Raw genomic sequence first — 120,827 nt, 5'->3', positions numbered from 1 at the left:
ATCATAAGATACTTTAACATCTTCATAATAAAAATCTAACAAATATTTTTTTTCTATCACCATCTGAAAAAGGTTGGGAAGGCTTTTGAGGAAGTAATATTTGCAGATTAGTAAGTGCTGCATGATGAATTAAAAATACATTTATTTGGGTTATAAATGTATCTGTATTTAAGATATACTCTTCTACTAATCCTATATTAATGCTTTAACGATGAGCTTGCCTTGCTACAAGTCTAGGGAGACAAATATTAAACACGTATAGCTCTGCTTTTGACTCAACAATAAAATATAAAATATGAAATTCTTCATCAACATTAGCCCTAATTTCCTTGAGTTCTGATAAAATGTTCTCCGCTATTCTCATCTTCTTAATCAAGTAAATGTCATGTTTTTAAAAAGTAATACTTAAAATAGTTGTATAATTAAATAATACATTCTAATGATAAATAAAATTTAGAATAAGCATTGAATCCAATAATTTCCTTGCTTCTGAGGAAATATTTCTTTCAGGCCATTGTGATATTTCAGTAATAGCAAATAATTGGCTCTTCTAACTCCTTACTGTAGTGATCCTAAAATGTTTAAGACACTAAAAATGTTTAAGACAGTAGTGATCCTAAAATGTTTAAGACAAATCTTTATTTCAAAGTTCAAGACAAATTTTTATTTCCAATTATTTTATTTTTTTTCTTTTATTAATTTCAATACATATTTATATTATGCTTTTCTAAATTCAAAAAAACTAAAATATGTCGTTTATAATTTTTCTAAATTCACCAAATCGCGGAAAAAACATGAAAAACTATAATCATGAAATCGCGAGCGAAAATAAAAATATATCATCTCAAAAATCAATAATATGCTTTTTTTTCTTTCTTTTAACATACAAACATACAAAAAAAATCGATATATATTTTTTCGACTACAACACTTACAAGCTGTTACTGCTTGATGGCAGAGACTCTATCTTGGACAAGGTTGCAATTTCTTTTTCTCTGTTGGACAACAGAAATAATCATTATTTGACTAGAAATTTGAATTACGCCACTAAAAATTATAATAAGTAAATATTACGCCGGAAAACTTGAAATCGAAATTAATTTTTAAAATAACTTAGTAGATAAATGTGATAATAAATGTAATTAAATACATATTTAATATGAGATACGAATAAATATTAACAAATATAAATTAATATAAACAATAATAATCCGGCATCTGCATTTTTTGGTTTGGGGGGGGGGGGGGATAGGGTTTGCCCCCCCCCCAGCTGCGTACGCCATTGTTCTATAGATTTTCAATAGTATTAATATTTATTTCAAAAAAATTATCTATAATTAAGTGGCTCTTTGATCTGAGCTTTTTGATCTGACTAGAGTCAGTTTAAAATTTTAAGCGTAGTAAAATGATATAGGGCATAAATGGCCATGTTTGGTCTGTCTAGGCCACCACCTTTTAACTTTTTATATATTGAACCAATTTCTCTCAAAATGGGAATAACATGAAAGGATTGCAATAAGTATTTTAGCATGTATAGATTAGTGGTTAATGAGAATTTTTAACACCCAGTTAATAATTTATAAAATCATTAAATAGATGAGTCTGATGATAAAAGAAATAATATTAATTATTTATTATAATTTGCAATGTAATTCTTAAATAATATCTTATGACCAGTTGAAACATATCATGTTTGGACTAGGCCAGAAAATGAACTTGCACATAAACTCATCTAGCTCAAAAACTATCATAGATATACAACTTTGATTCAAATTTTATTTAAAAGATTAAGGATCGGGCTAAACATTGATATTAAATTTGTTTGATATATTACCTGTAAGTGTTTTCTCAAGTTGAAGCTTTTGGTCTTGTTTGATGATAAAATCTTTTGGCACATCTTACATCGAAATTTACACCCAGTGTTAAATTTTTTTTATCGAGATTAAAATATGCGATCGAACAGGAAACTTTATAATATCATCACCAAAATTATCTTAGTATAAATATCTATTGTTTACATTTTAAAATTTTAATTATTTTGAAAACCAGATATATAATGCATATTTTTAAATATAAATTTCAAAATAAAATAAAAAGATTATGATTATATAGAATCAATTATAAATATATTTTAACGGATCTTATGTGCATTTATTATATAAAATAAAGAGTAGCTTAGTAGCGAAATACTTCAATACCTTCTATATTATTAGCTAGCTACCGCTATCGCTATTTTATTTTTTTAAGTAGCGCGCTACACAAATTTTTTTTTACTTAAATTTAAATTCTTTTAAATTATTAAATATTTTAAAAAAAATCCAACTTAAAATAAATTTCCAGTTAATGTATTAACTCCTATCATTACTCATTGCATTGCTAGTGATCATCTGCAAATTTTATGGTTAGTTAATCTATTTTTTTTATCATCTTGGTTGGATGTAGTGTTATTAAAAGTTACTTTTGTAACATATATTTTTCCAAAAAATTAAAGTTTAATAAGTGTTTATTTGTTTTTAACAATAAATTGATTTCAAAATTTTTATCTACGAGACGCGCTCGTTTTACCCAAAAATGAGCTTTCCTGGACTGAATAAACGCTCTACGGGAGTACTTAATGTAAGGACAACATTATATAAAAACAAAAAGTAATTTTAAATCTGGGAAATCATATAAAGATAATATGTTTTTATTGGATTTTATCAAATTTTCTCTAAGTTCATTATCAACAACATTTTGATGCTTTAGGTCAAAAAATTCAACTACATCAAATGATTGGTTTAGAACTTGATTTATTTGTCCGAAGGGTATTTGATTAATCTCTTGTTGAAGGAAATGATATTTGATATATGCATTATAATATTTTGTTTTTCTTTAATAGTCGTCTTTTCTTATTAGGGGAGACCGGGGATAGTGTGTTCCCGGGGTAGGTATTTCCTTCTCAAATAATTTAAAAATTAATAAAGTTTAAGATTTGTAATTTAAGCCAAATATGTATTATAATAAGGTGCTTAAGTAGGTCCAAAATTGTTTCGGACAAAATTGCTCATGAAAAATTTTAAATGCAAATTTAAGTTTCAACATACCCAAAGTAACCTTTTTAAATTTTACATTTTCACGAATAACTTTTTTTATAAAAGTTGTTCAGACTTAATATAAATTCTAAATGATAAAAAAATCTCCATTTTATCATATATAAAAATATTGACAATCATTATGTTAATTTAATATTCTAAATTTAATTTTTAAATGATCCTGTGGACCTGGGGAAGGTATTAGCGGGGTGCGTCTTTTCCTTTTACATACATTCATTAAAATATTGGTTATGTTTTTGTAAAATGGTTCGAACATATATTAGAAAAATTAACAAAGATAATAATGATAATCAAAAGGCAAGTATTCTTCAAATGCTGAAATATAAGATACCTTTGACAGTTATAACCATGAATACGAATTTAAGTTATGGGAAGTATATTTATATATTTAAATTAGTATATATTTAAGAAACTAAGCATTAGAGGTATAATAAATTGTTCAAAAGAAATGAAGATTTTCAAGAGCGATATATTCACAGATCAGTATTTTCTCCTATTCAAGAAACTAAATTAACAGATTATTTAATTAAAGGATCAAGATTATTTTCAGGATTATGCCCTAATCAAGTATTTTAATCCTTTGTTATATCATATATCTCTGTAAAATGATTTTTTTTATAATCTTTAAATTTATGCCATGGTATTTTTTTAGTTAAATAATAATAAACTTGAGAAAATTTTTTAAAATTATTTACATTATATGTTAATGAAACATCTTTATTAATTTTAAAATACTTTAAAGTAAGAATTTAACTTATACATTAGAATAATATTTATTTAAGTGTGTATGATATATATGTAAATAAAATGTTGCTGCCATTTATATATAAAATGATGCTGCCATCTATATATATTAATTTTAAAATGATGCTGCCATGTATTAATATTAATTTTAAAATGATTTATTCAATGTAGCATTATATATATTATATCATGCATTAAATCATATCTTACCTATATATTAAAGATTTAATTATGTGTGTATGATATATATTTAAAATAAAATGATGCTGCCATGTATATTAATTTTAAAATGATTTATTCATTGGTTTAGCATTAAATTATATCATGTATTAAAACATATTTTGGTTCTTACCTATACATTAGAGGTTTAATTATGTATGATATATTTTATTATATTAATTATTAAATAAATTCAGAATAAAATTTAAGAATTAGGATTTTAATTAGATTGCCTTAATATATAAATAATTTAATGACTTATGTTTAAATTTAGGTTAGAGTTTTAGCTTATCAAATGGCCAAGAGGTATAGTTTACAATACCAAAATCTTGGGAAATAACTCAATCAGCTGGTGAAGACTAGGTTGGAGCATTTATTAAAAGAAATCCAACTATTTCTTTGAAAACACCAGAGGCTACAAGTATAGCCAGGGCTACCAATTTTAATATGAAAATGGTTGATTTATTTTTTAATAATTATTTGACTGTCACAAGGGAAAATAACTTTCTACCATGTGATATATATAATATGGATGAAACTGGTTAATTAAAATATATATGATAGCAAATCTTTAATATTTTCATAGGATTAACAACAGTTCAACGGCCTAATAAAGTTATTGCAAGGAAAGGCGAAAAACAGGTTGTGGCAATTACTACATCAGAATGTGGTACACTTATGCCCTTGGCAATTGCTGTCAATGCTCTAGAAAATTATATTCCACCTATGTTTATATATCCCAGGAAAAAATTTTATGATCATTATTTAAGAGATGGCCCTGTAGGATGCATTGGCGTGTCTAATGGTTCTGGGTAAATGCTGGCTGAAGATTTTATATATTTTTAAAATCTTTTTATAAAATACACTAAGCCCAGTCAAGATAAAAAAGTTTTGCTTATATTAGATAATCATAAATCTCACCAATCTATTGAAGTCATTGAGCTGGGCTCTGACAGTGGTATAGTTCTATTGACTCTCCCTCCCCTCTTCACCTTACAAAAAAATAGCCAGATCTAGGGCTAATAATCTGAAAAAAAAATCAACCAATAATAAAAAAAGTTTAAATATGAATGCTGGCAAAAAAGAATTTTGTTTAGTGTGCCACAAAAACTATCAAACTCACCACCATAATGAAGATTGGATTGTCATTTATGGGCACATGGATCATGTTGTGATTTTAATCCATTTTTTATATGTAATAAATGTGTTGTATGTTAATATTATATGTTTGTTATGATTTTTATATGAATAAAATGCTTAGAAAATCATAGTCTAAAACATGCCCCACAAAAGGATAATACATCCCCCGTCTCATTTTCATGACTCAAAAATTTTCATTTTTTTAAAATTTAAATTTAAAAAAATATATAATATTTTTTTATTAGATATTAATTTCTACCGTAGATAATTATATAAAGAATAAAATAACATCAAAATTATTTTGATAAATTATTTCTCCTCCTTTTCACAGCCTCTCAATTTTTTATGGACAATATAACCCCGGTCTCCCCTAGTAATGAATACTAATTTAGTATTTTATACAAAAATTATTTAATAAATAATCTTAATTTTTTTATTTCCTTATACTAAGTTTTATGATCTAATTTAATAAAATATAAAAAAATACATTTATTACTTATAAAATTCTAGAGTATAAATATTGTCAGCAACTTTAGAGCAAAAAATAAGGAATATATGTGTTAAATTTGTAAAGAAATATAATATTTAAAAATAGGTTTATTACTTGAATTTGGTTACAAAATTATGAAACCCAGTATGTAACAATTATAAAATATATTTAGTCGGGAAATTATATTATTGTTGCATATCTTTTGCGAACACAATCACATTTAAACATAATTTTAAATTAATAATCTAAAATTAATTTATCCCACCCTTGATTCTGACTGCCCACCTGAAAATTTTATTGTAGTGGACAAAACTAGCTTTACCAACCTAGGTTCACCCATTGGAGGTGAAAGTGCTATATTTCATATCAGAGATGAATTTCTTGCCAAATTCAAATAGAATGAAAAATATTTTAAAACATTTACCTGCTCATCAGGCTTTCTATTTACTTAAAATTTTTTTAATCATTCCTAAAGTTTTACATACTTTTCGTTCATTAACAATTTTCAAGTCCCCTAAAATGTTATTAGACCTTGAAGTTCATTTAAAATATACTCTCAAATCTATTTTAAATATCAAATTCTCTTCACTCTCCTGAATGCAAGCTTCCTTTCCACCAAAACTAGGTGGTATTATGTATTCTCCCATATCCTTAAGCATTTCAGCCTCTTTATCCCCAGTTGCTAAATTTCGATACACGGACTTAAAAACTATCGATTCACATCATACCGCAGCATTAGACCTCTAGAAAAAATTTTCTAATCCGCTCATATTCAAATTCTATAAGACAAAGAGGCTGGAATTTACCATTGATATAACATCGCGTCGAATACTCACACTTTAAGTCAAAGAAAATCTCCATCGCTCTTTCTCCACCTAAACCCAACTCCGATTATACAGAATGACAATAATACGACTCTTTTGCCGGATAAAATAATTCCAGCCTCGGTCATATTCCACCTTGGTTACGAATGGTAAGAAACTATACCTATTTCTAATGCTTGTTACTAACCAACGAAGAACTTAGAAGAGCCATAGGTCTTTGTTAAGGCTGTGAAATGGTGACGCCTACATCATATGTCTTATTATAGACTCATATCGATAGCCTTGGACACTTCCCCATACACTGTCTCAAAAGGCAGATTACCCAGGCACTATGCCATCAATTCGATCATCAATAGAATCTTTAAAAATATTCCTTCTAAACTAGAACCCTCTGGCCTCAGATTTGATAATCACCAGATCTAATGGAATGACGCTAGTCCCTTTGAATCAAGGGAAACCACTCGCTTGGGTTATACATGTGTGGATCACAATTTTTAAAATATAACTAGTTACAGTTATTTTTTAGAAAAAAAGTAAATAGTTACATTAACAACACTAGTTGGAAGTGGCCTAAGATTATTTTTATTAATTTGTTTAATTTTTTAAATTAAATTTTAAAATATATCTTGTTTGTAATTCTATTCTGCCAATCACATTGAAAAACAAATTTTCTGATAATCAACTAAATTTAGATAAATGAAAAAAACATTTACATTTTAGATACTATTTAATATAATTTAGTAAATAAGATTCTCTTTATTTATTGAAAGCAAATTATGCAATTACTACGAATATTAAATTATAATTATTCAATAAATGCAAATATCAAATTTTTAGATTAGAAATGTTTTAGCGTATTTTGAGTCTATTAACAGGTTTTTTTTATTTTATCTTTTTAACAATTAAGAGAAGCATAATGATACTTTTGAATGTATAACTAAATTGATAACTCTAAGTCAAACTCAACTTTTAGATTATTGAGCCAAATATTTTTTTAATAAATGGAGTTTAAGATTTCATATATTAAATTACCAAAAAGAATATTTTCTATAATAAATTTATATTTAAAGCTAATTCTAAATCGCGTGGAAATCGAAGATATATATATAAAACATATAATATTCATTTATATATAATATTTCCTGTAAGGCCTAGCTAAGTCCTGGAAGGTAATTGAAATGTGGCATATTTAAAAAAAATATAAATAAAAGTGTATCTCAAATAGTAGAACAAATATATTTAGTTAATTTATTATGCTAAATTAGTTTTTCCTAGCAAAAAACTATTTCCGAATGAAAAATAATAAATAGTAAAAATAAGATTTCGTAATAATTGATTGGAGACATTTCCAATGATGGGATAGAAAGGATATTGTTAACAAGGTAAATATATTAAAACGCCGATTACAAAAAAAAAATATCCAGATTGATAAATTTATATATATATATATTAAAAACTAATTTATAATAAAAACAATAAATGAATCATTTATTTTCAAAATGAAAAACACGCATGCATAAACAAAATATCCTCCATCTTAATTGAGTTAAAATATATATAAAATTAGTACGCTCAGAAATAAAAATAATAGAGCACTTCGCAAAGAAGTTATTTTATTAGGCTCCTTGTAATTATTTGACGCTCCCTGAGGCCGATGTTTCTGAAAAATCTTACCTGGGCCTTTCCGCAACCCGGTGATGTTAGTTACACTTCTGTTAAAGTTATCACACAATATAAATAAATTTATGACTAAGCTTAATGTGAAATATTAGTAAAGATAATTTAAACTAAGGCGCACAAATTGAGCGGGAGAGTTTTGCCGCATATTTTTCATTAAAAATCGTTAACACTACGTTTATACTAAACGGGTTATCTTGCGTTATTACATCTGATTTAGTCTTTAAAATTAATTTAAGATAAAACTAAAATAGAGATAATTATTTTATATAATAATTTAAGAAAAATCATATATCTTTGTATCGAATTCGCTATTATTTTTATAATCATATCGCATATTTTTTGTTAAAGCACCGCAAAATACGTTTTTCAAATTTTATCATAGCGTTATCAACTTAACGCTTACATTTTATATAACATTTAATTTAATTTACATATAATTAAACAACTAGAAATGTCATTTTTTAGTACCCCCCCCCCCCCCCCCATCATTGTTATTTATATAACAAGTTATTGCCGGCTTTCCTGTAAAAACAACTGATCTCTTAAAAAAAGGATCGCAGACCAACGGGCAAGATGTACGAATAAAAAATATTAAAACAAGAAAACAGTTTTGCGTTTTTAAAATGGCTTCTAACGCCATGATACCATTTGAAATAATTCAATTTTTTTTTAAATATCTTATTCCAAATAGAGCTGCAGCTTACCTAAACTTGGAAAAGTTGTGTTTGTTAAGCTACGATGATAATCTGAAATACGATTGTTATAACTTTTATAACTACAAAGCCAGAAAACGTCACTCAGATAGATCGTTTTAAAATATGCATAAGATATCACTTTTAAAATCGCTCAGCTGTTAAATCGATTTGGATCGGATCCCACTATGTATCCAACCTAATAATTTAATTTCTACAAAATATAAATGAAAAAAAAAATTAAATTGTATTCTGTGTTTATTGTGTTTATAATCTAATAGAATGTCGAAAATAAATGTCGAAAATAAATGTCGATAATAAATGTAATATAAATTATACATGTTACAATATAATATTGCTACACTAATATATGAAATTGCAGTCTAGTAGAAAAAAACCCATTAAATAAATAGATAACTTAAATTCTATTTATTTTAGAAAAAAAATTAAGAATGAATGCAGAAATTTTAGCTGTTAAATATAAAAGGCTGTAAAAATCACTTTTTGACTTCTTGGAGCTCCAAAATGTCAGAATTCTATAAAAAGGAATGAAGTGCGTTATGATTCATGACACATTTTGGACAAGCTTTTTAGTTACCTTACTAAATATGCCATCTGGACGTTTGTCATTCCTCATTTAAGGCCAAAGGGCTCCAAATTACTGGGAGCCTAAAATAAAAGTTGCCGATCAATCTATTAAGATTGTCATACATCAGAAAACGGTCGCTGACATTAAGACAAGATAAATAGTTGGATTCCAAATGGTTCTACCTCCTTACTAAAGATTTACAATGCCTGTCCAGTTGCCGACTGGGTGGCAACTTATTAAAATTTATTTACTGGGCCTGGTGGACACAAATTTCATACCTGTTTATTTTTGTGCTTAACAACATGTATTTAAAAATATAAACCCGACCCGGTTGGGCAACCTTACTGAAAAATTAGACCCGGGTAGGCCGATAATTTTAGGAGCAGACCTCACAAATTCCCACCGAGCCAGACCAGAGAATTTTGACATTTGCAGACCTTCACTGCTTACTACAGGTTGAACAAGTGTCAAAAGAAGGAATAAGACAACCTAGCCTATGTCAATGGTGATTTAGAAATCGTTGTACGTAAGTATAAAATAATCTCCTTTTTTTCATTGTAAATTATGCCCAACTATTTCCTAAGTAATTGAATACAGGTACACAGTAAAACATGGAAACTAGGAAGCTCTTTAAATGGATAGAAATGGGATAATCATATCCTATGAGAACTAAAGAGACTCAGAATTATTTGGCCTAATTTGTAAATCACTTAACTAAACGAAGAAATTATAGACAAATTTATAATATTAATACTATCAATACCGATCAGAATGTAGTTGTTCTTTCCCTTAAATTAATCAAACCCAATCTTAGTTCAACAATGTTTGGAAATACACTTTAAAAACAATTTATAATCATTAGATATTGAGAAATATTAGTGAATAATTTCGCCAAAATGAAATTGCGCAAAAAAATAATATTAACAATATTCTTGTTAGAACAAATGATTTATTGCTTACAATTTTTTTAATTTCTATAAGATTTAATTTATGTTTTAAAATGTGTCCCATTTAGTCATTTAATAAAAAGAAAATAAATTACTTACTTAGAAATTTTCAATAAAGGACACCAATACAGCATGTTGAGTCACGTTGGAGATATATTCTAGCGTTGACTGTGCAAGTGTTATCTTTTAAATTATGGATTATTTTTTAACTATAAGAATGAAGTGGTGGAAAGAAAAATAAATAAACAGTTGTATAATGAAACATTTTTTGATATTACCTTACTGAACATATTTTTAAAATACTGGAAAATTGAGGAATCCTTATAGCATCAAAAATAAAGATACATTTCAGATTTATCCATAAAAGAAATGTCCGAATCGCTACGGGTTACCTGCAAAAATTATGTATTGTCTGTCATTTTTGACGAGTAAGCTGCTAGTAATATTAAAAATAAAGTATCCAGCGAAAAGTAAGATATTATAAACTTAATAAATTGATATCCATTTTTTTTTTAAAATTAGAATATTTGACATTTGAGTAAGTAATATAGGTTAAAGTTAAATATCGAAAAAAAATGAATTCTCTGATTTTATTCATATTTGCCTTGATTGCAAACGTAGCTTAAATAAAAATCCATGAAAATTTAAAAGAAAACAACAAGTCATTGAATAAATAAAGGAATAATTTTATAATAAAGTATAGAACGTAATATATTTTTATTTTTGCACCGACTTAATAAATTGATATCCATTTTAATTATAATATTAAACATTTGATAAAATAATTAGTTTAAAATTAAATAGTTAAGATATGAATCTTCTGATTTTATTAATATTTACCTTGAGCTGGACTATTCACCAATTTTATGGTAAGTATATTTTTGATTTTTATTAATTAATAATTTAAAATACATTATATAAAATTTTTTTTGTTGTTAAATGACATAAATTTAAAATTTTCAAGTTTAATTATTATTTATAATATTAAATTTTGTTTCAATTTCTATCTTGAATTATTAGAGACATTATGTTATTTGCGATCTGGACAGGTTCATATATTTGATCCGGCCCAGGTCGGATAGGTAATAGTAAATTTAATAAATCTGGGGTTTAAAGATGTAAATAAATTAGAAATCTATACAATAAGTTTTTAATTATATTAATTTATGGTCGGAAAATAATTAATATAATGGGTCATTTACCATTTATTTGCTGCTTACATTTAAGATCACTTTAAAATAATTTTTAAAATTAAAATACACCCGAAAATTTTCAAACATTGGAGTTATATAACAACTTCTTCATATATTTTAAGCAAATTGAAATTAAAGGAAATTTACAATATTTCTCATAAATGTGAATAAATAAAATTTTAATAATTTATTGTATTATGTTTTTTATATAGTTTAAATTAAATTTATTTATTATGAAAAGAAATTTTTTAAAACCTTTGTAAATGTTACACTTGTAAAAGTTTCCAGTGTTTCGTTCGATATCCTTAAAAATTAATTTTCTAGTAATTACTATCGAAGAGATAGTGGCTACAATCTCAGGTAATTCGTTTTTTTAGCATAACATGGTTGAAAAAATGATCAAGGGGCTCAAGCCCCCCACCCTATTCTAGTGACGTTATTGCGAAGAGATAAGAATAATAGTAAAAAAAAGTTATTATTTTCCTGAAAAAAAATTTACGAAATTTATGATCTTGTGTAAATATTTACTAGCAAATTTCTTGGAAATTTAAACTATAATTTTGATAAGATTTTTTTTTTTTTAAATTATTCGAATATAAAACAAACAATATTCTAAATGTAATATGGAGTCAGCATTTAATATTTTAGTTTAAGATATTAAATATATCATACAAAAATTAAATATATCATACAAAAATTAAATTCATATGGCAAATGTTAGCTTCTTTGCGATATATCTACAAACTAGACTTTCAACCTTATATACTGTGAGCTAGTGATGCAAAATTGCCCTACTCACGCCGGCTCAGCCTTGAGCACAAGCCAAAAAAATTTGTTAAGGCTTGGAGCTCGAGTCAAAAAAATTGGCTTAGTTTTGACTCGAAATCTGTGTATTATCGCTCAAAATTGAAACTTAATCAATAATTATACTTTTATTTTATATTTGACTATTAAGAAATAAGGATTGGTATAGTGTTGTTTTTATTTTAAATTTCTATGGAAAATACTGAAAATAAACATAATTTTGCGTTTTTCTAATTTTTCTGGTTTGAATTCCTGTTCTTAAATTTATTGGAGTGAAATGAGTGTCATTATACAATAAAACGGGTACTTCCTTCCTAATAAACAAATAAGAACTGTGTCTCTTATGCAATTACTTAAGGAATTTTATTTTTTAAAACAAAAAATTATTATTATAAAATATAATTATTCTTGTTTTTTGTGAAACTTTTAGTTCCATATCTTTTATCATAGACTTATTTTAGCATAGACTGCTCAACGCCCAATTTTATAGTGTTATAAAAACATCGTTCATTTGACAGCCATTTACAAAGATCCTTCATTTTAATAAATTTGTGTTTATAATGATTTTAACGTTAAATATTTCAAGTATTTATGAAATTTTTCTTAAATCGCATATAAATATAAATTAAATAATATAAAATAATTAATAATTTTTTAAAAATTCATATTTTAATGAATGTATAAATTAAATATATGTATATATTAAACAATTTTTATAATAATAATATATAATAAGAAAATAATGTAACAAAAAAATTGCTTCAAGATGGAGCATTTTTAAAAAAATTTGATTTGTATATTTTTTTTAACAAAAATAGCGGTTTATACAACAGAATATGAATATATATTTTATAATATAAAATGACATAAATTTAAAATTCATTTAAAAGTTTTTTGCTCAGCAAAAATAAGGATGTATCTTTTCCATACGCATAGCATTTATTTATATATTTTTTGCTTTTACTAATAATTACATTTTGATTTTAGACATAACCTTATAAGTTGTTTTAAAAGTTATTCTCCATCTATAATTATCAGAGACTTACAAACCCGAAATCCAGAATAGCTTATATATTTCCAGTCTGGTTATCCTTGAGTGGCACTAAAATACATTTCTTTCATTTTTTTAAAATCCAAGTTGAGCTTTAAATAAAATTATAAATAACAAATTCAGTCTGAAATCTTTGAATATATATTCAATTAATTAGTATGAAAATTGGATCATTTAAAATTCATTTACTGTGCATATTTTCAATATCCCTACAAAATGATGTACAAAATATACAACCTAAATTAATTTTAAAATGACCAAATTTAAAAATCTGGGCCGAATCTTAGAAAATTGGATAATAAGATTTATATTTTTTTTAAGAATATAAACCTTTTATCATGCTTTCTTTAAAATTTTAAAAACTCAGAATTAACAAATAATATTCGATATAAAAATATACAAATTAAAAACATTTAATATTTTTTTTTACTGAATTAAATTCAAATTATATTAAACAGTTAAGGAAAAAAATCCTTAAAATAAATTCCCAAGTTTATGAATAAACTCCTATCAATTCCTGGATTGGTTATGATCAATTCCAAATTAAATGGTGAGAAAATCTATTTGGCTATATCTTTAATAAATTACTTGGTTGGAAGTGACATAAGATTATTTTTATTAATTTGCTAAATTTTTTAAATTAAATTTTAAAATATATCTTGTTTGTAATTCATTTCCGCCAAATACCTTGAAAATCAAATTTTCTGATAATCAATTTAATTTAGATAAATGAAATAAAAAACATTTTAAAATTACTAATATAATATAATAAATAGGATTCTCTTTATATATTGTTAATACTCTTCAAAATTTTTTTATAATAAAATGTAATATTTTTATATTAAATTCCAAATAAATAAAGATCTAGCCCTACTCCCTTCGATTTTTTAAAATTCTATGATGATAGATATTAGAGACCTGCAAATCACGGCCCACTCGTATCCGACCCTAGCTCCGGTCTATTTTTAAAAAATAAAATTGGTTTGGGCTGGTCAGCCAAATATTTTTTAAAAAATTTCAAGTCGGGTCCGGGTTTAAATTTTTAAATATGATATCTTTATATTTTGTCAAATAAATTGAAATATATTTTAAAATTTTTGCAAATACTAGGCTCTAATATTTTTTATTTATAGAATATTAATATTAAAAAAGAGTTTAATTTTACCCAACTTACTTCCTGTAAATATGTCCGACTTTGGAAATAGGCGAATTTGAAAATACACTATTTCATTTTTAATATTTCTAATAATAAATATCAAATTGAGTTTTATTATATAACTCTATAATAAATCAGCCCATTACCAAAAACCGACATTAGTGGTCATAAGAAGAAAAATATTTTATTTTCTTAAATATTTTTTTATAGATAAACATTACAGTGTTGTGATGATTTAATGAAACATATTGACGATTAAATTAAAACCCATCCATATAAAATTATAATCTTTGCAAAAATAATTAAAATATAGACAAAGAATTATTGAAATTTCTTTTATTATTCCTTTTGTTATTTTAATTATTTTTGCAAAGATTATAATTTTATATGGATGGGTTTTAATTTAATCGTCAATATGTTTCATTAAATCATCACAACACTGTATACTTCCTCATATTTTTGCAAATTCTTGGCTAAAATCGTACTTAAATCTTTCATTTATATTGAAAATATAAAATAGTTTTTCAAATTTATGTAAAAATAAATATAAAATTTAGATAAGCAGAAAAATAAGTCAGTGAGACAATATGGCGTATTTATGAGATAGAACTTGCTATTATATTTTACTAATAAAAAAAATTCTAAAAATTGCTTGTTCGAATGGGAAAATAATATTATAAAATATAAATTAAATAATATGATATGATATAATAAATAATCTAATAAATTTGAATATATTTTGAATGTCATTTTTTTTCCATTCTGGAAATTTGTTTAGCTGTTAAAATTTATTTTCGAGATGTGCTTCCATGTTTAAATATTCAACCCTTGCTACAAATATATTATAAGTCCCCTGGATATTAATTTACACATAATTATATAAATCCAAGGTTGTTATTGTTATAATATGATTTCCATAAGGACGGTACAGGCTTGCTTTAGGCGCTAACCTCTTAGTGATGCCCATTAAACGATCACAAAAAGTTTTGCAATGTGCAGTTGCTAAAAAATGTCATTCTACCTTGATTCCAAAATTCTTATGGTCTTTGGGGTTTATGAAGTTTTATTTGTTTTTATACTAGAAAATAAAAAATTATTGAAATCTTATAAAAACTTAAGAAAATTATCAATTTGAACTAATTAAAATGCACAAATATTCGGGTTATAGACAATCGAATATAACCACATAACTTATAACATGTTTGAAAATATAATTCTAAATATTCATAATTTAAATGAATATTTTTTGTTAATATAGTGCAAAACAAAAAGTTTTTTATTATTTTTTTACATTAATCTAAAAAAGAACTAACTAACTAAAATCTATTAAAAAAAAGAAGATAATATCTTTTATATTAAATAGATTAAATAAAAATAAAAAGTATCAAAATATATTACAAAAACAATTTAAACAAAAGCAAGGTTACAGGCTAAAATAATCGTAAGTTTCCATCAACATATTAAATGAGGCTATATTCAAATAATATCAAAGTTATATAAAATATCAATAAAAATTTTAATATAAAAAAAAATCAATTTCCATTATATAACAGTATCTATTTTATTTATTTCAAAAAATAAGGCCACCCCTGATAATCGTTTGCCACCCCTACTGAGAATTCCTGGCTATGGGTTCGGCTTGTTCCCCTTTCTTATTATTATAAACAATGTTAATTAACTATTTAAGTCTGTTTTATAAAGTTTTTTCTCTCAAAAATTTAACATATTTTCCAAAAATAAAATGCTCTTTATTTATATATTTTTTAACTTATAATAGTAAATGTTTAAATGTGATATAATTTTTTATTTATCGAATATTTTTAAATTTATAAATGATATTCACATCTAACAATCACATTCAATTTTTTAATAATGACGCATGATTTCATATTTAAATGATCTAAAATCGTCAACATTAAGTTTAAATAAAACAGCTATGAATTAAATTATTCATTTTGTTTTTAGCACAAGTGAAGTATGAAGACGAAAGTAAAATTAATTTATTATTAATAGATGATTTCATATTTATATATTTAATATGACTTAAGAATTAAATTATAGTTAACTTGGGTTATTTTAAATCAATTTATGAATGATTCACAGTCACCGTTGGACTAATCCAATTTAACGAGATTATATTATCTTTTATATCATTATGTAAATAAAAATTATATTAGATTTTAAGTTAAATAAAATGAATCAGAAAATAAATATCAAAACAGAATTTATTCTATTTTGTTTGTAAAAAAATATTTTTCCTCAAAAAGTATATTAATGTACTAAAATTCTTTTATGCAATAAAATTTTAACAATTTTCAAATATAAGAATCTCCTGACTTATCCCAAAATTTTGAATCTTTAAACACATACATAGCTCTTGCCTTAGATGTCTTTAATAATACTCCATTCCGTTAAACCTACCTCTCATATAAAAAATGTTGCTGATTTACTTTTCTCAACCAACTCGAGGTAAATCCCATTTCAATCATCCTTAAAGCTAAGATGGGCAACAAATGGCTTGAATGCATCCCATGCGTAGCTAAATCTTCATTTTATGGAGTTTTTTTCTGTAGAATAATTTATTATCCCTATGAGATTATCCTCTGGTCCTAACATACACTGTTACTTTTTCTACCTGCATTGATTATGCCCAAACTGGCAATACAGGCACCCCCCCCCCCCCTCCCCCCACTCCACCCTTCTTTTAAATATATTCTCGCTGTCGTTAACTCCGTCACATAGCAATAAGAATCTCTTTAGGACCTTAAGGTTTTACTTTGGAACCAATAGGCATTTTCATTGGGGGTTTCAAATGAACAGACGATGTTACCCTAAAAATCTGATTCAATGGTTTTTCCCTGGCATGGTTACTAAACCTACATAAATCTGAGAATAGTCCATTAATTTTTTCAGACATTATTTCATATCAAATACTTATAAACAACAAATATTCAGACTTAAACAAGCAATTTTCTATTTATCTCCACCAATATACTTTAGATGGGCGATGAGCCGCTTCATGGGGAAAAATAACAACCACCAATACTTAAGATCAAGATGAGCAGATTTTCTTCCTCCATAAGATCTATTTTGAGATTTGTCTAATTAACTCAGCATCTACTCAATCCTATTTCCCCTTTTATTAAATAAATTTATTTAAATCTCTATAGTATACGTTATTTTTGTCATTCTTTTAGTAATATTGTTTTTCCATCATATACTCATCCATTCAAAATTTTGAGTATATTCTCTATTTATAAATTAACCATAGTATTGAAGATCATATTATTTATTTAATTTAATATTGTATTGTAGTTGAGAAAAAAAAATATTGCCTTAAAATTAAAATGATAGGAAATGAATAATCCTATCAATTTATTACGTTTTAATAAGCTTAATTAAATGTATTCGCTTCTCTAATTTAGTAATGTTAATTGAATTTGCTTAAACATATTTCGTGATTTAAATATATTAATTTTTTTTTATAAGCTATTTTTGAGAGAAGGTGGAAAAATATATAAGCGGAATATTTTCATAAAGTATATTCTTAAACTAGGAAAAGTTATTAAATAGTCTAACAGCATTCCATAGATTTTAGAATTACTATTGAAAAAACTTAAAAGTATTTTGATATTTTTTTATAATATATTCCTATTTCATATTTCCAAGTTTTTAAAATATAAACCTTATATTTTGCTGAAAAAATAAAGTAATATAAACTCCGAAGAAATCTTCTATAATTCTTTTTCCGTATTGACTAACTATTTGCCAATTCCATTCTGAATTAATATTCGATTTTTTTGAAACTTTTAATAAATTGTATAATTAGTGGCTCAATTTTAATTCATAATTATTTGTAAGATATAAGACTCCCCAAAATTCATTCAAAAATCCGGTTTAGCATATATATAAATATAAATTGTGTATCGGGATTACACTGGTATAATTGATCTTTTAACCTTCATTTTTTTTTAAAACACAGTAGAATCAAAATGATTTAAAATGAAATATTTTAAAGATTCGGAAGGTTTAATATAAAATAAGGACAGGTTAAACGATAATCCAATCCGGGCATTAAAATTGAAATTTTTTAAAATCCATAGTTTCGTTAGTCGCCGAAACTTGAAAATTTTTCGGGTTTTATTTAAAAAAAGAATTATTAAATTTTGAATGAATTTATTATTATTATTTTTAGTATTAATATATTATTTAATATGATTATACAATATAAATTTTATTAAGAATCATTATCTTTTTTTATCTAATCACTTTAACTAGTCTCTGTACAAGGTAAATATTTAAAATACCCTAATAATATAAATATGAAAAAGTGTTTAAAATACTAGTCATTGAGAGTGAAGAACATAGAGGGGATGAGGGTAGTTATAGGATTTGGCGCACCGTTCAGATTATGTGGATTAGCCGGAATTAGGTGGACTGTGGCTATTGAGGGCGGTAGACGGAAATTGACACGTTAGTTTATGTTCTAGACGGAATTGGACTACATAATTTTTATTAACATAATTAGTTAAAAAATAAATATTTTCCAAAGTAAAAAAACGTTGCAAAATTTAAAAAATAAGAAAAATGTTCAAAGATTCATATACACAAACAATCCTGAAGTTTTAATCGATTTGTATGTGCTCCTATTTAAGCAAATTGTAATATCACAAATTTGGAGGGATTTTTATGTTTTTTTCAAACAACCAATAAGGAGTCTTATATTTCTCAATTGAAATATGGTAGTACATGTTGTTATATATCACAATTTACAAAATGTGAAATTGAATAGTTGTCTATCACTTTCAAATTTTTGTAAGGCTATTTAATGTAAATATAAAAAAGGGGGGGGGGGGGCAATTAAAATTTAATGGATAATTTTGACTAAAAAAATGGGAGTAAATAAAATAAAATATGATAACACAAGAATCCTTCTCCGTTTAACCTAGGGGGAAGAGATGAGGGTTCGGCCTCGTGTGACACTAGTATATTTTCCCCCGTCTTTGTAGCAAGATAGGTACACGTAAAATTTACATCCGTGGATCTTGGGGAAAGGACAAAAAAAATAGGATTGTACTGCTCTTTATGTAAAAACTACGTGAGAAAAGATAAAAATATTATAACCAAATATTGTATACTTGCTAAGAGTGAATCAATATATTTTTTCTTTATAAAATATGTTTTCACTATAAAAAGGATGAAAAATACAAATAATCATTATATAAAAATGAAAACTATTACAAAGATAATGTTGAAATGTCCTGTTTTAAATTATAAGGGCTAATTATTTGGTACTGGGTTGGTACAAAAAATTAAATTTCGAATCGAAAACGAAAACGAAAAAATAGCATCTAAATATTTTTAGATTAGCAATTTAATTTCCAAGTTCCAATATATAATAAATTTGAAATTATTTTTAAGATGTTATCAATTTCTCTCTGAATGTATTTGCAACAAAAAAATAGATACTTAAAAACAAAAAAAAAATTAATATCACCTTCTAAATTCATTGTTACCATTTTAAGTTATTTTTGGAATATTTATTTCGAAGATATTTAATTTAGAATCTGTCTGGATTATGACAATTACAGCACTATTGGTTATATATAATTTCTTAACAGGATTTTGCTAAGGTAGGTGAGGGGGGGGGGGTGACCCAATTTATTTGAGTTTTCCATGTTTATTGAAAGTTTTAGGTATTCATTATAGACCCTTTAGCGAAGTTACATTTTTTAAAAATTATAACTTTTACTTATTATTTTCAAATTGGTTTATAGTGTTTTAGCATGTACATATTTAGGGGAGATAAGGGTTAGGGGTATGTGGGTGAAAATTTTAATTAGCTTAAATTAATTTTTAGAAAACCGGAGAGCTTCGAGGAAGGGGGGGGGGGTTGTAATTTTTGCTTGTTTTCCTTTTCTTGGCTATGACTGGGCTATTTATTTTTAATAATTATCTAGTAATTTATATTCTTGTTATATATTATATTAAACCTATTTAATATCAAATATTAATATAAAAAATTAGGTTCAGCCGTTCCGAGTAAATATTTATAATATCTTAATCATCCGATAATGTTTACAATTAATATGATTATTTTCTGTGAGCATAACATGTTCTATTTTCTTTAATTATTTGAATTCACTCTCAATGGATAAGAAATAGATATCTAACTTACCATTAATTTATTTTAGCTATTTAATCTTTATTATAATTAAATTTAGAAACTACAATTATAAAGATACTATTGAATTGTCTAATTCAGACTCATGACAAAAAATTACATCATTTTAGTTAGAGGAATTTATTTGAAGATTAAAAATAAATTACCCCCTTTGTATCATGTTTCAGTTACTGCTTTTTGATATATAAAATAAATTTTATATAAAATAAATATAAAAATAAAAAAAAAATCATTTTCATTTAAATTACAAAAATAATATAAATTGAGTTTTTATAATAATTTTTTTTGAATATAAATTTTATTGGCTATTCCTTAAGAGTTAAATAAAAAAGAACCAGAAATAAATATAAATATAATTAATAAAATATCATCCCATAACAGAATTTTATATATTTTATATCGAAAAAAAAAATTCTCCTCAAAAACTTAACATACCAAAATTCTTTTATGCAATAAAATCTTAACTGATTTTTAAATATAAGAATCTCCTGATTTCTCCCAAAATTTTGAATACGCCTTTCGAAAATGCATACATAGCTTATTCCCTGGATGTCTATAACAAAAATTATACTTCATTTCATGCCCACCTAAAAAATGAAAGAAATTTTTTCTTTTTCGTTTATTATCTTTTACGACCCACTCGAGGTAAAGCCCATTTTAATATCTTTAAAGTCAGAGTTGTTAAACGCTACTTCTAAAAGTGGCGCGCTACCGCTATCGCTATTTGTCAAAAAAGTAGCGCCTATTAGCTACTTTTTATAAAAAAAATTAAGAAACAAATTAATTTTATTTTTTGCTTATAATGTAATTGCATAGTAAATATATAAAAATCAACATTTATAAATATTAAAATATATTTAGTTTTGATTATAAAAAAATTAATGTAATAAAAATAAATATTTATGGTAATTTGTTGCATTTTATAAGTTTTTACCTTCTGTTATGTGTCAAACTATTTACCGTGGTACATATATATGATATCTCTGATAACTCTACTATTAGGGCATCTTTCATCACTTTAAAGTTATCTGCTATATTGATTCTGTATCCATTATAAAATCAACAATAACTTTATCAGCCAATTTGTGAGATATATTGGCATTTGTATTATTAATTAATTTGGTTTAAATCGAATTAGTTTTTTTGGATGTAGAGTCGTCAATACCAAAATTATTTAGATGTTTCTCCATTTCCTTAAAACTATTGGCGTGAACAGTCTTATAAAATAAATACTATTAGAATGTAAAAATGACAATTTACCTTTAGGTGTTTCTGGAGGTTGTAGCTACTAGATTGATTTGAAGAAATATTTTTTTTTACATTTTAAACAATTAAATTTGAAGCCAGTTTTTGTTTTTATATTTATTTAAACAATTTTTTCAAATCTAGGGAATGAGCTATTAAGAACATTTTCTTACCCACTGTTATTCTACCTACATCTACTACGCCCAAGTGATAGCAAGGTCGTCAACTCCGTCATATAGCAAAAACAATCTCGTTACAAAGTTTCAATAAAACCAATATACCAAATACTTTGGAACCAATATATCTTTTCATTGGTAGTTTCAAAAGATCACACAGTGATCCAATGGTTTTACTATTGCATCGTTACTAAACTTGCATCAATCTCGGCCTAGTCCAATAATTTTTATCAAACATTATCTCACATCAAATCCTTAAAAATAACAAATATTCAAACCCTAAACAAGCGATTTTAGTCCTAATCGCTAGCAATATACTTTAGAAAATTTCAGCGGTGAGGTGCTTTATTTATAAAGATGCGAGGAAAAATAACCACTATTTTTTTTAGCCATCCTTTTAGTAAATATTGATTTTGAATATGTGTATGATGGGCTCTCATGACTAGTGTTGTTAAACGGCTCGTTTTGAGCCGATTTTTAAAAACGACTAACTCACTACTTCATCCAGAAAAATTTTACGTATGTCTGAAGATTCCGCTCATAGAAAGAACAAAGGTCTAGACATATATTATCAAAATCTTGAGGCTTAAGCAATATTTTTCTGGCTAAAAGATTGAATTAGCCGTTTTTAAAAATCGGCTCAAAACGAGTCGTTTTACAACACTACTCATGACAGGTGAGAGAATTGATATGAACGCGCAAATGGCAAGTAGGGTGGACGACCTTATGCCAATGCCACAGGGATTGGTTGGTTAGTTAACCTGTAAACAAGATAGATCCCCAAATTAATAATTATCTCAAAAAAAATTATGAAATAAAAAAAAATGTATAAAAATTAATGTGTTTGTTTTTTCTACAAAATAAAAAAAATATAATGAACCTGATCTTCCCAATTTTTTTAAAAAATAATAATTTGTTGCCGGCTTCTGAATAAAAAATAGGGATGATTAAATAAATGGAAATGCTACTTTCAAAAGTTATACATTCACCAGATATGAAAATTTGATATATATTAGCACTTATGCATCGCTGTTCTGTCTATGGGAGCATATTTCTCTTATTTTGGTTTGTAGGATGGGATAATACTGGTTGGTTCTGTTAAGCCTTATTTGTCGATTTTTATTTATGTTTGTTGGTGACGCAAGGTTCATTTTTGTGCATGCTGGATTGTGACTTAATCCAAAAGTTAAGGGCCAAGATCTACTTTATTAAAAAAATGAAATCTGACGTTTATCATTGTGATTAAAACTCTATTCATAGAGATGGCAGTATTTGCCTCTTCTTTATCTACGTGTTCAGACCTTAATGCCGATCTAGAAAAATGGAAAGGCTATTCTAACAAATATTTTGAAACGTGAAGGTCTTGTTTCACGTCGAGAAATTTTATATGATCAGTTTGTAATCCCAAAGTTCATCGATAACAAACTTATATTGAGAAAATTTACTAGCAGCATTAATCTTATCGGCAAATTCACTAGTTATTTGAAGCTCTTTTAATAATCAAATAGAAAACGTTTAGATAGTCTTAACCTGTTCAAGCGTAAGGTTTTAGTTCTACCGAATATGGTAATATGTATGTTTTAACAAATCCATATACTGCCATGGAGTAAAAATATGTCTTCCAATTGAGTCGATTAAATTCATATTTTTTATGCTAAAACTTGCATGACTCATCTAAAAATGATAATATAATCACTATTCATTTGTAAGCACATAATAACCACTTTGGGGTGACATATCGATTTGGAATTTAGGAATATGAAAAGAAGTCAAATTCGTATAAATACAAATAATGCGTTTCGATTTATAAGAATATTAAATTATTCAATTAATGCAAATATCTAATTATTAGATTAAATAAGTTTTAGCGTATTTTGTGATTATCATAGTAACAGGTCATTTTTTTTATCTGTTTAACAATTAAGAGAAGCATAAATAATAAATCACACTTTTTATATATAGGGTCTAAGTTGATAACTAAGTCAAAAATATATAAGTATCCTCACATCTTTTGATTATTGAGCAAAATATTTTTTAAAAAAAGATATAAGTAAGGTTTTATTTTATATTAAATTGCCACAATAAAATATTTTCCATAATAAATTTATATTTAAAAGCTTTCTATGACAATCAAAGGTATATATATATAACATATAATATAATATATATAATTTCCTGTAAAGCCAAACTAAGTTTCTGGATAGTAATTTAAATGTCGCATTATTTATGGATTTTTTTTAAAAAAAAAACATGTATAAGTATATATCGCAAATGGTAGAACAAAATTATTGAGTTAATTTATTACACCAAAATAACTTTCCTAGAAAAAATACCTATTTTTACTCTAAAAAATAATAAATAGTGCTAATAAGATTTCGGAATAATTGATTGCCGAGACGTGTCCTAATGCATTTTCGTTAAAAAATAAATCATTTATATAAGTATTTATTTATTTAAAGATGGGATAGCAAAGATATTGTTAACAGGGTAATATTATTTTATGTATAATAATTCTTTTATATATTCTTAAATTAATTAAAATTTCTTAAATATTTTTTAGGAATTATATTCTATTTTTTAGTCTTATTTACTTTATATATTGATAATTAACAAGTAATCAAATTTAAATATTATGGGCATAAGGCCTATTAATACGATGATTACAAAAAAAATATCCAGATTGATAAATTTTTAAATAATTAAAAACTAAATCATATCTTTTATTTTCAAGTTAAAAAAATAACACTCATACATAAAATATCTGCCATCTTGATCTTAAACATTTAATAGTGAAGTATAGGAGTCCTCCACAAATAAAAAGGGGCTCCTCGTAATTATTTAACGCTCACTTGAGGCCCATGTATCTGCAAAAATCTTGTTTTTCTGCAACACGGTGGTGTCTGTTACGCCTCTGTTTAAGCTAACAAATAATATAAATAAATTATGACTAACCTTAATGTGAAAAATTAGCGGTATTCTTTTAAAAAGATGGTTATTAATAAGGCACACAAACTGAGCGGGTGCGGTTTGCCGTATATTTTTAATAAAAAACATTTACGCTCCGCTTATAGTAAACGCGTTATCTTCAAATATTGCTTATTTAATGCAGCATCATTACAACCTGATTCAGTTTTAAGAACTAATTTAAGATAAAACCAAATTAAATTTTATATATTATTTAAGAGGTAAGACCGAATTTGCATGATACCATTTGAAATGTATTCTATATTTATAAAAATTAGTTTGATCCAAATGCCGCAGCTTTTAATATGGTTAAAAATCTTATGATCGGTGTGATAAGTCACAATGAAAGTAGGAAATGCTCATATTACCTGATTTATAACTACCTATATTTCCTGCCAAAAACCGTCATTCAGGTATTAATTATACCTTATAAATATTCATGATAAATTTATTATATAATTATAAATCTATCTTAAATATTTCTTGTATTTGTTAAATTTCATCAAATTTCTTTCAAAAAAATAAATTATTTTCTTTCTTTTCTCTATCTTTAATTTTGATTTTCTTATAAATTTATTTCTGTCAAACGTATTTTACTCCTTCCAAACTGTAACTCAAAAATTCACGGAAATTGTCATAAATTTACAAAGTATTTTTACTGTTATTCAATTTCTCCTCCAAAATATCAGATTTTCAAATATTTTGCCAGAATTAGGATCCAGTCTGGGTATAGTATATTCCATACATATTTCCGACAATCATCTTTTCATGCAATATACACCTATCCTATTATCTGTTTTCCAATTATATAATATTAATAATTACATCACATTTTGATAAAATTTTAAATTATTTAAAAATTCAAAAACTAGGTAGAAATTTTGAAGGTGGGAGAAAAACTCTATATTAAGGAATATTACGATGAATTTTGTATGTTGAAGATAGGCAATGGAATACAAAAAATTAATATCACAAACACAACCGAGAATTCTCAACATATAATTAACGTGACCACTTTCGAGATACCACTAAACACATTTTTTACTATATCTAGTTTCATTATATTATTATTATTATTATTTTGAAATATTAATATAATTATGTTTGTGCGAAGCCGAAGTTTATGAGTTAAACTAGATCTTATGAATAATTGAATGATTTATGTTAGAAATAATAATTTTTGATTAAGAAATTTAATATTATGTTTTAAAAATAATCATTTTTTTAAAGGAAATCATTCAATATAATTGTAATTTTTATTAAGTTTATATATTTATTAATCACAAAGAGAGTGGTAGACTGTTAAAATCTTACATAGATCATAATGATGCTTGTGACCTGATTGTATCACTCGATATATACAAATATGATGTATATATATCGGGGTTTTTATTCAAGTAATAATAATTTAACATCTGATTAGAAAATTAATAACCATGTATTATACATATTTAACTATTAATCCAGTAACGTACCCTTAGAAATAACTGAAAATGCGATCTTGGAAATTTTCAAATCAAACCCCATCACAGGATATTTAGAGGATGTTGTGCAAACGAACAATTTTTTTTTATAAAAATTACAGAGCAGCAAGATAGATGGTATTAAGTGCAGTTACCAAATTAAAATGAGCCATGCGAACGTAATTGCAAAACCATATTTAAATAAATATACTATATGGCTAACTTTCTATAGCAGTATACTTATTTTTTTTATTCATTTTTACGTGCTGTTAATCAAATATTCGAGTAAAATTAGATAAATAAAAAAAACACTATTTAACAATTTTTTCAACTTTAAAAAAAATAATAAAATAAATATAATTAGTTGACAGTGAACGTATCAAAACCCTCGAAACACGCGGGAAATTATCAATTGAATACCGTGATAATATTTGATATAGATAACCCAGAAAAGGATATCAATTTAAATGTCCATACGATTGATGAGGTCAAATATAGATAAATTATAACAAATTATGTTTATAAATATTTAATTTGTTTGGAAAAGTAACAGAGTAAACATAATAATCATTTTTTGAAGTAATAAATTTATCTGTTGATTTCTTCTTAATATTAATTTATATATTCTTTATTTTTGAAAATCACTTTAAGGGAATAATTATCCAAACCTCATTTGGAGTAACGTTTAACAGTACTAAACACTTGATTAATGGATCGATTATTCCAGAATCAATTTTCTATCGCAGGCATGTGATCGCTATTATCGAAATTTGGATTTCAGAAGATAATACGTATCAATTTACTTTGCCGAAAGATTTTTACATCCATATACAAAGACAATTCAAGAATTGTGATCGGTGTGTATAAAGCAGCAAACGTGATATTCAACAATTTCCTTTTAATCAATTTTAAAAGATTGGAAACTAAATTTTAATTAATTTTTTTTAAAAAATGGGGCAATTTTTATTTTTATTAATACAATAATCTTTTATTTTAGTATATTATAATTATTATGTATTCAATAAATTGTTTTGAGGTGCTCATCAGGGGCAAATAAAGTGTTAAAACGGGGGTCACTATCCTTTACAATATCAGGGGGCTCAAAAAAATTATTTTATTTCAATTGGTATAAAAAAAAATCAAAATTTTTCAGAGGGCTCGAGCCTATAGGTCTTAAAGTCAGTATTTGGCAGCCCGAGCCTGAACCGAGCCCGAATTTAAAAAAACATGTTTGTCCGAGCTCGATCCGAGCCCGAGTACACATTTTTAGTCCAACCCGACCCGAGCCCGAATAAAATTTTACAATTAGAGTTTGAATATAATAATAACCAAAAAAAATGTATGTGCATTTATTCATCGCCACCTTAAATAAAAGTTTATTTGATGGCCATAATCTAATCAAGATATATATTAAGTTGCATTTTATTTAATTTGTAAAAAATATTATAAAAATTATAAAAAAGTTAAAATACAATCGAATTTAAAAATATGCGATTATATAAAAAAAATATCATGATTTATGTCGAATGTAAATAATATAATAGTTAATATAGAGATTAAAAAATATAATAATTATCATATTATAATGACATATCAAATCAATATCATTATCAAAAGTTTCAAAAAGCAAATAATTATGATATATAAATAATAAGGAGTTCAGTTTATCTGGTTTTAAACTAGTCCTTTTCTCTTCAAAGGCCCTACCAGCAGCTGAAAACGCTCTTTCACTGCTAGCCGACGAAGCAGGGATAGTTAGGAATTTAAGAGCCAAAATATTTAAATTTGGAAAATCATTATGGTTTGTCTTCCACCAATTTAAAATATTATCATCTTCTATATATAATTTAGCATCTAGACATTTTTGTCGTCAACTTCAACACTAGCATCAGAAAACGCATTGTCAGAAAGAAATCCAAAAACGTATCTCCGCTTAAGAAAAAAAATATTCAAAATATAAATAATTTTAAAAGATATATTTACCTTATTATTTTTTAATTAATAATTTAATTATTAATTTAATGAATCTTCAGTTGAGTGGGAGCTAGATGGTGAGTTGATATATATATATCGATTTTTGCCCCATATCTCTATTGATCTTCTCTGCATTAATCAACGTGTTAATATGTTTGCACATCTCTTTATAATGTTCTCGGGATAATATATTATATCCCGAAATTTTGGGCACAAAAATTTCATATATCTATTTGAAATTTATCCACCATTATTTCCAGGCATCTTTGCGATATGTTTAAACCGAGTTTAAGTTTGGATGAGCTAAATTATTCAATATTTTGTGATAACACAATATAACTTTGTGAATGGTGGGTTTTAAATAATCCTCATGTTCATCACTCGCAATTTAATAGGCGTCAGAAACTTGATAAGGTCCTTCATCATTTCAAAATCTATATTTTCGAGCCTACATCGACTTGAACTGAGAACATTCAATATTTCATATGAAAATAGATTCAATCATCTTTAGTCTGCTATTCCATCTAGTCTCAACCTACAAATTGAACGCTTTATCAATAACTAATCTAAAATTTAATGCTATATTTTAATAAAAAAGTGATTTAATATACCCACTCTTATATAAATAACTAAACTTTTACAATCAACAAAACATTGATATATCTCTACACCTTGAGATTCAATATTTTTATTAACAAAGATCTTCCTTAATATTGTACTTAAAAGATGAGAAGAAGCACGATTATAATTTATGATTTTCAAATAGCCATATTAGCTCTTTGCAGGCGCCTACTTAGCGGGGGGGGGGGAGAATGCAGATGCCGGATATTTTTCAAATATTATTGTTTATATTAATTTATATTTGTTAATATTTATTCCTATTTCATATTAAATATATATTTAATTACATTTATTATCACATTCATCTACTAAGTTATTTTATCAATTAATTTCGATTTCAAGTTTTCCAGCGTAATATTTACTTATTATTTTCAAATTTCTAGCTTTATTTCTGAAACTCCTTGTCCAACAGGGAGAAAGAAATTGCAAGCCTGTCCAACGAGATAGAATCTCCACCATCAAGCAGTAACAGCTTTTATGGAGTTAGAAGTAGTGATCTGCATCGGGCCTAATTTTTCAAACCCGGCCCGGTCCGAAATTTTTTTAAAAAAAGTTTTGCCGGCCCGGCCATAACCCGAAATATTTTTAAAAAAATTTACCGGCCCGACCCGTCCTGAATTTATTTAAAATAGAAATTTATTTTTATAATTACACAAAATAAAAGACATATGTTATATAGCATCTACATCTAGTTTCTATAAATAAAATCAAATATTTTTATTTTACATAAAATATTTAATATAAAATTGATAAGTTTAGATATATTTAAAACAATTTTGAAGACTCGACCAGACTCGGCCCGAATTTTTTCAAAAAATATTAGGCCCGACCCAGCCCGAACTAGTTAGAAGAGCCGATTATTTGCTATTAATGAAATATCATAATGGCCTGAAAGAAATATTTCCTCAGAAGCAAGATGGATTCAATGCTTATTCCAAATTTTTTTCTCATTAGAATGTATTATTTAATTATACAACTATTAACCCTAATAATTTTCTAAAACATGACATTGACTTGATAAGTAGATGAGAATAGCGGTGAGCATTTTATTAAAACTCAAGGAAATTAGGGCTAATGTTGATGATGAATTTCATATTTTATATGTTATTGTTGAGTCTAAAGCAGAGCTATACGTGTTTAATATTTGTCTCCCTCGACTTACAGCAAGGTAAGCTCATCATCAAAACATTAATATAGGATCAGTAGAAGAGTAATAAAACAAAAGTCCCCTATCTTAGATACATTTATAACCCAAATAAATGAATGGTTTTTAATTCATCATGCAACACTTACCAATCTGCAAATATTACTTCCACAAAAGCCTTCTCAACCTTTTTCAGATGGTGATAGAAAAAAAATATATTTTCTAGATTTTTATATGAAGATGTTAAAGTATCTTATGATGACCTATTAGTTGAATAACTATGTTTAAAAAATTAACTATGGTTGATATAGTGCCAAAAAATGCTATGGATGCTTTGCATTATTTCAAACACATTTTAGATTATATTCCCAATGTATTAAAAGGGTTTATATATATTAGCAACTCTTCCAGTACTCTATTTTTAGAAGAATAACAGAGCCCTACAAAGGTACGGCACTATTTTTTAAAAATTTTTTACGCCCCGGCCCGGGTTTTTTTTTAAAAATTTCAGGCCCGGCCTGGCTTATATTTCTTTTTGATTTTTATAGCTAATAATAATGATTTTAAATATAGGCTGTTTTAAGATATACAGCCAGGCCCGGATATTTTTTTAAAAAAATTTTCAGGCCCAGCCCGGGTGTTTTTTAAAAAAATTTTTTAGGCCCGGCCCGGATATATTTAAAAAATTAAAATACGGCCACTCTGAAAAACATACCAAGAAGTACAACTTCTGAAATTAGATTGAAAGGTTTGGATCTTTTGAATATTCATAGGTATTTGACGACAAGCAAAGATGAGATAATTAAAAAATTAGCGCAATCCTAACGAAGATTGGATTTTACATTGTAAATATATAACATACAAAATACAATTATTCCTAAGAAACTTTTTGTGTGTTATTTATATTTCCAACATTTAAACATTTTATACTTTATATATAAATTTTAAAGGCTCAAAAAATTAAATTTCTATTTTGGGTCTTTTAAGTGATTTATATTGTGGTTATATTCACTTTATATTTTATAAATCACATTTATTTTATAGTTTTTCATATACCGTTAGTTATATCCGTTTAATATTTTTTAATTCACATTTATTTTATAGTTTTTTTTTATATGCCGGTTTATACATATAATTTTTTGATAATTCACATTAATTTAAATTGTATATTAGAAATAGTTATTAGTCCTAATAAATTTATGCTTGATATTTTTAAAAAACAATAATATTTCTTAAAAAATTTTATTATCCCCCCCCTCCAGACCAAATTCCTGCTTATGCGCCTGGCTCTTTGGTCTGTAATGAATGGCATTTCAGACAAATATGCCCTACTGTATTGATATAAAAAATATATTGATTTTTATAATTATTTTTAATGAAATTAATACCTAGTAAGTTAAAATTTCTAATAATTTCCTTTTTAATATTTTCACCCGTCTTTATTTCTTCTTCTAACTTGCATGTAAACGATACAACTTTATTAAATTTCCAGGAATCGTTTAAGAAATGAATATTAAGATTTACATAGGTTACTTTCTTATAATCATCAGTCCAAAGGTCTGTGGTGGCTATAAAATAAATCATTTAACCATATTTTCATATATTTGTTACCAGCACATCGACCCTTTTTCATATAGGCATTTAATTTCGGAAATAATTTATTGCGTATACCATCAGCAGTATCTATCTATTCAATTTCTAGAAATTGTCGTGGGATTTGGAATGATGCTTTAACATCAATATTTCCATATATTGAGCCAATTTTGACAAAATATTGGCAACAAGCAACAAAGCCTTCACATGAATTGGATCAAATGATCTCATATCACGTCCATAAAATATAAGCACCTTTATACACTTTTTTTTAATTTGGTACAACTTTTGAGTTTTTTGGGGTCAGTACCAAAAAGGTTATCAATTGTTAATTGAGTCTCTTTACTCTCTATTGTAAATACACATTTAGACCTTTTTAGTTGATTTGTGCCTAAAATAAATAATATAATATATTTTATATATAAATATACTAACCTGTTATAGAATTTCTTATGCCATTTTACTATTGAAAATTATTTTTAAAAAGTAAGCAAAAATAAAAATTTTGGCCGACTTTAAGCTTAAAAGTCAAATGAAAGCACAAACGATAAAACATATAACATTATAAAAAAAATTTAAAAGTTAAATTTTCGCAAATTTTAAAGAAAGCGAATGTTAAATTTTTGAAATTTATATTTAAAAAAATTGGAAATATGTTTTTTTGAACATGTTTTTAATTTTATATTTTAAATTTTGAAAGTTTGTGAATTGTTGATGTTTTGGGCACAGCCTGATAAAATCAATTGGTGTTTAAATTTAATTGTTTGTTTTTTTAAACGTCTCGCCAATATTTTGTGAGTGATCCTGGCTGGTCGCTCCCGTTATCATTAATCTTGATTTCAGAACTTACCAAATTTTTGTAATTTTTGTGATGTTAGCATTCTCCTATAAATGATTGAATTTTTATTTGTAGAGGTTTCAGGATTTGAAAATAACTAAAGATGAGGATGAATTCGAGGATGAAGATGATAAGGAATTGAGAATATCATGAGAAAAGTATTTGACTTTGCCTTCGGTAAAGCCGTTCAAGGAATCGTTATCAAATGGATAGTGAAATCATTTTTAAAAAAAAGAAGATATAATAGATAAATAAATAATACCAATTTAACAAACATATCTTGAGAATTGTTAAAACTTATAAATTAAGGGTTTCGAGTTAAGATAGGTATATTGATTCAGTTCCATTAATATTTTAAAATTGATCCATCATAAACGAATGAATGGGAATCTGTGAGTAAAAATTTCCGTCACAAAAAATTTATGAAACCATATGTTTATTTTAAAATACAAAGCAAAGTCATACAAACCTCAAAAACCAAAAATATACTTTTTATCGCGTTATAAAAAACAAACGAAACCTGATTTATGAAAATAGGTAAATTTTCAAAAGGGGAGATGTTCTTCAAGCCTCACTTCAGCCATGCCCATGTAATCAATCAAATAATTATAAAATTTATAAACCGATATGAACTTGTAACAACTGGGCTCTTTCCTTTTTGAGATTTTCATAAAACTACTATGAAAATCTATCGCGGATTATAATCCAGGTCGAGGAGGATTTGGAAAAATAATGCAACAAAAAATAAGTAAAAATTTTATTTTTATAACCCCCGCTTATTTATGTTTATTTAGATTACAATTGATTAGAATCAGAGTTGTTAACGCTCCTTTTTAAAAGTAGCTAGCTCCCGCTCCCTTTCCCATTAAACTGAATATTCTCTTATAAAGATTTTTTTTAATTCAGGTATAAGAAAGGAGGTTGAGCAAGTAATGAGAAAATTAAATTTAATATTAAAATATATTTTAAAAAGCATCATCCAAGCTCAACAATAATGAATTGCCCAAAAATAATTATAACCATTTTAAAAAAATTATTCCAAAATAAAAAAAAATATAGATATCATTTCGAAAAGAAAGATTATTTACTTTTAGATGCTATTTTAGATTGGAGCTACTCTGAAAATGAAATACTTTTACTTAAATACAAAAGGCATTTTGCCCTTAAATTTGTTTGATCATTTGGATCAATATCTTTTAGAAGTTTTAAATATTTTTTGTATGATGGAAATGGAAATTCGATTTCTTCTTCTATGATCTCTAAATCCATAATATCGAAAACTATTTTTTATTATATATCTATAAAATGAATATTAATATGACTTACAATATTTTCCACAAAATTTTCAATATAAAAATGAAAAATTTGATGTTTAATATATAAAAGATTAGAAGTAAAACCAATATAAAACTCGGATCAACATTTAATAATGGATAAATTTAAATTAAATTAAATTTCATTTTTATCGAATTTTAATTAACAAATATTATTAATATTTAAAAAATAATTTAATTTATACCATAAATTTAAAGGAGCGGCGCTCCTCCACTCCAGCCATAAAAGGAGCTATCTCCCGCCCCCTCTCCTCTCCAGGTGTTTTTGAAAAAATGTAGCCCCGCTCCAGGAGCCGCTCCATAACAACTCTGGTAAATTTAAAAAAAATAATAATAAAATAAGATTAGATACATAAAGTATAAGAAATATTATAAGAAAAAAAAAGATATAAACAAGGGAAATAGGGTAAAAAATCAAAATAGAAAAAAATAAAGAAAGATGAATTATATAAGATAAAGTATTATTATTATTAACAATAGAAATTAGGGGGTTGGTAAATTTTTAAAAAAAGGGGGATTGGTAAATTTAAGAAAAATAATTATAAAAAAAAGATTAAGTTAATGGAGTATAAAATTATATTATTGGGAGAGGGAGGGGGTGGAGAGGGGGGGTGGGGGGGGGGGGGGGTTGGAAAATAAGGAAATTATTTTCCCCGGGAGAATTTTTAGGGTGTGGAGTGAGAAGAAGTGGCCAATAAAATGGATCATTAGATCAATAGAATTTAACTTCGTCGGGAAAATTTTTAGGGTGTGGGTATGAGAGGAGGTTCGGCAAATAAAATGGAAAATTAAGTAATATTCGGATTAAACTTCGTCGGGAAAATTATTAGGGTGTGGAGACGTGGGAAGATTTGGCAAATAAAAGAATAATCGAAAATGAAAGAAAAAAAAATTAAAATTGGTCTGGAAAATCTTTAGGGTATGGTGATGTAAAAAAAAATCAAACTTCCAGAAATTTTTCCACGGCTGCCAAATAGGGGAATCTTAAGGTTATCTGTTCACTATTCTTCACGAATGAAGTTAAGCGCTGCTTCGATTTGATAATGGAAATTTTGATACGATGAGTCTCCCTCAGGAGGAGAATTTACGAATTGACTTTATTGGCGTGAAAATGGTCTGTAAAATTCCTTTTTTTTATTTGTTAATAAAAATAATTTAAGCCTAATTTTAAATTTATATCACCCACCATTCCTTCATTTTTATTTTTAATTCTCATTGTTAAATTTTCAGTCGAATATTAATCTAATTAATATTCAATCAAAATTCAAAGTAAATGTTAATAATTAAATTATCATTATATTTTATAATTTATTTTAAGAATATTATGTCCTTAGTATACTTCTTAAGAAGATAATTTAACCCTTCCCTAGCTCCAATTTGAAACATATTTTACATTAATAAAGAATATTAAAGGTACAAAGTCTACATTTTGTAAATGTAAATTATATCTCAACGCAAATATTTAAACCTTAATGTCCAGTAGTTCAAACTTAAAAAAGCATGATGAATTAATATATTATTATTTTAAACATTACTTTAATAATAGAATATCAAATCATGGGTATTATAAAAAATCATGGGTATTATAAAAAATCATTAAAAGACATTCTTTCATTATATTTTGAAAAGTTAATCATGAAATTAAAATATAAGCAATTAAATTATACTATAGCATATAGCTGGGAAGCAATATTGTTTTAGTGAACTGAACCTGTATATTTTTCCTGATTCCTTTTTAAATGAAAATTCTGAATTCTGAAAAAGATAAGAAATTGAAAATATATCTTTGGGAATCATAATTTCAATTTTTAATATTTTCGTTGACAAGGGATAAAAAAATGCAATTAAATTTTTAAAAGATTTATCTTCAATTATTGAAATAGCTAAGTTATTTTTAATAAAAAATTCAGGAATTTATTTTAATTTTATAGACTGTACATTCCTCAAAAATTAAAAGATTAATGAATATTTGAAAGTAATAATTAAAAAAATTGAAGTTAATCAACTCATACTCATTGAGGATAAAAATAGCACAATCAGCTGTTGATAAATTATTTTTTATTTTGCAACCATTTCCAATTGTAGAAAGCATTTATTAATCAAAAAATTACGGCCAACTAAAAATGTGATGTCTATGCCTACCCTCGTATTAAAATTTAACAAATCATATTTATACTACAACGAGGAGTGATACCAGAGACGTCGCTAGCCTTTACAATCTCATGGAGCTCAACTAAAAAAAATTTTTATGGGGGGCTTCGCCACCTACTTCTTCCAATTAGCGTGCCTTTTTACATTAGTATATTATACTTTTAAGGGTGGGAGGTAGCTGATTTTAAGTTTAAATTCTTTAGTGTATGCCTTAATGATTACTATCGATATTTATAATCTTATATCAATTGAATTTCGATTTATCCTAAAAGAACAAAAAACTAATATATATATTTGTTAATTTCTGGTAAAATAAGATGTTCAATTTTAATTTTGATATTTTATTATCTTTTAAAAACTAAGTATCTAATATTTTTAATATGATTAGTGATCTGCATCGGGCCTAATTTTTCAAGCCCGGCCCCACCCTAATTTTTTTTTAAAAAGTTTTGCCGGCCCGGCCCGAACCCAAAATTTATTTTTAAAAAATTTACCGGCCCGGCCAGACCCCGAATTTATTTAAATATATAAATTTGTTTTTATTAATTACTTAAAATAAAAGACATATGTTATATATCGTTTAGTTTCAATAAATTAAATCAAAATTTTTTATTTTACATAAAAAATTCAATATAAAATTGATAAATTTAGATATATTTAATAAAATTTCCAAGGTCCGACCCGGCCCGAAATTTTTTAAAATTATTAGGCCCGGTCTGACCCGAACCCGATTATTTTAAATAGAATTAGGCCCGGGACTCGGGCCAGGTACAGGCCGGGCCTAACTTTGCAGATCTCCAATGATTATATCACCTTATATTGGCTATAATTTAACTCATTTTATAAATATTTCGGATTTTTTTAAATAAAAAGAATGGTATAATTATAAATAATTATTTTCTATAAAGTCATTTTTGACAAGAGGTGGGTATAGAATAACCTAATTCTAGGCAAGTCGATGATGATTAATTTTTGATTTTTCTTAAATGGTCGTTATTGAACATAATTTAGTTACTTCATATTTATATAGATAAGCATCATAATAAAGAAATGTTTTCATATACCTGCCTGAAAAATGGAATAAAATTTTTATAAGCAATACCAAAAATGCCAATTAAATACCACCTCAAATTTAAAATTTATCCATATCCATTATGGCCAAAATGATGATTGAATTTATCTCAAGCAAATTATAACCAAAGGTGAGATGACGTAAATTTTAAAGAGAAAACTATGGATGCAGCGGGTATAAAATTGAATTTGCGAAAAAAATTTAAGAGAATTTAATTGGAATAATTGATTTAGAAAATCTTTAAAAGCCAGATTTTTGTGCCTAGATTTTTTAAAAACTTTGGCGAAAAATGGTCGTTTGTGTAAGGTAAATATTTATATTTGCTGATCTTATTTGTTTCTGCTTGTGTTAGTAGAGTGATTATGTTAAAAGGGAAACCGAGGGCCCAAGGTATGGTTGTCATACCATCAGTCTTAATTTACTTGAGATAAATTTGTGTACTTAAGATGGTTTGGAATGTTTTATAACACTAGAGGTAAGAAATAGTCCAATTTTAACAAAATCTTTCAAATGTTTAAATAGGAACTATTATTATAATATATTTACTTTTTTTAAATCTTATATAAAAGATTTGAACGATAACCATTATTTTTTGGGATTTTATATACTAGGAGTAGCCAGGGGTGTGCTGATTCTAGAAAATATCATAATAAGATTTTCACTCCCCCTACACACCTTCATATCCTTTTCCTCCAAAATTGTATACAATATATCATTGTAAAGAAGAATTTGAAAGAAAAATTAGTAGAAGTTAATAATTTTTAAAATAAAGCATTTTTATAAAAAAAAAAATTGAAAGGACAAAATTATTTTTATAAAAATCTTACATAGCTAAAAGTCTACAATCTAAAGATCTTTAATAAAATATATGAGGGAAAATCATCTTAATATCCTCCCCTCTGACATTTTGGCTACTATGTATATATATACATTTTTATCTATTTTGAGATATATATTACTTATACTTTGTGTTAAACTAATTCTAAAAACAAGTATCAACAATAAAATCCAACCTATTCTATTACTTCTGAGATAAAATTCCCATATTTGGATAACAAAAGGCAGGTCTGGCTGAATACAAGTAAATTAGCAGGTCATATACACAAATCGACTAAACTTTTTTTCGAAGCTATTACCGGTCTAAAAAAATCCAATTTTTTTGCGTCGAGGCGATTCTAATACAAGGAAGTCAGAGTTTGATTCAGAAGTTTAGCACGGTGAGTCAAGCTCGAATTAAGAAGAAAAATATTTTAGAGTCCATTCAAAATAACTTGTTATTTGCCAAATTTGATCATGCAGGGATCTAATATACACCTATCAAAGATTAATATTTTAAGCAAAAATAAAATAAAGCCCACCTAAATTTAGATCTACTATAATAATAAAAAAAGAGTATACTAAACGCTATTAGCTTACCTTGATTGTAAATAATTAATCAAAAATTTATTTGCCCATTTATATATAGTTTTTTCTGCTAAATATAATTTTTTATATTTGGCTTAAATTATTTGTTTTAAACGATTGTTAAATATTCATATAAGATTCCTACTAAATAAATATATAGTTAATTAGGAATTAATAATAGATTACATTATATACTTATATGATATCGTATCTTTTTTAGACTTATTTTTTTTTTAAAAAATTAACTTATTTCCCAAATTTAAAAAAAAAAAAATCATTAAAAAAAATGAATCCTAGTCTATTCATGGTTATAGTTTTAACTGGTATGGCAATGTTAGCGACTCAAAAAGGTGATATATCATTTTATAAAATTATTTCTTTTATAATGTTTAAAATATTGTATTGAATAAATAAAACTTGTTTTTTTAAAAGATAATAAAATGCGGTAATATAACATCTTATTAGGAAAGAAATTCAAATAAAATCTGTATATATATAAAGGGGGGGGGGGTGAATACTTCTTTGAGTGCCTTATCAAAAATCTCCATGGATTAAACAACCAATTGAAAAACGGCTTATAGTTCACTAACATATAGAATTATCAGCTGATGTCTGTAATATACCTGATCTTCCAACTCCTGGATTTTTTTTAAAAAAATAATTTGTGAACTCCGGCTATCTATGATTTAAAAAAAGCGACGAGTAATTAAATCAAAATTATTTGCTATTTTAAATTATGTACATTCACCAGATGTAAAAATTTGATAATGGTTTCTTAATTTTTTTTGAATATCTCAGGTGAGACTTTTCGTCGTTGTTCTGCCTATGGGAACATTGTTGTCTAATTCCTGTTCGTAGGGCGAGAACTACTGGTTGGTTCTGTTAAACCTTTATTGATTCTTGTCAATGTTTGTTAGTAACTAAACGTTCATTTTAATGCTTGATGGATTGTGACTTGACGTGGTATCTCAAAGTTAAAAGCCAAGATCTACTTTATAAAAAACGTGGAATTTCTAAATCTTGTGACAAAAACTCTATTCACAGAAATGACTGTACTTATCTTTTTCTTAAAATTATACTATCCCTATAAAAATTTCGATATTAAACATGAATATATCTATCAGTTTATCACACACAGACGTTCATCGATATCAATTTAATATTGAGAACATTTACTAACAGCATTAATCTTATGGGCAAATGCATTGATTTCTTGTGGCTTTTTAATATAGAAATATAAAACTTTAAGAATTGAATCGATTGAATTCATATTTTCTATCTTAGAACTTGCCTGACACATCTTAAATTAATAATATAATTACAATTCATTTGTTAGCACATTTAATAAACACTTTGGGGTGACTTCGAAAAAAATATTTGTTATCGATATTCTTTGATTTGAAATTTAGGGAATATGAAAAGAAATCAAATTCGTATGAATAAAATAATGCAATTCAATTTGTATGAATATTTTAAATTTAATTATTTAATTATGTTTTTATAGGAATTTACAAATCGAGTTAGACACGAATTAAAGATAATTATTTAAGTGGTAATAAAATAATAATGTTTATCACAATTTATACGTATAAACATAAATTTTGGTAAAAGTTAATTGTATATAAAAAAAACATTTGAATATTATTTCAACAAGAAAATCAATTATACTAAATCAATTTAGTTATATATTATTATTTAACAAAAGGAAAATTAATATATACATTTTCAACTATTTTAACTTATAGCCAGAACATAATATAGAAAAAGATGGTTTATAATATAACTTCAGTTTTAACGTATTTTGAAGCTATTTGTACTAACAGATCACTTTATTTTATCTGATTAACAATTAATGAAAAGCGTAATAATTAAATTACACTTTTTGAATGTATGATTATTGATAACTCTAAGTCAAAAGTAAAATACTTCATTCTCTCAACTTTTGACTATTAAGGCAAATATATTTTAAAAAAAATATAAATAGGGTTTGATTTTCATAATATTAAATTAACACAATAAAATATTTTCTATAATAAACTTATATTTAAAGCTCACTCTAAATCGTATGACAATCAAGGGTATATATATATAACATATGCATTTATATATAATATTCCTGTAAGGCCTAACTAAGTCCTGGAAAGTAATTTAAATGTGGCATTATTCACATAAGTTTTTTTAAAAAAACAGTAAAAATCATATCACAAATGGCAGAACAAAATTATTGAGTTAAATTATGCCAAAATAGTTTTTCCTATCAAAAAACCTACTTTCCCTAGAAAAAAATAATAAATTGTGCAAATAAGATTTGAAAAATTGATTGCTGAATCGTGTCCTAATGCATTTTCGTTATAAAAATAAAAATTATTTATACATGTATTCTTCATTTATTTAAAGATGGGATCGCGATATTGTTAACAAGGTAAATAGTATTTTATATATAATATCCTTTTAATACATTTTTAACTTAAAATAAATTAAATATTTTTTAGTAATTATATCCTATTTTTATTCTTATTTACTTTATATATGATTAAAACACTGATTACAAAAAAAAATATCTAGATTGATAATCTTTAATAATTAAAAATTAATTTAAAATAAGAACAATAAATGAAATCTTTAATTTTCATAATGGAAAAATAACTCGCATGCATAAAAAATATATCCGCCATTTTCCTTGAAATAAAATGTACATAAAATTACTATTAAACGTTAAAAGATGTAAGGAAAAATATTGGAACCCTTTGCAAAAAAATATTATTTATAGGGCTCCTTTTAATTACTTGAGTCGATGTAATTGTAAAAATCTCTCTTGGGGCTTTCCGCCAGGCGGGAATGTCTGTTACGCCTTTGTTAAAACCAGGGATCCGAAACGTTATTTATAACGATTCAGTTTGGTTACGGTTCAGTATGTAAAAAATTATAATGGTTACGTTTTGGTTACGGTTCTTAAGAAAAAATTTATAAACGTTCGGTTCAGCTAATTATAAAGGTTCATAACGGTTAGAAATTTTTTGTTTATTGAAGCAATACCATCGTCTAATTTATTTTTATTATAAGCATCTATGAATTATATATAAAAAATATATATATATGATTAACTCATTTTTAAATATATTATTTGAACGTATAAGTAATATATTTTCTAATATAAATGGATCTACTTTTTGTTCGTTGTGACGATAATACAAATTTTGTCCCGAAAAGGCCCTTTCTACAGAGACTTGTGTTGCGGGAAACGCCAGTACTATAAGAGCAAGTTTATATAATTCTGGATATTCAAATTATCTCCATTTCTAAAATATAAAAACTGAACCGGTTTAAACCGGTTTAACCTTTTTTATAAAGGTACTTTTTACTCCTTCAAAAAATAATTATATCGGTTCGGTTACGGTTCAGATATTTACAACGGTTTATAATGGTTTACCGGTTTGTTACGGTTCACTCTGGGTCCCTGGTTAAAACTAACAGTAATATACATAAATTTATGACTAAGCTTAATATGAAAAATTGGCGGTATATTTTTTTAAAAGAAATAGTTAATAATAGGACACACAAATTGAGCGCGTTTTACCGTATTTTTTTAATGTTTAAACTGAGGTTACCTTTTTATTAGTAATCGTCGATTCAAAATTTCAATTGAGTTATATTTAAAAAATTGATTTTTGTAAATTATATTATCGTCTGCCTTTTTTTATTGCTCTAAATTTTCTCTTATAAAAAAGATAAGGTATGTTTTTTAATATAATATTAATTTTAATTGACATAATAATAAAATTAAATGACTAGAAGGGACATTTTTTAGTATCCCCCCCCCCCCCCCATTAATATTCTTATTAAATAACAAGGGTTTGTAGGTTTTCCTGCGAAAAAAAGCCGAGATTTTAAAAAGCGGGTCATCGTGGAAAATAAACGAATAAAAAGTATTAAAAATGTAAACCAGTTTCCGTTTTTTTTTCTAACACCAAGTTGTTGATCATATTTGCACGATACCATTTGAAATGTATTCAATTTTTTTAAAAAAATAAAAGTTTATTCCAAATAAAGCCGCAGCAATCCGTAACTTGAAAGAAAATGTTGTGATGTGTTTGTTAAGTCACGATGATAATGTGGAATACCATTGTTACAACTTTTCTAATTACCAATTCGCTCTCATACCAGAAGCCGTCACTCAGGTTTAAGTTATACCTTAACATTTTTTTCATGATAAATTTATTATATAATCATAAAAAAAAATTCAATCATAAAAAAAAATTCTTTTTTATCTTCTTTCTTTCTTTTCATCTATAATTAATTTTGATTTTCTAAAAAAATTATTTATGCTAAAGATTCTCTAAAAAAAAGAATATATAATATGAATTGATTATTTTAGAAAATATATATATATATACCCCTTTCGGAATATAATTTGAACTTGGGAAATAGAAGTATCTGTTTTGCTTAAATCAAAAGTTTAACCCCTACATTTACGGTTAACGCGAATTCGCGACCAAGTATACAAAATTGCAGGGTAATCTATTTATGTAACTCACAGGCAATTGTAAGAAATTTACAGTGTATTTATTCTTTTACTGTCATTTTCACTCCCTAAAAATAAGATTCTCTAAATTCAAAAAAAAAGATCAAAAATAAATAATTTACCAGATATGGGATTCCAGTCTGTGTATAATATATTACCTACATTCCGACTATTCATGCAATATCATCTATCCTATTACCTATATTTCCAGTATTAATACTTCACAATTTGATAAAATTTTAAATTTTGAAAATTGAATAACTAGATGGAAATTATGAAGGTGGGAGAAAAACTCTATGTTAAGGAATATTACACTGGATTTTATGTGTTGAAAATAGGAAATGGAATGCAAAAAACTATAAGCACAAACCCAACCGAGAATTTTCAAAATGGAATTAACGTGATCACGTTCAGGATACCACGAAACACATTTCGATCCATATCTAAAGATCCCCGTTTTCATTATATTATTATTAATTTTTTTTTTGGAAAATTAATATTATGATTGATGCAAGAATTTACGAATAATTTTTAGATTTGTGTTAGAAATAATAATTCTTAAGATATATTTTTTTTGTATTAAAAATAATAATTTTTACTTTAAAAAAGAATAGTTTTGGTTTTTAAAAATTTAATATTTTTAAAGGAAATCATTCAATATAATTGTAATTTTAAATATATTTAAATAATCACAAAGTGAGTGGTAGACCGTTAAAATCGTACATCGATTACAATGATGCTTGTGATCTGATCGAATCACCAGATACATATATATATGATATGTATAGATTAGGGTGTTTTTTCAGGTAATTAATACTAATTAAATAGCTTTTATTGGAAATTAAATAATAATTATGTATTATGCGCATTTAATTATTGATCCAGTGGCATACCCTTGGCATCAACGGAAGACGGGATCGTAGAAAGGATCGAATCAAACTCCAACTCAAATTATTTAGAGAGTGTTGTGCAATCGAATACTATTTTTTCTAGTGATGATAGAGCGCTAATTGGCAAGAAATTTAGCAATAAGAGTGATTACCAAATTGAAATGAGCCAAGCGAACGTATTTACAAAATAAATAATATATATGGCTAACTTTTATTTTATTTTATTTTTCTAAATATTCATTGTTGCATTATAGCGAATGTATTATGCCATATTAATGATTGAGCATTGTTAGATTTAAAAAAAATAACTATTAATCAATTTTCTCATCTTTAAAAATATATAAATATAATTAGTTGACAGTGAACGTAACGGGACGCTACAATCATGCGATAATACTTGACATCGATAATCCAGAAAAGGATGTCAATTTAAATGTCCGTACGTTTGATGAAGTAATCAACAAATTATATAGACACATTATAAAAAACTATGCTAATAAATATTTAATTTGTTCGGAAAAGTAACAGAGTAAACACAATGATCATTTTTCAAAGGAATAAATTTATCTACATATTACTTCTTATTATTAATTTTATATATATTATTTTTAAAAATTTAAGGGAATAATTATTCAAAAATCAGATGGAGTAACGTTTAACACCAAACAAAATATTAACGGATCGATTATTACAGAATCAAATTTCTATTCCAAGCATTTGATCGCTATTATCGAAATATGGGTTTCACGAAATGATAGGTATCAATTTAATTTGCCGGAAGAATTCTACATTCGCTTACAAAGACCTTACAAGAAGTGTGTGCGACGGGCATAAAGCGACAAATTTGATATTCGACAATTTTTTTTAAATCTAATTTACTAATTAAAAGATGTGAAAATATAGTTTAATTTTTTAAAAAATGAATAGGGCAATTTTTATTTTGTGAAAACAATAATTATTTATTTTAATATATATATACAAATATTATTATGTATAATATTATGCACAAAAATGTCTACCTTAAACTTGACATCATATTTTAGAAGTGAAATTAAAGCAAATTTAATAGCAAATGATTATAGCTCAGAAATCATTTCCCTAAAGGAAAATATGCTAAATAATACTTGCGTTACTATTTTCAGGTGATCTACAAGTTATAAATTCTGTGTCGCAGCCAGGATTTATCTAACGAAAGGGATTAAGATTGCATCTATACTTATTTAATATTTTTTTATTTTTTTTAAATTATTTATTTTATAAATTTTAAAAATGATACTTAGGAGGTTTCAGGCGCAATTCTAGCTTCATCCATCTGGGGGAGGGGCAGATATATTTTTTTTTGGGGGGGGGGGGGGGTTGGCAGTTAAAAAATCATAGAACAAATATTTAAGTCATTTCTTCACAAAATTGAAATATACGATTTCATTTGATTAATACCACATATAAAAATATACAATGATCAAATTTGTTTCTAAAATTAAATGGAAGATAAGAATTGACTTATAGCTGAAAAGGAATAAGTTGATTTAATGATTTTACAAATATATATAATAACGTTGATATAATTTGTATTTTATAATACTTTTTAAGGATTCAAAATTATAAAATATATGTAATCTAGAAAATATTTATAATGATATTACAATGGGTATTATGTCAATGATTGAGTAGTGTAATACTAACAAAAATAAAGCATTAACATATAATTTTGATTGAGATGTGTTTTTAAATACCTTGGAAACATTTTTAAAATTGATCAGTTATGTTTTTGCCATGTCCTAATAAAACTAAGTTACTAATTTTTTATTATTATTAAAACGATCTAATTTAATATTCTATTAATAGTAAAAAGTTTAATCAATATCCTATGTGGATGATCTAAACTGATAAAGGATATTTAAAAATGCATTTTTGTAGAAATTTGACATAATCTGATGTAATACAATCTTTATAATTTTCTATACTTTAAAACAAATAATTTTTTAACTATCTCAAATACAACTACTAATCGCTCTTCAGTAATATTGGTTGCCAATAAAGGTTTTAATTTTTTTATGTCTAGAAAATTAAAGGGCTATTTGATTTAAATTTAATTAATTTTTACAAAAAAAATTGGAAATTTTTTTAATCTTATGATCCTCTTCTGTGTATTCTGCAATTTTGATGTTTCTCAAGGCCCCTGTATTCAAGAACATGAGCAAAATCTCCAGACTTACATAATATTATTTTAGTTATAATTTTGATCATCATTTATTTTAAATCGACCCGAATCGGGCTTTTTAACACTACTAAATGTTGGCTTATTTGGTGATACCTGATTTAAATTAGTTATAAAATATTTGCAATAAGAATAACTTAAAAATTTAACCTATTCATTTTGTTTTTGCAAACTTAGGCTCATTTTCCTTATTCCGAATCTTGGCATCTTGATCATTTTTATTCTTCCAAAAAATTAAATACATTTATATTTACTCCTTACTCCTTACAATATGAGATGCGTTGGTGCTATGAGGTATTTTAGCAGACATGAATAAATAGTTTTTTTTATAAAATCGATAGTGTTTTGAATTTTAAAAAATTTGTCAAAATAATATTTAAAAAATTTTTAGGGAAGGAGGATTTGCAAAAAAAGTTTAAATAGACCTGGATATAAAAGTCCATTTATATACCTTCTCAGCAGCACATTTAAAACGCTAACTGATATTAAATGAGATTGTGCATTTTATTTCTTGAAATGTTATTTTGTAAAAGATTAATGTATTTACCAAATAAATATCTTAAATTTATCAATTTAAAAGAAGATGATCTTGACTTCTTTGCTGAAAAAGATAAAGAAGACCAGACTGAGATGGTATAGACATATATTAAGTGTAAGGAATAATACAAGTTATGTGAACCGGCAAGTTATCGATATATGAAATTACGGGCCAACAAACCAGAGGCATGCCACAACTTATTTGTATTTTATTTTATAAAGGAATATTTAAAAAGAAGAGTGTGAGTGAAGAAAAATAAATTAAAACAAGAGTAAACAAATTAATGTTAAAGAAAAGATTTGACAAGTTGGCACCACGAGTATTTAACGACATTTTAAAATTATTTTAGAAAATAGATAACTAAGCTACTAATTAGGAATTAAGTTTTATTTATTTATTCCCTCTCTTTCCCTTTTCGGAATCGCAAAATGTTTTTTGAGGATATTTTTTTAGAATCGATTTTAAAACTTATAAATACAAAAATCGAGGTGTTTTTCAGGGCTCAAATCGAACAAGTTCGGGTTTATAATCCTAAATATTTTCGGGCCCCGGGTAGATTTGGGTTCGAAAAAAGAGCTCTGAACCTGCATCCAGAGGTCCGAGTTCGGTTCAGAACCCTGGATTATAAATTTATTAGTAAAAAAATCAAATCAATGTGAGATTAAATAAACGATAAAATTAATTTGTATATTTTTTTCAAAGATTAAAATCCTGCCTCTGCACTTGCGGTTTCTTAAAATAAAACGTTTCATTTCTTTTTCAAGTTTTGGAAAGTTGGCGTCTTTTTCCTGTTTTGGAAATGAATTTCTCCATAGTTGATATAAAAATTAAGATATTTTTAATAAATTTTTTAACGAAATAATTCTTTTTAAAATAATTATTGTTTTTAAAAATGAATGGTATTTCTTTTAATTTTTTATTTATGAAAAAATTTAACCATATTATTTTTGCTTCCCCAGAGCTTATTTTTAAAAGTAAAATTTATACAATACATTTGTATGAATGTTATTTATTTTAACGTAATAATAAAAATTTACTAAAAATATTTCATATAAGCATGATTTTTTTCTTTTATTTATTTCAAATAAGCAATTTTAAATTAGCTTCCCCGCAAATATATTTTCTTTTAGCGAAGTAAAAATAATATTAAATGTTTTAACGTTGTAAAAAGTATCTTATTCTTTTAACGTAATAAAGATAATATTAAAATTTTTTTAACGTAATAAAAATAAGGTCCGTGAAGTTGGCGGAACGACTTGAGGATCAGCTAACAAAACCGATGCCAATATTAGAGTCTTATTGATCCTAATTGATCTTCAAACCAGACATCAGCGGAATTAAAGGTTAATGTTATAAGCAAAATAAGGAAAGTGTGAAATTTTAAAGTTGGTGGAAAGATTTGGATCAATTGGAAACTTACACAATTGTGTAGCTCGTTAATTGATCCTAATTGATCTACTATCCGGACAACAGCGGAATGAAAGATCACTGAGTTATAAAAATAAGAATTGCTAAAACCGAAAATATAAAAGATCATGTTCAGAAACTTGGCAATTACTTAGTATTCAATTTGAGTGTTAATAATCTCCAAACCGCATATCCCTATCACTAACTATAACCAAATTTTATCCGTTTTAAAGCGTGAAGTTGGCGGAATTATTTGCAGAAAGTGAGGATCAATTACCTAAATTCGGCCAGAATCCTTTAACCGCATACCAGCGGAATAAACCGCTCTTGGGTTAGGCAAAATAGAAAGGTGGCATTTTGCCAGAATCTAAAGTTCGAGTAAACATTTGTTTTAGTTAAGGCTAATAGTATTCTTCAGAATGTTAAAAAAATTAAAGGAAAGTGTTTTTTAACCTAGTAAAAAATAATATTTTTTAACTTAGTAAAAATATATTAATTTTCATTTTTTTTAATTTTAATGTAGATAAATATTATAATAATTTTATTAAAGAATGTAATGCTCTCCTTGCTTTTGGACGCTTCGTCACTGACACAAAAATATAATAACAATACAACTATATTATTGAAATGTTCGGCGCCGATTAAGCAGGCTCCCCGAACTATGGACAGGGAGGGTTCTATCACGATTGATTCATCCAGATTTTCCAGGGTAAGGACTTGGGGACCCGGCATTAGTGGCAGTGAATTGACCATATAGTTAAGGAACGTTTAAATAAAAATATAATAGTCGCACCCAGGTATTAGCGGGTGTTTATTTAAATAAAATAAGTGGAATGTGGCCTTAACCAATCAAATTATTAGTTAAACCGTAATTTTTTATGCGAAAACTATGTCCCATATTTTATAACACCGCCTCTCTGCAGTCTTAATGCAGATTTTAATCCTAAATTAAAAAAACAAAGGAGCGGATTTCTCCTCATCATAGTATTAGTCAGGCGCGTAACCAATGGGGGGGAAAGGGGGAAATTTCACCCCCCATACAAATTTGACTGTTTTTCTAAATATTTTAAGATAATAAAAAATTTTACCCCGACCCCCGGACCCCCTCCCCCCTGCCCCATCAAAATTTTTCAATATCAAGCAGAGTTTATCCTTACTGCTAGTTGCATTAATAAATTATTTTCCTATAGCTCACTACTATGTAGAAATTTACAAAAACCAAATTTCAATTTGGTTCAAGTTATTGATTTGGAGGAAAATGTGGACAGGAAGAATGAATGTAGTTGAATATTTCATAATATTTATATAGACGTTGAATTAAATCTTATAAAATATCCAATTTCATTCCATTCTTAGATACTTTTTTATTGCAAATTAAAGTACGGTTTTTAGATAAAAAACAAGTCTTTGGTAATCTTCAAATTTTATTACCTAAAGACCCTTCTTCGTTTTCTGATGCCATTATTGGTATAATTAAATATTTAGCAAAATTTTATTCCTATAATGTTGATAATGAAATCAATTTAATCAGTGAATTCGAATTGTGGTATAAATATTTACTACGTTTATTATTTTAAATGAGCATGCTATTGATGCGCTCAATCGGTATAAGGAGGCTTAATTTATTTTGAAGGTATTCTTGCATGTTTGTTTATTACAACATATACGAATGAAAGGACCTTTTTCAAATTGAGAAGGTTGAAAACTTATTTACAAAATACTACTTCTCGGCTAAATGGGTTAGCTATGTTAAATATCCACAGAGATTTATTTCCAACGACAAAGAAAATTCTTGATGAATTGGAAAAATTCCCACGAAAATTAAAAATCGCATTATAATTCTAGTATTTAATAAATTTTTTATATAATATTGTATTTAATAAGTTAGAAAAACTTGTTCTTTAAAAAATTTTCTAGTTATACTCACTACAATTAGAATTTTCAATCAAAAAAATTTTATATTTATATTATATGAGAATTTAAGCTGAGGCTAGTTTTTAAAGCAAATTTTATAAAAAAAAAAATTGACACTAAACTTTATTTCAATTTTTTATTTTTTAAAAAAAATTTATCTATTATATACCTAACTTAAAATAAAAATTGGGTTATAACTTTTATTTCTTCTTATATTCATAAGCGCGAATTAGTAATCAGGAGACCCAACGTCAACGCATAGGAATTCAGATTATAAAATCTAATTTTACACGCCATAGGTTTATTCCCCGAGGAGCCGATTAATTTAGATTTTCTTCTTCTTCCCTAAATTATTTAAACCCCCCCCCCCCTCCCCCTTCTTCTTCATATAATCATTTGCATTTATTATATTTCTATTATATCTATTATTATACTTTGTATTATGAAGTCCTTGTTTGTTAAATTTCTTAAATTTTCTAGAATTATGTTTTGGACATGATTTTATTTTTATACTATCATTTTGTCAGATTTAATTTGTCTTTATTAATAAATGTTAAATTTAAAAATTAAAAAAAAAATTTCTTAAATAAATAATTTATAAAAAACCAAAATTCAAATAAAAATTAAAAATATTAATATAATTATTATTGAATTATGAATAATTTAAAAGAATAGATCAAAGATATGACCCGGCCGAAGGTGAGGAAAAAGCTGGCCAAAGGGGGTTTGGAGGCAAAGGCCCCAAAAAAAATTTCCCCCCCTATAGGAAAATCTTGGATACGCCACTGGAATTAGTACAGCTTACATTTATATTTATTCTAGGGGGCGGCTAGGAGCCGAATTTTGGTCATAGTCTGAAGAATCCGTTATCTTAAGTAAAATCAAAACAAAAGATATATTTCATTAATTTTTTTCAGTAAAATGTATTAAACGATGTAATAACATCTCTATTTCGTTTTTATGCTTGCTATTTTTGTTTTATTAATTGCAAGGTAACTAGACAGGGATCTCTTTTGTTAAAAACATAATTTAAATTAAATATATTCTATAAAATTTATACAATTAGCAAAAAAAATACAAAGGGCACTAGTGTTTTTATTTAAACAAATATATATAAATTGATAAGAAAGACAAAACAACATGTTATACAAAATAAGAATTTTAATTTGAATAAATTAAAAATTAATTAAAGTAAATTTAAATATTAATTAAAATAAATTAAAGCATTAATTTAAATAAATTTAAATAATAATTATAATAAATTTAAATAATAATTATAATTGATTTAAATAGTAATTTTATAATAAATTTAAATAAATTACAACAATTATAAAAATATAATATAATAATATATTATAAAATTAAATTTAAATTAAATTAAATAAATTACAACAATTATGAAAATATAATATAAAAATATAATATTTAATTAAATTAAATAAAATAAATTATAATATTTATTAAAATAAATTATATTATAATATGAATTAAAATAATTTTATAATATGAATTAAAATAATTTTATAATATTAATTAAAATAATTATAATATACGAATTATAAAAAAATTTTTTTTTTATCTTTTAAACTTTTTATTATATTAACGAATTAAAAACGTATGCAATTTACAATAAAAGGATAACTGTAATGTAATAAAAAAAAGAGAGATAGAACATGAGGAGGTGCTGCATCTAGACTATAGCAAAATGGATTAAAATGCTATGCGACCTACATTCCATTGAGATACGTTGGCTTAGGTAAAATTCTTGAGGGTCCCCTAAAATTAAGAGCATTCTTTGGCCGAGTGCCTTGAAAAATTCAAATGCTTTAGATCCAAAAGTACCGATTGTATCAGAATCAATCGGGGTTAGAGTAATATTGAAAATGGTAATCCTAACTAAGGAATTAGAGCAAAATTAAAATAATTTATAATAATTATGATATTCAAATGACTTTTTATAAAATGTATCGCGATTTTTACTAACTTATTTTATTTTATTATATATTCAAATTTATATTCTAAAATAATATTATATAAAGTGGGAATTTTTGTACATAAAAAAACGCAATATAATTTTTCATTTTAATTTAAAAAAATAGTTTTCTTAATCTTTACTTGCCAATTGTCAACATGTGTTCTGTACTTGCCAGTTGCCAAACATGTGTTTCCAACACAGAATAATATAAAATATAAGTAGATAAAATAGATCATGATTTTTGCGTTATTCAAATTTTTTTAATTTTTTAAATTTGGATTGATACAACATTCAACTCTTTAAAGGTTTCTAAAATCGATTTCCTTAAAATTTATCTTAAATAGGTAAGCATAATTACTCAATTTATAAATAAAGACTCATCAAATTGTCAATAAAATTTAATTCAATTTATAGTCAATGACCTTGAATAAATAAAAAAAATTATCAATTAGATGGGAAAAGATTAAGGGAGGAACTAATTTCCTTTAAAAGATTTGTAATATTTTGATCGTTGGTCTGAAAAAAGTATGGATGCTATATTTTTAAAAAATGTTATTACATCTTTTAAATATTAGGATAATGCTAAAGATGGTTGTGATAATGATTAAATACTAAGGATTCCTTATCTGAATTCATTATTCATTATAGCGGTGTACTATATATTTACCATTCATTCATTATTACACATGGCCTATATTTATTGAAAAACTGACAATGCTACTTTTGAAAAAAATTTTAATCACTGATAATATTCATCAATCATGTGCTGATATATTGTCAAAGTTGGATGTAGAAATTACCGTAAAAAATAAGATTAGCAAAGCAGAGCTCTTAAGCATAATTAATGTATTATTTTAATTCTTAGCTTTATATTAAAAAATATATTAGGAATTTGATTGCCTCTTAGTTCGATCTGCTACAATCGTTGACGCCGATATTATTAATATGGGGAAAAATTTAAAGTTGATTGGCCGCGCAGGAACAGGTACTGATAATATTGATGTAAAAGCAGCTACTTTACATGGTGTTATTGTCATGAAGTAAAAATTAATATATTTTACATTAATTACTAAGAAGTTATGAAATTATTAAGAAATAATTTAATTATTCTTTTATAAATAGAGTTAAATATATGTTTATTAAATTTAACAATGATATTTATTTTTATTTCTTTAAAGCACCCCCAATGGTAATACATTTAGTGCTGCAGAACATACATGTGCCTTAATTATGTCATTATCAAGGTATTTTATCATAGTTTGACATTTTAATAGGATTGATGAATAATAAATAAAAGTGGTGTAACAATCTCAGGACCTAGTTACAAACTTTTTCAGTAATTTTTTGGGGGAGGGGCCATAGTTAAATTTTATATGGTCTTTATTTAAATATTATTATGCTAAGTGACTTTAATATTTAACAATTAGGCAATCTTATTTATTAACACCCCCCCCCCCTCTATTCAAATGTTGAAAACCAATTTACTTATAATATAAAAGTCATAATAAATCAATAATAATCATTTACAATTTTGCCATTTTAGAGTTACATTATCTTTAAAGTTGAGTTATATTACATAATTAATGATTTGAAGACAAGCAACATAAAAATAAAATTTTTATAAAATTCCCAGCTTCTATACCTCCCATGGCAATAATAATATCACTCCCCTCAAATTTATCCTTCCCCCAATCCAATTCTACAATATTAAAATTAGCGCCTAAAGAAAGAAATCCAAATTTTATTCAAATATTTCAATGATGATCTTGTGTCTAACCACACCCAGTTGTGGTAGAAGTCCCTGGAGATTCCAAATGCTTATTAATATAGATACATGATCTAAAAAGCCCCCAGTGCACTGCCTTTGCTAGCATGGTTATCATTCCACCAGGAATTATTGTTTTTATTTTAAATAACAATCTTTTAATATAATCCTTAAGTACTACTGCTAGGAAAAAATTATTTTTTCATATAAAAAAACATCTTTATCTTATTTAAGGATTGTAAAAAAATAATTAAAACTTGAGGACTCCAAATAATGAAATATATATTAGTATTAGAAGAACTTAAACAAAATCTGGAAGGTATTATTTTACTTACTTTTTTGTTACAAACCTATAGAAATATACCCAGCGCTGTCGAATCAGTGAAAAATGGCAAATGGGAAAGGTCAAAATTCATGGGAAATGAACTAAGCGGGAAAACGCTAGCTATCATTGGTTTGGGACGAATAGGTAGGGAAGTTGGTACCAGGATGGCTTCATTCGGAATGAAAGTTTATTTTGTGACTATATATTTTTGTTAGAGGTTTGTTTGTTCAAGGATCTTTTAATTTAATCCAAAAAGTTATGAGGTAGATTGTAAATATCTCGAAATTAGAACACTTTTTTATTACCCATGTTAAAATATGTAGTGTTGTTAAACGTTACCTTTAGAAGTAACACAGCTACTCTATTTGATTAAAAAAAAATTGTGTAATATCTCTACTTTGTAAAATATTTTTTATATATATTATCTATTTCCACAAACTAATGTTTCAAATTCAAACATGTAAAACAAAAATATTACTCAACATTTAAAATATATTCTTTATTTTTGCTGCATTTTAATAATACCATCTTTATATTATAATTTCCAAGTTTATAGCAACAATAGAAAGTATAAGCTTTGCCTTACTAAATAATTGCTGAACACTATGACTTGAGAGAAATGCAGTATTTTATTTTATTTTATATATGAAAAATTATAATACTCTCTAGAGTATTATTTATTTTTAAAAAAAATCCTCCACAGTAGATGACATTCTTGATATAATGATATTATATTTTCGGTTGGTATACGATTACCATCTATTTAGTTGCCCTTTGGATCCTCTTAAATTAAAGTCCAATTCAACTTGAAAATAAATAATGGCAGATGGTACGTTATCACAATCAATCTTGAATTTTAAAAGATTTATGGATTTCTAAAATAAAATTTGAGAGTACATAAGTCTGACATCAAGCCTCCTTTTTAGGGTTTATACATCAGATCTTCATTTTAATGTCTTGACATCTAGCCAATGGCGAGCCTCCTAAATATGTTCTAAAAAAATTAATATCAGATTATAATTAAAAAAAGTAAATACTATATATTACTTTCTAGTATGGAGTCCAATCTGCTTTTATGTAGATATATGAGGCATCTGATCTAACTCCAGAATTCTTGCCATCAATGTCGCTGGCAAAATGTGTTTTGAGATTTTAGACCAAGGAAATTGGCTGAACTGTATCAATTATAAAATTATTTGACTTTAATAGCCAGTTTTTGAGAAGCGCCTCGTACTGATGTTGTAGAATTGCTATTTTGGATGCAGCATCTTCTAGTATACCATAACTATTGAGATACTTTCAATTCTCTCTGAATGAGATGTGGATATTCTAAATTTAAAGCAGTAATACTTTTATCTGTATTTTTGGTTAAAGCTGCTTGATTTATTGGACGATTATCCTCCGATATTTTATACATCGAAATTTAAATCATATACTATTTTTTTAGTGAATTCAAAATATTTCTCAAATTTTGGATAAGGAATTACACAATACAACGCGATACTTTAGCAACTCTAAAAATATGCCTTAAGTAGTAATTATTAATTGCCGAAATTGTGTTCGAATCAGTGGTATCGCTATCTTTTATCATTTACACCCAGTAGCATAAACAAGAGGGTGGGGGTGGGAGTTTGAAACACTTCCCATGGAAAATGTGATTAATTAATTTTTGTTTTCAATACTTATATATTAATATCTAGAAAAAATTACTTACAATCATTTTTATAAAATTGATAAAACATTCTCTTTAATTTTCTTTCTATAAAATCATCTCAGAAATTTAGTGCATGAAAAAAAAAAAAATTTTTAATAAAATTTCGCATTTAAATGAAAGTGCTATATATCAGAGACCTTCAGAGGTACTATTTGCACGGCTCGGCCCAGATTTTTTTTAAATATTTCCGCCCGGCCTGGTTTTGTATTTTTAGGCCCGGCCCGGCTCGGATTTTTTTAAAAGGTATTAAATTTATTTTTAATTTTGATATTTAATAATAGCGATTCAGCCCGACCCCGGTTTAAAAAAAATTATTAGACCTGCCCGGATATATTTAAAAAATTAAAATACGGCGGTCCGGCGGAACTCTGATATATATATTATAAAATAAATTGAAAGCCGGGACTTTTTTTAAAGACGCTATAATTTACGTATTAGATACACCTTTTCTATTTCTAAGTGTAAAAACGCAAATAGTATTATTATTATTTTACTGAACAATCGCTCAACATTAGCCCAAAAAATTATCTATTGTAATTTTTTCGATTTTACCATCCATCTTATTTTGTTTTAACATTTTTCTAAAAATGCCACAAGTCTTATTTGACTACATTTAGGCTACCCTACAGTCTGAGACATCGAGTCTCATGTTAAAATACTGAAAGTAATTTTTATTTATATTTGTTGCTTATTTCTCTTTGATTTTCAATTTAAATATATAAAATTTAGGGGGTGTTGTGCATAAATAAAGAAATATTTTAATAATTTAAAATTAACTATATAAATATATAAGATACTCAATGCTTCTATAATCTTGGTTCACATTATGCCAATCTTGACAATTTTTTATTATATAGCCAAAAGTGCGTTTATCTTTAAATTATTTACCAAAAGGGTTGATGATATATCGCTAACGCTAGTCATTGATATAAATTTCACAATTAATGCTTCCAGAAGTTTGGATGATTTCATGCATCTTATTTTCCATGATGCTAATTTTATTATCAATATCTTTACCCCCCTCCTCCCTTATTTTAACCATCTATCATGCAGATTAAAGCAATAAAATATATTTTTCACAAAAGCTTGGCTCATTTCATGCATAAAGAGTGACGTCATGGTTATTATTTATCACAAAACTGATCCAGGAATTAAAAAGTACTAGCCTGGCATTAAATATAAGCGCATACCAGACATTTATTTTTTCTATATTTTTCAATTTTGGCAATTTATTTCTTATTTTGATAATAACTTTTTTTTCTTTACACTACGAAACTGATTAAATTAATATATCATTTAAGCACTAAGGCCGTATCAACGCTCGTATTATTTTTGAAACTTATTTATGTTTAGCATAGGCTATTCAGCTTTTTAGCTATAATGTCCATCGTTTAATCCATTTTTTTAAATGTGTTTTAATTGTTCTTAATTTTTGTTTAGCATAGGCTATTCAGTCTTTCAGCTATGACATCCTGCTCTGTTTTTTGTTTAAAAGAAGACTTAATAACCATCGATTAAACCATTTTGGGGGAGGGGTGATTAATCCATTTTGGGGGAGGGGTGATTAATCCATTTTGGGGGAGGGGTATATTCAAATAGAGTGAAAATTAAGCAAATGGCGAATTTTAGAAATAAGTAGAGTATATAATATTATATTTTTTATAATAAAGTTAATTGCTATGCTCCAACATTCATAATTATGTTTTTTTTATATAAAAGTGTTTCCATACACTGATGCTTTATAGCAAATAGATTTACAACTTAATTTTTTATTGGATGAACTTATAATATATCGAAATGTAAACCACTTTTTTTTAAAAAAATAATTCATATACCTCAATTGTCTTGATATCAGGCTAGGTATTTGATAAAAATAAAATATAGAAGAATTGTTTAGCCTTTTAAATTTTTTTATCGTCTGCTTCCTATTTGTGATTAATTTTAAAATTTTTATAATGGCTACATAACTCTTATTAAACTTTACCACCCAGGACGAATATTTTTTTTAAGACTTACATAGGTCTTATTTATTGATATGCACATGTAGCTTTATTTAGGAAATTAAATGAATTGCGTTAAAATTAAATAGCCTCTTTTTCATTAGGCTACTTAGAGAACATTAAATAACCTGCTAAACCCGAGAACTGACACGGCCTAAACATTGATAAAATTTTTAGAATCTTGTTTCAGTTCTTTTTAAATAGTGAAATTTACCAGGTTTTATTGTTACCGCGTGGCACTAATAAAGCACAAAATATTGGCATAGATTTTAGAAATAGTACATCCAAAATAAACAGAAAAATCAAAGATTATACCTCATTTAAAATATATTTTCATGGATGGGGTCCAGCCGAATCCCTAAAATAAGGGTATGGGGATAAGGCCACACCCCCAATGAGAACTATCCCAGGATAAATCCTAGCTACATCAGTGTTTACACCTGCTGGGTCAATTATATATATCATTATTCAAACTATTATTTTATAGTTCATATTTTACGATAATAATAATATGAAAATTAAATTAAATTAAAATGAATGTAGTGTAATTTAATTTGAATAAAATATTATCTCAATAATTTGAACGTTTCTTGGGAATGGGATACAAAACTTAGCTTACATATTTTTTATTAATGGTGGTTGGTATATGATTAATCTTGACCTAATATAAAAAAAATTTAAGCTTATAGGGCATGATCCTATGATTAGCAAAGATTTCGCCAAGCAGCACGGTATAGATTGGTTAGAATTGAATGAAATATGGCCGCTGGCAGATTACATCACATTGCATACACCACTTATACCACAGACAAAAGGTTTATAAGCGAAATTCTTTGTATATTTAAAAAAAATTATTTTATTTTTTCTTACCTTTTTAACTTTTAATAGTAGTTCAAATGAACCTGACTTATGAAGGTTAGCTGGGACAAATGACCTTCACTAGACCAAATGGAAGTGTCTAGTACATGTCCAATTCAATTATCCTTGGGAGAGGTCTAATTCTCTAAATAAGTGAATATTTGGCCTTTAAATATTAGTGTTGTTTGTAATATGTATTCTTTTAACGTTATAAACATTGATTAGATTCATTTTACCTTCTATTTTTCAAAAAAAATACCTATTTATCTTAAGATTTATTGAACGCGGAAACATTCAAAAAGTCTAAAAAGGGAGTAAAAATAGTCAATTGTGCCAGAGGTGGCATAGTTAATGAAGTGGATTTATTGAATGCTCTGAATGGCGGTATATGTGACGGTGCCGCTCTTGATGTTTACATGAAGGTAATAACCTAATGATGCCAACAATTTGGTTGGTTAATATAGTTTAACCTATTTAAATAGAATTTGGCCTTAGTTAAGCTCTCAATAGTAAGAAGCTTAGACAGATTTTATAATAAATGCAAATTTAGACCTTATAATATACGATATATCAAAAGAATGTAAAATTTTTAGGAACCACCTGAGATTGGAGATAAATTGATAGGCCACCCCTCGGTCATATGCACTCCTCATTTGGGAGCAAATACTGCCGAAGCTCAAATGAGAGTTGCAAAGGAAATGGCAGAAAAGATAACCGCGTTATGCCAAAAGAAGTCTGATGGCACCGATTCGACTAATATACAAAATTTGGATGGAATTGTTAGCACTTATTACATTATTTTATATTACATATAGTTTATTGGCTAAATAATATGTATAGTTCTCGAAAATGGCTTATATTCCATTTTTATGCAAAATGATTTTTTTTATCCTATTTAAAAAAAAATTATTCTGCAGATAAATGCGCCCAATTTGATGTGGGAATTCGGGACAGATAGCAAGCCTTGGATGAAATTGGCTTTCGATTTAGGCTACATGATCGGTACTATATTTGAACCTGTTAAGAAGTATCAATTGACCAACAATAACGAGAAATTTAGTAAGGGCAAATTCCCTGTCAAAATGATAGTCCATAGGTCATCATAACATAATTTTTATAGATATATGTTTATAATTTGATTACAGACATATTAAATCCAATTAACCCCATAATAGATATTTAAGAATAATTTGGATCAAATCATAAAACACATTTAGAGTTTTAAGGATATATATTTTTATACCATGTAATTGATATTCTTTCCTTCTGGACCAAATTTCTAGACTGCTAAATTTAGCTTCTTATTTCGTTAGTAAGATATAAATATATAGTATATCATAACCATTTGAATTATTATGGGCATTAACTTGGGGATAGGCATTAAGCGATAGGTAAATTTACCCTAAAATTTTGGGAAATAAAGTTTTAAATATAATTGAAAAGACAGTATAAGAAACTCATCCAATTTTATTAAGATTTTTTTAAATAAAAAAATTCTTAGGCAATAAATTGGAAAGCATGAAAGCCGCTTTACTTGATTCTTTCATCACGGGTATCATGAAGAATCACACCAAAAATGGACTGAACTTAATCAACGCTCCCCATATGTTCAAACAATACCCAGGGGTCAGTATTTTTTGTTTATTTGTTTGAAAATTTATAAATCATTGTCTCATTTATCTCCACTAAGCTTGAGAAAAGGCTAGGTATGTTTGGGTAAAATCAGTGTATGGTGGTGTAGATTCTGCTGTTGTTGCAAGGATCAGACAAGCTTGGAAGAAGTTCAGAGAGATGTCGTCTATTCTTACAAATAAAAAAGTTTCTCTGAAGTTAAAGGGGAAAGTTTACGTAAGCTGCGTGAGGAGTTGTTTAGTTTATGGCGGTGAAACATGGGCAATGAAAGCAATTCACGAAGCCAAATTAGAAAGAACAGAGATGAGGATGGTTAGATGGATGTGTGGGGTATCTCTGAGAGAGAGAAAAACTAGCAAGGAATTGCGAGCAAGATTAGGTATAGAAATGATTGGTATGGTAATGCGACGAAATAGACTAAGATGGTTTGGGCATGTGGAACGTATGACAAGAGATGACTGGGTAAAGAGATGCACAATGATGGAAGTAGGAGGATCAAGACCTAGAGGAAGACCCAAGATGACGTGGACAAATGTGATAGCGGCGGATATGAGAAGCTTGAATCTTACAAGTATTGATGCTCAGGACCGTCAAAAATGGAAAAGAAAAATCAGAGGGAAAACTAGCCTACCCGGGTAAACCTGGAAATCGCCATAAAAAGGAGAAGAAGAAGTGTTGGGGACCCGAATTAGGGTTCAGGAATTTGAAACTCTAAGACGATATTTTGATAAAATGAATTAAAGCTTTACCAATTTTCTGTAAGAGATTTGATCTCGCCCCGGGCCCATATTATCTCGGGATCGGCGGGTTGCCCATCAATCTGTCTCTGTTTCTGTCCTAAAATGTCCAACCAAGCAAGTTTAATAATCTGAACCCTAATTTGGGTTCACAGCCTTGGGTAAAATAAGTAGGCATGACTATCGTTATATATTTTTTATTATTAAAACTGTTACCCACGTTATTCATTTAACCTTGAATTATCTTGTATAGACTAAAACTAAACACCAGGTCCCTCACTATTACTATTATATTCACTGCTTTTTTTATATCATTATTAAAATGTGAAAGTGATACGTTCAGTATTTAAATTTCTTCAATTTATATGTTCGACTCAAACTCCTGAACAAGGCAATGTCTATCAATAACCTGATTTTTCATACCAATTTTTTTTGTGTTTTATACTGTGTTATCATCTTCCCATAAATAATGTAATTTCTAGGAATTTTATCTAACTTTCTTGATTTTTTTTCTTTCACACAATTTGGCCACTTGATACAACACTTTAGTCTATTTTTTTTACTCCACAAAGGAATTTGTCGCGAAATAGGTTCGTTTAACTCTTCAGGAATCGCATGCATCTATCAAATTATTTAAAAAATTAAATGATGGGAACCTTTTTAAAACTCCTTATTTACTCTTTATATGTTAACTCTCTCCAAAAATTTTGGAAATAAATGGCTTGAAATTATCTCCGCCCTTATTCATTTTTAGATATGCCTGATATCTTTTTTTTCTCTGGCCATTTTACGTGCGGACCTGGAACATTAATATGACGCCATATTTTGTGAAATCGAGAATCTTGATTTTTCTAACTCTGGTTAATATAATCTTTTCTGCTTCATTTTCCGTAATTTCCAACGAATCTAATATGTTCTAATTTTTAATTTAAACATTGCCATTATGGTATTTTCAATTTTATAGTCCTTAGACTTTAGAACAAACTAATGATATAAGTAAGCAATGTCATTTACGAAGTGATACATGCGCGTAACCAATGGGGGATCGCAAATTTGTCTTTTCTATTAAATATCTTAAGCTAATAAAAAATTTCCCCATTCACACCCACCTCTCCCCCTAAAATGTATACAATACATCATTATAGATTTGAAAAAAATATTAGTAAAAGTTAATAACTTTTTAGAGAGTGAAAACCCTATAATAAGGAGCTAAAGATCTATAATTAATTGTTTTATATATTCTTATTTGTCTTTTTTTGATGTATTTTATTTTGATATCTTTTATATTGTACTAATTTTTAAATTGAAACCTTTTTTTAAAAAAATAAATAATTTATTACGAATAAATTTAAAATTTTAATATTTGTTTTTAAAAAAAAAACCTATTTTATGCTATTATATAGTTTGCAATATATTTTACGATTGTAATTGTCTTTTTTAACCAAAAATATGTCAAATTCCATTCTAATTTTTTTTATGACGAAAATCATGAATTAACTTTATTATAAATTTCCCGTTTATAATTTACGTTTTTTAAAGAAAAAATAAATTATTTTTTAAAAATATTAAAAAATTCGTAAAGGCCAGGGAACATTCCGCCATAAAAAAAATGATTTACTAAATAATATTATTTCATGTTTTATTACGAGAATTTTAATGAAGAATTTAATGACGTCTTTAATTTGTAAAAATATAATATTCGTCCGATCTCAGAAGGCTGATTTGACACAAAAAAAACATAATTTTCAAGTGTATTATTAAAATCATTGATTTTAATTTAGATTTTTTTAAAAAAATGACCAAGGTTTTAAACTGGGAAATTATGAATAAATTTTTTTTAATATCATCTTATAGAGTGATACCTTTATTCATACTTGATATTATATATTTTAAATACGTATAAAAGTAAATGTTAAATATTTTTACAAATGTAAGAAGATTTTGAAAAGATAGGTCTCATTATTAAGATGCAAGACACGGTTACATACGTTGTTACGGATAATGCATAAAAACTTGGAAGATGAGGAATGTTGTTAGCATAAATTCTCATTTAGGAAATATCAACTAGATCTAAAGGTATGCGTCTTCAAAGTCGAAAATCGCGCAATGCGTGATTTCATTAAATCTTATTTATTTTTTTAAAAACACTTAAGATAGAGTTACATCATTTTATAGCCCTTAAAATTCTACATTGGAAATCAAAAGAAAAATTAAAAAGTTTCAAGTGTTTTCTTATTTCCGATAAAACCCATATATGCGCTTCTCCTATATTTAATCTACTTTATTGAAGGAATAAAAAGGGTAATAGATTAAATTAATTATTTAGAAATCATTTTATTATACTGCTCTATTAAAAAGGATCCTAGAGGTGGTAGACGGAACACGTTAACAGATATCTAAACTTATTTTAGTCAATGGTCAATACTTTATAATACTTGTGTAAAAAAATTTTGACAAATAAAGTTGCCAAAATATTATAAAGATCAGTCAAAGAGCTAATTTTAACAAAATCCTTGGATGTATTACCTAAAAAATTCATAGAACATATCAGATTATGTCGAAGAATGACTGGCATACTTGGTATTAATATTTAAACACCAGACCAAATCTGAGAGCTTTAATTAATGTCTTCGCTTTCCACATTAGTGGAGATCTTAAAATAGAATTTTTTACTGGTGATAATGCAAAAATAATCTTAATCTATAACCAAACCTTTGGCATAGCTGCTTCTGTAGAAAACATGGCTTCCTCATTTGGCTTAATCCAATTTTAGAAATCGACTATAAAAAGTTTAAAAATTATTTTTCTTTTTAAATATTTATAAAAAAAAATCATATATTTAATTTGTTAGTTGAAAATTAAATTACTTTTTAGAAAGAAATATCAAATAAATTTCAAACAAATTTAATATAATAATTTAATTTTTAAATTAAGATTTTCACTCATTAAACTGCTAAAAAATAAGTTTATAAATATTTAAAAAATATATGTGGTAAAATGTCAAATGAATTTGTAAATGCTGACTTTGATAATTATTATGTTTAGTTGAAATAAATTTTTCATGATTATCAAATTGATTTTTATTTCCCACACCTCCTGGTTTTTACCACTCATTTAAAACTAGTGAAAATTAGCTGTCCGTATATATAGATCTTAGGCATTGTCTATTTGACCTCGCATATTCTTCTCCATTTAGTGGCGATTTCAGGTTAGTCAGTTTCCCCTCTGATTTTTCTTTTACATTTTTGACGGTCCTGAGCATCAATATTTGTAATTCATTTTATCACCTTTATCCACATCATCAGACCTTGCTCTAGGTATTGATCCTCCTATTTGCTTCAAGGTGCATCTCTTTACCCCATGTCTTACATTCCACATGCCCAAACCATCGTAGCTTTTTTCTTCGCATTACCTCTCCAATCACTTCTATTCCCATTCTTGCTAATTTTTCTCTCCCTCGGAGATACCCCACACATCTTTCTAATCATCCTCATCTCTGTTCTTTCTAATTTGGCTTCGTTGCCCACTTTCATATATATTATTGGGTAATCATATAGTTCGGCTCAGTTCACAGGCACGTGCTGTAGAAAAATCAGCTAAACATTGAGGCACGGTTTAATCATTTTCCAACTTTTTCCGAGGTTGAGTCATCCTTTCAATCATCCGAGGATTCGGTGATAGTTTTCCTGTAAAAACTCGATTTAGTTATACCGGTAAAAATGGCCAAAAATGGAGTTATTACCAAAGTATTAGGCAAAAATAGCTCTCCGGCCGATTAAAAATATTCTCAGTTTAAGAAAAATAAATATTTTTTCATTAATTTTCTTCTCTCCCAATCTTCACAGTTTTCCGATATAGTTTCCAGTATATTGATGGAAGCGCCGAAAGATATGCAGATTCATTACCCGACCAACGAGAACGCTCTGACAGCCTTGTGGATCGAAAAATCTCAATCACTCGATGATCATCCTTTTTCTATGCAAGCGGAAGTCATTAATAACCAGGGATATTTGGTCAATTTTTGTGGGAAGGAACTTGGACCCGACATACTTATAAACTTGTCGTCGACGAAGCTAGATGACAGCAATATGTCAAAAAAGTCTTTTAAGGGTATATTGATATCTAGGTCTATGCATTTTAGAGCCGATGACGCATTTTTGAAAGGTAATATGGTTTGTTTTATAATAAGTTTTTTTAAAAATAATATGGCTTCCATTTATCATATCGTCCAAAATATATTCTTTTTCATATTTATTAACTTTGGACCTCAAATTCTGATCCTTGTTTTTTATATATCTAGGGGTTTAGCAAATCTTTAAAACTTAAATCATTAATGGCGCGCTTTTTATATATTCATTTCGATTCTGGCAAAATCCTGTTTTTAAAAAACTCGCGTAAATTATTTAAGTTTTTAAAATATGTTAAAAAATCGCCTGCTACCTATAAAATATAATGTATGTATCCCTTGTTTGCTACAGAAATTCTCTCAAAATCGCAGAGTTGCGTCATATACGCGATACACGGTATCAACGACTCCGCGAAATCATTCGATGGAAGTGGCGGTATTGGTGACGCGAAAAAATTGTGGAAGATTATGAAATTAGATAGACCGTTACAAGTGACGGCGGGGATGGAAAATCAAAACTCGAGTCGTAATCTGCCAGACGGGGAAATGCTATACCATTTTTGAACCATCGATATTATTTTAGGACCATTTTTTTATAAAACCTTTTTTTAATACCATTTTATATTTTTATAAATCATGTCATCTACTTATAAAGATAAGAAATTATTAATAATCAAATATTTTTTTTAAAATATACCTCTATTTCAAAATTATTATAAACCGGTTAATAATATATTTTGCATTTATCTTTCCGTTGCATTTTATTATTATACAAATAATTACTTTTTTGATATTTTTAAAACAACTTAAAAATTTGATTTTAAAATAATCACGAACGAAAATTTTAAAAATATAATATACATATTTTTATACGAGTTGTATTTGTATCGCAAATAGAATTTCCTTTTTTATTATTAGTCGGATAAAAATGTCATTGGTAAGTATTTATATCACAGGTTTGACATAGTTAGTTTTATAACTGAAATAATGTATAATAATAGGGCAGTAAAAAGGGGAATTCGAATTAGGTGCTCTAATATTCACATTAAAACTAAAAAATAAATATCCTATTTAACGACATGCCTTTTTTTAAAAAAATAGTATTTAACAGTAACATTTCTACATATGCGAACTAAATTATACTATATTATTAATATAACTTAATTAATTAATATATAAATTATAAAAAAATCTTACAATAATAGAAAAAGAAAGATATAAAATAAAATTTGATAACAGTAAAGATAAAAAATGTTTTTTTTTGCAATTGCAAATATGTTTTCTTATCTATATTTTATTAAAGGCTATAATTAAATAAAAAATAGAGCATTTTGATATTTTTATTTATCACTTTAAAAAAAAATTATGAGTTCTGTCCCACAGTGATTGTGTTTTTTTTGGAATCTACGATCTATTAGATACGAACGCCAAATTGTCGCAATTCACGATTCTCTTCTTAAACTTGAAAACGTAGTTAGAGCAGCTGCCGCAGTAATTGGCGTAACAAACCGCTTTAGGATATTTGAAGCAGATTTTGTCTTCGCACGGATCAATCTCGCATTTGAATTTAGGTCTGGTCGGGGGACATTTCTTGAACCCACTTTCAACTAAAAAGAAGATACGCATTTGTTTTTTTTAAATTAATATTATAATTAGTAAAACTTATAGACTTTGTGCCCAAATTGTGATTTCTTTTTTTTACTTCAACCTAATGCATACTGATACATCTATCCTAACTTGATTGACGTTTTAAAAAAATCAGCAGTAAAATATTTAAACGAAAAAAATTAACTGCTGAAACCTTCCTTTTTAAACTCTTATTTTTATAAAAATAATCTTTCTTGTGCCTCGATTTAATCAATCGTGTAAAAATAACTGCCAGGAAAAAAAAATTGAGGGTATTTTTCTGGTCACCTCACTTTTTATAGGAGAATTATAACGATCAATAGATAAGAAAACACGAAATAACATTACCAATAGGAATGAAGAAACTTCCTGATTTTTTAAAAAAAATATTTACTAAATATAAACCCACTATTATCTAATTATATTCAGGGATGCGAGCCCGGACCCTAAACCCTGATATTTTGGCTGAACCCAACCTTGAACCAGGACCCCTTTAAAAGTGAAGAATTCAAGGGTTCTAGTTTAAAAAAAATAATCTTTAAATTCATGAAAAGAATTTTAAAAAATTTTTTCGAACAATCATTTTTTTATCTTTCCATTTTTCAAAATTTTCTGGTTTTTATATTTCCATTTCATAGGTAATTGTTAATTCCCCCCCCCCCCCCCCTCCCAAAAAAATAAATAATTGCCTGCTCTCGTAAATATCATTTTAATCTAATAAAAATTTCCCCACTTCATATCCCATACCCCACAAAAATGTAAAAAATATATCGCGATAGGAAAAAATATGATAGAAAAAATTAGTAAAAGTTAATAATCAAATAGTGACTATAAAATCAAAATTTTTAGAAAAAAAAAACATTTTTATAAAGAAAAAGTGCAAACCCAAAATTATTTTTTTATAAAAATTGAATATGGCTAAAGTCCTACAATTAATGGCCCTAAAGATCTCTAATAAAATTTACGGGCAAAAAAACGTCACCTAATAGTGCCCCCTCCCTCTTAAACAAAAATCCTGGATACGCTTATGTTTTGTAGTGTAGGTTAATATTTTATTATAAATGATATTTTAAGAAAGATTATGCTATTAAATAAAACATTTTAAAATTTTGTTTTTACTTGTAAATTATGAAATGTATGTTTATTATGGAGTAGGAAAAAAGATTGCCTAATTTTGAGTCATTATTTTTTTTATGCTCTCCAAACCCCGTATCCTGAACCCGAACCCTTTATTTCTAAATTTTTTTCCGGACCTTTATAATGTCAAATGGTTCACATCCCTGATTATAATTAATATTTTTAAAGGAAATTTATGACTATTTATCAATTTTATAACTCATATCTTTTTTTTTAAAAAAAATCAGCTTTTTTTATATATGAAAATTAAATTTATTTCAGGGACCCGGAACAATGACATTTTTTGCGTTCCTATTAAGTTCTCATTCCGGCCAATATAATATGTTCCGTTTCATGTATTTATATACCATTAACTAAGGCTGTTAATATAAATTTTAGTGTCGAAAAACACATATTACTTGATTAAAATATTTATCTATTATATTTAAAAAACTTTTATTATACAACAAATTTCATGATAAACAAAATTCTTAAAATCACATAAATATGTAATAATCTTGTTTAAATGTGAAGATAATTAAGAAAATAAAAAAACGATTATTTATGAATTACTTACATATGATTATCTAATAAATTAAATTTTAAATATTTCGGAACGTTCTTGGGTTCAGGGTTTAGTTCTTTACATGTTATTCCATTGTTTTCACCAAGTTACGTTCCATGTCCCTCATTTTATTAATTTAATTTTGGGGTATTTTCAAGGAAATTTTTTTGTTTTATATTTATTGTATTTTTTACATCCATAACTATACTGCTTTACGATATTTCCGCCTATATAACCATAATGAAAAATTAATTTTAAGCATGATACACCTATTGCTACACACTTAACCAATCCAGTTTTTCCGAGAATTGATTTATAAAAACTGTAATGTTATGAAGACTACAAGATCAAAAATTATTAGTGTAACTTTTAAAAAATGAAATTTAACGATATAAGTAACTAGTTACTTTTTAAGTTACCTTTAAAATATGTTAAATATTTATAATATTTCCATTCATTATATTTTTAATGATGATTTCCTCAATAAATGACATGTTTATTTATAAATGTTTCAACCATAACTTATATTAACATAGACTTCTCAGCGCCCAATTTTATGTTATAAAAACATCATTTGGAATCTTGTCCTAGCAATGGTGTTTTTCTCAAGTAGATCCCCTCCTGAGATTCCAATGCCGCAATTTCTACCTGGGGTATTTAGGGAGTAATTTCTTAGTTTTAAACATTTTATAATCACCAAACTTATTTCCTGGACTAATATATAAGAATAGAATAGGCGTTGAATTATCTAATTAGGGTATAACTTGTCTAATTTCGGTTCTTAATAATGCGTCTATTTGACCAAAATTTTGAGTCACAATCAAATTCCTATTAACTACTATTAGAAAAAAAGGTATTGAGGAACTGTCTTTAAATTGGGCAAAATTCTTGGTTCCAACAGTGTTCAAATTAGATAGATTTTACTGCATATAGAGTATAAATAATTTGTTATTGTTTGATTCACATGATGGATCCATCAGCATCTGTTTTCAAAAATGAAGGTTGATTTATTGTTTTTTACCAGTACGCGTACCCAATTATGGAAAAATAACTAATAGTAATATCTCGATGAAATAGTTGGTAAATAACTAATAAAAGGTGGATAATCGATTGGGTGGAAAAATATGTTGGGAATAATTCTCGACTAATGGAAATATGAATGGTTATTCCTCATTTCTAGGTGACAAATAGTAAATAAAAATTCAAGCAAAAATTGTCTAAAATTTATAAGACGGGTGATTCTACAAATGTTGGAATATATTTCCGAAAATCTCTATATAGAGGATTTCGTCAAAAACTTGCTCCGTTTAAGTTTGGGAATTCCGGAAGGTGTTCCTAGAAAAAATTAATTTTATTTCTATTATACAAATTCTATACCCATCAAATCTTTATAAATATAAAATCAATCACAGCCATTAATATTTATATATTGTTTTATAATCTTTAGAACACGCAAGTTATTTGAAGCTGTTGTTCCTTCATACTCGAACTACGAGATACTAATTATTAATAACACACGCGGTCTGATGTTAACCCCCTGGAATATGGAAAAACACATGTAATATTGGGATTTTATATGTATTGACATTTTTGCCACATCTAATAATTACGATACATTAGGTGGTATACATGGGGAAAAAAAGAAATCCCAAAAATATTCACATCTAGCCAACAACAATATCTACATACCCATTATTGAATCAACAAATAAATCCTTAATCAAACTAATAAGGCAAAAGAGCCCTAAAAACGACAATCTCTAGAGCCCTTAATTAATCAAACAAAATATCAAAGAAATTCCTGACTTTACCCAGAAATAGTGTTCTTAAAAAAGCCCGATTTGTGTCGATTTTTAAAAACAGCCCGATCAAGATTTGGCAAGTAGGAGCCCAAACCTTTCATGAGCAAAATAACTAGGCTTACAAAAATATTATTTTGGTTATAATCTTAATTATTTTATACTTAGGGTGCGCGTCTAAAGTTAAATTTTTTGAAAAATAAAAACAAATGATTCACGCATTTATATTTTATACGTTCAAACTCGATTTCGAAAATTTCAATTATTAAATTAAAATCATTTTTTTAAATAAAATTTTATGAATCGTTTTAAGGCGGATGTACCCTTCATTCTAAGTGTTTTTCTGAACTTACTGAAATCCCCATTCCCGTTCCATAAAATATGTTCAAAGTTTTGTTCCAGGTCCCTGATAAAATTACTCTTTCCATAAGATGTGTAATGTGTTTCTTTTCCAAAAAATCTGTTTATTTTTTTTTGAACACTTCTTTTTTTAAATTTGAAAAACATCTGGTTTTGACGGTAATTTATTCTAGAATGTCTAGAATGCATATCCTATATATTTTAGACAATTTCGCTTTGAAACAAAAGAGAGAAACAAGCAGGCACGCAATCAACGAACAGTTTCTACCAAAATTAATAATAAATTAATAAAGAAAAAAAAAATAAGTAAAAAAAATGATAAATAAATGGATAATAAATATTACATTTTAAAATAGAGGGAGCTAAAAGAATCAGGATAAAGAAATTGAAACTAAAATTAGTTTCTAATTGCGATTATTTAAAATTAAATTATATTTGGCGAACAATGGCTGAATCTTGTAAATACCAATAAAAATTTATTATTTATATTGAAAAATTTGAGATCTAGCGGATAAAAAATGCCTAGTAAACTAAAATTAATCATTAATAAATATATTATAAATAGTACTGTAAAGTAAAGTCGAAAAAGTAACGCGTTAGAAAAGTGCCATTCGAACGAGTAACGTGTAAGAACACACAAATTGGGCGTTTACGTTTTACCGTAATTTTTAAATAAAAAAAAAAGGTTTTCTTTTATTAATATCCGTCGATTAAAAATTTTAAATAACTTCTTAAAAAAGGATTTATCTTTGAAAATTATATTATCGTCTGCGTTCTTACTTCTTTAATTTTTAAATATTTCTTTTTAGGATATAAGTAAGTTATTTATATAACATTATTTAATATTACAAGACGAAGAATGGAAAAAGTAAACCTGTTTGCGTATTTTTTAAATGGTTACTAACGCCAAACCCAGATTATTTTTTGATAAAAATTTTAAAAAAATTGACGAGGATCTGAATGAAGATTCTTTTGCAGATGTTCTATTAAGCTTTTTTCAAAATAAGGAATATTCTTTAATTTTGAATAAATTCCCCCAATAAAAATTATATTTATTAAATAAAATATAACATTCCCATCCTCTGTGGAAGTTGAATGTGCTTAACATGGCGAAAGATGTGTTGAGTCTAATCAAAATTTTGACGATCAATTGTTAAAAATAAATAAAAATTTATTATAAAAATACCTTATAATATATTGTTTTTGAATAATTTTATATTATATATAGGAAAAAATTTATTATAAAAGATCTCATCTTATAATATATTATTTTTGTATAATTTTTACATATAGGAAATTTTTATATATAATATTAAATTTTCAAGTATCGAGTAGCGCGTTTCTTTTTTCACAAGGTAACGAGTAACGTTGACGCGTTCCCTTTATTTGACATAACGAGTAACGCGTTTTTTTTCTGAAGTAACTTTTACAGCACTAATTATTAATATAAATAAATTCTATAATTGTGTTTATTTCATGCAAAGTCTACTATAATTTTTACCTTTATTGGTATTTATTCAAATCTTATTAAACGCAAATAATATAGAAACATATTTACATTTAATCGTGTGAAGTCTAGGTTAACCAGTAACGTCATAAGGGGGTGGGACGCGCATAGGGGCTCGAGGCCCCTTAAAAATTTGAAAATAAAAAAATAATATAAAAAAGTGATAAAAAAAATAGAAAAGGATGAAAAAAGTAAAATAATAGAGAGAAGAAAAAAAAATAGCAAGCAGAAATGAAAATAAATAGAAAAAAATATTTAAAAAGGGGAAAAAATGGATAAGAAAAAAATAAATAAGAAAAAAAATAGAAATGAAAAAAATATAGAAAATAAAAAAATAGAAAATAAAAAAAACTAATTTATTTATAAAAAATAGAAATTGGGTTTTTTCAGATATAAATAAGGGTTTACGGTTTATGTTCAATAAGAAATCGTTATATCGGTTCGGTTTAAACGCTTTTGCGTGATAACGGATCAGAAAGATGTTTAGGGAAGAAGTTCATTAAAAATTTTATTGTTATGAATGCGATAAATAATAAGGATATCGGTTTAACACTTTGGGCTCAGGTTCGGTTTGAATTCATGGAGAAAACGTTAACACACTTTATACTTTAAAAAACCATTAATAGTTCCTTTATACAGGGTTAGGATTTATCAGCATAAATGATGAGATAGTGGATTAAAATAACCATATGTTAAATTTTTTCATCCTCTTTAAAAAAAATTTTTTTTATAAGATCCTTTTACAAATTCATATTTTATCATTTTTTATAATTTAAAAAAAAAAAAATAGTTTAAATCACTTCCTCATTTAACAATTAAGCTCTCACTCTATTAAGAAGCCATTTGAGGTAATTAGCTTTCAAAATGAATATCATTGACTCTTTTTTTATATATAAGCATGGAACGATATCCTGCAATTTATTTAAAAATTACTATCGCCATTTAAAAAAAAAAAATCATTGGTAATAAAGATATTTCTCGTTAATAAATCTAATTTGTTCAAAAATTATGAATATAAGCTTGTACACTAATCTTGAGACGACTTAATAAACAAATATTTTTGGATATGACTTATTTTTTTAATCAAACGAGTAATTGTTCAAATAATGGATTTACTCAACTCAAATTCAAAAGGGAAATACTTCAGTTTTTAAAGATTTATGAGTTGTTATTTATTCCAGACTACCCCCCCCCCCCCACCATGCAGAAATAAATAAGAACTAATTTGTCAATTTTTTGAATTTAAATAATTATTATATTTAATATAACTATCGCAATTTAAATTAGAATTTTTTCAAATTAAAATAATAATCTTCTTATATTATCTTTTGAAATTACATCTTCAACAGAAATTATTGTCAATTGGAGGTCTGCAATCCCCAGGGTTAGGTAACTTCTGAAAAGTGTCATCTATGAAGAAAATGCTCACCTTTGCGTATTATTATTCTGGATAAAATATTGAGTTAGCCATTTTTTAAAAATTGGCTCAAAATCGAGCAATTTAATTACAACCCTTTTTTATAATATATTTTTTTAGTCATATGGCAACCGTGCCATTTTGTTTTCTCCCATAATCATATATCTTATTATGAAAGACATATTTTTTTGTTTTAATGACTGAATGGCAACTCTCCTGATTATAATCAATTTTAATCATAGCAACTAAATTTCCTGATTATCATCAATTTTAATCTTTACTTATATTAATTAATATGATCATAGATTCCCGGCAAATGGAGATATTTCCTTTATAATAAAAATTGGAAAGTTTTTTTTACAAAACTCTAAATCGTCCATATATTCCTTATTAATCTAGAAAATATCAGAAACCGGGATTCCGGCGACAGGACCTAAAACGTACTGATGTAATTTTAATCCGGGGTTCAGTCTAAATAATTACCGGATATAACCCTTTTTTTTAAATTTCTAATAATCAAAACATCCAATATAAAATTTATAAGAATCGGAAATGGTATCAACAAATTTACAAATAATTTAGTATATTGTTCAAAATATTTGTGCGATTTGTAAATTGGTGCTTCATCGCTTATTAATGGAATTTAAAACCGGAACCTACACCGGAAACCCCCTGTAAACCGTGTCATATTTAACAATCGAAAATATAGTCTATTTTTAAAAAAAATTTTTAGGAACCGGAATACTGTAATAAAAATATTTCGAACCCGAAACCTTTTCACTTCTAAAACTCTGCTAAATAAATAAAATTATTATACATCCAAAAAAATTTTAAAAGACCATAATTTAAAGAGTCAGCTCAGATTATATAATGATCAAAATAATCCAGGCCGGACTTGATATAGATGGGAAAAGGAGGGGGGGGGGAATGGATAGGATGCCTAAATTTTGTCATGCAGCTGATTTTCATTTTCAAGAGTTAATTAAATACTAAAAAAATATACTTATATAAATTTTGTGTTTGATTTTATGTTTTAATAAATATTATAAGGGTCAGCTCAGATCATATAATGATCAAAATAATCCAGGCCGGACTTGATATAGGTGGGAGGAGGGGGGGGGGAATTAAATGGATAGGATGCCTAAATTTTATTTAGTTATGCATGCAGCTGATTTTCATTTTCAAGAGTTAAATTAAATACAAAAAAATATACCTATATAAATTTTATGTTTGACTTTATGTTTTAATAAATATTATAAGGTTGTATATGAAGAATTTGTAGTATATTTTGTTTTTTTTACCATATGTTAGCTGCAATAGAATTATCAACGAGAACGAGATAAAAATATTAAACGATATAAAAGATTGAAACTGGATAAATCCGATATCGCAAAGAAAGAACTTCATAAAGTTTTTTAAAAAAAAATTTTTTTTATAAAATAAATTGAGAGGAGAATATATTTTTTTAATGTAAAATTGATATTTTATAAATTATAAAATCAAAAAATTATTTTAAATTTTTTTTACATTTAAATTGAAAAAAAAATAACAATATGTTTTAATCCAAATTCAAGAATATGATAAGAATATTATAGAACAATAACGCCTTAAAAGGATATGTTGCCATGCCAACAAAAATAGATATAAATAATCGTAATTGTCTGCAATTACTCATTGGATCTGGATATTTTTGGCATTAATTATCCATCAAATATTATGCAAGTACTGGCAATGGCGGATTATCCTTTTTTTGTATTTAGTAAATTTTTATGTAAAACCTTAAATTATTGATCATCAGAACTTTCAATTCTGTTTAACAAGCCCTTTTTTTAAAAAATTTATATTATCTCTCTTTCTATCAACATAGGTTCTATTTTATTTTGAATATCATTAATTTAAATATATATACAAATCGTCTTCGAATATATATATGTATAAAGATTGTATCTATATCATCTAAATCTAAATGTAAAAGTATATCTGAATACATTTTAATTGTATATATCTATTATTAGATATGTTTTGATTAATTTTATGTTGCGTTTTTTTTAAAATTATGTTTAAAATATTTAATCCTATTTGTTTTATATATTATATTTAAATTTATCAAAATTCTCTCCGATATTTTTTTCTCACGATTAAAACAAACACAAGGCAAATCTTATTATTTTTTACCAGTCTTGTTAAGGAGCGCTACATTTTTTCAAAAAAAGCTGGAGAGCCCCTCCTTTTTAAAAATGAGGAGCGGGAGCGGGAGTAGCTCCTTTCGCTCCTTTAAATTTAATATATAAATTATATTATTTTTTAAATATTAATAATATTTGTTAATTAAAATTTAATGAAAATAAAATTTTATTTTATTTAAATTTATTCATTATTAAATGTTGAGCCGAGTTTTATATTGATTTTTCATCTAATCATTTGAAACATTAAACATCAGTTTTTCCTTTTTATATTGAAAATTTTTTGAAAAATCTTGTAAGTCATATTAATATTCATTTTATAGATATATAATAAAAAATAGTTTTAGATATTATGGATTTAGTAGAGATTATAGAAGAAGAAACCGATTTTCCATTTCCACCATACAAAAAATATTTCAAGCTTATAATGATACAGATGATAAAGTCAACTTAAAGGCGAAATGCCTATTGTGCATTAACAACAAAATGATTTCTTTCTCTAAAATCAGCAGCTTTAATTTAAAAAGACACCTTAAGGTAAAATCAATATTTCTTTATTTTAATATAATAATTTTTTTTTAAAATGGTTTTAATTATTTTTGGGCAATTCATTACATTAGTTGAGCTTGGGTTGTCAGATATGATGCTTTTTTATATTTATTTTAATTTTCTTCAACCTCCTTTTTATACATTTTTTTTCTAAATTTAAAGTATTTTTTTAAATTGAATTGTAACATCCAAATTAAAAATATACATTTTATTATGGTAAAATTTATATTTTATTTAATTTTAATTTGATTTTTTCTTATTTTATTTTGATCAATAAACTTGGAAAATAATTATTTATTTTTATTTTATATTAATAAAATAAGTAAAACAAAATAATAAAAAAAAAATTAAGTACCTAAAAAATATTTATACTGCTCATTAAATATTTGTCAATTTCTTATTTAAAAAAATCTACCTTAATAATTTGATGTTTTAGATTATCAGTTAAAAATAAAGTTGATTTTTATAAAATAAATTTTAATTTAATTTATAAATTTATATTTAGAGAGTACATGATAATCAATATTCAAAAATTGAAAATCATATCAATAGTTATAATAAAAAAGATATTAGCCAAAATATAAAGTCTTCCTCTTCTGAGAAAAAACAGTCAATATTAAATTTTAGTCAAAAAACATATGAACCTACAAAAACTGAAGGAGATAATGCAATCATTGATTATGTCATTGAGACATTAGTTCCTTTATCAACTGTAGATAATCCTAGCTTTGTCAAAATGATAAAAACGTTTTCCCCTTCAGCAAAGGTAATGTGCCGCCAAACACTAATAGCAAAGATAGGTTTGCGTTATGATAAAATGATGGATAATATTATAGAAATGCTTTCTGGAGTATCTTATGTGTGTACCACAGCTGATTGCTGGAGTGGATTTAGAAGGTAGTGCCTATATTTTTAAATGTGCTTGATTAATTTAACTTACAAAGGTCTTTTTTGGGTGTAACTGCTCATTGGATTGACACAAAATCATTGCAAAGAAAATCAGCAGCTTTAGCCCTAAGACGTGTTCAAGGCAAGCATACTTTTGATGTTTTGGCTAAGATGATAATTGATATACATAAAAGCTTTAAAATTCAGAATAAAGTGATAAAAACCATTACTGATAATGGTAGGAACTTTGTGAAGGCATTCAGGTAATCTCAAATATTTATTTTAAAATTATAACTTTCCTTTTATTTTTTAGAATGTTTGAAGATAAAAGTTCTGAGATTGATGATGATTTCCAATTTGTGGATATTGATGATATCCTAAATAATAGGGCAGAAAGCTTTGATTATCTCCCTCAACATTCAAGATGTGCTTGTCACAATCTTAATTTGGTGGCAACAGTTGATGCAGAGAAAGCTTTAGGGGATAGAAGCTTTCAAATAGTATCTCAAAGTTTATTCCAAAAGTGTCAATCTTTGTGGAATAAACAAAATATGTCTACAAATATGGCGGACGAAATTATCAGAAAGTTGGGTAAGTATCTAATATGCCCAAATTCCACTAGGTGGAATTCGTATTATGAGTCTATGGTTTTGCTAGATAAAATGTTAGATGAAAAACAAAAGGACCTTGATGAGTTGTGTGATAACCATGGGCTTATACGTTTTAACTCCCAAGAACTTAAATTTATTAAAGAGTATAGTCAAGTAAATATTAATATAATCGTTATCTTAGTGATATAAATAAATTTTAGGTTATGGAACCTATGAAAAAAGCTCTGAAAATTGAAGGGGAGCTTCATATGGACATGGGTTTCCTAAGTCCTACCATTTTTAAACTCATTTCAAAATTAAATGAATTATCAGATTTAGAGTTTTGCCAACCTCTTGTAAAGTCTCTCATCAGCGGTATTAATAAAAGGTTTATAATAAAACATAAATTATATCTATTTAAATAACCTTATTGCAGATTTCCAAATATTTATAATGATGATAATATAATTGCAGCGATTGTCCATCCTGCATTTAAATTGAATTGGGAATGGATAAAAGATCCAAAAAATATGGAACTAAAAGCCAGATTAATTAATTTTTTAAGGAAACAAATACCCGACGGAAAAATAGCTACAACTAGTTCACGGGAACCTTGTAATGATTTGGAAGATTTCTTTGGATTCCATGAAATCGATTACCATGAAAATAATATATTGGATAGATATTTTTTAAATAATGATAGCAAAATTACTATTTTTGAACAATTCCATGAATTAAAAAATATTTATATTAAATACAATACCCCGCTTCCCTCTAGTGCTCCTGTGGAGCGCCTATTTAGTATTGCAAAACAGGTCTTAGGGGAGAAGCGTGGGTGTTTGTTAGATTCTAATTTAGAAAATTTATTACTTTTAAAAGCTAATAAAAGATTATAAATTTTGATATATCATATAATATAATATAAATAAAACGTTTTGATAAAAAAATATGATTTTGTTTCGTGTACCTTCTAAAAAATGAAAATCAAAGGAGCGGTTATGGAGCGGCACTCCATTAGTTGGAGCGGGAGCGCTCCTTTTAATATGTAGTAGCGGGAGCGGGAGTTCGCTCCTTTTGAGAAGGTAGGAGCGGGAGCGGGAGTCGCTACTTTTAAAAAGGAGCGTTAACAAGACTGTTTTTTACAATCAGAAAAAAAACATCTAAAAATTTAATATTATATATTTTTTTACTACTTACAAATTTTGACACCTATCAAACTTTGAATGACCTTTAAAAGAACTAATATAAGTATAGCACACTACATTCCAGTGCGCCAATGGGGAGACTTACCCTCACAGTAAGCGCGAAGTTGCATATTTATATCATATTTTGTATACTTAGCCGCGAATTCGCGCTAACTGTGTATGAGAGGTTAATATGGTTAAAAATGTATTGTTGGATAAACGCTAATTTCGGTTCCTAAATTTGAGTCAGGTTCTAGTTCAGGTCATACCCTTATTTTATACAGATAAAATATCAAATTGAATAAAAGTAGACTTTGGCTCACTTCTAAATTTGAGCTTTATACCAATAGATTTTCAGCTTTATTTAATAATAAAAAAAATTATATTTAGATACATTTTAATGAGTGTAACTGTATCTAAATATATTTGAAAAGTATCTTCTAAAAAATATGGTTGATTTGAACTGCCCTTTTTTATAGCGTTTTTCTTGTATATATTTAAATTATTTTATCTGGACCGGCCTCATTAGATATGGTTACAGGGTATATAAGACAACTATAGTTTGCTTTATAATTGGCAACTTACTTTCTTTTTGTTAGCTAATATAATCTTATATTAGTTTTTTTGGGTGGATACCTAAATAGTAAATGGAATATGTCCATCAAAACTCTTTTTAATTTGTATAATTTAATTGGTGTGCTAATTTTATTCTCATCATAACTTAATTTAATCTTTTTTTTGTATAAGTTTGCACTTTGTAATTACGTTGAAATAATGATTTGATTTAGCCTTACTTGTCTCCGTCCGAAGTGCCCTTAGCACATTAATATAAATTAAAATTTTCCGATGTACCCCTAAGTTTGACGTTTGCCCATGATCCCGGTTTCTCCCATATGGAAATCCTCATAATTTACCTATAAAATATAATAAAACAGTAGGTATCATAATTGGCTTGTAAAGGTTACCTTTACCTCTCATTATCCCACTCTTGACATTTTTTTTGTTGTGTGTAACAATATTCTATATCAATCACACCCTGGCTTTTGTTTGCTTATATTAGAAATCACAATCTGATCCAAGTTATAGATCCTAAATATATTTTGTTTCCATATATTCCTCCGAACAACCCACACTATCAATTATGTATTAATTGTTTGGATCTTCCAAAAATCTTTTCTAAAAAATATAATGTTTCGAAATGTAAAAGGAGTTAGGGTCAATACTATTACCCTGCATTCCAGTTAGCTCGAATTCGTGGCGAAGTATACAAAATATGCCGTGTTTTTGCATTCTTCGCCGCCAATTCTCGCTATGAAATGAGAGGTTATCCAGCGATAAGATAACACAGACAAGTACTATGTTCGGTAAAACATAAAAATTTTAACCATGAAGTCATGAATTCTTCATTGAATATATTTTCAATTAATCATGATCGCCATATCTAAGAAGTGACCAAGCGGTGTTTCGCCACAAATTTCTTGTCTAATTCTAAATCAGTAAGCGATTTTGAAATAGAAGTAATAAGGGATAAATCAATACCAGCCCCTTTTTAATACATAATATTTAAAAACTATATATATAAAATAGAAGAGAAAAAAAAATTATAATAAAGATTAAAAACTTTCTAGAAAATATTTATAACTTATATAATTATATCCATCATTTATTATCTTTTAAATACAATTCAATTCATATATTAGTTATAAATTAGTATAATATTAATTTATGTAAGTTAAAATTTATATAGTTCCATTTGTAAAGTTATTGATTGGAAAAAAAACATGCTAAAACGGAACATATTTAAAACATTAAAGGATAAAAACAAGCAAAACAGTATAATCATAACAAATTATTCGTATTATTTACATTTTTTGGATAGATTTATTATTTCAGGGAATGAGATCGAAGAAAACTAATGGCACGTTTAAATTTAAAAAGTTATTCGAAATTTCGGAACCCGAATGGGAATACGATGAAATCGGTTAGCTTATTAAAAAAATAGTATAAATATATTATTGTACTAAAATAATTTAGATAATACTTACATATTTTCTAATGAAATTCGAGATGGGCTTAATACCGAAAATCAAAATAATACGTTGACGCTTGATCGCAGTTCTTGCAAAAATTCTAGAAAAGATGATATGAACTATAATGGTCCCGACAAAACTGACAAAGCAAAAAATTGTAATAATTACAACAATAGCGTTATACCTTCAACTCTTGGCGAAACCATGAAATTAGAGAAGAAAATGCACAGAGCGGAAATATTGAAATTGACGAAACGTTTTAACGCCGAAATTAATAGCCTGAGGAAAGCGATTCAAGAATATCACCAAAATCAATCGAACGATACAATGAATCCCCAAGAAAATAGATTTAATAAAGTAGAACATAACAAAATAGAAGTCAAAAATGGCACCTATATTTCAGAGCTGCCCCAACTGGAGTTGTCTAAATTTGCCTATAAACCTTCGACACATGGATGTGAAGCTATAGATAACGATTCTTTTCTGAGTTTCGAAAAAACGAATCCTAAAGTTGACGATGATATTAAATATACCGAAAATTATCCGGAAAAATGTATTTCACGCCCATCGCCTTCGGAGAGTATCACAACGCTTAAAAATGAATCCGCAACGCTCTCCATCGTAAATAACCACGAATTGAGTTTATTATCCAATCATAACGGTGTCAAAAGTTGTTACCCAAGTTTTGAGAGCAGAAAGAATAAAAGTTCGAATTTTAAAAGTGTAACGTGTAAAGAAAGCCTACGCGAAAAATATTACGATGATACCTATAAAAAGCTTAAACTTTATACCAATTCTAAATGCAAATCTCAGAATGAGAAAGATAATAATATTAAAGATAACAAAGAAACGAGTTCTAAAGCCCTCCAGGATTTAAAGATTATAAACCACGAAATAAGCGGCATAATAAAACGACAATCTGTTTTAATAAAAGAAGTAAATGTATCCCGACAAATGATCAAATGTAGGAGACATTTTTACCGATCAAATATCGATGAACCAATTAATATGGAAATCCAAAAACAAAATTTGGTTTATTTTTTATTAAATTTAAATTCCTTTCTAGCAAATCGGTGTAAGATTTTTTCTAATAACCGATAAAACTTAAGGTCACAGTTGATTTGCATAAGCTATTTTATATTTTACACAATTTCACTTTACATAATGGAAAAGCAATGTCGCACTATTTTCGCTAAACGTGGCGGCCTCATGTACAATAAGTATGAAATTAGCGCGGCATCGCATTGCGAAGTTTTAAATTACAAAATAAAGAATTATAGGGATATAATAATCATGTAATCGTTTAGTAATAATCGCATCGCTTCCCCATTATCTCACCTATTATAAATGTTGTCTATCCTTAACATCCCTTTTTATTAGAACATGTTCCCCCATTTTAGCTAGTGTTTCTTTATATCCTTTTTAATCCATATTTATACAATTTACCTCAACCAACACTATTCCCCCCCCCCCTAATTTCCTTTTTTTTCTTTCTCTTTCTTTCTTTCTTTTTTACATTCTTAGATCTATTCAAATGTGTTTTTTTACCAATGGGAAACTTTCTTTCATTCCACATCTTATTATATTAAAAACATCTAAATGTTTTCTCATCATTTATCTTATTTTTTAAATAAATATTTTGTACATATTAAAATCTATCATTGAAAAAAAAAAAATTGAAATTACTCAATTGTCAGACAAACAAATACGAGCAAAAACTAAAGAGCCTCGAAAGCAAACATCAACTCCTCATGGAGAGGTTAGATCTGCAATTTAAGGAAATGGTTAAAATTTTGACAGAAAAATTGATCTACACGAGGGAACAATTGTTATTTACAGAATCCACTTATCAAAGAGAATTAATCAAATCACTAGAAATGGTGAACGAAGTGACAAAAGGTATTACATTACAGGTGGAATATAAAAAAATATATAGCAACTAACAGGAAATAAGATTTTTCGAACCTATTAGGAAGGAGTGACAGGTTTTATAATGGTTGATTAAGTTTGAAGTGAGCATAAAGAAAGGAAAGTTTTACCTCGTTGTCACATTTTGGAAAATATTTATTGTAATTTAAAATTTGAATATATAGAAATCAATTAAATTTTTATAAAACAGAATTTAATAAGATCTTGATGTCTCACGAAAAAAAATTGCTTCCCAAACGCGCGTAACATCTTTTCGAATGAAACAATTTTTTTATAATCAATCAATGGTAAAGAATTTTAAGTTTTATTTTTAAAATTACAATCAAAATTTTAGATAAATAAATATCGCTTTTAAAGTTTGAATTTGTATGAATAATGAAACTAATAATTTTTTTATGGCAATACAATAAACATGAATTTTATTTATAAAATTGCTACAGATTTTTTTTAAAATAAAGACTGCATTGATTGCTTATAGCGTAAATGTGGTACAGCATTTATGTTTTTTTTTTAAAATTGTTTTAAAAAACGAATTTAAAACAAAGGTCATATAAAAAACTATAAACGATAATAAAAATATAGCGCATTTATCTAAAAATTTTAAACAAACGAACAACTGGTTAAAAATTAAATTTAGCAAAAAAGAACAATTAAGAGATCAGTTTACTTGCATTGCTATATAGAACCATGAATAACAATGCAATTACCTTGAGAAGCCATCATAATGGTTTTTAATGTATTTTCCGGCAATGTGTTATTTTTTTAACTTCAAATGATTTTTTTGAGAACTTTTTTTTAAATTTAAAAATCTGATTCTACTGGAAATTTATTCCAGCATACTAAGAATGCCTATTTTATGATTACCGTTGATCTTTGAGTCATTTATAATTTATATAAAAAATCTGTGAAAAAAAACGAATATAAATTATAATAAGTTCAAAGGTTCTTGGCAAAATTGTCTGAAATTCATAGGATAGGTATACCAAACAATATGCAAAACATTTTCTATAACAGATTTTTTAAAAAACGCGCTCAAAAAATAATATAAAGTTGAAAAAATAATACATTGCCGCTATCATATATAACAATACAGTTAACATTATATTATTAGAATATCTATAGAAGCAAAATAAAATAAAATTTTATATTTATTATAAAAATATTCCTTTAAATTATATCTATAACAATTGTTTAAGAAATATATGAATCCGTTAAATTTTAGTTATTTATAACGTCTTATACATAAAAATAATATCAATGACATACATTTAACAAATAAAGTTTCTACTTAATAGTCTTATTAAAGTTGTTATAGTACCGCGAATATGTATCAGATGCATTCCCGTATTATATTATGATCATGACTTCTCTTAATTCCTATACTCCTAACCCCAAGTCAGAATATTTTTTTTAAAAAATGGATGATATTCGCTTTGATTGATACCAAATCAGATGAAAAAATGGTTAGAGTCAGATGAGAAACCTGTCTGTAAAAAAAACTTTAAAATTACTATGACGTGTTTTGTAAATGTTTTAGCGAGTAAGGTAAAATCATTGAGTCTTGTTGCAAAAAGAAAGCTACCCAAATCAGATCCTTTAGAATTACTATGACTTGTTTTATAAATATTTTAATGAGAAAGCTAAAATCATTAAACCTTGTTATAAAAAGAGAACTATAAGTGAATTAGAGCTATCTCCTTTTACAATGATGATGGTCACGATTCAATTAATCCAGCTGAAACGTGGACAGCGTCTACATGAGCGGGAGGGATAGGAACAGTTCGCATCCTATTTTTTTGAGGGGGGTAGGATAAAAAAAATTTTTTTTTTTGGGGGGGGGGGGGGGTTATCTATTAAATTTTGAGATGAAATAGGACAAAATTTATTGCTGTAAAAATTAATACTTTAATTATAGAATTATTATAATACAATTCATCGACCAAATATATATATTGCAAACAATCATACACATTGTTTTCCAAATAAATCTTCATTTAAAAGGTTTAGATATTTCAGCAAGCTCATAATGCCATAATAATTAATTCATTGTAAATAATGGAGGTTTTAATTGAATTTATTATCTAAAAAATAAATTCTTTATATCAAAATATCGATAGTTGGTAGTAGTGTTGTTAAATGGCTTGTTTTGAGCCGATTTTTTAAAACGGCTAACTCAATATTTTAGCCAGATAAATATTGCCTAAGTCTTGAGATTTCAATAATGTATGCCTAGACCTTTGTTCCTTCTATGAGCAAAATCTTGAGGCTTGCCTAATATTTTTCTGGACGAAATATTGAGTTAGCCGTTTTTAAAAATCGGCTCAAAAGGAGCCATTTAACAACACTAGTTGGTAGTAGAGATAAATTAATTTAAGTTATCCTAGATAAATTCTCTGAAAAGAGTATCAATAAATTAAAAAGGTGAAAATAATAATAGACAGACACCGCCGCCGAAGGCGGCGAAATTTTTTAGGGGTTTAGGCAAAGGTTTTTGAAGGGTTTGCATCCAGTGAAAATCCTGTCATGTAGACGCTGAACGTGGTGGAAAAAGTCCGGAGTCGGATCTACTTTTCAGGTCCTATCTAATCTTAGAAAAATTTTATAAAAAAACTTGTTCATTGATTAGATTTATTCCGAATAGTTTTTCAAAGATCCAAATCCTAACGGAGTTTTTATATACTTCTTTAAAAAATTTGATATTTTAAAGAAAGCAAAAAAATTCAAAACATTGAAGGAAAATGAAAATTTGCATTGTTCTTTAAGAAAAAATATTAATAATAATGGAAAAACAAAATTTAGTCGGAGTTTAGTCCGAAACAAAATACAAAATCAAGGTGGGAATTTTATCCATCTGAGAGAATGTCTGCTTATTATAGACCTACAAGATAAAATATGACTTTGAAAATGATTGAATCGATTTAAGGTCAAGCTTGCGGATTGTATATAGATTTTTTTATAAATTAAAAAAAATACACAACAATTTACAGCCATAGTATGAAATTGACTAACTCACCATGTTGAAATAGAATGTATTAAATTTTTAATAATGGATCTATCTGATAATGACTTTTGTGGTATAGCTTTTTAAGCAAAAAATTATTTAGAAAATTTTAAGATAATTTTTAGATATTCGGCTGATTTTTATTAAATAAGTTGTAAGTTTTTTAAAAAAATTATATAATAGTTTATCATTTTAAATGGGAATTTACACGAAATAATAGTAAAAATAGGGATAATGACATTTTTTTATTACTTTTTGTTCGTTTTGAATGAGAATAAAATATAAAAAATGTTTTTTCTTATTTTGGCTTTCATAAAAATCGAAAACAAATTTAAATCAATTTTGCATACCTGTTTATGCGAATTGATTCGCTTGTTAAAAACCTGTTAGCAAGTAATTGTAAAAATTTAGTAGTAAATGATTAAAGTAACTGATAAAAACTTTAAAGCGAAGTGTTGTAGATATCTGTTATTGCATTAAGTATTTTTAATTATGACTATTTTACAACTGGTTGATAAGTATATTATTTCCCTAATAAATATCTTCATGGGTACGGTTTTTTCAAATTATTTTGACTCGAGTATAAGCGATAGGGAATCCAAGATTTTATTTAGAAAATATTATGGAAGAACTTCAGATGCCATAATTGACATATCATCTAACAGTGGATTTAATAAAGATAGAAAGCGGGCTCCAGTGGATATTTTATCAGATAAAGAATTTAAAAATAGGTACTAAGTATTTTTTTAAATTTTAGCATCATTTTTATTTAGTTGGCCTTTTACTTTTGGACCCAATGTACTTATTGGATTTGCCACAATAAATGGTTTCTTCATAGCTAGAATTCTAAAGAATAAAGCAAATTTAACTTCAATTGGCTTTTCAATAGCAACTTATTTAGGTGTTACATTACCAACTCTTTCATCGAGTTATTTGGGACAGTTTTTATATCAAGAATATAATCCAATTTTATCAACCCCCATATATCTTTATTACAAATCATATAATAATAAATATTTCCATAATCCAAGTTCCCCACTTCAAATATGTCCATTATGCTATGAGCTTAGATTAATGATGATACATTTTGCCACATCAACTCTTGTCCCACTACTAACTGCATTTTTTATTACAAATTCTCTAACATCCTCATTTGGATATTATACAAAGCCATCAACAATGTTTCTCAGCCTCAGAAACTATTTTTCTCATTATTATACTTCTACTAACAAAGAAATTAATATGAATGGGATAGCTAAGAATACTTTTGCATATAAAAATCGTTATTTTTTGACATTTATAAGTTTACAGTGTTTAATAGCAATAGGTCTAGCCAAAATTCAGATGGACAAGTCACTGAATCTTCTTTTGTCTCCAGAATCACCTCATTATATTTTTTCTGATAAACACAAGCCTTATTAGATAATTTTTAAAATAATATGAATTAATTATCTACTATATTTTGTGTATATTATATATGTAAATTAATTATATTTATTATTATTAAGGAGATAGCCTTCCATAGATTTTTAAAAATTTATCAGTGAAAAAAATATTTAATGATCTTAAATGGAGTAGAATTATTATGCTTGTTTTGCAGGACAGTATGGGTGCCTTGATTATACCCCTTCCTTGGTCATTTTTAAAATGTTCTTATTAAATTATATTTGATTAAATATTAATCAAAATAGTTTTACATTCTTAGGCCAAATTTATAGTAACAATCATTCGCTGTATATTTAAAATATATTTTCTAAGTTTAAACCACTCAAGACTAAATAACAATTCTTACATTTATTTATAACTTTTACCAAAATGTTATCCATATCCTACTTATTTTGCATCAGTAAAGTCAAGAAATAATAAAATGCTTGTTATATATGATACAGAAATATATATAAATACAAAACTTATAAGTAAGTTTAAATACAATTAGATATTGGGCCAGTTTATTTTGAAACTTATTTATGGTTAGTCTAGACCATTCAGCCTTTGGGCTATGATGGCTTATTCTTGTTTATACAATATAAATTAATTTTTATAATTACTCATAATAAACGATATAGGTTATATGGGGTCAATTTTTTATAAATAAAATCAAATATTTTTATTTTACACAAAAAATTCAACATAAAATTGATAAATTTAGATATATTTTAAAAAAATTACTAAGACCTGACTCAGCCTGAATTTTCTCAAAAAATATTAGGCCTGAGCCAGACCAAACTCGATTTTGTTAAAAAATAGGCCCGGCCGGAAGCCCGTTTGAGCCCGGTATGGGCTGGGCCTACTTTTGCAGATTTCCAGGCATCATAGCTCAAAGGCTGAATAGTCTAAGGTAATCATAAATGAGTTTCAAAATAAACTGTCCTAATATCTAATTGTATTCAAACTTACTTATTATAAATTCTGTATTTATATATATTTCTACTTACAATGCTAAAACCAAGGATCCAAACCTAAACGAATATCGGTTCGGATAAAAATAACGGTTCAGGTTCGGTTCGTAGAAAATTAAAATATCGGTTCGGTTTCAACCTCTAAAAACCGGTTTGAACATTTGTATTCAAACCTTCATTCGAATTATGTATAGGGAAAATATTTTTTTATTTTATCATTAATTTAAAAAACACATATATAAAAACTTCATTTTTATTAATTGCACATTATAAAATAATATTTAATTTATAAATATAAAAATTAAAAATATATATCAATGATTAATTTTAATATGAACAATATTTTTCTTTTTTTTTACTTAAATTTTTTTTATTAAGCTGCACAATTAATATATTTTCAAAATTCCTCTCACTCAAATTACATCTATAAGGAGATAGTATAAATTTAATTGTTGAAACATCTCTCCACACTAACTTGGGTAGCCGGCACTGCCAATATGATATCAGATTTGATGTGTCATTTATAATAATATTTTGGATTTAATTTTTCTCTAATCATTATAATTTATAAGCTTAAAATATTTAAAAAATGTTGTAAAATGACAATATACTAAAATTTATAAAAATTATGACCGACATTTATCAATCAAATGTGATTGATAATAATCTTTAAAATAATTCGAATATAATTGAAATCTAATAACTTACTTATTATTTTATAAGCATAAAATCATGAGACTCGAACCGGTTCAAACAGAGGCATTTTAGCGGTTCGATTCAGGTTAGCTGAAATTTTTTTTAGCGGTTTGGGTTCAGGTTCGATAAAAAATACCTGTTTTTAACGGTTCAGGTTTGGTTTGGATCCCAGGATAAAACACAAAAAATTAATAGTTAAACATGTGTGCTACCAATAAAATTTAACGCAACTGATTTTTCATGCCGATGCTGCTGTCAAAAAATATTCTGGCCCATGTACCTGGGCTTGGGGAAAGGTCTGCAGTCTCTGAAAAATATAATCATAGCTTATTTTAAAAAATATGATTATTTTAAAAAATTAAAAAAGGCATAATTAAATCGCTCTAGATTAAAACTTTGCAAACAACCGTCATATTTTTGAAATAATGTTGTTTTTTTTAAAAAAAAATGAGCAATTTAGAAAAACATGGTTTATATTTCTAATCACTAAAATCCAAATTTTTTCGACCCAACCCTTGGGGAAAAGCTTATTCTACCACCTAGTAAACCAAAAATTATTTTTTCAAAAAAATTTCCAGCAAACCTGAACATAAAATTAAACTCCATATTCTTCATCCGAAATTCAATATAGCGTCGACTGAGAATTCAGTTATTTCCATCTCCGCTTTTTATAATTTTACAGGAGAACAATTTTTAAAATTAAGCTTCTATTATTCTCAATACGGTGGTATAACCTTATATGCTATAATTTAGCTTATTTATAAATGTTTTGATTTTTTTATGTAAATATAATTAATAGAATTGAGTAATTATAAAAAAAATTGATTTATGTTTAAAAAAGAGTCTTTTTTTGACAAAAAGGGGATATGGAATGAACCTAATTCTCCAGCGACGATATATTTTATATTTACCATAAAATCTATTCTTCATTATATTGATAGTATAAGAAACTAAAATGAACAAAATTGTAAGATAATATAAATCAAACCAATCACTGTCACTGATTGAATTCAAAATTGTAAATATTTACAAGCCGCACCCACATGAAAAAACATTTACGACCAGACTCATCCCGAAATAGATATAATCAATATTTCCTCACCCAGCCTATGGGTTGGTTTTAGTAGACCTCTACAGTAGAGCAAAATATATCTTTAAAGTGTTTTAGTTTTAATTGATATAATAGCTTAAGTAGTATACAAAAGAATATATTGGAGTTTTTCTTTTTTTAATTTAATTTTAAATATTTTATCATTAACTTATTTATTAACTGCACTTAAATAATAATCGTTCCAATGTTTTTTCCTCGTTTCTTACTAAATTCATATTACCAATAAAAATAATATATATGATGTTTTTATAAGAAAATATTTTCTTACTATAAATAGATATAAGATTAGTTTTCTTCTAATAACTTCGCCAGAAGAGCCATGTTAAGTTTAGAATTCTCCCTGAACTAAATTTCCCTGTCATTACATTACATTAGAGCATTCAGTGGCTTCTAACATAGCGGTGGTAAGATGCAGGATCTAAAGGGTAACAATATGATCCTTCAGTAAAATTCCCACAGGAGTACATTTTTTAAACCACCTTTGTCTTTTAGAAGGCCACCTATCTTGTATCAGTTCAGTAATAATTATTTGCAGTTTTAGGTGTATATTTTAGTAAGTTAGGGATTTTTTTAGGGCGTAGTGGGAAAAATTTCAACAGTTAAGTGAATTAATCTTTTTTTAGAGGGAAGGCTAAGATAACTAATGGCCTTGAAGGATGTAGATAGCGCAGTATTGGATTGTGTATTATAAAAACATCCTTGATAGCAAGGACTTCTTTTTCATGGAAAAATTCTGAATCATTAATATTAATAACGAACAAATAAAAAATTTTTATGCCTATATTATGATTAAGTTAGGGATTTTTTTAGGGCGTAGTAGGAAATATTTCAACAGTTAAGTAAATTAATTTTTTTAGAGGGAAGGCTAAGATAACTAATGGCCTTGAAGGATGTAGATAACGCAGTATTGGATTGTGTATTATAAAAACATCCTTGATAGCAAGGACTTCTTTTTCATGGAAAAATTCTGAATCATTAATATTAATAACGAACAAATAAAAATTTTTATGCCTACATTATGAATTAATACCATTTTTTTTTAACTATCTTAAAGAAAGTTAAAATTATAAATAATTAAAAATATGCATTCGGGAAGCTAATTGAAAATTGCTTTTATTTTTTATTAAAATAAAGCATAGCCAAACCGAATATGATAAATATTTTTTGTCTAATTTTAATACCTTAAAAAAATAAACATTGGGAAACCTAATTAATATTTTTTTATAAATAGGAAGAAATTTATAAGAGTACCGTGTCTTGTAGGAAAAATTGATAAAAGAAATACTTTTTTATCTTAACCATGGTTTCAAAATGAAAAAATGTATGTGCAGTTTTAAACTAAATTTGTTGTTATATTTAAGTATATTTCGAAGTGGATATTATAGAAAACACACTATCAATTATTAATATTTACATATATATGCACGTTTGAAAATTTATAAAGATAAACTTTACATTTCGTCACTTAATTTAGATAACTAACGTTGATGCAGATAAAGTCATTTGTAATTTACGTTTGCATGTAGTAAATTTTTTAATTATCCAATCAAATCCTTTCGAAACTCTATCAATACATCGAGCTTAATGAGGCATTTATTAAACAAATTGTCACCTCCTATGAAATGAAACGAATAAAGTTTAAAATTTTCAAGTCCATTGTGATAACTGCTACTAATGACATTATAAAAAATTTAAAAAAAATAGATTCTTTCATTAATTAAATTTAGTCTAAAAAAAAATAACATTCGACACCACTGCTGATTTACATAATAGCGTAAAATTGCCGTTGGCCAATCGTTTAAAGAAAGAATCGCCAATAATAGTTGGCAAGAGTTAATCTCATAGAAGGCAATATCAATATGATAATGCATCATCCCAGCTTGTTGATCCCTTCTCCTTAATCACTCATTTAATCATATAAATAAAGATAATTTCTTTTTCATCGATAAAAAAAAATGCAAATAGATACTAAATACAATTATAACTTCTTCTTGAGAACCCAGCTAAAAAATTGGAGTTGTTAAAACTTCGCGATATTCTAATCGATACATTCTACATATCGGCATCAAAAAATTGATACATTTTAGATACTTTTCATCAGAAAACCCCAAATAATAATTAACCATTATTAAAAAAATTTTTTATATTGGTCTATTAAGCCATAAATTTACAAGCTTAAAAATGAATCTAAAAATTTACCCAGGTAGAATAAAGAGAGCATTTAAAAAAGTAAAATATTAGGCTTCATAATATTATTTATATACCTTTATTATGAACATAATTATACGAGTATAAAAAAATTAAGAGTACAACTTCATTTAAAAATTTAAAGAAAGGTGGGGTTTTATTTTTTTTAACGAAGTAAATAAAAATATTGATCTTTTAATGTAGTAAAATTTAATTTTTTTTTAAACAGTAAAATATAACTAATTTTTTAAAAAATATATATTATTTTGAGAATTTTTTAATATATATTACAAATATTCAACTTCCTTGTTTCTTATGGGATCCTTACTCACTAAAATAATGACTAATTTAAAATTTTCAGAAAAATTTCTTTTTTATTGTAACAAATAGGAAAAAGTAGAAGGAGAGGGGGAGGGGGTTAATGTTGACCTACTGCAATTATTTCCTCTGATGAAGACTCCGCTTTTCTATTGTTTTGTCAAAATCTAGGATCCTCTCTCAATAAATCTCCATCAATTCGATTTAATTTTTTCCTATTTTCACTTTTCATATTTTTTCTTAAAATTATTTATATATAAAGTTAATAAATATATGATAATCATTAAATTATTTCAAATAACTTTAACCGTTTAATATTTCTTTAAGTATCGTCACCTGTAACCGTTAATATTTGCAGTTGTCTATTCCTGGATTTGATTTTTGTAATAAATTTTGACTCCTCGCTTATATCGGGATATATGGAATCAATGGGGATTCGCAAATTACAGATTTTAATTTTTTAAAGCTCATTTTTAAAATCTGATTTAACCGGAAATGGATTTAGGCATGTATAGAATTCCCCCATTGAATTTCAAGCAATTTTCATTCGGACTTTAGAACTATTCTTGATTTCTATTGTGCATTATAGGGATTTTTCATATAAATTTTAAAAAATCCAAACTTTTATAGCAATTCTCTGAAATTGATAGGGTAGGTTCTCATGTTGGAATACACTTCTTGTTAAATCGGATTTTAAAAACTGCCTTCAGTAAATGATATAAAGTCGAAAGATCCTCATCTCTATGGATTTATGAATTTCATATAAAACCATATGAATCTAAATAAACAAATTAAATGAAGTTTCAAAAATAATGAAAATTTATTTTTAACTAGTTGAAATACATTTTTATATATTCCATCAACTAAATTTTGAGGTTTTCTTACTAATCCTAAACGTTTCAAAAGTTATTTCCTGATAATAGTATTAAAAAAATTTAATAAAATTGTAACGATATAGTCAGGTAATGACGGAAATGAGCTCGAATAGATAAGCAACAAAAGATCAAATAAAATAATTTGCAGAAAAGCATAAATAGTTTTTAAAAAAAAATTACAAGTTAAAATTTAAAAATTTATTTCAAGTGAAAATTATATTTGTTACATCCTACTAATTGATTCTTTTAAAAATATCTCAATCAAGAAACAAATATAGAGCTCGCACCCGCGTCACGTCGGCAAAATGCTGAAAAAAAGTATAGATTATAAACCTTTCTATAAAAAAATCAGTTGTGATTATTATTATTTATTTACGTCTCCAATTTCATATTATTGCTTTATTGTAGTTGTGAATATGTTATGACAGAATATTCCTCATGTCATAATTTATACCTCTCTACTTTATATAACAAAAATATGAAATTATTTTAAATATGGGTCTTAGAATATCAAATAAGTTTTTAGTAATCATATAATATTCTTTAGCAAACGAATATTATCCATATTAGCTAATAACTATAATAAGTCTGAATTCCTATTTTTTTAAAATTTATCTAGGAATAAGACCTAATTGAAAAAAGGAAGCTAACATTAATATTGAAAAGAATAGAAAATTAAGACATTTCAGATTGTCTATCAAAACTTTATTGTCATTTAAATGATTTTTGTATGACAAAATTATTTTCTATTTTTTTTAAAAAAAAGATAACATATAAAATTTAAATGAAATAAATGCATGTAAAACAAAAAATCTCTATCCAAAAAAATTTCATTTTTTTTTAATAAGGCTCATTGAATCTGGGATCTATAGTACCATCTTCGAATAATCTCGTGAATTTCAAGGTATTTGGATTATCTTTCTATCATGTTATAATATAAATAAATATAAAAATTCTTAAAATATTATTTTTTTAGGAAAAAAAATAAAAAATTAATTCTTAAAATTTATCATTATATAAAGATGGAGTATACTTTATAATAAATTTATAATTATAAGAATATATATAGTATAGTAATATAGGTTTACAAACCAAACCGAAAAGGTTAAGTTTTCTTTATTCTTTTATTAAATTTAAAAAACATATTTTAAACATCGATGTATATAAGTAGAATGTTTTGAATTGTCAAATTGTTATTATTTAAACGAGTATTATATATATAATTATGATGTATAATAATAGTTTTAGAGAAAAGAGGAGGTTAAATGGTTAAACTTAGAAAGTTGAGTATTTTAGTTGGATTGACATTTGAAAAATTAAGTGCATTTATGATAACATATTTATAATAATTATATTCTAAATATAGAAAATATTACTTATACCACGTGTATAAATATAAATTAATTGAAAAGTTTAAATGTTTTAGAACATTAGACTAGAAGAAAATTGCATTATTATCATTATATACTTTTAAATCCTATTATTATTTGCTATACTTAAAAAAAATTTTCTTCTTCTCAGAGCGAATATTTTTTTTTGAAATTTATTTTAATTTATTTCGGTTTATTAATCAGTAAGCTTGGAATATACGAGGATCTAAATCTATGCCATTTATGGATTCCATTATCTTCTCTGAGTTGTTGGACAACTGAGAAGGATCGATGCTTCCCTGACGTTTAAATAATAATAACAATAATGTAATAAAAAGTTTTTAATTGAGTAATTTAAGAGTTACAAGTATAATTATTACAGATTTATTTTCTTATTTTTTTTTTAGAAAAAATGATTACGCAATTATAACAGAGAATATATTAGTGGTTTATTTGTCTCAAAGAAAAAAAAAATAAAATATCTTGTTTTTTCTTTTTTAAATTTGAAAATTACGAAAGGGTTAAAGGTTAAGGTATTTACGAAAGGAAGCAGAAGAGTTGATTGAAACTCGGATAATAATATTATACACTAGGTCACATCATATCCCTTTCATTCAAAGTTATAGTAACCTTTTTTTTTTTAAATAACATGTCAAAAAAAATATTTTTCCACTACTGTTAAATAACTGAGGATAACCTTTGATGCAAAATCGCTCCTGAACCGATTTTTAAAAACGGCTAACTCAGTATTCTATCCGGAAAAATACTAAGCAGGCCTTAATATTTTACTCATAGATGGCACAGTGGTTTGGATTGGATATCTATTGGCGAAACTTTAAAGCTTAGTGCACCTTTTTAAAAAATCGGTTCAAATGGGGTAATTTTGCATCACTACTTTCTCGTCCTTATTTTAAGTGGTATAAGCCAGAAGAATAATTGAAATAAAAAAGAGTGTACCATATCTCTGAAAAGGGATTCTAAAGTGAATTTTTTTTAAAAAATGTGATGCAATCAAATTATTTATGATTGCTAATTAAGATAAAAATATTGTCATGTAATATTATGTTACCTCTTGTAAAAGATCCTGAGCTGCTATAGCCTTTAAAACATTTTTTTTACTGCTTTCTTGTAGTTCGCCTCCCAATATAATTTCGTCGAGCATAAAATAAGCCTTTTCAAAATTAAAAATTATGTCCAGTTCGCATACCTTTTTTTTAGAGGATAAAGAAAAAAAAAAGGATTAATATCATAAATTATAATAACTCTAAATTTTACATTTATATTTTTTTTGATACGGGTTTAAGAAAAATTTGCATATTTTTTACAAAAATACTCTAAGATAATATTTATTCACTATTATATGTCATATATTAGAGAAGTATGAGTTGGGTGGGAGGATTATAGAGAAGGAACAATAATTAATTAATTGTATATCAAATGCTGAGGCCGTAAAGCTTAGAAGATCGCCCTTCAGGATCTGGATATTTATTAGCTGCTTAAGATAGAACCCCCATATTTCTGTTACTTTTTACAACCATTATAACAAATCTCTTTTTTACAAATTGATAATTTTAATTTCATTTATATAAATCTTTTCAGTATATTCACATTTTTATATTAGTGTATTTTCATTATAATACTTAATATCGATATAAACAGTAGGCCGGCTTATTACTGACTACTAGTGAATAATAATATATTATCCTGATATAATAAATATTATTATATATAAATGTAAATTATAAATAATATATGTGATCTCAAATACGTTTTTGAAATTATCAGAATTAACATTAATGAATGCATATTATCTTACACTGCCAAAATATTTATCGAGCAATTCAACATATCTATGGATGACCTCCAAGCAAATTAATTCGTTATCTTCTGGATCAATCGCTGCACAAAAGAATAGACTGGCATATCTAATGTAATGTATTATAGAGTTAATTATAATTGTGTGTATAAGATTTTATTCAATTATCTAAGAATTTTAAGATTTCCTATTATTCTAGCGAAGAAACGTAAAAGAATAATTTATCTATATAACATTTTAAATTATTAAAAAACTTGGATCAATATTTATAAAAAAAAGTAGGAAAATGACGGTCATTCCCAATAATATGAAATGTAGTAGTGAGAGTGGCCATAATATATAATTTTTGAAATAGTTTTATAAAAGGTTTCTGATGGAGCTACCCCAAACTGATTATTTTAGAATGATCTACCCATTTGAGGTGATCACATTTAGAGATTTTTATAAAAATTACGTTTATCCCTTTTTTGTCGTTAACATATTATTTTAAAAATTATTAAATTTTCCCAAGTAAAATATCAGCAATAAAAAAAACTTCAACTAAAAATGTTTCAAAGATTAAAGGAGTCTCTAAAGCGATTTAAGCATATAATAGTAAACTTAAGGATTATAATATAACTATTTTCTATAAACAACACTTAAATTACCGATTATTTATTGATGAATCTTCTTAATCTTAATAGATGGAAAGTTCTCCTAAATAGGCCAGGCCCCGTTCAGCCCAATTTTTAAAATTATTTTTTTAGGGGATACTTACCGGGTTGGGTCCTATGTTTAAATTCCCTTTTCAGGGATCGGGTATTGTGGCCAAAAACTATTTCGAGAATTTCGAGAAAGAAATATTTTGCTATTATTTTACAAATAGTATTGTATAACCTTTTATAAACGATTTTATATTCTTTCCATTCCAGAAAATTGCACATTTTTGGTTTTCGGGTAAGCACAATAGCTATAAGCTCTCTGGATATTTTCTTCTTGTCTTTATCTTGAAGAGGTTCGTACCATTTTTGTAACCTCAATTTTCCTTGGCGACTGAACAATATAAGAAAGTTGAGCTTTTTTTTGTGATTATATTTTTAAGAAAAATATTTTTAATTAAATATCCGAGAATAATAATGGCGATACCCCCCCCCCCCCACTTCCCATCTTAATCAATTTTGTGAGACCATCTAAATATTTAATAAACCGCATTATTAATAATATTCTTTATATGTTCTCTGTTCCCATTTCCCTAACTCAGATTATTATGTTATACATTTTTAACGTCCAGATATAGTCATACTATTTTATAAGTATAGGCCATATAATTTAAGAGCTAAGGAGAATCCAATCGCTCTTAAATTTATTTATTGTTTAAATTAATTTGTGGTTTGGTGGTGTGACATAGGCTAGAGGAATTATTGCTTACTTACATCCGAATATTATTCTGATGAATATTATGCGCGCGTGACACACTTAATCCCTATATAATTAATATTAAACTTTTGAAACAAAAAAAAGGATAAAACCAGCGAATTTTTAAAAAAATCTCTTTTATCCTTATAGTATACAATAAATCTTTCTCAACATTAATTTGATATTTTTAGATATATTTTAACCATTTTTTTCAAGTTTTATTTTGTTTATTAGAAAAAAGATATATATTTTAGAAACACAATATTGTTAAGAATAAAATTGTAAGATTATTTATGGCATCTTATCCTTTTAAAGTAAAAAGGTTTTTAATAAATAATCTTATCTTTTTTTTGTCAGCAATCGTAAAAATTCATCTATTTTTGAAGATTTGGTGGGGGAAAATAAATTTTCACTCATTTATTTGACACTTACAGTGTATATATAAATATTTACAAAATCTAAATTTTTGATCCAATTAAGAACTACTTATATTTTAAGATTTAAAAAAATCAGTTTTTCTCACGCTGTTTGCAATTTTTTTTATTAATATAAAAAATAATTTTTTATACATAAATTTATCTTTGTATCTGAACGAAAATGAAATTGAATAGAAAATTAAAAAGGTTAATAAAAATTATATTAAGGATAAAGAGCGCACAGATTTTAGCCAAATAATATGTAAGGCTAGAAATATCACAGATAAAGAATATAAATCTCGAGGCTTACATGCTAGAAATGATAGAATTTTCTAAAAAATGTTATTTCAAAAATATCATATCAAAAATTAAAAACTATTAATATGAACTAAAGCCCCTGCACGTATGTCCTAGTCCCATCTGGACTTGCAGAATCCGTTAAACCCGGACGGATATTTTTATTCGATAAAATCCGGCTCTCGGATTCGAACCTCGACAAATTTTTAAATGATCTGTTTTCCGAAAGTAGACAAAATTATTCAAAAAAATATATAACAAGCTCCAACTTAATCTGTTCCTTTAAAATTCATGTATACTTTTTTTCTCGCCGGATCTCTAAATAAATAATCGGAATTTTTTTAAAAATTATTTCTTGAATCGAGTCTAATCTGAAAATTAATTTTCGCCAGGATAGGAGTTATTTTAAAAAATTTGGGTCGAAACGGGTTGGGTTTAAATTTTTAAATATGATATCATTACATTTTATCAAATAAATTGATATATTTTAAAATTCTTACAAGAAATAAGGCCCTAATGATTTTTATTTGTAGAATATATTTTATCAAAAAAAACAAATTTTTCTATATTTAATTAAATTCGGGCCAGTGTGGGAGTACAAATAATTTCTATTTCTGATCGGGCTTTTCGGGACAAATTTAAAAAAATTTTTAGGGTTCGTGATGGTGGGCAGGACATATTTTTAAAAAAAAATTCGGGCAGCCGATGTAGATCACTAAAGAGTGCTGCTAAATCACCTATCTTTAACCAACGTTAAGGGCTAGAAAAGTTTATATCCTAAAAAAAAATTGCCTCACTCTTAAGTTGAGGCTAAATTAGATGTGTTTGGAAAATTTTTTTTAGACTAAATGCTATATTTGAGCTGGCCAAAGCTATGTTATTTAACAGTATTATTTCGTTTTATAAAAAAATTGCTCAAGACGATCAACAGGTAAAGAGGTAGCTATCGAAAAGGTAATCAATTTATATAGGTTAAAAATGAATTGGTTATTAAAACTTATTAATTTTTTTTTTACCATTAATTGAGAATACGAGAAATCATTGAATATATTTTAATTTTTTTTCTTTTCAAAAATAATGATATTTATAATTATGTGAAATTGTAAAAAAGAAGGAAAATAAAAACTCCCAAAAAATTTTTTTATATTGCCTGAAAATATTATAATTTTATTTATTTTTTTTATTTCTCGATGAAAGAACCTTATAATTTATTTTTATTTTTAAAAATAATTTTATTTAAAAAAGTGGCAATAGCATAAAAATTATGAAAATCTTAGACAAATATTCTTTATTTTGTTTTTTTAAATTATATGAAAAGTTTTATAAAATTCAAGTGTTACATCAACCGACATTTTTTTTAAAATTATAATTATTATGTTATTTCACAACTAAAAATTATGCCAATAAAAATAAAATATATTATATAATAATAATTATAATACTATATATTTTTTTTAAATCAAATTTTATTACAAAAAATAAACAAATTTACCTTAAAATGATATAAATTTACTAGTATATAAAATAAAAATGTCATAAATTTTTTTTTAGCCTTAAACTATTAAAAAATAATAATTATTATTTTTTATTTGATTGAAATAACAAAATTAATTTATTTTATCAATTCCTTCCCTTTTAAATCATTTCACTTGATTAGTTTTTCCTAAAAGATAAAGGAGGTTTCATTTCAAAATAAATATGTTATAATAATTTGACCATTTTGCGATCTTAAAACCATTCAAACTCCCTCAATTTGTGAATATTTTTTTTTGGATTTGGAATGAAATTTTTCCTTCAAATTTTAATTAGGTGATCATATAGATAGGGAAAATTTTTGATCGTTTTCATTGCTCAAATTTATAACATTTTATTATTTTATATGAAGAAAATTTAATACCCACCGGAAACCCTCTCTAATACCCCAGGGTAAACCCTGCTATAAATCCACTTGGGAAAAATATTATATATAACCACTGATATTGCACCTACTTCAAATTGAATATTTTTTAATTAATAAAATGCCTTTGTAACATTAAAAATCAAAAATATATATTAGTCGTTCGTAATATGTGCAAAAAAATTACATTCTATTCGCTAAGTGCCCTATATAGTTAATATTAGTTATATTCAAAATTTTTAAATTTATTTGATCTGGCTACATATTATATTTTCTAAGAAAGGTACATCTCCACAGGCTATGATAAAAATTGTGAAAAAATAATCATCTGCTCATGCTATATATCAAAGACCTGCAGAGGAACCAATTGCATGGACCGACATGCCCCGGGTTTGTAAAATAAAATTTAAGCTCAGAACAAATTATTTTAAAAAAATATTTGATAACTTTTTTTTATAGCCCTGGATTGATGACTTGAGTTTTAAAAAAATATAACAATTCGGCATTTTAGGGTTAGTTTTTCAAATAATATTAAATCATTTAATATCTAATTACCTTTAAAATAATCTTTATTCTAAAAATGAAGATAATTTATAATTTAATACCAAAGAAAAAAAATACCTTTGTTGATTGTTTTTGGCAAAATATATTTTATTTTATAATTTTTGTAATTGACCAAAAATAAAAATTTTAATGAATTTCAAACAATTTTGCCAGGGACTTTTGAACTTATTGAAAATTTATATTGGTTTTTTTTTATATAAAAATTATAAATGACTCGAGGGTAACGGCGAAATTAACTACAATTTATAAGATAGGTATTAAACATGCTCGAACACATTTCCGGTAAAATAAAACCTTTACATTTATAAAACGCGCTCAAAAAAAATTTAAATTTGAAAAAATAACACTTACCGGAAAAAAATATATTGCCCCTAACATGTATAAATGAAAACTTTTATAACGATATTGTGTTACTTATTTATATAATACTTATTAAACTATAAATTTTCTCAAATTCAAGTTTTTTTGTGTTTGTGTGTATATATACTATATATAACTTAAAACGATAATTAAACCTATTCAGTTTTTGCTTAATGATGACTTTATTTGTGCCAAAAATATCCAAAACGTTAAAAATTTAATTGCTAGAATAACAATAAAAAAAAATTTCAAAAATATAAACTTATACCTAGTCATTTTTAAAATTTTAATTTTATGTAATTAAAAAAAACACAATCAACAATGGCATTGAAAATTTTTTTTTTAAATTTGTGTCACATTTTTATTAGCGGCGCATTTTTGGTTCTTTAACTATTTCCACATTGTTAACTTTATCACCACTATTCCATCTAATTTGAGAATCAATGAAACTTGATGAAGTCCAATTGTAGTAAATAAAATAAATTATAATTTAAAATTTTAATACCAAGATATTTATTTTATTTATAAATTCAAATTTACTTTTTGAATTTTACCTAAAAAAAATATAACCCACCTAAATATTATTAGGAATATAAAAGTGATACAATGTTAGCCATATAAAATTAGGCTAAAATGTAGAATAGGAGAAGAAAATAAGGATGGAAGAGTTAGGTCTATGAAAGCTTTTGAAAAGTAGACCGCATTTGAAGGTAATGTAGTTTGCTTTGAGGATGGCTATGGCCAGACTCTGTCTTAAGAAGAAGCCTCATCAATGGCCCGTCAGAAATCTTGCAGATGTGAGAACCCTTGAAGAAGGATAAAGAAAGCTTACCGAAGGATGTTAAGTTAGGGAATTTAATTGATACAAAAACTTGGCTTTGATCCGAATATTTGTCAATTTTGAGCTGTCTTGTTCGAATTAAGTTAAATATTTGATTTTTGTAGGAATAATCCCGATTAAAAAAATTGTCCCTTTTCTATAGGCAGATAGACTCCTACACTACACTAAGACAATGAGAATATTACCATTTTACTCTCCCTCCTAAATCAGAATTAGTAAAAATCAAAACTTGCAAAATCATGCCCCTACTCTACCCCCCCCCCCCGACTCCTTCCTTGATTTTAATAACGATTCTGCATGAGACCTCTTTCCTGTGTTGTAGAAGAGCCTGTCTGGTAATGTTAGAAAATCGAGGATTTTTTAGCTTCAAAAAATCTATTATTAAAATACACCTATCTTTATATATATTTTTTTGATTTTAAAACTTCAGAGTTAAAAAAAGGACGCTTTAACAAAAGTTAAACAAGTAGCGGAGCGAGTATTAACAATTTTTCGGACCTTATCATCATCACTTGGTGCTTATATAATATTTGATCATACAAGCATCAAGTGAACACGTGGCGAGACGAGATATGATGAGTCTGAAAATTATGGGAGGAACGAATTCACGATTGCACTACTTGTCTAAAAAATTTTTTGTAATTCAGAATCTTAGATAAAAACTAATCTGAACCAATTTAGTTCCCTACAATGGACTCAGATTGAACACGTTTTACTATATTTGATGTTAAAAGAAAGGGGATTATGGATTTAATTTTTTTTCGAGATCAACTAAGTTTAAAAAGAAATTTAACGCTTTTTATCTAAAAAATAGTGTGCTTCAAAAAATAAAAACTTTTCACCGTGTTTTTAATTGTAAGTCTTTCTGATCGAAAATCATATGAAAAAATTAAAAAGTTTATATATTTTGTTTATTATGTCCCTAAAGAAGCCATCCCTCTTAAATCTGATGTCTTCAATTTTGTAAAATGTCAAGCGTATCAATTTCATTTCAAATATGCAAATAGTCATTTTATTTACGAATATATTTTTCAAACCTACAATTTAATGAGGGAATTCCACAAAAAAAATCGATCTCTGCTCATAAATTTAGGCCTAGTATGTGTGAAAAATGTGAGTTTCCTCATTATTTTTAAAACTGTTAAGAATAGCGAAATTGGGGGGGGGGAGGGGTGGCTATCTTTAAATACTTTTTAAATGTGTAAATTGTATGGGCCTAACGGGAGCTGAGTTGGTTTACTCAAGATGGCGGCACTAACTTAATAATAAAAAAATGGCGAAAGTCATATGATCTTATTATTATGGACCATAGCCATAGCAGCAATAGATTCGTATAATTTTAGCTAAATGGTTTTTTCTATAAAAAAAGATCATCTTCATATAATATGGTGCAAATTCTTTTAATAAAATTTATTTTTATTGAAAAAAAATGAAACATTTATAATATATTTTGTTTAGGTTACTCCCCAAAACCTGTCAAAAAATTTTTAAAATTTCACAAATATGTTTTAGCCATATTAACTATTAAAAAGTGCTTATTCGTTGTTTCCAATAATTTAGAAAATTTTCAAATTAAATTTTTATGTTTTGGCCACAGTCTTAAAAAAATACCACCACAACACAAACATAGAAAATATTTAAATAGCATAAAATAAATATAATCTTTGTGAATTTATAATTTAATCTATAAAATTTACATTATTACAAGAAGATTATAATAAATAATGTATTAAAAATTAATATTATGTAAAAATATTTATTTTATATAATTATAGAATATAAATATAATATCATTCTAATATTAGCATAAATAATATGCTAAATGAAATTATTATTTAAAATAGTAAATAAAAAAAAAATTCCATTAGCATAATATTCAATTAATATGACTTTTTAAATTTATGTTTTATTTTCAGATGTTGGTAACGAAAATAGATCATTTTCATTTGTTAGGTAAGCTAATCTTGTTAAGAACCATGTTTAACTAAAAAATGTTTAATATATTCAGAATGATGATTGATAATCAAATGAATGATTCCAAGATTCGCTATTTTGCTAAGGATTTTTTTTTCAAAAAAATCGATTTATAATTAACGAGTTTAATTTGTGTATAAGTCCTATTTTCTTCCTTGATCGATATAATATTTTTTTAATTAATAAACTGTTAATATATTTTTTATAAATAGAATTTCATTTATAAAAAATCGAAAATTATACATTATGACATTTTATACAGGCAAGCACAAATTTGTAAAAAATAATAAAAATCTTACTTTTTAAGCTTCTAAAAAAAATTGGAGTTTCTTAGAGCCACCGATTAGTAAATATAGAAATGACAATATTATTTTATAATCACACAAACTAAATATGTTGATGTCGGAGAAAGGAGAATAACTAAAATATGTGCTATCAAACTAAAACTAATTAATCTAAATTTCGTACATTTAATCTTTGGTGTGGAAATCAAGTTTTTAAGAAATTCAAGAAATGAATCAGGCATATAGCAAGTAATCCGAATGAGAGCTTTTAAATCTAAAGGAGATATCGAAATCTGTAGATCACAAAACTCCTCGGCGAGGTGATTTCTTAATTGTTAATGACTTATGGATTCTGGCGGGTATTAAATATCCTTTAACTAGACCTAGATATTCTAAGATAAACCAGACAAACCGAAAGTGGCCACTTTGATACCGTAAGATGGCCAATAAAACTTTACAAATAAACAATAGAAGATTTTTCCTGTCAAAGACTTCGAAATTATTAGATACAATGACAATGGGTTAATTTGGGATATTTCGCTTATAAAAATGCAACAGCTATAAAACCATAGTCGAACAAATGACCAGAGTTATAAATATCTAGCAAGGAGTATAGTATTTCAACGAGTCACCAAGAGTGATCTACGAATTTCATATCATTTTATAAATTTTTCTTTTCAATAACTATGTGGGCTTTTTTATAATATTTATTATTATGATACATTTTTTTAGTATCTTTTTCATTATGTCTAAACAGTATTCAGGCAAAATTTTGTATTTTTGTTAAGTGCTTTCGAGATATCCTTGATTATTGATAATTTTTAGTCAAACCAAAATTTTTTGAAATGCTCTGATTTCAATATGAAATGATTTATTTATGATAGGAATATATTTTTGATTTATTTAATGTTAAAATCATATTTAATTTAGAAGATTAAAATTTAGATTTTCGATGCTACTTTTTTTTACTGATTTTTGACAAATTGTATATAACTCTTATTGTATCATTTATTGGATAAAAATTTCAAATAATAATCATGCTAGATAGGAAGGCAATTTATTTAATATATAAAATTTAAATTACTTTTTAAAACTTTATATATGAGATTTTCAAAAACCCCGGGTTAGCAAATTTGGATTTTTTTAAACTTGGTTAATGGTTAGATCTCTGTCCAGGCTTAATATAATTCCAACAAAATCGAGAAAATTGAATCAAGTCAGCTAGTAAGGATCATAGATTCATACGATTTAAAAATATTTTGAATCGGGGAAAAAGAAACCTTGACGTAATTGATTTTTGAATGGTAATTTAAAATTCGATTTTTAAAAATTCGCTAATTACTGTTTTTATTTATTGACTGAAAAACTGATTGATGAATTAGCAACTACTAATCAGACATTACATATTGTTTATTATAATTTTCTCTCTAGTTTTTCTTTAAACTATCTATCAAACTGGTTGAAGCAATGAAAAAATATATACGTACTACTAATTATTGACATAAATTTCAGAGATAATGCTTCCTGATGTTTGGCTGATTTACGCTTAAGACGAGACATCATAGTTTCTATTTGGTTCGTCATTCGGTTACTTTTTTTGTCATTGGCGAATCTGATTAAAGAATTAATAAGTAAGGCTCTATATATTAACCAAACCAGATAGTTAAAACTTCTGTATTCTCCGTTCTGGCAAGATGCTAATTTTGACAATTTTTTATTTTTGTCAATAATTCTTTTATCCTTTAAACCATCTTTCAGGTAGAATAGATCAATAAAATGCACCAATAAAGCCCTAATTAATGATTTGGTATAAGTGTTAGAATTAGTGTTACCAAAAGCTTGACATCGTAATTGATATTTATTGAAATCGACATTTGTACAATTTCTCAGAATTCAAAAGTTCTCTTTCCATGTTCCACTACAATAACTCATGCAGCATATGTAAATATAATTAATTCTTCAAACCATTTTATTGCAATGCTTTTATATACCTGCCAAAAAAAATGAAAAGTTTAAAAAATATAAAATCAATACCAAAAAGTGTCCATCTCACATCCCCTTAAATTTAAATAAAGTCATATCTATTGTGACAGAAAGGGTGTTGAAATCTATCGCGGCAAATTATAACAAGCCGTTTTTTGTATTAAGGCTGATGAGATAAGCGTTAGGTTGTGAGAGTTTAAGTTTATTATTTACAATATTTTTGTTGAAAAAGCTAAGAGAATTTAATATAGTGGAGTAGCAACGGGGGTGGTTTTGGGGTTTGAATTACTCCAAGAGCAAAAAAATATTAAGCTTGTTGAATATGAATAATAGTTTTCTAATGTTTATATTTCTGGAGAGATATCATTATTGATTTATATAAATTATTTAACATTAATATACTATTAAAAAAATGCGCATTAAAGATAATTTAATGGCTTTCTTCACTTGAGGGATATAGTTAAACTATTAGTAGATTTTATTAAAAAAACTTCTAATACTGTTAGGTATAGATCTAAAAGATTCACTGACTATAATTATAACCTTGTATTTTTTTTTGATTCATTGGCACCTCCCTGCCCCAAATTATTAAAAAACCAAATTCAAATAATTTGAATCGAATACACATATGAAATTTTATTATTCTTAGTGAATACCGATGGTAAATTATTCGGTTTGTACAAAGATGTCAAATAACGAATAATGCACAAATTCGATTCGAACTCGTTTTGAATCTTACATCTTGGTATGTATGAGAAAATAAAACTAATTTTATTGGGCTTGAGATGGATCAGGGGTCTTTAGTAATTTGAAAATTTTTTTTTACCTTTATACATTTTTTTACGATATAATTAAAATAAAATATAATAAAATTTGAATAATCTTATTATTAATATCGATTATTGTAGATGTTAAAATAATATCTGAAAATGATCTTTTTCTTTTATTTGAAGTTTCTAACGTGACATAGTTTTAATTTTGTTTATAACTCCGTTTCATTTAGTAGATCTACTTCGGATTGAGGAATACTATCAGGCACTAATATTATAGTGCAAACAAATTGAGCGTTTCAAACGCTGCATTGCAAGCGCCAATAATGCCTTTAGCCTCTTGCAAATTGGTAAAATTACTGTTTGGCGTTAGCAACCATTTAAAAATACGCAAACAGATTTACTTTTTCCATTCTTCGTCTTGTAATATTAAATAAAATGTAATATAAATAATTTACTTATTTCCTAAAAAGGGATATTTAGAAATTTAAGAAATAAGAACGGTAGACGATAATATAATTTTCAAAGACAAATCCTTTTTTTTAGAAGTTATTTAAAATTTTTAATCGACTGATATTAATAAAGACAACCTCAATTTAAACAAGGAACGCTTAAATTTTTTTTATTAAAAATTATGGTAAAACGTAAACGCTCATTTTGTGCGCACTATTAGCGTACGCCAGATATATGTTATTTTTTATAATTCCATACTAGCAGTAGCATGTAGATCTTCATACTGTCTGCAGATTAAATTACTATGCAACCAAGCACTAAACATTGATTTAATTTTTAGAATAATTATTTTGGTCATTTTTTAATTGTAAGGGTCAAAATTTTGTTACTAGCTAAGATCAGACACTAATAAAGAGTAATACATTGACTAATTAAACATTAGTGCTTCCAATTATTCTACTATAAGGAGATGATATAGGGATACGGAAAAATCAGTAATATATAGCCGGTAAACCGGGGTTTGGGGACAAAGGCCACAATCACATCTCTTCCCTTCTCGGATAAATCATAGCTAAGTCACATTGAATCAAATAAATATTTTAATTTTAGTATTAAAAAAATATATATATAATAACATCAATTTTTAAATAAAATAACAAGCGCTAAAAAAATTCAATCTTGACTGTAACAATCATATAACATATTAATTTATATAAATAGTTATTTTATAACATTTAATCTTGATTACGACCATATCACGTTGAAAGCACCGGTTCCCTTTCGAACACCGAAGTTAAGCAACGTTGAGCCTGGTTAGTACTTGGATGGGTGACCGCCTGGGAATCCCAGGTGTCGTAATCTTTTAATTTATAGTTTTGTTTATTTCTTTTATTAAATACTAATTGATGCTCTTTATAATTTTATTTGATAGTTAAAATAATATAGGTACATTTTTTAATTATTTTTGACTCTAATGCTACATATTATATAGTTCTTATGTCAAATTTGATTATATTTTATAGTTGAATTAAATTATCATAGGACACACTCACAATATTTATATAATATTATTGAAAATATATAATTAATATTTTAAATTGTTATATCCATCCAAAGTATAGATTATAAATGTTTAGCAATGTAATATTAATCAGATACCTTCAGGTTTGTCCTGACCCCTTGCAAATGGTACCTCGGCAGGTCTCTGATATTAATTTACCATAGGCATCAATTTTATCAGGCCTTTGGCTATATTACAATTTTTAAATAATAGTCTTGATTTTTCACTTTTTTTTATAAAAATGTTTCATTCTTCTAAAAATTTTGAATTAAGAGTCATTATTTTAAAAAATTATTAACTGATGGTTATTTTTCTTTCCACTTATAGTTTACAGTGATATATTATAAATATTTTCGGGTTAGGGAGAGTGAAATTTTTTATTAACTCAAAAATAATATTAGAAAAAGGCAAATTTCGGAAGGACACCTCTCCTGACTATGCCTATTGCTTAATTATCTATATTATAATTTTCCGATGTCCTCACTACGTCATCGTGACGTCATGTTATCGCTACGTCATGTCATCGTTACGTCATGTCATCGGTACGTATTTATTTATTTTTTATTTGTTGATTTTATTTATTTATTTTATACAAACAGATGATCCTATAACTTAAATTTTCTATGCAACTGTAGGAGTCCATATTAAAACCAAAAAGTAATCCATTATTTACTAATGTTGATTTTATTTATTTATTTTATACAAACAGATGATCCTATAACTTAAATTAACTGAGTTAATTCAATAAATTTAATATCTCTAGGCTTGGGAAAATTTTTTCAAAATTATTACGGTTGGACTGGGCTTAAAAAATATTTTTCAAAATTAATATTTTCAAAATTAATATTGGCTTGGTTTTCAAAAATTATTAGGGATTGAAATGGGCTTGAGAAAATCTTTTTAAATTATTAAGATCTTGGATGCTTGGAAATTTCCAAATATTGTAGGCTTGAATCTATATTGGGATTTTTTAATGTTAAATGTTAGTCTTATGTTATTATTTTTATAAAGTAATATATTTTACCCGTAGACTAATTGGTAAATCAGAGACTTCCCTTTCATTAATTATTAATTTAATATCTCTGGGCTTGTTTTCAAAATTATTAGGGATTGAGGTGGGCTTGAGAAAATCTTTTTAAATTATTAAGATCCTGGATGCTTGGTTTCCAGTCCAGATATTGTAGGCTTGAACCTAGATTAGGATTTTTTAATGTTAAATGTTAGTCTTATGTAAATATTTTTATAAAATATATATAACTCAAAGAATAGTTTTCAGTAACATACAAAATGTAGAGTGATTATTATGCTATGCCGAAAATATATGTATCCCTACTAAAGATATCACTAACATTCATTATTTTAACAACAGTCTCAAATAATATGGGAAAAATCAAAATTTAAAAAATACAAAAATTCTCTTTTCCTTTCTTTCCCTTTTAATTTCTTTTATTATCTTCCCATTTCTCATCATTTCCCTTTCCTATCTTCACTTTTTAATTTTCTTTACCTTCCTTTCCCTTTTAATTTCCCTTTTCTTTCCATTTAATCTTATCTTATTTCCCTACCTCAGGCTACACAATCCAGCCGAAAGCTGGTTATCAAAAAATAAATATCATTCAATTCTCAATTTAACTGATATTCAAGCATAAAAATTAAACTATCTCAAAAATTTTCAAAATTATAATGGGTAGGACTGGGCTTGGAACCTCAAAATTAATATTAGCTTGCACCTGACTTGGGAATATCTTCTACAAATTATTAAGGGCTGAGCTGGGCTTGATAAACTTTTTTATTATAAGATCTTGGATGCTTCCTAATATTGTGAGCTTGAACCTGGCATGACATCTATCGTAAAAAATAAAGAAAAATCTCATTCCCCGTCATTTTTGACAGGCTTTCTACTTGTAATATATTATATTTGAACTATGTAAAAGCTTTCAAATTGGATTTTTTTATTTGAGTTAGATTTTACCTTTGTGTTGATATTATTTTGATTTGCGAAAACGTTTTTGTAATTACTAATAGTTGAAATATTAATCTTTAGACAAACCCAGACTGAAGGTTTAGATAAACGTGCCAAAGGGAGGTATGGGATGGAAGCCTCCCATCATTTATATATGAATAGTTTAATAGACACTTTTCTTTAAAAAATTTGGCATCTTTTAGTACCCACATTTTTCAGAAAGCTTAGATCACAACGGTGAAGATACATTGGAGAAAGTAACATGGTTACCTGTGAGTGCTACAGGGATAGACGAATAGTAATTTTTTTTATAAATAAAAGCCGAAGTGGGAGGGCTATAATAGAAGGGGAATGTTCGGAGAGCAGAAAAAGATAATGCGTAATAGTTTGGTTGATTGATTGATGCATGGATAATAAAATGTGGTATGGTATATTATAAATGCTATAATGACATATCCGTAAAGTTTAGGTATATTAAATGTTTTGAGTGGCAAGTTTTTAAATTTCGACGTTTTATCCTAATAAGAATAATACAATGTGCTATGAGTCAATACCAGGTTATTATAATTTATGGAAAATTTTTTTTTGCTTAGGCTATATTTATATATTTTATAAGAATGAAAATTATTTTATAAATAAAAAAGCGATATATTTAAAATCAAAGAAGATAAAAAAAATCTATTATTATATATTCACTCCAATTACTATATTTAAAAAGACATTGCCCTCATACTTAAAATTTATTAACTATTAAATCATAAAATAAAGGTGTTTTGAATGAATCGAAAGATTTCTGTTTCTCTGTAAGAAAACGTAGAAAAGCAATTAAAATATATTAAAGAAACTTTCTCGGGAACTAAAAATAGTTAACCTTAATATTATTCATTTGTAAATAAAAAATTTTTCCCAATTGTAAAGTATTTATGTTAAAGTCAAATCACATAATCAATGGTGCATTTCTTTGTTTTAATCTGGAAAAATTTCTTAGAGGAATATTTGATTATCACATGTATTACTGGTAATTTTAATAGTTTTCGTTTGTGGTAGATTGATGGGCTAAATAACAGTAATATATCCCTTTGATCGGGATTTTATAGAAAATATTAAAAAAGAGATAACTAATAATAAGGAGATAGAGAATAGTGAAAGGATAGGGGAAATTATATGTTATAATTGTGGTCAAGGGGGATCTCACAAATGTATGGTAATACACCGAATTTAAATTGTGTAAGGTGTGGTCGAGGGGGGTTGGAAATAAATTGTAGAGCCACAAGATGCAATAAGTTAATAAATTTGGACATTTAAAAGATAAATGTTTTGTAAAAACGAATAAGTGACTTGATAAATTAAATTAAAAGTTATAGATTATTAAGTAGTGGTATAGATAATAAATTGTTGATAGTTAATAATAAATTTATTAGTAGCGATAATTTAAAATTTTGCGATTTTTTGAGGAGCTAGAAGATGTGTCCTAAAGTTGAGGTCATGTTATTAGGATGTAGAGTTGAATTTTGTTAGATACGGGTTAAGTAATCAATGTCATTAGTGTCAAGCCAATCAATAAGATTTGGCCGGGGCATAGATTTACAAAGGAAAAGATGAAGGTGACTCAGTTTGATGGCTCTATGATAATAATTTTGGGATTTTATGTAATAAAATTACCAGGTATTTCCCTCTTCCTCCCTATCCCTACGATTTTTAATGTTTATTGTTAAGTAGTTGTAATTTTTTTATTAATTATAATTCACCTTTTTAAACTATTGTTTTAATTTGGTAATGACATTCAAAATTTAAATTATTTTTCTTTTTTTTGAACTACACTAATTCTAATTGTGTATGACATTTAGTTACAAAATTTATTATAAAAAGATCGAATTTCTATCATTGATTTTCAGTCAAAATTAAATTGATTCGAAACAAAAAAATAATTCTCGTATTTATCGTAAATTTAGTTATAGTTTCCGTTGATCTTCAAAGTCTAACAAAGTCAGGTGTAGATGCAAAAGTCATCAAAGTTGATTAAAATATTTTAAGAAATATTGACTTCATCTTTTTAAAAGATAATGTTTAAATTTTATTATATATTAATTCACAGTCCATTTTCAATAACATATTTTTAATTATTGAACTTTATAATGTTCTATTAATTTTATAAATAATACAATAATTAGAATGTTTTTTTAAAATTAATAATATAATAAATACTAATTTATTAAATAAACCCTACTCAAATGTAACAGGTATTGCTTTACATCCAGACCTTGAATCTATAACAATGGTGCCCAACGTGAATGAGTCTACTTATCCCTGAACACGCTATTAACTCGTTATTTCTATCAATATATATTATAATATCGGATTTGGCTGTTTGTTTACATGTTCAATGTATTATTAGCATTATGCTTAAAGTTTCACACATGCATTAGAAATGCCAGTTGCAGCTGATAATTCCAGGCTCTTAAGTTATGAAGACGCCTTGAATTCAATCGATTATATTGGCAAAGAAGAGCAAAAAATAAAAAATAACGATTCCGATCACCCTAAAAATGAAATCGATAAAAAATTTATTATAACTACTGTAAGTCAAAGTTTGCTAGACAATTATTATCTTTCTAAAAATTTAAATAATGAGGCTATAGAGAAGTAATGATAATTGATAATAAACGATCTAAGAAATATATTATATTAGGAAAAATATATCAGGACGAAAACTAATACTTTATGATAATATTGAATATTCAAATCCCCATAACTATTTAAAAGGGTGTAAATGGTAATCATTTAATTTATATTACATTATATTGATATATCAAGGGCTCCAGACGGATCATGCATAGTTACCAACTGTGAGGAAAGGGAATTAAACATTTACAATTTGCCTTCAGAAATTTGGGATGGGAATTATTCATCCAAACAAATTGTAAATAACTGTATTTTTTATGGAATAAAAATTATTCCAATTTTACATAAAATTTAGGCATCAGTGATAAAAATTAAAGAAGTTGATGCAATATTTGACTATTGTTGGAATCCATTAATGAATTCCTGGGATCAGCAAACTTGCTTGTAAAAATTTAAATATATTTATATATTTAACACATTAGTTTAAACAAACTTTACTTTAATTAAACTATATTATAAATTAAAGTATTGCCTCAACATGTAGAGATAGTCCTATTCATTTATGGGATGCTAATACTGGATCTTTACTCAATACTTACAAAGCTTATTCACAAAATGTGATATACATTACTTAATAATACCCTAGTCTTATTTAAATATATCTTAGGAGGAATTGTTGACATGCTGCAGCTTAGCCTTTAATAGTTATGGAACTAAGTTATTTGCTGGTTACAATAAGCATATTAGAATATTTGATACACACAATCCATTCAGCAAATATGAAACTATAAAAACCCATAGTAAATTTATATATTAATTTTTTTTTAAAAAATATATCATATCGTATTAAGACAAATTATATGCTTCAAAAGGCCAGCATGGTTTGATCTCTTGTTTTGCTATGAGTCCTTTTCACCCTAACCTCTTTGCAGTAGGCTCCTACACTAGCTCAAGTTTGGCATTTAAATAGATTTGAATATTGATATTAGATGAAATAAAAAAAATTATGCCTATAGCAAAGCCTAGCACAAAAAGGCTTCCTATGTCGGGCCATCTTTTTAAAAAAAATTGATTTGGGTTGGGGCTAGTATTTTAAAAAAAATTTGGGCCAGTACATTTTTAAATTAAATTCAATTTTGTTAAATAAATTGATATTTTTTCAAATTTTTGCAAGAAATATGGTAGAGGTCTGCAAATGGGCAGAATTTTCAGGCTCAACCAGGCCCAGTGGGAATTTCACTTACCTGGCCCTGCCCAAAAAATTTTCTGCCCAATTAGGCCCAGTTTCAATTTTTCACTAAGTTTGCCCTTCCTGGCTCAGTTTTTAATTATTTTTTTAAATGCAAGGCCTCTAAACCAAAATAGTTGTTCTTGAACACCAAGATAAACAATTATTTATAATTTGGGGAGTGGTTAAATTAAAAATGCTATACTATATGGATTTTATTACTTCTATTGAGATGTCATAATTCATCAAAAAAAAAATTATTAATTAATTTATTAAAAATTTCTATCAAAATATTTATATATTTTTTAAAAAAATCCAAACTTTACCTGGCCCCACCTGGAAATATTTTTGCCTAGGGGACCCATTAAAAAAAATTTCAGATGTTATTGCAGATCTCTAAAACAATATGCCAATATTTATTATTTTTTAGGATATTAATTGTATAAAAAAACCAATTAAATTTTTATATATTTAAATAAATATGGGCTAGGCAGACAAATAATTAATTATGGACTTAAATAAAATTGTGTTAGCCGTGTTTAAAAATAGGCTCAAATATAGCCATTTAACAACACTAGTCAATATTAGACATGTGAATCGCCGAAACTATCGGCGGCCGGCTCACTTTTCAAAAATCTCATCGGCAGATAAACTTTTTATAACATATATTTTTTTAATTGCTAATTAATTTTTTGAAAAAATTTAATTAAATTATACACTACGATACAGATATCTCGGCATATTTTTAGATCGTTATTGAAGAGAAAACTCATTTTTGTAATTTTATAATTATCATATATAAAGTTAATTTTATTTAAATTTTTCGGACATGATGATGATTTTCTTGAATTAAACGCCAACCCAGCGGTAGAGAAAACTCTTTCACTAATTGTGTCAGTTGCGGAACACTAAGAATTTTTTTAGCTAGCGTGGTAAGATTATGAAGTTCGATCCTCTTTTCTCTCCTGAATTAGAACAATCAAATTTTGTGAGTGTCCTTTTCCGATATAAATACATTCTTGTTCTAAATCACTTAAAGTGGAATCATAATTTGTACTTTTTGCTGGAGATTTAGTTGCAAATTTTGTTAAATAATTTGAATTTAATATTTCCTCTTGATTCTCAATCGCTATATTTACTATACTACCCTAATATCGCCATACTTTAAACGTTTAAAATGTTTTATAATGAATTCCAACGCTGAATGATTTTGTTCTAATATATACTTGGACACAATTTTCAATTTTAGAGATCTTGGATCTAGAAGACAAGCCAACCCCTAGATTATTTTTGAAATAAATTAAATAAATAAACATACTTTATATTATTATTTGCAGATCACAAACCGGAAATCGTAACGCAAGTTTTAGGCATATTTTCCTTTAGGAAAATGATTTCTGAGCTATCATATTATTAAATTTGCTTCAATTTCACTCCTAAAAAGTTATGCTAAGTTTAAGGTAAGTCTATTGATGTGCAGATAAAAATTCAACTGTTTATTTAAATCCTGAAAGAAACGCTATTATTTCTACTATATCTGGTTCATAGTTTGATAGCTTGAGATAGTGTTTCCAAATTCTTTTCAAAATGTTATTATTATTTGCTCCGGATATGCTTTCAAGCATAATTAATATACTACGCACCTGGTTGGGACAATTTAACATTTTCATATGAGTGCCATTATTGTTATTTCATAATTGGAATCGCCAATTTGAAAACGGGTATCAGGGTATGGATCAGTGCTATCAATATCTACCATATCTGATGTTAGATCTATTGTAATTAGGCATTTTCTTTGATCTGCCTCGAATTCGAATTCAATCTCTGCTGTTTTATATATTAGAGCATTAATAATTTCTCTTATTCTTTGATAAGATTTTCAACAAAAGACATTTAATACCATCCAAACCAGATTATGTAAACCATGACCCAATCATAAGTGGTGTTCATATTCATCTAATCAAACACCCGTTCTAACATTGGGTCTCCATTTTAAAAATATATAAAATTATGGTAACTTAAAAATTTTGATTGATTGAATTTTAAAATGATGTCAAAATAATTATGATTTTAAAATGGGTATAAAATAAGAATTCATCAAAATCCCTCTGATATAAAAAGAATTTAAGAACAGTGATGTTGACCAATTATTAATATAAAAAATGCACAAGATAAGGAAATTATTTTTTAATGATTTTCGTAAACGGCGGTGTCTTCGTCTTGGCCATAAATATCAGCGGCCGACCGGCATACAGGTCTAATCAATATTATATTTTTTTTAAAAATATATATTTATAATATATCTATCTATACTTATATAAAGTTGGCATATACGCTAGACCCGATAATTCGTTAGTTTCTTTATTACACGGAGCTCAAGGTGGTATTACTCATCTCATATTTTCCAAAGATGGTTCAAAATTATATTCTGGGGGCAGGAAAGTTTATTTATTTTTTTATTCATATTCTAGTTTCATAATGAATAATCAGATTAATTTAAAAACGAAGTTGATAGATATTAAGTTTTTTTATTAGCAATTTCAATTTAGAGAATAATTTTTTTTAAAGATATCAAGTCATCACATACTACAGGAAAAATGATTGATTAGTGTTGTCAAAAAGCCCGATAAGATTATAAACAAAATAACACTATATAAGCCTAAAGATTTTGCTCATGGCTGGCAGAAATGCTTCGACATCTATTTGCCAAATCGCGATGCTTACATAATATTTTAGTTAGGGACCTTTTTGAAAAATCGACCCAAATCAGGCTTTTTAACAACATCAGATCAAATCATATATATTTTTTTTATTTTACCAGTGATTGAAATCATAGGCCCAGAATTTTCCTATAGAGGGGACTTTTCTATTAGGTGTTGAAGGTTTTCGCCATAAATGTTATTTGGAGCCTTTTGGTATATCTATTGTAGACCTTTTGGCTATGTTATATTTTTATAATTATTAATTTGGGGTTTCATTTTTTTTTATATAAAAATGTTTTTTTCTAAAAAAATTTTAATTATAGTGGTTATTTTAAAAAATTATTTATAACTTATACTTAATTTTTCTTTCAAATTATTATTTATTGTATACATTTTTGGAGTTAAGGGGAGAGGGGAGAGTAAAGATAAAAAATTTTGTTACGAGAACAAGTCTAATTTCCTACCCCCTTAGTTACGCCTATGTCATAAATATTAGACACCTTCAGAGGTCGAGTATTCAGTTACCCCCCCCCCCTCTTTCCACATTTTAAACCTGTCAGATTTTTTAAAAATAATTTTTAGGCCTGACCTTTTTATTTTTTTTAAGCCTTGTTTGTCATGGATTTTTTAAAATTTTGTTGTCTAAAAATTTATATGCAACTCAGTAAATAAATTTTTTCCCAGCCCCAGTTTTGTAAAAAAAAAGGAGTGTTTATAATTTTTTTTTAAATTATACTAACAGGTATAAAGAAAGAAGGAAAGAAATTTTCTGTTCTGGCCTGCAGATCTTTGATAAATATATTAGACGATTTTTTTTTAGTATTAATCAGTATTTTATTCGAATATAATTATATTTTTTTTACTATCATATTTTATGATTATAAAAAATATTTTTTGAATAGGATCCTTGCATAACTTGCTGGGATTTGAGAAATATGGGAAAAGTGTGTCAAACCTATTGCCGACCCGTAAATAACAACCAACGAGTTTATTTTGATATAGACAGCCAACTCAAATATCTGGTTAGTGGTCTTATGAACGGACACGTTAAATTTTGGGATATATCACCCGGAAGTGAAAAAAAGGAAGATATTTTGTTAGATTTCAAGGCACATACGGATTGCGTTAACGGTGTCAGGTTTAAAAAAATAGTTTTCCTAGTGATACTTTTAGTATCTTTTTTTTAAAATTCTTTTCTCTCTAATTAAATGTATTCATTTTTATATTAACATTGTTTTAATTTTTGACAATATATTTGTTGGTTAGCTGAATATATTATCATCTGATTTAATAAATTCATTATCTTTTGTTTGTTGTAGTTATTTATAAATAGTAAAATCTTTTTTCGTAAATTATTGATTAGCAAGAAGTGCCTATATCACTTTTTTACTCAAAGGGATATATTGGCCCTATCCTATAATTCTCTATATCCAATTCTATTTTGGAAAAATGGTATTAAGATTTGGGTTTAACCAAACAAATTTTATATCAATGTGTAGCCTAATTATTAATCTTTAAAATAAAATTAGAATCAAAGCTCTATCTTTAATAGTTTATGAGCTAGACGAGGTTATGTGAAAGTTATTTTTCTGGCCAGTCAATACACCGTATGTATTGATTGGCCATATGCGTGTCAACTGGCCATAATATATTACTTAAGAATTTTATTATAAATATAAAATAATACAATAAGAAATACTTGTAAAAGACTTATGTTAATATTTCTACATTTTTTAATTATACACTAATTTAATTAGTATTAATATCACAATTTATCATCATCTATTCTATTTAATGATAATATTATTATCTTTTTGCTAAACATTCTTAAGTTTGTTTATCATTTGAAATTTCACCAAATGTTGTTTTGCACGAGCATTTATTTCAATATGAATATATGAATGTGCGAATTTTGGCCAATCAATATATGGCCAGACAATACCATATGTCTATTAAATAAAACTTTTAAAGTCTAATTTTTTGTGTGAATAATGCTAAATGCCTAAGGATAATATTTATATTTAATATCAGTAATCTAAATTAGTAATTTTTTCACCAAACAAAATATATGTGAAGCGTGATTTTTCCAGAAAGAGGTACTAAAAACAGTTTATTTAAAATATTTTTTATTGGATTGCTCTATTCAATAAATAAACTTAGGTAAAGTAAATATCATAAATATACACATTTTGACCTATTTTGAGAGAAATTGGTCCAATAGATAAAAAGTTAAAGGGTGGTGGCCAGTCTTCAAACATGGCCATTTATGGCACATTTTTCCTATATATATTTTTCAAAAAATCCATATTCTTTAAGCACTGGCCCAAGATTTAAATATCAAATGAAAAACTGAAATATTTGTAATTGTTTACATAATTATAATATTAAAAAATTATTAATTTTATATTTTGAATTAATTATTAATGGAATTTTTAAATGGGTACATTTTTAATAAAAAAAGAATTTTCAATATTATCATCAAGGCGATTTTTTTTAGCGGTATTAATTTCCCCAGTTATATTTATTGAATGATCCTTTTGATGTTGTCAGCTGGCATTGCTATGTAATGTCTAGCTAATACCCCCTAGAGTCGGGATCTAATTTTATTAAACTGGCAAAAATAATTTTAAAAAACTATGAGCCTTCTGATATATCTATTTAAAAGAGTATTTTGCTCTACTTCAAATTCAATTTCATTTGCAATCGATTAGTTGTTAAACTACCAACATCTGCAAATATTTAAATTTATTTCAATATATTATTTTATTTTTTTGTAATTTATGATATAGTATCCACCCCTCGTTAGCTCTACTAGCCACATCAAGCGGTAGAAGGCACATATCATGTCAATCTCTCACGCGAAAATCGAAACCTTTAAATAATAAGGATGAATTATTAAATTCATCCAACGATTCAACAGATACCGACGACACATTATCAGAAATGGAAGATGGTGCAATAGATTTCAACTTTATCGAAGATGAGAATAGAAATTGTTTTAAAATTTGGAATGTTTCTTTGCTCAATTCGGATAATGAATAGTCTAATATATTATACCTTCTATTGTACACATAACGTAGTATTATATTACGGCTGAT

General features: G+C 26.3%; 5 protein-coding genes, 3 long non-coding RNA genes and 1 other non-coding gene across 15 annotated transcripts in view; 6 read left to right on the top strand and 3 right to left on the bottom strand.

Annotated features, from left to right (window-relative positions):
* The first annotated feature begins 11,168 nt into the window (after positions 1-11,168).
* Positions 11,169-27,696, top strand: LOC135931700 (uncharacterized). 4 transcript variants are annotated; one of them, XR_010573127.1, is made up of 6 exons: positions 11,202-11,286; positions 16,587-16,610; positions 25,469-25,603; positions 26,063-26,587; positions 26,658-27,140; positions 27,305-27,696. It is a non-coding gene; the product is annotated as an uncharacterized LOC135931700 (long non-coding RNA). The 4 variants fall into 4 exon arrangements; XR_010573128.1 differs by having other exon boundaries at positions 26,063-26,832; positions 27,018-27,140; XR_010573125.1 differs by having other exon boundaries at positions 26,063-27,140.
* Positions 13,408-35,247, bottom strand: LOC135931702 (uncharacterized). 3 transcript variants are annotated; one of them, XR_010573131.1, is made up of 5 exons: positions 35,104-35,247; positions 34,343-34,466; positions 32,421-32,448; positions 32,296-32,376; positions 32,187-32,249 (listed from the first exon to the last, which is right to left on the bottom strand). It is a non-coding gene; the product is annotated as an uncharacterized LOC135931702 (long non-coding RNA). The 3 variants fall into 3 exon arrangements; XR_010573129.1 differs by lacking the exons at positions 32,187-32,249; positions 32,296-32,376; positions 32,421-32,448; positions 34,343-34,466 and adding exons at positions 13,408-13,557; positions 18,965-19,122; XR_010573130.1 differs by lacking the exons at positions 32,187-32,249; positions 32,296-32,376; positions 32,421-32,448; positions 34,343-34,466; positions 35,104-35,247 and adding exons at positions 13,408-13,557; positions 18,965-19,122; positions 27,322-27,348.
* A 7,587-nt stretch (positions 35,248-42,834) lies between these two features.
* On the bottom strand, positions 42,835-43,523 carry LOC135931703 (uncharacterized). The gene is made up of 3 exons (XR_010573132.1): positions 43,429-43,523; positions 43,179-43,374; positions 42,835-42,975 (listed from the first exon to the last, which is right to left on the bottom strand). It is a non-coding gene; the product is annotated as an uncharacterized LOC135931703 (long non-coding RNA).
* Positions 43,524-52,971: 9,448 nt separating this feature from the next.
* Positions 52,972-66,152, top strand: LOC135922912 (D-3-phosphoglycerate dehydrogenase-like). Its single transcript, XM_065457438.1, has 11 exons — positions 52,972-53,094; positions 53,137-53,288; positions 53,427-53,492; positions 54,370-54,523; positions 58,735-58,867; positions 59,184-59,332; positions 59,504-59,689; positions 59,828-59,969; positions 60,412-60,536; positions 65,125-65,443; positions 65,758-66,152. Exons 2-11 carry the CDS (start codon positions 53,194-53,196, stop codon positions 65,967-65,969), a joined length of 1,581 nt encoding a protein of 526 aa, XP_065313510.1. The 5' UTR covers positions 52,972-53,094; positions 53,137-53,193; the 3' UTR covers positions 65,970-66,152.
* A 10,311-nt stretch (positions 66,153-76,463) lies between these two features.
* LOC135930820 (uncharacterized) lies at positions 76,464-78,900 on the top strand. Its single transcript, XM_065467609.1, has 6 exons — positions 76,464-76,514; positions 77,032-77,423; positions 77,471-77,677; positions 77,728-78,178; positions 78,226-78,392; positions 78,441-78,900. The coding sequence occupies exons 1-6, from the start codon at positions 76,464-76,466 to the stop codon at positions 78,898-78,900; spliced, it is 1,728 nt and encodes a 575-aa protein (XP_065323681.1).
* Positions 78,901-80,940: 2,040 nt separating this feature from the next.
* LOC135922913 (probable serine/threonine-protein kinase DDB_G0282963) lies at positions 80,941-83,446 on the top strand. The gene is made up of 5 exons (XM_065457439.1): positions 80,941-81,021; positions 81,068-81,169; positions 81,223-82,250; positions 82,916-83,117; positions 83,338-83,446. The coding sequence occupies exons 1-5, from the start codon at positions 80,970-80,972 to the stop codon at positions 83,391-83,393; spliced, it is 1,440 nt and encodes a 479-aa protein (XP_065313511.1). The 5' UTR covers positions 80,941-80,969; the 3' UTR covers positions 83,394-83,446.
* A 10,978-nt stretch (positions 83,447-94,424) lies between these two features.
* LOC135931222 (AP-1 complex subunit sigma-2-like) lies at positions 94,425-100,177 on the bottom strand. Of its 2 annotated transcripts, none has more exons than XM_065468184.1 (5): positions 100,045-100,177; positions 97,797-97,975; positions 96,921-97,029; positions 96,174-96,311; positions 94,425-94,655 (listed from the first exon to the last, which is right to left on the bottom strand). In XM_065468184.1, the coding sequence occupies exons 1-5, from the start codon at positions 100,045-100,047 to the stop codon at positions 94,575-94,577; spliced, it is 510 nt and encodes a 169-aa protein (XP_065324256.1). In that variant the 5' UTR covers positions 100,048-100,177; the 3' UTR covers positions 94,425-94,574. The 2 variants fall into 2 exon arrangements, with proteins under 2 accessions (XP_065324256.1, XP_065324255.1); XM_065468183.1 differs by lacking the exon at positions 94,425-94,655 and adding an exon at positions 95,043-95,403.
* Positions 100,178-108,896: 8,719 nt separating this feature from the next.
* LOC135923048 (5S ribosomal RNA) lies at positions 108,897-109,015 on the top strand. The gene has a single exon (XR_010571116.1). It is a non-coding gene; the product is annotated as a 5S ribosomal RNA (ribosomal RNA).
* A 4,555-nt stretch (positions 109,016-113,570) lies between these two features.
* Positions 113,571-120,827, top strand: part of LOC135931371 (telomerase Cajal body protein 1-like) — a 7,265-nt gene continuing 8 nt past the window's right edge. Inside the window, 9 exon segments of the mRNA XM_065468434.1 lie at positions 113,571-113,820; positions 113,867-113,950; positions 113,992-114,243; positions 114,326-114,416; positions 114,467-114,599; positions 114,651-114,752; positions 117,351-117,469; positions 118,632-118,867; positions 120,519-120,827. The exon segment at positions 120,519-120,827 is cut by the window's right edge and continues 8 nt beyond it. Coding sequence (XP_065324506.1) covers positions 113,606-113,820; positions 113,867-113,950; positions 113,992-114,243; positions 114,326-114,416; positions 114,467-114,599; positions 114,651-114,752; positions 117,351-117,469; positions 118,632-118,867; positions 120,519-120,771 — 1,485 coding nt within the window. The 5' untranslated portion in view covers positions 113,571-113,605 and the 3' untranslated portion in view covers positions 120,772-120,827.

Source organism: Gordionus sp. m RMFG-2023, chromosome 1 (genome assembly GCF_954871325.1).
Source record: "Gordionus sp. m RMFG-2023 chromosome 1, tfGorSpeb1-WG-v2, whole genome shotgun sequence".
Lineage (NCBI taxonomy): Eukaryota > Metazoa > Nematomorpha > Gordioida > Chordodea > Parachordodidae > Gordionus > Gordionus sp. m RMFG-2023.
This window is presented reverse-complemented; position numbering and strand designations above follow the sequence as displayed.

What these genes read in the sequence shown, in the direction of transcription:
- LOC135930820 (XM_065467609.1), top strand. Translation starts at nt 76,464, where the DNA reads ATGATTTCTTTCTCTAAAATCAGCAGCTTTAATTTAAAAAGACACCTT. An exon ending in ATTTAAAAAGACACCTTAAG is followed by an intron (nt 76,515 to 77,031) that starts GTAAAATCAATA and finishes ATTTATATTTAG; the next exon opens with AGAGTACATGATAATCAATA. An exon ending in ATCAGCGGTATTAATAAAAG is followed by an intron (nt 78,393 to 78,440) that starts GTTTATAATAAA and finishes ACCTTATTGCAG; the next exon opens with ATTTCCAAATATTTATAATG.
- LOC135922913 (XM_065457439.1), top strand. Translation starts at nt 80,970, where the DNA reads ATGCTAAAACGGAACATATTTAAAACATTAAAGGATAAAAACAAGCAA. An exon ending in GGATAAAAACAAGCAAAACA is followed by an intron (nt 81,022 to 81,067) that starts GTATAATCATAA and finishes TTTTTTGGATAG; the next exon opens with ATTTATTATTTCAGGGAATG. An exon ending in GGTGAACGAAGTGACAAAAG is followed by an intron (nt 83,118 to 83,337) that starts GTATTACATTAC and finishes TTTATAAAACAG; the next exon opens with AATTTAATAAGATCTTGATG.
- LOC135922912 (XM_065457438.1), top strand. Translation starts at nt 53,194, where the DNA reads ATGGGGAAAAATTTAAAGTTGATTGGCCGCGCAGGAACAGGTACTGAT. An exon ending in TGTTCAAACAATACCCAGGG is followed by an intron (nt 60,537 to 65,124) that starts GTCAGTATTTTT and finishes CAATCTTCACAG; the next exon opens with TTTTCCGATATAGTTTCCAG. An exon ending in CGATGACGCATTTTTGAAAG is followed by an intron (nt 65,444 to 65,757) that starts GTAATATGGTTT and finishes TGTTTGCTACAG; the next exon opens with AAATTCTCTCAAAATCGCAG.
- LOC135931222 (XM_065468183.1), bottom strand. An exon ending in TATAAAATCGTTTATAAAAG is followed by an intron (nt 97,030 to 97,796) that starts GTTATACAATAC and finishes ACATTACATTAG; the next exon opens with ATATGCCAGTCTATTCTTTT. An exon ending in TCGATAAATATTTTGGCAGT is followed by an intron (nt 96,312 to 96,920) that starts GTAAGATAATAT and finishes TCTAAAAAAAAG; the next exon opens with GTATGCGAACTGGACATAAT.